Source organism: Olea europaea, chromosome 13, assembly GCF_002742605.1.
Source record: "Olea europaea var. sylvestris chromosome 13, O_europaea_v1, whole genome shotgun sequence".
Classification (NCBI taxonomy): domain Eukaryota; kingdom Viridiplantae; phylum Streptophyta; class Magnoliopsida; order Lamiales; family Oleaceae; genus Olea; species Olea europaea.
The window spans coordinates 20,117,679-20,219,429 of record NC_036249.1 but is presented as its reverse complement, the minus strand read 5'-3'; the positions used below and the strand labels follow the sequence as shown (position 1 = coordinate 20,219,429).

General features: G+C 35.6%; 2 protein-coding genes across 6 annotated transcripts; both read right to left on the bottom strand.

Moving 5' to 3' along the window:
- Positions 1-1,234: 1,234 nt before the first annotated feature.
- LOC111407819 (glutathione hydrolase 3-like) lies at positions 1,235-4,904 on the bottom strand. Of its 3 annotated transcripts, none has more exons than XM_023037505.1 (7): positions 4,673-4,904; positions 3,979-4,310; positions 2,969-3,487; positions 2,476-2,711; positions 1,956-2,220; positions 1,707-1,847; positions 1,235-1,623 (listed from the first exon to the last, which is right to left on the bottom strand). In XM_023037505.1, exons 1-7 carry the CDS (start codon positions 4,779-4,781, stop codon positions 1,360-1,362), a joined length of 1,866 nt encoding a protein of 621 aa, XP_022893273.1. In that variant the 5' UTR covers positions 4,782-4,904; the 3' UTR covers positions 1,235-1,359. The 3 variants fall into 3 exon arrangements, with proteins under 3 accessions (XP_022893273.1, XP_022893271.1, XP_022893272.1); XM_023037503.1 differs by having other exon boundaries at positions 3,979-4,316; positions 4,673-4,903; XM_023037504.1 differs by having other exon boundaries at positions 1,707-1,844; positions 3,979-4,316; positions 4,673-4,902.
- Positions 4,905-6,892: 1,988 nt separating this feature from the next.
- On the bottom strand, positions 6,893-47,364 carry LOC111407817. Of its 3 annotated transcripts, none has more exons than XM_023037500.1 (22): positions 46,282-47,364; positions 43,906-44,021; positions 42,959-43,167; positions 37,915-38,034; positions 33,339-33,467; positions 33,131-33,256; positions 32,560-32,615; positions 32,388-32,487; positions 32,126-32,243; positions 31,668-31,877; positions 30,572-30,899; positions 18,018-18,111; positions 17,467-17,575; positions 16,836-17,107; positions 16,608-16,735; positions 11,582-11,816; positions 8,846-9,034; positions 8,456-8,745; positions 8,144-8,327; positions 7,792-8,034; positions 7,456-7,577; positions 6,893-7,335 (listed from the first exon to the last, which is right to left on the bottom strand). In XM_023037500.1, exons 1-22 carry the CDS (start codon positions 47,103-47,105, stop codon positions 7,188-7,190), a joined length of 4,350 nt encoding a protein of 1,449 aa, XP_022893268.1. In that variant the 5' UTR covers positions 47,106-47,364; the 3' UTR covers positions 6,893-7,187. The 3 variants fall into 3 exon arrangements, with proteins under 3 accessions (XP_022893268.1, XP_022893269.1, XP_022893270.1); XM_023037501.1 differs by having other exon boundaries at positions 7,456-7,547; XM_023037502.1 differs by having other exon boundaries at positions 16,836-17,035.
- Between the last annotated feature and the right edge of the window lie 54,387 nt (positions 47,365-101,751).

Genomic DNA, 101,751 nt, shown 5'->3' with positions numbered 1-101,751 from the left:
GGGGATGCCCCATCCCGAACCCGCCCCACTGCCATCCCTATACAATGATGATGTGATTCATTTTAATGTATTGAACAATAAATAAGGACCTCATTATACCTCGGTCACAATCTCTACTAATTATCATAATATTCATTTTTATATCATCATTTTCCTTTTAGGGAGTGTTTGATAGCATGGAAATGGAAAAAAAGATGGAATTGGAATTGGAAATTCCAACTTTTGGTGTTTGATAGCTTATATTTTCCATGGAATTGCATTTCTTGGATTTCTTGGAACTTGGAATTTTCCTTGTTTTAGTGGAATTTGAATTCAAATTCCACCCTACTGTAGCGATTATTATTTTTTTTTCTCTTTTTTTTTGTTGGTAATGGAAACCAATTCTAAGAATTATTGTAAAAAAATATTTCCCTTTAATTGATAATTTTCATGTAAAACAAAGCCAAACGACCATTAAAAAATACTTTTATTTCAACATTTTCCACGTGGAAAATTATACCAATCAAACACAATAATTTACAATTCCCAGAAAAACAATTTTAGGCAATTCAATTCCCTGAAATTCATTTTCTAGGCAATTCAATTCCATCTTTGCAATCAAACGGACTCTTAATGCCCTAACATTCAACACCATAAAGTTGGTGCACTAATCTTCAATAAATATTTCAAATTCGATATATTTGTTCCAAGTGAGGTGGAATCTCAATATCATCATCTAATTCGCTCGTCCTTTGCATTTCATACTCTTCAAATCGTGTACTCTGTAGCAACTATTGAATCCAAGTGCCTATTAACTTCAAACTCTGAATTTCAAAGTACTCGTCTAAAGTTTTACACTACAATTTATTCATCGCCTATACGTATAACAAGACTAAAATGAGTCAGTTAAGTTTAAGAATAAAGCACGTGTTAAAATTATCGTTAAATAGGGATATGTCCATTGTTAATAATAGAAAATAAACTAAAATTTCTCAAACTAGGATCTTGTTTCCTTTGAACCAAAACTTGTAAATCGAGTCGAGTAGCTAGATCAATTCGTCTAGTGTTTTAAGAGGAGTATACTAGTAGAGAGAAAAGTAGATAAAAAAAAACGTGACACACTCTAACCGTCAAGGATCTAAGTATTTTGAACATTCCATCAAGGTAGACCTCGTATACATCCAACCAATTTACAACAATACTAGGACTCTACAATCCCAGACTAGAACACTGTCCTATGAATCTTGACATGTTCTTATTTTAATTACATAAACCAACTGATTTGGAGTTCTTGGGAGCAAATATTTATCAGTTTGAAGCCATTGCAACTTGTTGCCTAGGAGAAGACTTAATATTCGATATATTCCTGGGATGAGATTATCAGATTGCTGCCGGCCTGCCATCTTTCCTAGGATCACTAACAGCGGTTAGTACTCCATGAAATATCTCGTTTTTAATTACTTTTCTTCCTAAATCCATCGAATTTGTAAGGTTTTGAACAATAAGCTGGCAGATTGCTCCACCGGCTTTACCCTGCAGGTGATGACCTCTCTCTGTCAAGAATTGCTTATTTTCCTCAGAAAGTTCTATGTGTTCTCCATCAATGACTGTCCAGTTTTCATATGAGACAACATTTGGAATAAGCTGCACAAAGCTAGAATAATGTCAGGACTTTATGATTTGTAAATGATTTTGAACTTAATTCATTGTATAAAAATTCGAGGGACCTTGTGGTAGACTCGCGCGTTCCTTACAGCTGCTAGAGGATCCATTCCCAAGACAAAATGGTTAATGAAAACTTGAACCACAGCCGGAATAATGTTCAAGCCACCACTGCCACCAATCACCCCGGCCAACTGGTTATCCTGCTAAATTTTGCACAAGATAGTATGCAGTTCAGAGAAGTGAATGCACGAATAGATGAACCTACTTATCATAAGATCTATAAGCACTAGTAATTAAGTATAAAACCATACCTTGAGGACGATGATGGGGGTCATGGACGATAATGGTCGCTTGTTTGGTCTAATAAAGTTGGTTGGAGCAGGAGGGAGTCTGTCAGGAGATGTTTCAGTTGGCGTCGAGAAATCATCCATTTCATTGTTGAGCACAATACCAGTCGAAGGGGAGAGAACGCCACCTCCAAAAGGATAGTTCACTGTGGTTGTCATTGATACAGCATTTCTGTCTGAATCCACAACGCCAAAGTGACTCGTCCCATGATCCCTAAGCTGATTCCACCTGGACAGATCAAATTCTTTAGTGTCATTGTTAATTGTTGAAGACTAAATTTAAATAAATAATCACGTTCTCTCTCTAAAGTCTTGCCACCATCCATTTATAAAACTTATCCACATATCATGCCTTATGCACCTGAGGGGGCGTGCAAAGACTAAATTCAAATAAATAAAAACTTCATCTCTAATAATTTATGTTTTTAGATGAGGAGGCTCTAAAGTTGTAAAGCTAAGAAACAGTCAGTCTTAGGAGATCTACCTGTACATATAATATTCGGGAGGGAAAGTCGTGTTGTCAAATATCTTTTCCCGAATGCTCTTAGCAAAATCTGGGGAAAGCATGTCGGATACCGCTCCATCAACATTTTCAAAATGGGGGTCTCCCAGGTACATTCGGATAGCAAACATGTGTTTCAGTGCTTCAATAAGACGATGAAGACCTAAAGGACCTTTCACAGCATCAGGACTTCCGTAACTTTCTAGAATGTTCAAAATCTGCATTTTCATCGACAAGAAATGGTCAGTCGACAAGATGCTGCTTTGTTAAGGAATTATAATACCAATGCTTCACACTATGCAATAAGATACTATCAACTCAACTTCTAACTGTCCAATCTCTAAATAATTTCCCATAGAATTTTATTTTTTTTTACAAGAAAAAAGAACTTGACTAAGGAGAGAGCGAGGGGAGGATCAATTACTATCTCGGAATTTAGCAGTAGTTCAAGTCATTTAAAGTCTAAAACACGCACCAGAGAAAGCCCAACCGTTCCACTTGAAGGAGGCGGCATTCCTAATATTCGGTATCCCATAACATTGACGGCAACTGCATCTGTAACATCCACTCTGTAATTTCTTAAATCCTCCATTGTCAAAATTCCACCTGCTCTTCTCACATCTTCAACCAGTTTTTCACCAACTTTCCCCTTATAGAACGCTTCAGGGCCTTGTTCAGCGACTGCCTCTAAGCTGTTCCCAAGTTCTACATTGTAGCATGTATCGCCAGCTTTTAACAGCTTACCCTTTGGTGCATAGACTTGTCGTAAGCCCAGATCAGTCATGATCAATTCTTCATTTTTAGCAATTGCAGATCCTAAATATGGAGCAACTTCGAATCCTTGTTTGGCAAATTTGATAGCAGGTTGAACTAAAGTTTTCCAAGGCAACCGCCCATATTTCAACCAGGCCATGTAAAGTCCAGCTACCTCACCAGGAACGCCCATTGACAGTGCTCCTTTACATTTGGCCTCTGCATTATTGTCATACATGTTCTGCAGAAAGAAACAATTATTGGATGAAAAGGATAAATCAAAGACACTCGAGCAACTTTACTACCCCAATTTATAGCATGTTAGGCAAAAAAAGGTGCTTGCTTATAAGCTGGAGACCCAGGAATTGTGTAGTCCAAAATCCACACACTGTGAGTCCCACAGCATACAATCTAGTTCCCAACTTATCAGGCTTGTAAGCTAGTTGTGTGCATTTTGGACCACACAATTTGCTGGTCTCTAGCTTATAAGTTAGAACCTTTTTTTGCCGAACATGCTATTAAACTTCTATGATGAACTTGAAACAACATGATTGATCTCTTATGTGTTACCAGTTAAACCTTATTCCCCACCTCCAAGAGCAATAATAAACCAAAAAGAAATTAATCACACGAATTTATAGTGGTGTAACCAACATTATGACATTTATAATCTAATAAACAGAGTTAGAATTATAATTATAATGTGGCAAATCAAAAGCAAAGAATATGAACTTGTGAAGCAGCAGCCGGAGCAGTCTCCCTCATGTCAAATGCTTGGGCATCTGATGTCGATGAAGATAGAACCACCATAAAACCTCCACCTCCTATTCCACTCGCCATCGGGTTAACCACACCTAGGCAAAGTGCGGTAGCAACCGTGGCATCAACAGCATGCCCCCCCATTTTTAATATGGATATGCCGATTTCAGAGCATCGACCATCATCAGCAGCAACAACAGCTTTCTGTGATTCAACAATGTCACTATTGCTAATCCGAATTCTTCCGTTATATTTGCCATCATTTCTCACTCCCAAAAATTTCAAATCCCCTTTGATCGCAAGGCCTACAGCTAAATTACAGACAAAAAGCACAACTCTAAGAAATTACTTCTGGTACAGCATATTGTTCACATTAACACTTCATAAAAGTCAAGAAAACATAAATTGTTTTCACCATCAGACAAATATATGAGAACAAAATCAAAATTCTTTGCTTGATCAAATATTACATCTACACGATTCTTTGCTTGATAAAAAATTAAGTCTTATTGATCACAACTATTATATTTCCCATAAAGAAATTACAGAAAAAATTCCTATAATCTGAAGAACCCAACAACCCATCTTTGACAAAATTCCTTAAACTCCTCAAAATATCAAGACAATTCACTGTAAATGGGAAATATGAAGCTAAGAAAATTCTTACATGCTATCGCTATAATTCCAAGAAGAAACCAAAGGGCTCTGCTCCATCTTTTCCTCCTTGCAAAATCATCACTGCTCATAAATGGGAATTCTAAGTCTTGCTTCTCCATTGCAACTTTCAGGCTGTGTGTGTTTGTGTGTGAAAGATATGTAGAGAGCGATATTTGAGAATTTCAACGTTGATTTTATGGGGGTATGACTAAGGCATTATCAGTCCAGATACGTAAGTGGGGTTGGAGTATCTTCTCCTCCATAAAAAGAGATGGAATCATTTTTCCAACTATATTATTGGCCAGTTTGTTGGAAAATATTAATATAATAAAAATCACTTTCCAACTATAGTACACACCCAAAAAATATTATTTAAAGAACAAATAGTTGGTCACTTTTTCTTTTCTTTTCTTTTCTTTTTTTAATTTTTAATTTTTTTTTCTGTTTTTTATATTGATGAATATTTTTTGCAACAATTTTGAGTGCCATATAAATTTTCCGGAATGCTTATGACATCTCAACTCTCGAGTCAAATTGTGTCAATATTATGACTCTAGTAAAACACTCGTTTTTCCGTCTAAGAATACGCTTTTCTAATTTCTTATTTCAAAGTTGCTCATGATCTTAGACGGAAGATAAATTCCATCGTCTATGTCCTTGTTAGGAAAACCATCGTATTCTCTGTTACCTTCAAATGAATTTTAGAGTGCCCCAATTTCATAGACGAGGTTGTTTTGTTTAATTTGTACAAAATTAGTTTATGTTGCCATTTAAATATAAAATTAGGTATTTAAAGATAACGTTAGTTTGAAAATGGTATTATTAATTCTTAAATATATGTGCAATATAGGAAAAGTGTGTACACACACACACACTTGCCAAAAGTCAAACAAAATTATTGTCAATTGAAAATTCAATTCTATATTCTATCGTCCCCGGCCCAATTCTGTTCTCCAATATTTAGTTGTCCTTACGTAACGTATAGGTAGAATGATAAATTTTTAAAAGCATCAATTATACATAAATTTCTGTTTTTTAATATTTTGTTCTGCCCAATCAAGTATTATATCAATTTCCTTGGTGGTGGTGTCATTTAAAAGGTTTTAAATAAAATAGTGCAATAAAATATGACATCGAAAAATAAGTAATGTTTTGGTATAATTACATAAGTGGGGAATTTGCTTAAATTTCGAAAATTTATTTTTAAAATAAACTAAAGAACTCATTAAATAATATCGTCTTAAAGTTGAACCTTGGACAAAATAAAGTAGAAAATATTTCTAATACGAAGAGTAAAGTGACAAATTAACTATTCAAAAGTATCTGTAAAGACCGAGTTAATTGTTCCAATGACCACAGAACTTAGGTACGTATCTTTGATTGGTCACTGAAATTTCAATTGTCGAGTTTTAGTTATTGAACTTAGGTCTATATCTTCGATTGCTCACCGAAATTTAAAATGTCGAATTTTGACCACTTAACTTTGAAAAATAACGTACATTACTCACTAGCGTAAATATTGAATATTGAAAAATGTCGAGTTTTCAGTGAGTAACTTACAATATTTTTCAAAGTTCAGTAGCTAAAACTCGAAATTCTAAACTCCTGTGAGCAATCAAAGTCATGGACCTAAATTCAGTAACCAAAACTTGATATTCTAAACTTCAATGACTAATCAAAGACATGAACCTAAGTTCAGTAACCATTGGAACAATTAACTTGAAAAGACCACATATATATAATTCAAGAATCTTAAAACGTTAAAACCTTCACATAGTACATTGTAATAAAGAAAACATAACTTCATCTTCCATCGAATTTCGACAGACCAAACCGTGTAATAGCAAAACAAAGCAAAGCAGAGAAATCGTCTCTTCCTTAAACTAACTGCGTAGAACTGAAAGAAAGCCTTATGAACTCAAGTTCCATTAATGTAAATGAATTTCATTTAAGCTCCATTTTGTTCACAAACATATATAACAGACCAATATTAAAGAACCCTTTTTAATGTCTGTTATATTTTAACTGCATTAAAAATTCATTAATATTTCACACCTAATCTTTCTTAATCATGTCTAGTCCAACTCCTCAAATATACTACAAATTATGCAACATTCTAAGGGAATATAACATTCAAATGAGCAAACGGGCTTGTAGGGTAAAATCCATGGCCCTTGGAAAAAAAACTCATCACAGAACTTTTCAGAAAATTATGCATCACCACCGACAGTTCGAGAACAGCAGTCAGGGAGTATAGGATTTATACGAGTTCAAATGCAAAAATATTTTTAGATTCAGTGCTTTACAGAAAAAAAAATGGTGTCTCATAAAAAGAGATTGCTGCACAAAATGGCGTCACAAAAAGTATGTCTGTTTCACAAGGCATATCTAGTTGGAGAAATAACCACTCTTTGTAGCCTTAAATGAATTCCCTGGACATGATATTTCTATAGGGTAGATGAAGAGACGACGAAAAAGAAAAGGAAAAATTAAGTTATATCTTTTACTTGGCTCAGAAGTTTCCTTCACGACTGCCAGAACACATTTGGGTCATTGCTGTACAATGTGGGGTCTTGAATCTCTAGGTTAGCCACGTGACAATTGATTAGTTGAGCTTGGAAACTTTTACAAAAGACCAGTCCAAAAGGTAGCATCCACCAACCACTTTCATCCCTGAACCAATGCTCCAACACCATGTAAATACATAAGATTCCAAAAGCTATACCAAATTCAATCATTTAGAAGGAAAAATAACTCAACTATATAAACATGCACCCAGAAAATGTAACTTACATGATAAAATTCCAGGACTGAAAGTTGGGATGTTTTTTGTTTGACGAGGATTGAGTCTTGAAATGAACTATTCCACATACGAAGGCAACCACCTGCACCATAGACCTGTTCCTCAGTACTTGCTTCAAGACCAGAGTACATAAAAGAGAGGTGTCAATTTGATATTAGAACTTGTGCTATTAGAATGTCATAGAGAATATATGGGTTTGTTAATACAGCATTGTTGACTCTAGAAGTTATCAAGTTCACCATTGAAGAAGTTCACGAATACTTTTAGAAGAATTACTAAATGCAAAAGATAAGGTCAAAAATGAGGCAAATGCAATAACCACTTACGACATTTATCACAGAATTTATATTCCATAAAGCATATATACGTGCAAGGCCAGCTGACCGCCTGGGTCCATGACTAAATAATGCATTGATCCCAGCAGGAAACGGCAGAAGTATCCCAAGAGGAAGAACAGACAAAACCAAAAAGACGTCCAGCAGTGATATGGAGTAAAGCTGAAGTAAAGTAAGCAAGACCAAGCTAAAATCTGCTAAAAGGAGTATTGAGATGACCAAACCAACAAGATCCTGCAATTGGAGTCCAATGGAAGAAAAGAGGAAGCGAGTATCAAATGTTAATGATTTCTGAGGATAAAAGATCAATATATTTAAAGTAGTCCAATACATTAAGACTTGCCTGATGGCAAACAGGTCTAGTGTTGCAAATTATGTAATAGAAAGGATAATCTATGTGTATCTTCTCTTCAAGTTTTTGAAGGTTCTTGGCATGTAAAATTTCTCCAGATATCTTTTTTTGCATGGTAATTTGTTCACTGACTCTTACAAGATTTAGTGCTTTCTTCCAGCGGTTACCAGGCAATCTGCACAAAAAAGATGCATAGAGAGAGAGAGAGAGAGAGAGAGAGGAAAGCCAAATGAACCCAAATCATCAATTCAACAGTCAACAGAAACATCTAAAGAGCAAAAGAATCACATGCAAATGCCTTACTGTGAGTGCTGCTCTAGTAACAAAGATTTATCCAATCCTTGAATTGATGAATGTGTGCTTTCATCTTCTATGGCACACACAAGTAGTCCAAATTGACGATATCCACTTGCTGATGGCTGAAAACAAATTAGCTCTACATGTACACCGTGAGTACTTAATGTTCTATTTGCATGTGTCTCAAGCCAGCAGATAACCGGATGAAACGTTGCCTTTAGATGCCCACGTCGGACTAAACGAAGTTGTGCATTTAGACCAGCTACAAATCGGTACCAAATTGTTGGGGGGACTGACTGGAACATGGTAAAAAGAAGATGATCTCAGGACCTCCATGAGACACACCATATGTTAGACAATGCTTGCATTAATCTTAGTAAGCAGTAGAAATTAAACCTGACTCATGAGGTTAGTTAGAATGTTATCACTGTGAAGAGAGAAAGGTGTCATGTAAGATCCATCTCCTCCAAAAACTATATACATCGGGAACCTTTGAGGAAGGGGAGGTGGAAGGTCATCCCTTTTTTCATCTCCACCAAGGAAAAAATCCACATAGGCAAGCATTAAATCAGAAGTTGAAGTCACCTACAGCACAAAGAGAAATTATTAGTGTTGGTTAAGAAAAAAATAAATTCATTGAAATAAGACATAAACAGCAATAAAACAGGTACGTAGAGATAGAGAAGGGTACAGTAGCACATAAAAAAATCCAGAGAGAAACTATTTTACCATGAGTCAAATCCCTGATTTAGTTCATCAAGGTCAAAATTCTTACCACCTAGAATCCAAGATGTGATATTGCACTAATATTGCATAAGATGCTAATTAAGCAACAGACTTATGAGGATGCTAAATGAGGAACAGACATTTGAGATTGGAAATGCAGAGTACTCAATAACACGAATCACATACAAATTCAGGTTTGGTAACACAAATGCTGTATTGGGACAAGCGAATTGTTACTCGTTCAGAAGTTTTCACTCCAGATACAGGTATGGTCACAACCCATTTAGAATGATAGTAAGTTAAAATTAAGATGCTAGATATATTACACAAACTTGACTGAACGCTTAACAGAATAATGCATTTTAAAGAATTGTACAAAATTATCTGGAAAAAGAATTAGAGATGACACTTGTAGTTAATTTTATGCTAAATTGTCATTTAGCGTCAAGGACTTATATCAGGCATTGAATGGCATGTCTATTTCAGAGAAGTCGATATGGCAGGGTTACCAAAGTGTTGGAGTAACATATAAGAGGTCTAACGCGTAAACGGAAAGTAACTTCATGACAGCTTTATCATTATGAGAGATCACCATGCATCACTTAGAATCACATCTCTGCATTAGGGGCCAGCCCAGTATGCGCATAAATGCTAATAAATTTTCAGTGGAATATTCACATATCTATTCTACTATACTTCTTGTTCTTTAAATTAACATAGAGAAACATCATGAGAATTAAAAAAAGGAAAGAAGATGAAAAGAATTTCTCTTAATATTTCCTCCAGTCTCTTCTCTTTCTCCTGTGCTGTTGGGGCTTTTATATATGCCAAGGTAATCACGATGACTGCGGATGCTACAATCCATCAGGGACTCAAGGATCATTATTATATCTTGTAACACTCTAAATAATAAACACAAAAGCAATCCATGTTCAAGTCTTTTCTATCACCCAGTTGTGAATCCATCTGTCTCATCTTGAATGATTAAAAATTGGCAGTGTCATGAGTGTGGAAAATAATATATATTATTTAGTTTCCGATTTAGTTGTAAAATAATATAAATCATAGGACTCTAAATCCCTAATTTTGTGGGATGGGAATTAGGTAAATTATTACCCCTGATTCAGTGGGGATATTTATTTGTTTCCATTTTAGCTTGTTGACCTATCCTATAAAGGCTCCTGTTTGTAACTGAATGATATAGAAAATTTATTTTCATTTACTCACAATGAGGAAGCATGTTGAAAACAAAATTTAAATTTATAAATTCTTCCCTCTCTAATAATTTAATCTTTTAGACTAGGTGGTTAGTAACACAACGACAACCTAAAAGAAAATTAGAAATTAAGATAAAATAGGATTCAAAAGCCAAAAATTGTCATAAGTGATGTCCATTTGCAACTTGAGGTTTGCAGCTCTGTTTTTGAACAGTAAATCTTCACGTTTCAACAGTAAAAAAAGTGCATTGAATGCACTATGCTGCGACTAGCTCTTCAGCACGCTCTAAACAATTAGAATCAAAAGCGACATCAGTGTTTGTCAGCTCTCCTCACTTGGTGTAAGCAGAAAGGTACTAGTCCCTTGATGTTTCATTTGACCAATTAAGGATTACTTTTCAATGGTTCAAACTGATAAGGTTTTCAACCTCCTGCATCCAATTTTGGCCTCGGTTAATAATTGCTTCTGCTACCGTCTTAGTCATTTTTCGTTCTATTGTTTCACAAGACAATACAGATGTACTTGAACATCATAATTCTTCACTGAGTATTGTCTATAAATTGTCAGCCGCAGCTGCTAATTCTCAGTAAGTTCTCATTAACTAATTTTACATATAGATACTTCTATTCATTCAGCGTTTCATTTTTCCAGAAAACAGGTAGTTTTATCTTGGCATATTACTTCTGGATATTACAATAAACATATGGCTCCTATCCACCTTGTTTCAGACATGATGCCTTCACTGAAACCCAATGTTAAGTCCACCAATGGTATCCATTACATCTTAAATCTATCTATTCCTGAATCCTAACGAATCTCACTCCCATATTTCACTGTATAATCAATTATTTGCTCGCCAATCATGTAGTCTCAGTCAAAGTATACTTTGAGAAGGTTTTCCTAACATAATATACATCCATGGTAAAGAATATGCCTTCACCATAGCTGGTAACATGATTATACTTTTACTAAAATTGTTATCCAAATATGTTCTTCAAACAATTTCGGTTATTTCTCCAGACACTTGCATTATCAGCCTAGCAAGTCAGGCTATAGTGATTGCACAGATAGGTAGAAACTCAAGTTAGATTGGGTTTATAATACCAAAAGGGGTTTCCAAGTTGAATAATAATATTGCTAGCTCATTTGCGTTTTAAATGCCAAACTCATCAGGGATCCAGAGCATACCTTCAGGCCTTCATAGAGAGCACGTGAACGGCAAGAACGCAAGCAAGCATGATCATATTCTGATCGAACATATTCACGCAGGTGCTGCATTTTCTTCTTCCGGCACCACTGCCGCCATGACCATGCAAGTGGATATGTAATAACACAAAGGATGCTGTAAACTGATCCTTCCCACCACTGATAAGAAGCTAAAGCATTTATCTCATCAACAAATCTGTTGAAAGCATCTTCATATCTACCAACAAAAGACAAGGTAGTGAAATGAATAAAATCCAAATGTTGTCGATTGTAATGATGCCAATTCCACAATATTAGCGTAATTATAAAACCTGACCGTTGGAATTTATCAAAAACCACATCATATCACTTATCTGCTTTTCAATAGGAGTTCTTGAAGACTACAGAAGGAACGTCTGATATTTCTGCAAACTATGCTGACATAAGGGCACACATAAAGGCACTGAAAGGGGAATTGGATGAACTAATAAGGTTATTGGATAGCAGAAAGACAATGGGTTATAGGTAGACGTATTGTCATGCGTGTGGAATGGGCTCAGATGATTATACAGCAAACGAAAATGTAGTAGCTAATGAGGTGTCTAAGGAGTCGAAATCGAAGAGGGCTCACACTACAGAGGTGATGGTTAAGCCAAGTGGCGAGGCCCAAGTACAAAGTAGAGGGGTGGAGGTGGAAGTAAGGGACAAGGAAGGGGAACCGAGTTTGATGAATTTAGAGTCGAAGAGACCAGATGTGGCAATTGAGAAACAACAAAGGGCAATAAGTTTGGCAACGATGGTCACGAATATCTACTGTAGGAGATATTCTAAGTCTATAAATGAGGGGGAATCAAGGACTGATAAAGCGCTAGTTGTGTGGGTGGAGGGCGCCAATAAGGAGGATATAAATAGGGATGTAGGTTGGGTGGAAGAAGAGGGCTTACAATATGATCAGTTTTCCTTTGGGGAGATAGTGGAAATGAGTGAGCTTGACATTAGACCACCACCATCGAGCTGGGCTCTTCAAAAAATTTTGGACTTCAGCAAAATGGTGGGGCTGTCCTGCGATGGGTATGAACATAAGCTCTTGCAACTATTTGAGGAGTTGGAGGCGAGCAGGGGACAAAAGATGGATACACTAGGAGGTAAGACAAGAAGAAAGGGTGACCGTGAGCTTAAAAGGCTTGAATGCTTGGTTAATTATGACATAAGGAGTGGTGACTCAAGAAGAGAATTGATGGGGAGAGATGACAATGCGTCAAGATAATCCCAAAAATAGTTAGCTGGAATGTGAGGGGGCTTAATGAAGCTGGTAAAAGGTTAGGTGTTCATAATCTCTTAAGGGGTTGGAAGGCTGACATTGTTTGCTTACAGGAGACAGTTGGAGACCGTTTCGAGGGCTGTTGTAAGTAGCTTATGGGGGGGGGGGACATCATATTGGGTATCAATTTGTGGGGTCAGTGGGGGCTTCGGGAGGGGTGCTAATTATGTGGGATACTAGATTCTTTCAGTTGGAGGAGGTTAGTGAAGGGCTATTTTCCCTATCCCTTTCATTTACAAATATTGGAGATAGATTTCGTAAGATATTCATAGGAGTTTATGGGCCTAATGTCGATGAAAGTAGAGGCGGATCGTGGGATGAATTGGCAAGTATGATGGCTAGGTAGAACCTCCCAACGTGCATAGGGGGTGACTTTAATGTGGTCTGCTTTCCTACTGAAAGGTCTAGCGGCGGGAGACTAACAGGAGCTATGGAGGACTTCTCAGATTTTATCAGGGAGAATATGTTGGTAGGATATGCCTTTGATGGGGGGAGATTTTACTTGGTCATCTAATCGAGAGCTACCTGTTCATTCTAGAATAGATCGTTCTTGATTAGTGTGGAGTGGGAGGCTAAGTACCTGGACGTCGCTCAGAGGAGACTAGGGAGGGTGTATTCAGATCATTTCCCAATTTCATTATCTAGGGATGTGGGATATAGCGAGAGAAGGCCTTTTAGGTTTGAAAAGATGTGGCTTAAAGTGGACGGTTTTGGGGAGCGAATACGGACTTGGTGGGCCTCTTACAAGTTCAAGGGGTCCTCCAGTTATGTGTTGGACCAGAAATTAAAGGCTTTAAAAGGAGACCTCAAAAGGTGGAATGAGGAGAAGGTAGGAGATGTTAACCGGCGTAAAAATCAATGCATCTCAGAAATAGAGGAATTGGATAGGAATGAGGAAAATCGAGGATTGGGAGGGGACGAGAGGGAGCGACGTCAAGAATTAAGGGGCGAGCTGGAGAGGTTGTGGAGATGGAGGAGATTTCTTGGCGCCAGAAATCTAGGGTCAAGTGGTTGAGAGAGGGAGATAAGTGTACACAGTTTTTCCATAGGGTGGCCAATTTCAACAGGAGCAACAATCGTATCTCTATGTTGGAGGTGGATGGGGTAACTTATGAGGAACCACAGGATATTCGTAACCAAATGGTGAGTTTCTACCAAAACCTTTATAAGTAGCAGTTTGATTGGAGGCCAGCGCTTGAGGGGCTAGAGTTTTCCACTATTTCTAAGGAGGATGTTAGTTGGTTAGAAAGACCATTTGGGGAGGACGAGATTGGGGAGGTGGTGTTCAGTATGAATGATGACAAGGCCACAAGACCAGACGGATTCTCCTTCGCATTTTACAAGGCTTGTTGAGATGTGATACGATCGGACATTGTGGATGTTTTTGCTTACTTTTTCCAATATAGCGGATTCTTGAAAAGCTCTAATACCATATTTATTGTTCTGATCCCAAAAAAACCAGGAGCGACGGACATTAAGGACTTTCGACCTATCAGTCTAGTAAATGGGGTGTATAAGATTATTGCAAAGGTTTTGACAAATAGATTAAAGGAGGTGCTGGGAAAAGTGGTGTCAAAATATCAGAATGCTTTTGTCAAAGGGCGACAGATCTTGGACTCCGTTCTCATAGCAAATGAATGCATTGATTCAAGACTACGTCAAGGGCTCCAGGGATGCTATGTAAACTTGATATTCAAAAGGCCTATGATCACGTGAATTGGGGTTTCCTATTGTATATGCTCAAGCGATGTGGTTTCGGGGCCAAGTGGTGCCAGTGGATTCAATTTTATATTTCTACTGTCTCTTTTTCAGTTCTGGTAAACGGCACTCCTGAAGGTCGTTTCGAGAGTTGCAGGGGATTGCGACAAGGGGATCATTTGTCTCCATTACTGTTTGTTATTGTAATGGAGGCATTCAGTAAAATGGTTGAAAAGGCTATGGGGAAAAGTTTGTTAAAGGGCTTTAAGATTGGTCAACTGCAGATATCTCATTTGCTATTTGCAGATGATACTGTGATCTTTTGTGACGCAGACGTTGAACACTTTACGAACTTGCTTCGAAGCTGTATCTGGAATGAAGATAAATTTGGGGAAATCTGAGGTCATCACTGTTGGAGAGGTCGATAATGTGGAAAGGATGGCTGCTACATTGGGCTGTAGGGTTGCACAGTCGCCTATGACATATCTTGGGCTACCATTAGGAGCAAGGTTCAAAAGTAAACACATTTGGGACAGTATAGTGGAAAGGGTGAAGAGGAGATTAGCGGGTTGGAAGCGTACGTAACTTTCAAAGGGAGGTCACCTTACTCTAATCAAGTCTACTCTCTCGAATCTTCCCACTTATTTCTTGTCTTTATTTCCCATTCCTGTGGCTAAGAGACTAGAGAGGATCCAAAGGGAGTTCCTTTGGGAAGGGTTAGGAGAGGAGAGGAAATTTCATTTGGTAAATTGGGGTGCAGTTTGTTCTCTCACAAGGGTTGGAGGATTCGAACTAAGGAGCCTTGTATTGTTTAATAAGGCCTTGTTGGGTAAGTGGTTATGGCGGTTTGGGGTGGAGAGGGAGAGTTTCTGAAGAGAAATTATAGAAGAGAAATATGGCATTTTGGAGGGTGGATGGTGTTTAGTTCAGAGCCGGGGTACCTACGGGGTGAGTTTATGGCAGTATATTCGACGAGGGTGGAGTGACTTTCGGAATAGAGTGACCTTTGGTGTGGGTAATGGCAATACTATCGGCTTTTGGGATGATTGTTGGTGTACTGATCAACCGTCAAGGGAGCAATTCCTTTCTTTGTATAGTATTACCGTGATGCCATCTGCTATGGTGAATGATGTATTAGATATACATAACGGGAGCATCAATTGGAACATTGTTTTTGGGAGGAGACTACAAGATTGGGTAGTGGATGATTACGCAGTGCTATTGACCTCTCTGTATAAAGTGCATATCAGGGTACGAGAGAGTGACCGCATCAGGTGGATGCCGACAAGGGATGGCATTTTTTTAGTTAGCACTTATTTTAAATCCTTATTGGGATCTGCGGAGAATTTATTCTCTTGGAAGATGGAATGGAAGTGTAAACTGCCTCCAAGGGTGGCATTTTTACTATGGACGATAGTGAGAGGATAAATTTTAACCGCGGACAATCTTCGATTAAGGGGGTTTTATATTACAAATTGGTGTCATATGTGCAGAAAGGATGGGGAAACGGTTGACCATTTGTTCCTTCATTGTGATGGCGCCCGTTTGTCTCTGGCTTCTCAACATATGGATTGGGTGATGCCACGGCGTATGGAAGATTTGTTGAAGGCATGGAAGAGAAAGTTTCCCGACAAGGACAGTAAACTCGTTTGGGACCTTATTCCAGGCTGCATCATTTGGTACGTGTGGAGAGAAAGAAATGGACGCTGTTTTGATGATCAGATAAAGACTTTAGAGTAGTTTAGAGAATTATTTTATTTGACATTGTATAATTGATTTAATGCTGTAGCTTCTAGTCACATAGATGGGTTGCTTAATTTCATGCTGTTTATTTCTTGTTTAAGTGTATAATACACTTCATGTGTATTACCTTTTAATTAATAAAACATTTGATTACTTATTAAAAAAAAAAAAAAAGTATTCAACAAAAATTTGATTCTTATAAATTTGCCTATAAAAAAAAAAAAAAAGTATTCAACAAAATAACCACAAGAAAGATAGAAATCATACACAATTTCTTTTATTTCTTTAGGAGGAGAATGAGGGAGATGCCAAGGTTCACTGAAAGTGTTTGCCCCCATAAAGTACATGCGATGGACATGGGTTTGGGATTCCTCAACTCTACTTGTTTCCAACACCTGAAATACAACAGAATGATCACCTTCAGACTAATCAGCAACAAATCTGTTAAAATGCTTGCAAGTTAGATGCTACAGAAATGGACAGAAATTGGAGAACCTCATTAAGTGACTCCAGAAAAGGAAATGAGCGATCAATTGGAGAGCAACAGCGGGCCCGCACTAGACCTGGTAATTCATCTGAGCCAACAAATTTCATCCTAGCAACACTTAGAACAAGTGCTAAGATGATGAGGAGACTTGCAAGTGTCAAACCAAATAACCATGGCCCTCCAAAGGTGTACATTAATTCTTCAATGGCTGTATAACAGTGAGGCATATGATATCGCTCAGATACACAGTTGTATGGGCAAGGGGAATCTGTAACACCTCCTGAGGAAAGATGGTCTTAAAAGTAAGAAAATTCCACTTAAAAAGGAACAAATACCTTCATAAATTATTAAGTTTCGAAATATCTTCACAGATCAAACTACTGCTATAGAAATCTCTCTAGCTTGGGATACATAATTTTGACAACAATGCCTCTATCCTGTTGAAGAAGTGATGGAAAATTGGACATCTTTTAGGAGGAAAAACAAACATTTACTAGACTAGACTTGTTTTGATTTATTCCATTTCTTTAATAGTTAGGTTATGTTAAATTTAAAATATACAGCTTTTGACATAATAAGAACATCGGGTATATTGTAATGCATTATAAAGGCAGCAAACAGAAAAGAAATATGATGTACCCCGAACAGCAATATATATCGCACGATGGGGAAGCTGATGAGATGGGCAATCACGACAAAGGGCTCTGTCAGATCCGGTCAAATTTTTATAAGTCCCAAGGGGGCATTCCTGCAATATAACATGTGCATTAAAACTTGAAGAATTTGAGAATAAAGCAGACATAGACTTTATAGAGGAATACATAAACGAGGCTATGGTAATAAAGGGGCAACACATTCTATAGCAAACAAATTACTTCAGGTATAAGGAAGAAGAGAATAAAAATGCAGTTATTACATTGACTACTTTGTGGAATTTGACAGAGGTATAGACTTCTTCCTAACAGTACCTATGCCAGGGGACTTAAAAATAAAAAAATAAAAAATAAAAATCTCGACACGGGGACAAGGATACATGAGCTTATTTTAAAGAATGAGAGACCAACTTAGTTTACAATCAAGATACATGAGCTGAATTCAACTGTGAACAAGTCATGTCAGACATTAGAGAAGCGCTTAACTCTTGAACTTCACCAAAAATCTCAACAGTGACGCATGGGGTAGCAATTTACCCGACAAAATATCCCATAAAGCCCTTTCGGACAGGCTTTTCCACTAACAGTTCCATTTTCTCCATCTTGCCCCAGTCCTCGACCAACACCTCCTCTGCGGTTCCATCATAAGTAGAAAAATGATTAACAATCATCATTAAATAAAAGTGTGTTAAGTACTAAACAATATAAATTCATTTTTTCTTTAGAATAATACTAACCGTCTAACATTATATGACATAAATTCACAAAAGAATGAGTTGAAGTTCATCTACTCATTTTCTATGACCATTGATCGGACAAGTAACACCATATATCTTTTCAAAAGCACAGTTAAAATATGAAAGAGTGAAAGAGTGCTTTTTGTTGTTCTGCAAGAAGCCTCATACTTTATTATTATTTTTTTTTACAAGTAATCAAATGTTTTATTAATTAAAAAGTACACAGGAAGTGTATTATACATTTAAACAAGAAATAAACGTCATGAAATTAGGCAGTCCATCTATGTGACTAGAAGCTACAGCATTAAACTAATTATACAATATCAAATAAAATAATTTTCTAAACTGCTCTAAAGTCTTATAAGAAGCCTCATACTAATTTAGTACATGTATTTAATTGAGTAGTTGTTGAGCCTTAAAATTGACTTTTATATTTGAAATTTAATTAATAAGAAAATGAACAAAAGAAATAATCTTGCATAGACAGAATTATACATTCCCTACTTTCATATTGAAATGCTGCCTTTCCTTTCTGGACTGCTGCTAAATAATGCCTAAATAAGAAGAGGAATATGCACGTTATAACCAATGGCATTCAGTAATAAATTACTTCAAAATTCTTGACCTTTTTCTACTGTTTCAATTATATTTAGTCCCTGTTGGTCATAATTTTGTAAAATTGATGTTTTGAATAGTGATTTTTTTAGAAAGTCAAACAGAAAGAGAGAGAAAGAAGGGGGGCGGGGGGCTTAAACTTGTAAATGATTAATAATGGAAAAATAACCTATCCTGAGATAAAGCTAAAACTGGTGGTAGAGGTGGGACCACCTTAATGACAACGAACTGGGAGATTGAACGATTGCAATACTCATTTCAGAATATGAAATGTTACCGGCCAGGTTCGATCCTGATGGGTACCACAACATGACAAACCTTTGGTTGAGTGATTTCTCGTCAAGGATTCCTTCCATTATATAGGAATAAGTACCAATGTAAATATGATAACCAATCATACATTTATATACATAATTATGTTAAATGGGCAATGTATGTTAAGTCATAATTTTCATCAATCTCCATGATTCTCATCGATTTCATCTCATTGACATCCCCTAAAATTGATGCTGGATGATGAAGAAGCATCAATTTGTTTCCCATGTACTGGGATCTTTAGCATTTTCAGGCGTTTGAAAGGATCCATCAATATGACCTCAAAACTCATTTCCTTATAAAAACATCTTGAATTGAAATTCAAATATGGAATAATTCGTGTCAATGAACTTAACACAAAAAGCGTCAACCGACATAGCGTCAAAGAAATCACCCATTGTCGAAACAAAAAAAGGTGCATTGGACTACCCACAAAACAACCCACACATCCACAACCCAAAAAATAAAAATTAAAAAAGAAATGCTAGACCACACACTAGCCCCAAAAAAAATCCAAGAGCCCAACCTCAAAAAATTGCCCAAATTGATTATGGGTCCATGGTTCCCACAACTAAAAAAATAAGGCGGTGTTGCACCTATACCCAACAAAAATCGTCGCAACACTAGAATTCTTAGGAGTCACCAAACCCACGTAGCAAAAGAATCAACAATAATTCCTCAACCCCAATTGCCAGTCTTGGTAACTGAAAGTACCCTTCAACATGCAAGGAAAAATCATCAATAATAGAAATATCCAACACCTTTATAGCTAAAATTGAGGCACTAGAAACAACTATAAAGGATGACAGCCATAACAATCACCGATATAAGTAAAACCTACAGCAATTAACAACTATCACAGTGATGTGGTTCGCCAAGGTGAGTCCCGAAATCCCGAATCACCTTTTCCTTAGAGGCCTAAATAGAAAGACGCTACCCATAATAGTTCTGTTTGAGTTCATGTGAGAGTTGATATAAGCAATAGAGAGAAAGACAAAATTATCTTCCCCTTCTTCTTCTTCCACTATATAGTAAAACGAGATTACACACATATGGAAACTTGGTAAATATGGAAATACAATAATATCTAGTTATACTCTTGCCTAATTTACTTGATTTATTTCCTTAACACTCCCCCTCAAACTGAAGCGTATATATCATATAAGCCCAACTTCGAACGGAGAAATTTTAACCGATTACCATTCAACGCCTTTGTAAACACATCAACATGCTGATCTCCTGTCTTCACAAATGGTGTACATATATCACCACTCATTATTTTGTCCCGAATAAAGTGACAATCAATTTCAATATGTTTAGTCCTTTCATGAAATACTGGATTGGACGTAATATGTAAAGCAGTTTGATTATCACAAAACATTGGAATAGGAGTGGAAGGAGAGATTGATTTCTTGAAAAAAGTGCTGCAACCATGTCAACTCACTAGCAGTATGAGCCATCACCCTATATTCTGCTTCTGCGCTTGACCTTGCTACTACAGTTTGTTTCTTACTTTTCCAAGAGACAAGATTACCACCGAGAAAAGTACATTTGACTCCTACAATAATCCAACACATGGGGCATTTTTCAGGTACCGAATAATACGCATCACAGCTTCCTAATGAGGAGCTCGGGGAGCATCCAAGAACTGACTAATGACACTCACTGCATAGGAAATATCTGGTCGTGTGATAGTAAGTTAATTTAATTTTCCAACTAAACGACAATACTTCTTCATACAATTTACCTTTATCCTTCAAAAACTTCACATTAGGATCCATAAGAGTATCAACGGGATGAGTTCCAAGACAACCTGTTTCATCTAAGAGATCAAGCACGTATTTTCTTTGAGACAAATTGATCCTGCTCATGACCTAGCGACTTCAATACCTAAGAAGTATCGGAGCTTACCCAAATCTTTGGTCTGAAAATGTTTTTGTAAAAACTGCTTCAACCGAGCAATCCCATCTGCATCATCACCAGTGATTACAATATCATCTACATAAACTATAAAGATAACAAAACCTGCATTAGTCTGTAGATGAAATACTAAATGATCTGTCTGACACCTCTGAAGACCAAATTCTAAAACAACCTCATAAAACTTCCCAAACCACGCCCTTGGTGATTGTTTTAACCCTTATAAAGCCTTTTTCAACTTACATAGTTCCGGCATTCCCCCTGAGCAACAAACCCAGGTGGTTGCTCCATATAAACCTCTTCGTGCAAATCACCATAAAGAAATGCATTTTTAATATCCAGTTGAAATAAAGGCCAACCAAGGTTAGCAGCAATAGAAATAAAAACCCGAATAGATGACATCTTAGCAACTAGAGAGAATGTTTCATCATAATCAATTCCATAGGTCTGTGTGTAACCTTTAACAACCAATCGGGCTTTCAATCGATCAACAGTTCCATCGGGATTGAATTTTGGGACAAAGACCCATTTGTTACCAACAGAACGTATCCCCGCCGACAGTGGAACGAGGTCCCAAGTCTGACTCTTGTGCAAGGCTGCCACTTCGAATTCCATAGCCCTTCGCCACTCAGGATCAGATAAAGCCTCTATCACTGTCTTAGGTACAAAAACACTAGAAAGCTGGGATGTGAAACAAGAAAAAGAAGGCGACAAGGAATCAAAAGTAACATAGTGGCTTATAGGATGTTTAGTTACACATGTACGTTTACCTTTACAGAGAACGGGGCAATGACTCAGGATCAAAAGGAAAGGCAAACGTAGGATTTGTAGACGGTAAGGCGACGGATGGGGCCACAAATGTTGGTGGCTTAAGTCGTCGAGTATAAACTCGGAAAGGTGGTGGTGGTTCCTTATGAGAGGAGGACATATCTAGCGCAGTAGATGAAGTTGAGTCTAGTTCTGGAGAAGTACCGATAGGTAGATATGGTACGGGTAAATTAACGGGGACTTGAGTGAATTCAGAAGAAGTACCATGATTCGAGAAATAGGGTGTGAACTCATCAAAAGTGACATTTGCACTTACCAAATAACGTTGTAGAGAAGGACTGTAGCATCGATACCCCTTTTGGGTTTGGGAGTAACCAAGAGAAATACATTTCATAGAGCAAAAGTCGAGTTTGTCAAGGCCAGGTCCAAGGAGATGAACATAACAAACACATCCAAAAACTTTGAGAGGTAGTGAATACTGTAGAGAAGAGGGAGACACAAGAGAATGGAGATGCACCGGCCAAAATAAAGGAAGGCATGCGATTAATGAGATAGCATGCAGTAAGGACAACATCACTTCAAAAACGTTTAGGGACATGCATATGACAAAGAAGAGAATGAGTAACCTCTAACAAATGTCAATTTTTTCGTTCCGCAACTCCATTTTGCTGGGGAGTATACAAGCAAGATGTTTGGTGAATAATGCCTTTAGAAGATAGATATGATGTAAAAGATGCATACGAATATTCTTTAGCATTATCAGATCGCAAAATACAAATCCTCTGGTTAAATTGAGTTTTAATCATAGTGCAATAAACTTGAAAGATAGACAGTAATTCAGAACAATTTTTCATTAGGAATAATCATACGAGAATAATCATCCACAAATGTAACAAAATAATGAAACTTACTAGAAGAAACATTAATTGGTCCCCATATATCAGAATGGACGATCACAAATAAACTAGAAACGCAACTTACTGTTCGTAAAGGAAAAGACACACGGTGGTGTTTACTAAGCTGACAAGCTTCACAGTGAAGAGAAGACACGTTACGAAGACTCACAACTTGACGTTTAAAGTAGAAAGAGAAGGGTGACCAAAACGGCAATGCCACTGCATGGGTGAAACAGAAGACTGGAGAGCTTGAGACGGAGAGGCTGGAGAAAGATTCAGGTAATATAATCCACCAACTTCATGCCCCATACCAATCATCATCTTCATCTTGAGATCTTGAAAAATACATAAAGAAGGATAAAATATTACAGAACAGGGACATGAAGGACAGACGACAAATCAATATTAGGACTAAAAGGGGCATTGCCCGAGCCTGCAACACTAGTTCGGGAACCGTTAGCAAGGGTAACATACTTGGACGAAATAGTGGGATGATAACCAAGAAGATAAGTAGACGAACCAGTCATGTGTTTAGTAGCCCCGGAATTAAGAATCCACGGATTAAGAGAGGATGACATTAGGCAGTGAGAAGACGTAGTACCTGACTGAACGAGAGTGGCCATAGAAATGGAAGTGGCATGTTTATGAGCTAAGAACTCAGCATACTCATCCGCGGTACAGATAAGAAATCAGATTATGGTATTAAACTAGAGTTAGCCACTATTTCAGATACCGAATGATGATCCTCATTAGAGGAGGCCTGATTAGCAGAACCAGATGGCTTACCATGTAAATCCCAACAGTAATCAACAGAGTGACCTACACATCCACAATGAGTACATTTTTGAGGTTCATGGGGTAATGAACAATCAATGCCTCTAGTGTCTCATCCTCCCCGAGAGTTAACACCACGTCCACCTTGACCATTACGTCCACTTCTAGATAAGCCACCCCTAACAACAAAAGTAGAACGATATCCACTAGGTGTATGATCTGATAAAGTAGAATGCTGAATACGAGAAAATGTCTCTACAAGACTGGGGAGCTCTTTTCCACCTAGTATCTGTGCTTGGACTGCTTCAAACTCTGGCGGAAGTCCAATAAGAAATTTAACATCGATATCTTCACGTTGTTTTTCCATGACATTCAAATCAGTAGTGAGAGGTTGATGCATATTTCTTTCCTGACACACAGCCAAAAGTTTATTATAATATTCAACAAGGCTGGAGGAGCCCTTCTCAAGCTCAAAGTATTGTTTACACGTTTCATAGATTCGAGTAACATTTCCCGTTCCAAAATGTATATGTTTGAGATGCTCCCAAATTTGCTTAGCCATAAACATATAGAGACATGAGGAACTAATATGAGACTCAATACTAGTAATCATAAGTCCGATGATGGCATTATCCTCTTGATCCCAATGGTCATTGAGAGTAGAATTAACTTTTGCAGAATCAGCTTCTGAAGATTTGGCAAATGGCTTTTCCAAAAACAAGTGATGAAATAGACCTTTACCCCGCAAAAAGACCTTGACACACCTAGCCCAATAAGTGTAATTTCGTTCATTCAACTTTTCAGGTGTCATGGGTCCAATCAAGTTGAACATTTCCATTTTAAAAGACATTATACTAATTAGTCCAATAATAAAATTCAACACCCAACTAGACAACCAAGGCCCAAACAAAAGAAAATAAGCTCCAACCCGAATAAATAGGTCCAACCCACTGACTGAAAATTAGTCCAACAGTACCCACAGTAACCCGATTGCAGATCAACTTCAACTCGTGACTGACTATCTCGACATACCACTGCCGGCGTCTCCTGTCAACCTACGACTAACGGAAACCACTAACCAACCATCGGCAACACAACAACCAAGCGACACCACCAACAACCGGTAATGGACCACACTGGGTACCGATTACACATGACCTGGCCTTAATCAACTATTTCATGGGTGAAGGCAAAACAAGAAGGGTTCGAAGGCAGAACAAGAAGAGTTTGAAGGAAGGAAGAAAGAAAATGAAAAAAAAAGAAAAAAAAGAAGAAGGTTCGGAAGAGGTAGCGGCAGGAAGTTTCAATCCCTAGGTATGAGGCTCTGATACCATGTTTAAGTTCATGTGAGAGTTGATATAAGCAATAGAGAGAGACAAAATTATCTTTCCCTTCTTCCATTATATAGTAAAACGAGATTACACACATATGGAAACTTGATAAATATGGAAATACAATAATATCTAGTTATACTCTTGCCTAATTTACTTGATTTATTTCCTTAACAAGTTCCAACAATGGAACCAAAGCTCCAACTAGAAATCTTACACCACGGAGAAAATTGTCGATGCTCGCAGCACATTTGATGTACCGAAGAGTCACACATTGACAAAGACTGTGTCAACCATTGACCACTACAAGAAACCCACACCTGAAAGGCTGAGCTATGCCCGAAGAAAATCAAAGATTCAATATAAAATCCACGAGGTAAGCTCTAAATACCATGACAAGCTTTTATCTAAATGATTTTTTGTCAAGGATTCCTTCCATTATATAGGAACAAACATCAATCTAAATATGGTAATTAATTACATAATTATATACAAAATTATGTTAAACGAGCAATGTATATTAAGTTGTAATCTTCTTCAACTTCTGTGAACTCGTCAATCTCTCCTCATTGACACAACGGGCTAATTCTTGCAAGCCTCCAAGTCATGCTGGTTCAGGTAGGAGAGGAAAGCTGGTCTAACTTCACTATGATGATTCCATCCACACCATGTCATGAACGAGAACCTTCATCAAAATGCAATAGTTCACCTATAAGCAACAATCTTAGGTAGAGTGGTCTGCTCCAGTACAAAGAAAACTTCATCCAGGATCACGATAATGACCATCGTCTACAAAAGTGGAACATTTTGTACTACCCTACTTTGTATTGACTCTTTGGCCAGATGGAAAATCAAACTCTTAGCAACGTGATTCGGTGTGTGGAGATAAACTAAAGCAGTAGGTTGATGCATAACCACAAATATTCTTCTAATAATATGCCTACTCTATCTACTCTACTAGAAGTTGTTTCAAGATCCATATACCATAACCTCCAAGGTATACATTGTACTTGATCGTGTTGCGTAACAGTCATCCAACAATAGAAAAGTTGGCAAAACTTTCACCTATGCATCAAGGTGTATGACAATGCCTGGACAATCCTACTTTTCGACACTAAGATCCAATTCTTGCCAAAGAATCTTCATCTCCATGTAATAATCGGTAACATTTCTTTCTTCTTGCTTCATTTGCCATAATTTTGTCTTAATCTCGAAAATTTGGGATGAATCCTTGGCATCGGAGTACATCTCTTTGACTGCTTCCCATATATATTTTACAGTTGGCATAAACAAGTACGTTTTACATATAGAGGGCATCATCGAATTCACCAGCCATGCAACCACCATGGAGTTTTCAGATTTTCGTCTAGCTTGAAGCTTTGCATCTGTAGACTGCTTGGTGTATCTAGTGAGGTATCCAATTTTACTTTTTCCATCAACTACCAGCCTAATTGACTTAGTTCATTCTCTGTAATTTCTTCCATTTAGTTTTTCCACCATGAGTTGAAAGGAGGAATTGTCGATTCCGATCAAACTCATACTGATTCAAAGGGGTCTTCCTCCATTAACTTTCGAGTTAATGATTTTCTTACAATACTGTGGCTCAATTTATAATACAAAAGATGGTAAGTTAAGGAATGTAGTTTCCCAATTAAAGAAAGAAAAAACATTCCCTAACTAATCACAAATTATACCGTACAAGATATTACAATAATCTATAATAATTTCCTTCCATAATAATCCCCTTATTTTCAAATTTCTACAAGTGGATTGTCACTCTATACACGAGGCCTATGATGATCGAATTATTACTCTTCCGCATATCACGACTGTGTTTACCAAGGTGATGACTGATAAGTATGTTTTTACATACTTATTAGGCACTTTAACGAGCTAATTATTGATGAAATTAAGTGGATTCCCATTTATAATTGTGTAATTATGGTGTTTGTAGGCCAAAAGTCCAAATTGGATGAGAAAAGAGCCGAATCCAGGAAAAAAGGACCAAAAGTGTACAAAAAAATAACTTGGTGACCAAAGTGTACAAGTGCTGAAAGTTTAGGGACCTATTGTTGCAATTTTGGAGGGCTAAAGTAATATGAAAATCAAATTTTGAGGACCAAGTTGTTCATGATCAAAGTTGAGGGCCTTGTGTGCAATTGAATGGAGGACTAAATTGAAAAAAGAAAGAAAGAAGAAAGCCCATGCTCGCTCGCAGGCTTACTATGGCGCTCACGTAGGAGGCTCTTTATGATATCCCGAGGCTAAAAGCATCTTACCGTGCGCGCGCGCCGCTTCCCGGCCAAGCAAATTTTACCTAAATTTTGGGACCTCTTCCACAATTTCACTTAAGACGATTTTTGGCCATTTAAATACCCATTTGTTGGTCACTTCTAGAGCAAGACTTATAGGAGAACACTTAGAAAATCTTTCAAAGAGAGAAGAGGCAAGAATAAGGGAGAATTTGCAGCAAAAATTGGGAGTTTACAAGGAATATTAAAGATTTCAATCTCTCATTTCTTCAAGAATATATTCAAGGGACGGTTTTCTTCCACTATCTTGTATTTTTCCGTTATCTCCTTCATTTTGTAATGGGTTATCTCTTTATTTCATTTTTGTGCTTCTATTTTGCAATGAACTAAGTGTTTAATGTTGGGATTTATGATATAGCTTGACCTAAGTTTCTTTAATGTCAATATTCATCATTTAATGTTTTAATTACTATGTTATTGTGCATTTATTATTGTGCTTAAATTTTCTTCATGTATATGGCCAATATATGATTGAATTGAGTAGTTTGTGCAACTATTGAGAGATTGTTGTGCATTCTTGATCAAAATAATTAATGCCCTAGGTTGTTTTAGAAGATAGAGATATACTCCAAACGCTAGGTGACCTATTGAGTTATTTTCATCACGATTTAATGCGGTCCGTTGAGTTTTTATCAACATAGAGATAGTAGGTAAGATCAATCGAGATAGGAAATTAACTAAATTTGAAAAATCGGGTCTAACAATGTAATGAGGTAATTTGCATTTTCGATTTGTTGGATATTAAAGAAACGACAGTTAAGTGACATTTTAAATCCCAACTCATTTATAAGTCAAATTTCCTTCTCTTTCATAATTGTTATTTCAATTGATTTTCAAATTTATTTTCCTTTCCTTTTCACATATAAAATCTAATTGTGTGCTTCAATTGTTAAAATTGAGTCAACAATTGTATAATTTAAAAAAAAAAAAAAAAACACTCTTCAAGGAATCGATACTCAGACCCATAAGTCCACTTTATTACTTGAATGCACCCATGCACTTGCGGTATATAATTTTAGCGAACAATAACTTGATAATATCACAAATTGTTAAATAATTCATTCATTTATGCTTGTATTTGCATGATTTATTGATGCCTAAATGCATTAAATACCCTTATATTTTAATTTAGGTAGCAAATGAATGAATATGGCGAAAATTAGGAGAAAAGAGCTAAAAATGACCAAAATGGAGGAAAGTGAAAGTTCAGGGACTAAATTGCAATTTCCCAAAAGTTGAACTGGAAGGCAAAATGAAGATGCAAAAGATTTGAAGGCCAATTGATTGAAGAATTAAAGTTTTGGACCAAGGGAAACAAGAAAAGAAGTCAAGAATCGAAGAAATGAAGTTCGGGGACTAAAGTGCAAATACTCTACACTTGTGCTTAACCTTATGATGAAGATTCAAAAATGTTAGAGGTCAAGCGGATGAGGAAAGAGGTCAAAGGGATGAAATATCATCAAAGTATGATCCCACATCAATTCCAATCAAAGAAGTTACGTATCGATTTTTAGCCTTATATTGGAACCCCTTTTGACATGTCATACGGTCGAATTGGAAGATTACATCTTAAGAAAAGTTGTAGCCCTTTAATTTAGCTTTCCAACGCAACTTGAATCACCTCAATCGGATATCGGGAGAGGAAGATATGCTCAAAATACTGAAAGTTGTCCAACGGAGAAAAATTAACTGGGTGTTTGACACCCATTTTTGTGGAAAAAAGAATTTTAAAATAGTAGATTGACGAAGAATATGTGGATAAAAAATAAGGAAATTTTTTTTATTTACGTGTAATATTATTTTAATGAAGAATGTGTGGTTAAAAAAAAAAGAGAAAAATGTATTTTAATAAGAATGAGAATCAAACGGTCTTTTATACTATGCGTACGTATATGCCTATAGGTCTTGCATATGCGAGATTCCAAAAATCCACTACTCAGGCCTAAACAAGTCTACTGTGCGTACGCACCATTTGTACGCATGGTTCATTCAAGGGCCGAATCTTAGTTTCCTATTTTCGATCAAACTCTTAAGGTAACTGAATTTTTCACGACTTTTAAACCCTGAATCAACCCAGAACGCAGGGAGACGCCTCCAAACCCATTCTTTTCACTTTGGTGCTCAAGAAACTCCATGGAAAACTAAGGAATTTGGTGAAGTTACATAGGAACTCAATCGGTTTTGATGATTTCGACATCCTTCAATTCATGCAATTGAGTTTTTCATTGTTAAACAGTTTTAGAATAAGATTTCCTTGTTTTGAATGAGTTTTGACATTAGTATAACATTTATTATAATTTCCATAGACTCAGTCACGCTTTTTCTATCGAATATTCGAAATATTGGTTAAATTGCAATTTCAATTACTTAAAATTATTGGTGTGATTCTCTACTGCCTTATGCCTACGTATATAGTGGTTTTTTAATCTGATTTCAATAATTAATTGTGGGAATTTGTTTTTAGGAAACTTGATTTCTAGAATTACCATAGAATTAAATTTGTGCTTAACGTCATATCTTCCGATTAAGGAGTTACATTTAATGTCTTTAATCGAGTGAAAACATATGAATTGATGATGTTGAATGACACAAACCGGTTGGGGGAATTCCGACGCTTCACTTTCATATACATTGATCTTATTTCACTACGTGAACTTTAATTTCATTCAAACCGTAAAATCATTACAAATTTTGAGAGAACCATTACCTTTTGGACCTTTGGAATATTTTTCATCTCCCTGTGGATACGACACCCAAAACTGTACTATAATCATCGCATTATACTTTGGGCGTAATCATGACTCGACAATGGCATCAATTTGTTGACATCAGTTTCTTGTCAGCAAATTGATGCTTCTAGATCGTCCAGCATCAATTTGGAGATGTTATTAAGATCATGAAGATTATGATGAAGATTATGGACAACCCACCTACCTTAATCACGTACATAGTTATATTTTACCACAATTACTTTTACCATATTTAGATGTATATGTAAACTTCATTCTATATAATGCTAAGGATGCCTAAAGGGAAATCATTCAGCCAATTATTGTTACATTTGAGGTGTGCATTCTGCATGCTCTTGAGCAATTTAAACAGGTGACTTCCAAATAATTGCATACATACATATTATACGAGAACAGAGAAGATTGACTACATACATAATATATGAAAGCAAAGGAGAAGACTGAAGACACCTATGCCCACCCAAAAAAGGAAACTAAAACTATTTTTAAATTAGAGATGACCCACAGCAGAAAGACTATTTCTGCCTCAACCCCGCTGAAACCCTCACACACCACAAATTGAAATTACAAGCTCGCTGAACCATAGTTACTGAAGGATGTAAGGTCAAAATCAACGGAACTCTGTGCAGAAATACTTAAAATTGTGAAGTCACATAATAGGTTAGATACAAACCTGAGATTGATGGTTCCTTTGACAAGAGCCACAGGCAGGTATTCTTCCCCAATAAAAATATCTGACCAATGGAAATGAACTCTTCCACCACCTCCACCACCACTATTATGGCTGCCGTGTCCTCCAGAAGTTGAGATGGTACCGGTATCACCAAGTACCAAATTATGGACGAACAGAAGAACGGTTCCGCCAGATCCACCCCCAGAACCAATTTCTGAAGCTACTCCATCATCCTGCCCTTGAACATATTTTCCAGGATTCTCTCCATCAGCTCTAAGTGTACCATACAATATCAATTTTGACAATGAGTGATCCAGTGAGCCCATCACTGTTTCAGGAATGAATTTATGAAAGAAAGTGACCAATCAGCAGAAGCTATGTGGAAAGTAACCTATGAAGAGGGTTATTAAGAAGCAAACATGTTGGTGATTAGTATCAAAATCTTATACACAAATCAATCTTGTAAGCAACCACAGAAAGTTATATGAAACAATATGGCAGCTTTTCCAATCTTCAATATAAGTTTTTCAAAACTTTTAGCAAAAGCCATCCAATTGCTCATATTCATGCACAAAATAACCTTCAGCTTCATTTATTATTTTCCCTTAAGAACTTTTAGTGTCTATTGCAGGACAAAACCAATATTAAATGATTTCATTAGTATTTGAAACTCCTGGTCAACTCCTTCAAAGGACATAATTAAGCAACAGTAAAATTGCAGTGAAGCCAACTCCACGATAAGAACTGCAATAAACGTCCCAAATACAACCACCTATCTAAACATGCTAATAAAGAAATTCTACGTTTGTGATTTAGTAACAAAAAGACACCAAATATCTGAATGAGATGAAGATCACAAATTTAAAAGCAACCGAAGGTGAAAAAGTGTATTTGTCTGACTAAATAAAACACAAACTTTGGGTTGTTGAACTCAGATATTATAGAGACAAGCATGTGGAGCTAATTTGTTAATGTTGGGACGCTGATGTGTATTTACCTGAAAATCTAACCAGTATTAGAGTTAATTTCTCCAGCCTTGACTTAGAATTATAAACACAAACATATCTACATTCTGAAATCATCAATTTTAGCTTACCAATAATACCTCCACCAGCAGCAGCACTTGGCAGACTCTCATTTCCACTTCCACTACCAAGTTCACAAGGCAACTCAGCATTACCATACGTAACACCACCCTTGATATAACTTCCATCATTGTATGCATCCCCACCTTTACCACCATGTCCAGCACCACTGCCAACACCATGAGGCAGATATTCTCCACGTCCTAACCCACCAGTGCAGCCTGTATATCAGCCAAGTCAAGATTCCTAATTCTGGTTTCTAAACCATTATCATAACTTGTAGAACTGGAGGAATCATGCTGGGGAAGGCTTTTTGGAATAAAGAAATCAATAAAACTATCTATCTTTTGATATGTAAGAATATTAATGACTAAAAGTAACTGAAGTTACATCATCCATAACTCATAAGACCTACGCTGTTGTTCCATAGTAAGACAAAATATCTTCTAGTAGGTGGAAAAAATCATACCCAGTCCAGATGCACTTATTGCTCCAGAAGATTTCACCACCACAGTTCTCACCCAGTGAAAATGTATAATGGATCCTTCTAAGAAGCCTTCAACTATAATATCTTCAACTCGACAAATCTGCATGAGAAGAGAAGTTGAATCCTTGCACCAAAAAGGGCAAGAGGCATCAAAGGTATCCAAAACACATCCTACTCTGACTGATATAAAATAACTTGTAACAGAAGAAACTTCTCAAAGTGTTAACTCTGAGTATTAGAACACCTGAAGAGTGAAGGACAATGAAGCATTCACATTGCAATCCTCGGGGGGATGAAGCAATTCAATAGGACAATCCTTCTGTTCACAGTAGAGCTTTGAAGACCTACATTGTCAAATAGGACGATTCAGAAATGAGTGCAGCATGAGCATAAAGTGCTACCAAATCAGTACTTACATGTAATTGTCACTCGAATTTTCCAAGGGACCTCTTAGAACGGATTCAGGCCCAACCTTTATATAGAGAAGTTTTTAACATTATCAGCAGAAAATGGCAGGATTTTGCCAGATATAATAAATATCTTAAAGGATTACAAGTGGCTTCAAAAACAACCAAAATTATTTTTGATTGGAAGGAAATAGAATATTAAAGCAAAAGAGAAGCCATTTAGAGAACCAGTGTTGGTGGTTACAAGCAAAGAATAATCAAGTAAAAAATTGATCCCAATTCCACCACAAATCTATCAAAATTTATACATTGAAGCAACCAGCAGCCTCAGCATTTTTGTGATACTATAGCAAAGAAATGCTTACATTTCTGTGATAACTCAATTTCAAAATAAAAGTACTTCTGTTTTAGTACAGAATGAAATACAAAGAGAAAAGAGCTTGTAAGTTTAAAAAATTTGACTTCTAAGTGAAGTAACACTTGAACAGCGTAACTTTGTTAAGCCAAGTCACAGAAGTGGAAATGCTGTATGGCATAAATAAGAAGCTGAATTAACAAGAAGAACATTTAGAAGCCTTACTCTGATAGCATAAAATAAAGATAAAACCAAACGCTGAGCTTCAATAAGATCTCCTGGTCCTGACAAGTTCAAGGATCCTTGTCCATGAAGTCCCAAATTTGCCGTTGAGTGTATCATGGACGACCCCTGCCATAGTTTTTCACAATCGTAAATATTATTAAAAATACCTTATTTATGAGCTAAATATAAATAATGTAGAATGACTTACTTTAAGAACTACTAAATTGCTGGCTTCAATCAAAGATGTAGCGACAATTTCATCGCTATCACCACATATAAGCATTTTGGAATTCAACATCAAATGGATTTTCACAGACATTCTCAAAGCACCATAGACCTGAAAGGAACAACAATATTGTAGATGTATCATCCCACCAAACAAAAAAAGAAACCGCCTATATATACAACACTGTTTTTTAATGCATCAACAACATGCAACACAAAAATTAATTAGATGATAATTTGAGAAAGCTTCCATATGAAGCTTGGACTCAGGTACAGGCAAAAGCTTAAATCTTGGTATGTAATCATCAACTTTGAGCACCTATGGCCAGCTAAATAATGTCCTAACTTAAGATACAGTGTAAGATATGCCTTCAGAGAATTCGTAATTTTATAATAGAGTAATTTGAGATGCTTTTATGAATTTCAAAATAGGGAAAAAAATTGTAGCACATCTTTGTGGAAAGATAAATATATATTGTTGAACCGCCTAATGTAGAAGCTTAAGTTGTGGGAGGGACAAATTTATTCACTATTGTCACTCACATATAGGCCAAATGACAAATGCACAATCTCACAAATGTATGGCGACAATACTTAAACCCCTATCAATTGTCTGTTTTGCTAACACTTAAGCACAAGTCCCACAGTTGGAATTTGAAACAATATGGCAGAGAAAGAACAATTTGAATCTGCATGGTTCACCACCATATCCACATACAGAGACGAGAGAAGAATAAATATTAGTAGAAAGTTGTTGGAAATTGTCTAACTATTAGAAAGTAAAAAATCCTATTTATACGGTTACAAATAATTCTAAAAGGAAAGATTGTTGTAATAATTACATAATCAATTAGTAAGGAAAATAATTGGAAAAGTATCTATGTATCACGAAGAATAATCTTATAATCTTTCCACATCTCCTCAAACTCAAACTAGTGTTCACAAAAACCAAATTGAGTTTAAAAACTGAAATAATCCCAAGTATATTGTATCTAACAAGGCCAAAAGGATGTTGCATAATTGCATTGACAATGTTTGCTAACTAAGCCAACCAAGAACTAGAAGCTAGCGTAAAAGAAAATTATCATCCGCCAATCTTGAACAACCAGCACCGAGACTTCAGAGGCATATCACATAAGGATAAAGAACAATGTCAAAATAGGATCTTCAAGCAGTTTTTCACTAAATTTGCCGAGGATAGACTAAGTTAAAAGTACTCCTCGGTAGTTTGATTCTCACTTGCTCTTTTTCTATAGGATTTAGTACTTCCCCTCTTAGTTCTTTCATTCATATGCTGCATCTTTTTGCTCTAGGAAGGTCAGGTTTGTGCCTCCCTTCCTCTTATTCTCATGAGTTTGATTATATATATATGTATGTATGTATGTGGAAAACCCAAACCCCATCAACCTTCCCTCGTGGAACCTAAAAATCCATTGAAGTTGGTATTTTGCTTAAAATTAATAAAAAAATCCATGAGTTCACCAGCAATTCGCCCAAAGATGAAGTCACTGACTTGCCTAACAAAAAGTGAGGCACAGATGGACGAGATTAAGAAAATGAAATGGAAACAAATGTGGTGGAAAAGAAAAATAAATTTTCTTTCGATGGTTCGGTAATAATACCACAACGAAGTAAAATCTTTAAACAAACCTCTAACATGGTAAGGATAGACACTAACGAAACCAATTACGTGAACTTGTGATATTATAAAAATGATCTAAAATGTCCCAAATAGCAGCCAACAAAATTGGGTCAAAGAAAGGAGGATGACAATTAAGATTCAAATTAGAAAATTCAACAGGTCCATGTAATTGGATTGTAACAAATTGTTTCTGGGTTTGGAGAGGGAAAACAAAAAGTTCACATTCTATATTTTTGAATTCTTTTCTTAAGAATAGATTTCTTCCAATTTGTGCACCAAGTGCTTGCAAACCATAGTGAAATTGCATGTGGAGGACAAAGAAAGTTGAGAGAGGACTCAACATTGTGCAGTCACCAGGAAGAAAGTTATGGAAAAAAACAGCAACAATGGTGATAACTTACAAATATAGAGCTGAATTTAGCCATACGAGGGGTACAAGGCCACTCGCCAGATAACAGAGGTGATTTCATGTTTAACCAAAGTTGGATCAAATCCACTCCATACCATGTCAGAAAATTTAAGTTGTATTTAACAAACTTGTCCAACTATTAAAAAGTAAAAGACTCTATTCATAATGTTACTGATAACCTAAAATGAAAGATTGTGTGGCAATTAAACAATCAATTATTAAGAAAAATAATCTCATATAATCGGAAAAAGAATCATGAAGAATAATCTTGTAATCTTATCACAACTTCAATAAAAGTACACAAACCCAAACCCTTACAGAGATAAATAAGTGAGATTACATTGATCTCATAGTCTTACCAAAAAAAGATCATATGGATCAATCCAAAGTTAAGAAAAGGCGGGCGGGCCCGGGGGGGGAGGGGGGGGACTCCCAAAGAAAGGAAAACAAAGGGGTGGCCAACCATTTTTATGCTATGTGCGGCAAATTCAAAGCCTCAAGCAACAAATCTCGACCTACATTTGAGTTGTCCAAGGCCTTCAAATATGAATCTTCAAATGTCTCAAAAAAACATCCCCCAAACATTTTTGCGCCATAAGAGGGAAAAGAAATAAGAGAACCAAAATCCTGATAAAGAAGATAATAAACTATTCACATATTTCATGAGATTGTGTTACAAAAATCACTAATTTTATGGGAGTGGGATCACTAAATCCCTAGATTTACAAGATTCGAATCAATCCTCTCGTCATCACTAGTTTTCATAGATGGTTGCTGTGATTAGAGTCTCTTCTTCGTGGGCACTAGCATTGTCACCATCGCCAATTCATAATTGCAAATTGATGCTTTTACCAGCATCAAGAAGGAGTTGTCAATAAGATCAAAAGGAATCGCCAACGGAGATCACGAAGATTGACAAAGATCACAAAGATTGATGAAGATTATGACTTGACATAATCATGTACGTAGTTGTATTTACCATATTTAGACTGATTACATTTCTATTCAATGTAAGAAATCCAATGGGAATATCATATAGTCAAAAGTTTGTCAAAACTCATTTCTAAGTTGAGGAACAAGAACTGCACAATTAGATGGACTCAATTTAGCCACATGATTAAGATGCACCATTGAAGATCATAAACTTAAAAAATTGCTTATCATAATCTTAAAATTTTGCTGAGCTAAACCAGATGAAGATTGGAAGGCATAACAAAATTTATAGGAACACCTTATCCAAATCAAGGCAAGAGCTGCTGGAAACCATACCCAGCAGCCTGGGGCTGTCTAAGACCAACTTGAACAAAAAAGAGTTGCTATGCAACCACAGGTTGCCCTGGGCGAGATCCAGACACGTCTGATGAAAGTGGCATGTCTGGCATCCTATATCCCTAATGTTTGTCGAAAAGTATTTTTAAGGTTCATGGAGTTTTCAATTGGTCTGTTCTCACCATACCATGAGTATTATTTGTGAGATTAACCAATATTTTCCTCTGTGTAATGCAAGCTGATGGCTCCCCGGCTCCACATGCAGATGTAATATGCTGAAGCAGGCTCACACAATTAGCAATGTTTATTTGTAGCTATTTCCAGTGCTTATTGCCTATTTCTTTTTGCTGTTGTGGAGATCTTTGCACTGAAATTTTCTGTGAATTTAGGGTAAGAAAATTACTTCAATACCTGCAAAAGTTTCTTGGCTGGATGAGCATCACAAGAAAGGTCTCATGCCATGTCAAACCACCTCATTTAAAAGCTTAAAACCATTAGAGAATGGACATTCACTTATTTAAGTTTTTTCCTTCAACACACACACAAAAAAGAAAAATAATAGGATGAACACAGAATTTTATGCTACGTTAGATGTGGACAAAAAGAAATGTTGCGTATCTTTGTCTTTACTGTTGAAGATATACAAGGTGTTCCCTACAATGCAGGAGGCCTTGGTTTCATGTGTAAAATATAAAATACAGTTAACTAACGCTTACCGATTTAAGGGAAAATGATTTTCAGTCATACTTTAATGTTCGGGAGTTGCATAGGATCTCAAACAAGTCATGCCCATTTCCAAAAGGTGGGACACGAGAACATACCATGTTGTTGCAGACAGCTCTAAAAAGCAATTTGTCATATATGAGAATGAAAAATGCCAAGTAAAGAATAACAAAACAGCACATTTTGCAATTATAAATAGCCAAGTCATATCCATTTCCAAAAGGATGCCACGTTGATGCAGACAATTCTAAAAAGCAATTAGTCATGTAAGAGAATACAAATAGCCAATTGAAAAATGACGAAACAGTATATTTTGCAATTACCCACGCCACCCCCTTTTTCTCCAACACACGTCCGACACACAATCCAAATATTGATGAAGGAAAAAGGCATTTTAATAGGAAACCAACGAATAGAAAAATAAATAAATACGTGTTGCAGAAAGTGGATAAACTAAAAACAGAAATTTTGGGAAAATTTTCAAATAGAGAATGGGAAACGATTGGCTCAACTTGCCTTGATTACTGAATCACTCATCAGAAGTTCTTCAGCCATCAACTCAAACTCTGACAAAGCATAATGTATGAGCCCAAAGCTCAGAAATGCACCCCATGATAGACTAAGTTGTCCTCGAACCTAGTCAATAAATTCACAAAAAAATAGTTAGAAACAGAAAATTATGTGTAAAATCTCCATATAGGAGGCAGACATGACATGGTGAGGAAAAAAAAAATGAAAACAGAAAAGATAATAAACCCTCACAGATCACATTTAAGGAAATATTGAAATCAAACGTAATGTTCTGTATTTCACATATTTTTGTACAATATAGAGATCCTAAAGGAAAAATACTAATCTCCAAAATAAGCCCTAATTCAACTTTCTTTCACCCCCCACAATGTCCGGAATCACCATCAAACCTTCTGAAAACCGTGGCTTCAATTATGATTCCCATTCTGTTTAGATAACTATCATACGCCTTAATGGAGACAACTATCTGTGTTGGTCTCAATCAGTACGTAAGTATATTCGAGGCAGAGGAAAAATTGGGTATTTGAGTGGTGACACAAATGTGACCAGAGAGAAAAATGCCAATTATGCCACTTGGGATGCTGAAAACTCCATGATTATGGCTTGGTTGGTTAACTCTATGGAGGAAGACATGGCCTCGAACTACATGTGCTATTCAACTGCTAAGGATCTCTGGGATAATATTAACCAGATGTACTCTGACCTTGGCAATCAATCCGGATATATGAATTGCGACTCCAACTCAGTGGAATTCGACAAGGAGGGAACCTATGTAGCACGGACACTCCAACTAGGGTAGCGTGTCCATGTCCGTGCCGACACTCTTCGCACACTCTACAATAATCATTCTTTTTTCTTGCTATAACTATTATATATCTTTAACTCAAAATTATTAGTAAATAACAAATAAATACTCATATTTATAAAATTTCAAAAATAAAAATAAAAAAAATCCATAACAAGTATAAAACTAAATTTAAACTATATAAATGAAGAATTTTAAAGAATTTAATGAACGTGTCAAAGACGTGTCGTGTCGGTACTTTTTTTAAAATCACGAGTCGACGTATCCGACACGTATCGTGTCGACACACACGTTTCCATGTCGTTGCATCATAGGAGGGAACAATGTCACTAAATACTTCAACATATTGAAGAGACTGTGGCAAGATATGGATCTCTTTAATGACTACGAATGGAAATATCCAGATGACTACAATCACCACACAAAGATGATTGAAAATGATCGTATCTACGAGTTAGGCATATTTGTAGTAAACATCAAGACACAAGCAACTTCCAGAAGGTGTCGATTTTTGCGTTCAGCAATCCCATTTTGTTGGGGAGTGTCGACGCAGAAACTTTGATGGATTATCCCATGTGTTTTAAAAAAATTCCCCATGATGTTATTTAAGTATTTTGTATCATTGTCAGCGTGTAGAATTTAAATTTGTGTATACAATTAAGTTTGAATCATGGTATAAAAATTGATAAACACAGAACGAACATTTAATTTGTCTTTCAGTAGGTAAACTCAACTAATTTGAGTGTGGTCATCAATAAATGTAACAAACCATTTTGAGTGAGTATGATTCAAGGTTTGCAATGGGCCCCATAAGTCACTCGGGGTTATGGTAAATGGTTTTGATGGTCTGTATGTGGATTTTGGAAATGGCGTGCGTTTATGTTTTACAAGTTCACAAATTTTGCATTGAAGATCAATATGCTATTTATTCAAGAAAAAAGAAGGGAATACACATTTCAAGTACTGAAAAATGCTGCGACCCATTCTAAAATGCCATAACAGAATTTCACTATTTCTAGGAACAGACGCAAAATCACAAAATGAAATTTGACATGGTTCACATCGGCTTCCTAAAGCAATAGTCCCCTACATTCCTTGGCACTGTCAATTGTCTTTCCGATGATAGGTCCTAAAAAACAAAGTGAGATAGAAGAAATTTAGTAGAGCAATTGGAATTTTTTGTTAGTTGGCTTATAGATTTTAAATTGCAGGATAAATTTAGGATGTGAAGGATAGATTCAAGAATCAGAGATTTGAATACTCCCTTCTCCTACGCCCGTCGAAAGTGACCAATCTGCAATTTTAATTTTAAGGTTACCAGCACAAGTAGAACGTGAAGAAAATAAGTGGTGAGAGTCCGTTATGTGATCTGATACTCCAGAGTCAATGATCCAGAGGGTTTTGGATTATGTTGTTAATTTTAAGGCTCTCGGAAAATTAACTCCGTGGGCAAGTGAACTTGAAGGACTATTCGCAAAGGTTTGACTTGGTAGTTAGAGATTCAAAAACTTCTTAAATTAGGTCTATCTGTTCGGAATTAAAGGCACTAGTGGACTCCTTGTGTTCCTCTATTTGATAGTCAACAAATGCTTGGTATCTACAACTTCTATTATTTTGCCTCGATTTCCAATCTATCAACTTTCCATGTATGTCCTAACATGTGTCTTCTTTATGTTCTGGCTTACAACAATGCTCACACTAGAGTTGTCCCTATTTCAATTTTGGTCTTAACCCAATAGCCGTTCCTCTCATAGGCCCACTTCTTGAATTTTCAACAGGCCCACTTCCTCTAGATATTAAAGCAATCCCATGCCCAATTCCATTAGATAAAAGGGCAGAAATTTCATTAGGCCCAAATCCCTTGGTTGATAAGAGACTTCACTCCCAGTTGGCTTCCTTAAGCATCGTCTTTTGCCGGTTCTCTTCTCCTCTCACCTCCGAGAAGACCTCGTGCATTGAATGCAGAGGTCATCGGCCAAGTATGCATCCCCTAACGTCATCCAAGTCTCGATTGAGCCCAACTAAGAATTCATAAACCCGTTTATTCTCCAACCTCTTCTTGTATCGTACACTTGCTGAAGCACTCCCATTCTTCTCAACACTTAAGTCCAGTCCTTGCCACAACGTTGTCATCTCCATATAATACTCTGTCACTTCCTGTTCACCACCTAGCTTGGTTTGCCATAGACGGGTCTTGATTTCAAAAATTTGTGAACAATCCTCCGCATCGTAATACATCTCTCACCACATCCCATATATCCTTTGCCGTCGATAGGAAGAGAGGTTTTTCCTATCGTGAGCTTCATGGAATTCACGAGCTAAGCAGTAACCATTGAATCTTCTAAGTTCCATTTTTTCAGCATGCAGCATCGATCGGTTTCTTGGACTCGCTGGTGAGGTAACTAATCTTCCCTTTCCTGTCGATCACAAGCTTTATTGACTGTGCCCCTTCTCGAAAGTTCTTTCCATTTAATTTCTCGACTGTGAGTTGGAAGGAGAAGGTTTCTGGGCCATTCAAACACATTATAGAGGTGATCTCTGTTTCTAAATTTGGAGTTTCAGGGGTCATAGACCCCTTACTATTGATTAGTATTTCAGTCATTGGTTGCTTGGTTTTGAAGAACCCGGCTCTAATACCATGAAATCAAATGTAATGTTTTTCACATATTTTTGTACAATATAGAGATCTTATTTATAATACAATGAAATGAGTAAAAAAGGAAAAAAAATACTAATCTCCTAAATAAGATAATAATTCAATCAATATAATTACAACACTATTTTTGGTAAGATAATCCCTGTCAATCATCTTCAATCAATTAAGCCTCTAATGCAATCATTCGAGATTTCAACAAATATCATAAGCTCACATCAAAGTGATATGGTTAAGTATCATATTGGCTATCATAAAGCATAAAGAAGTAATTATCCAGTGAACATAAATCATTCAAAGTAAGAACCTATAAAGAAACCATAAGAAAGGATTTTCATTTTTCACAAAATAACAGCATACATATGAAAGAACTTAGTTTGAGAAAATAAAAATAACTGAATATTCACACACATATATATAGAAGAAAAGTATGACATTAAGAAAAAGAAATTGGAGAACAAAAGGAGTTACTATTTGCTTTGTGCCAAAGATGTATTAAACTTTCCTATTTTATGACGTAATTTTGCACTAGTCAAATGCTGGACAACAAATAATCAAGGAACTTGGAAGTATTATGAACATATGTCCTCCCACCTCGAACTCCAACCCCCCCCCCCCCAAAAAAAAAAAAAAAGGAAAATATAATAAGAGTCACATTTTGCAGAAGGAAGAAGGTTTAACTATAGAAAAGCATTTCATGAAAAATGATACTGGATCAAACAAATTGAATTCCCAAAACAAGAAATAGGCATCACCTAGTATCTTTGATTAAATTTCCAGCAGTTAGAAGCTCATAAGTAGCATCCTTTAGGGCGAGTACAAGAAAATTATTAATTACTGATCCTTCATTGTATCAAGAAAATGAGAAAACACATTCTAGAAGCCTTCCAATTTGGATTTAGAACATGGAGACACCCACCATTAATCAACACTTAATATATTCAAGATTGTAACAGAAATATAGCTTAAAAAATGTATTAGAAATTAAGAGTTAATGCTCTATAAGGCATGACTGGGGTCCACCTGAGGCAAAATGGTCCAAAAACATTCCATGCCTCCGGGATAGGCCTATGACCTAAGTCTCAAAGGTCAAGATGATACCTAGGACACCAAAGACTAGTCTTGAGTGCCTCCTAATTGGGGTTCACCAAATTGACAAAACATAAATTTAATTGTCAGAATTATAAACTAAGACATGTTATAAAATGCGCATGAGCTCCAAAGTGGAAAGGAACCTATACTTGCTCTGATATGAAAGAACATAACTATTTATGACGTTTATTTATGTTGAATATGTATTTATTGCTTCTGCTTATTCTATATTCTTTACTTTAATCTGCTATTCAGATATTTTCACTGTTTTAAAATCATTCCACCATTTTCTTTATCTTTAAAATACAGAAAGAATGCAGTACTCCTCTCCACCTCGGGGCCTATGCCTTGCCCTACACTTCACTCTGCGAAACAGCAGTAGCAGATTAAATCCATCAATTAGAAAATAAAAAGGAGGAAATATTACAAAAGATATTTCATGAAAGCATTGTCAGGCACTAGGATTAAATTTCAGCAACCTGAACTCGACTCCAGAGCAAAGGAAAATTTGCTCGAGCACCATTGCGAATATAAACATTTGTCCAAAGTGGTTGGTTTGGAAATTGCAGCAGAAGTGTATCAGTATCTGTTGACATGTTATAATTGTCGATGATAAGTCTTCGAGGGACAGCATCAAAGAATGTCCCAGCAGCACCTGAATTAGCAGGGCAGCCAAAACTTCTTCCTCCTGTTAAAATTTGGCCATGCAGTGTCAATCCTCAAAACAGTATATTGGCACATTCAAAGGTGATGTTCTAAAGTGCAAATAGGATGATCACTGTTATGGCACAAGATTCTAGAGATTTCTTAGACAAAAAGGGACTGAACAATCTGAACTATGGCATATAGAAAGTGACTAAAAATCCTACAAGCTCATATGAAATCAAATCAGTGCACCACATAGTAGACATAAGAATACTAATCAGCCCTTCTTTGGAAAGACAGACATGAACTACTGGCAACTTTCATTCAAAATCACACAATGCAAGCCTAACATTGATTGCATACAGAAAAATCACAAGCACACAAGCAAGAGTCCGCTACACGCATGTAATTATCCTAGAGCTATAACATCAAAAAGAAAAGTCAGACACAATAGGCATAAGAAAGAACCAATAACTAGATTACTACTCGGCCATTCTTTGGAAAGACAGCCATGAACTTCTGGCTACTTTCATTCAAAATCACATACAGGGAACCTCGTATTGATTGCATACCAGTCAAGTAGTAACCAGCTTTAATAATCATATAACATTGTTGAGATTCAATCTCTCTATTCTATAGTTTATTCAAGGTTTCCTCTTTGCTCATAATAAAACTCACAAAACAATTATTTAACCATTGAGATAGATATCTCTCATAAATATTAATTGCAAGGTTTAATGATGATAACTCATGGAAAAGTTTGTTTGCTAACAGGCCTCACCATGGACCAAAAATACAGGATCATCATGCCTGCTAAAAGCATTTACAGAAACTCTTCCACCACCACCTCCAGCAAATCCATTACCTCCAATAGCACTTATCCTGCCACTTCCAGTCCTGTTTTTGAAAAACGAACAATCAGCCACAACATGATTCTGGCCATTACAGTATTTGGGAAATAAAAATGATTTACATGTAACAAAGTTCAAGGTTAAACAGATACACATTAATTTAGCAGTACAGATTAAACACCTATCAAACACAAATTACAAGCAAATAGCTCTTGAAATCCAAGTCACATAAAGCGGAAGCATAAGTGGAATTGTCAAGGGCTATTGTTAGTGCTAAAGCATCAAAGTAAAAGTTTTCTAGAGGGCAAGAGTACCTTGGTGTGCCAATAATAACATAGTGAAAAATGAATAACAATTCACGTTTTCTTATTTCTTAATTCATAATGTACACCAATTTTACATCCTTTTATAGTAAAATTATACAAATAAGAAAAGGAAAGCAATCACTTAATTTAGGAAAACAATAAAAACCTATCAATTTATCTGTTTAAGGAAAGAATTAGGTATCTTTCCAAATTCCCTGTATTCCTGCCATAATCTCGGTTTCCTACACACAGAAAATCATTTTTGCCGGTAAGAGTGGAGTAGTGTCAGTCAAACAGCTTAGAAGACAGACGATTAAACCCAAACAAATGTGGCCAGTTGTGGTTGCTAAGGACCTATTTGTTAGATATAGCAAGGAAACCAACAAAATGCCAAAAAAATTCACGTAATTGACCACAAATTTTTCAGAGACAAGGCGTAGCTTGTTTTTCTTTTATTGTTGTTTTGACGAGCTTGTGACAAGTTGTACAACAATAGACATTTAGGCATTCCGTAATGCTTTACAACCCATAACTTTCAGGTCCAAATTCCAAAGTGAGGAAATGAGAGACCTGCTTGAACATCAACTCCGCCCTCCCATTGCATAATATTAAATGCACCTCACCTTTGGCCCAGATAGGGGATTGAAAGTTATCTGGTTAGATCGGTGCACCTTGCACCTAGAAAGTGGTGTGGTATCAAAAATTATCTTAAGTTCACAAGAGTCTCGGAAAAGTACTCTATATTTATTTATTTGTTTATCAATGGATCCTCATCTTATAAGCCTACATAGCATAGAATACTAGAGATATTGTATTCGCAAACTTGGCACATGTACATTCACTTTTACATTAACTTTGACATCCTTACACGTGGCTCCTATCATAGCCCTTGATTTTTTTTTTCAGCACCATTTCACATCACTTGCCAGATTTTGACACAGAGAGAGAATGTCATCCATAATGTAAACTAGAATGTACATCTAGAATAATTCTTGTATTAGTTGATGGTTTCATAGATTACCTGTAAGTTGAATGTTCACCCAAGTTAATATTGAGCTCTTTATGTGTATCACGGATGCATTTGTAACTTACACCAGGATACAGACCTAAACTTGAAAATATCTCACATGAAACAATTTAACTTAAATCCACATCACAGTGTTTTGTTGCCTTTTTTTTTTTTTTTTTTTTTTTTGGGGGGGTTTTCAATTTTTTAACGGGGGAGTTACCAATCTTTGAACCCCTGACCTCAATTGTGGAAACGACCGTCCTAAACCAACTAGGACAAGGTGAATTGGTAAATCCATAGAACAGTTCTGAACATAGACCTTAAGTAATTCCTCTCTCGGTTTAACTTTAATAATTAATATGCACCAGTGTTTCTAAGGTCATGATAATTCAAAAGGCCAAAAGTGAAAATCATTTAAACGAAGAGCTAGAGAAGCTAAAAGACTGTAGTGCTCACATTAAAGAAGTTCAGCATGAGGGGTACTGTCAGGGAATAAACTATGTGAGGAGTTAGATGAATCTTGCCACAGGTGGATTCAAGCAAAGACTAAGGCTTGAAACAGATTTGTGCCAGGAAAACTAGAAGAGGAATTTCTAAGATAACTACCAAAAAAAGTACTGGGAGGAAAAGAATATCAGTCTAACTAAAAGAAATATTATGACAGGTTCCCAGAGAAATATGCTGGCATAAATCAAGTAAAGTTTTGTGCATATAATAAGAGAGAGCGAAGAAAATGGAACACAGTGCAGTTCCTACAGTAGGAAATATGCTTCCACACAGTTTACACCGAAAGCATTTTAAGTAATCTAAGTACACACAAAAAGCGAGTGTACATGTAACTCAAAGAGTGTATATATGCTGCAAAATGGAAGCAGATGGCTGGTATTCACATGGTAAATCATAGTTGTGGTCCTAAGACAATGCAACATTGACCTCTAAGGTAAAGATTCATAACGAAAGGAACAAAGCACAGTTGAATTACAATACATTACATTTTTGGTGACTTGATGTAAATACTGCCACCAGAACCTCCTCCGCCTTTGATCCCACCAGACCCTCCATTGGCCAACAGCAATCCACATACATTTGCAATATCTTTTACCTCCAACCAAATTCTCCCACCCCCTTTGCCACCATAATTCTCCTCCCTATTTGTGGTTCCACCTTTACTCCCATAACTCCTTGGTGCCCCCAGGGATTCCCAAGAATACGTATCCCCACCCCACACGTCCTCAGGCAACATCTTACTATCCATTACGCAGCTTGCACCCCGGCCCCCATGTCCCCCGCCTCCACCCTGCACCTCCCTAGGTGTTCCAGTGGAGTCCTCCGGAGGCTCCCCCGCTAATGCCGTCACGTTAATGAGTGAATCCCCGAATAAACTCGCATTCCCAGCTACTATATAGACCGACCCAGCTACAATTTTCGCAAATGGGTTCAACCTAAATTCACCGGTGATGTTGATCTCAATTGAACAGCCCAATTCCGGGCAGATCAAAGATATCCCCTGAAGAATGAACAAATTCCCATTACCTTCAATATAAACGTCTTGTGTAATATTCAAGCTGTAGCTGAGCTCACAGGTGGTATTAAGGGAGCCGATGCCTTTAAGATCCTCGCAGGATAAGGAAGGAGAGCGCATCGGCGGAGAAGGAGAAGGGGGAGACGGCAGCGAGTAATCCCCCCGAAATGGTTTTGATTCATCATCATAGTCTATAATAGAAAAATCTGAGGGTGAACAAAATGCTTTAAGAATTGGGCTTTTGAGGAAAAGGAAAGTGGAAGAGTAAACAAAAAGCGAAAAGAGAGTAGCCATGAAAGTTCATAAATTGAGTTGGATAATTGTACGAAATGTGAAATCAACAGGTTTGCATAATGTACGTGTATTTGTATGAATAGGACAGTGTATGCATGAATAGGTGGAAAGAGAAGAGGTAGAACAGGTGGAGAAAAGACGAGGAGAGTTCGGAAGCTGGTTTCATTTTCCTCCAAGAGTGTGCCTTTGTCAGCAGGGGGAGCGAGGGAGGGAGAGAGAGAGTAGGGGATGTGGCTGAATCTTGGACGCAGTTATTAGTTGGCCCAATTTTTTGAGTTGAAATCTGCTATTTAAAAATGATTGTTCTATTTGTAGTAAATCAACACATCATTTTATATCAGTACAAGGTATCGTGACAAAAGTTGAACATGATGATTTAAAATGATGTGTCAATAAATTATTGAACGGACAACCGATTTTAAACAGCAGATCTCAACTTCAATTTTTGTTGGGCTAGGAGTAACCATGGAGAATTTGGCATTTGAATTTAAAATAGGAAACTTTTTAGAGATTAATTCGTAACTATTACACTATAGGAACCAATTTTCACAACTAAGAAACTCCCTAAACAATTTCATAAATCAAGTAGTATATAAAATTATAATATAACATACACTAAATCTAGATTAAATATAAGAAATCAATTATCTGCTATATTTAAAAGATATATCTCTCTCTAGTTTCTCGAAATCATATCAGTTTCTCTCTCTAGAAGTTGAGCTCTAGAAAAATTGTCTAAAATCGGTGAAATTTCACCATTCAAAGTTGATTTCAAGCCAAAATCACTGAACGAAATCACAATCCCATAGTCACAAGTCTAATATTCGTTGTTCTGGAGAGAGGAAGCTCGTTTGTAGAGTGATTGGTTTATTCTCAAAGCAAAAAATATAAAATCCGTGATCTGATTTCGAAGGTAAGATAAGTTTCCCAGAAGCTTATAATTTTACACGCATTAATGTTTTCAAATTTTCCTCCACGTATATAGAGATTTCCTTCTTCATTTTTTTCATATACAATTTACAATTCCTTGACATGCTGATTTTTACCATCTTTCAACCTATTGAGACATCATTTTTCAATTTACAATTCCTAAACTATCGATGTGACTATCTCTGACCATAGGTATACATCATTCACATTGATACATGTTTCTGGTAAATGTGACTAGTTGTGACTACTTTATTGAATAAATTGTGAACTATCTTTTAAATGTTGTGACAGTGTGTACGTGGAACTAGTTTAATCAGTGACTAATGTCAATGTATTGAAATTGACTCTCCATGACTCTAACTATGTAGATTGTATGTGAATGTCTACAGTAAATGTGAATTTTTGTGACATGTATTGATCTGTATGTGACTTCTTTATCCTAATATGTGATCAATGCCACTGTATGTCAATCAGTTCACATTACGTGTGAATATGTGGTCTGAACTGATCTATATGAGACTTATTTTTCCTGTATGTTATACTATTATATTTGAATGAAATGTTATGCATCTATGTTAGTTATTTGTGACTAAATATGACCTGGTATCTACACATTGTCTGTCTCAATAGTTATGAATGTTCATGATTCTTATTAATTAACTTTGACATGTTGTTATATGTGTGTGATCATGGATGATAGTTTTACACATTTGCCTATTGTACCGAGGTCACATGTCACCTATCCTAGTGATGATACGTGCAAGTACAATGAATTGATTGAGCTTGTTAGTTCATGGCTTAATCATGCAGAAGTAGTTGTGACAATGACATAATCTTTGGATTCTATGTTACCTCCAATCTGAACTCTAAGCAATAATAATGTCCTAAAGTACTTGAGGCTAAAATCTATGGATGGGATTGTATCGAGTTATCCTATTAAGAATGATATTATGACTTCAGATTAATTCTAGTCAAGATGTGCATTACAATGCCTAAAATCGTTGACTACTTTCGTTAAGTCACTAGCTAATGTGTTTTCTTTACAACAAATAGTGTAGGAGGTCTGTGACTCAATTGTGGCCGTTGAAGAAGGAAATGTTGAAAATGTGACATTTGTATCCCAAGCAAATGCAAGAGAAGCAGTGGACGGAAATATTTTTCCCAACAAGAAAAATACTGAAAATGAGCTTAGCATTCTATACCATACAAAACAAGTTTGAATATAAAGTATGAAGATCGAATATAAAGAGTACGTAATAAAGTGTTCGCACAATGATTGCAAGTGGATATATAAATCTTCACATTTTGGAGAAACGAAAAATGTTTAAGATCATGGAAATGTATAATGGTCACACGTGCTCGATGAACATTGTTATAGGAGCTCATCGGCATATTTTTAGCTCAATTGCATCAAATCGAATGAGGTACAAATACACTTTTTCACATACAGTATATACTCCTTATGATATCTCAAATGACATGTTACATAGATATAGAGCATCGGTGAATTATATGAAGGCATGGAAGTCGTGTAAACAGGCATTGAAATTGATTAGAGATGATCCAACAACAACATTTCAGTTGCTGCCTTCTTATTTCTATATGTTACAACAGATAAACATAGGAACAATTACAAGAACGAAAACAGATCATTTAAATAGATTTAACTATTTCTCTATGGCTTTAGGAGCATCGATCACTAGTTGAAAATATTGTAGGCCAATCATTGTTGTTGATGGCACATATTTAAAATGCCAATACGAGGGCATACTCTTCATGACTTGTACACAAGACAATGAAAATGACAGGTCATGAACATGGTTTCCTAACATGTTAAAGAGGTATATGGACCGAGAGATGGATTATTCATAGTATTGGATAGACATGATAGTATAAGGAATGTAATTGAATTCGTATTTCCAAGGGTAAAGTTTTTCTACAGAGTCACACTACTAAAAAACTACTTTTCACCTACGAAAAATTACTAACGGATTACTCTATTTTTCACCTACGAAAAATTACCAACGGATGTAATCTGTTGGTAATTAGAAATGAATTATCCGTTGGTAAAAGTTATTTACTTTCAACTACGATAATCAACAACGAATTTTGCGTTGATAACGATAATATTTCTTTACCAACGGATATTTCGTGCTCATGTAACCATTTAACATTTGAGTCTTCACTTACAGATATTCCGTAGGTGATATACTGAATATTCCCAATGGAGGTAATTAGAAACTGATTATCTATTGGTAAAAGTAATTCACTTTCAATTACGATAATTAGTAACGGATTTTTCATTGGTAATGATGATATCTCTTTACCAACGGATAATTCGTGCCTCTGATAATCGTTTAACACTTGGATCATTCACCTATGGGTATTTCGTTGGTAATTAGAAACGGACTATCCATCGGTAAAAGTAATTTACTTATCCCACATCGAAAGTTCACAACAAAGTTTTCGGAGTTGCCTTCTATAAATTAATTCGTGGTCCAATAAGTGATTAAACAATATTTTGGCCTGTCAATTCGGTTGGCTAAAAGTTAAAAAAAATAGAATTATCAAATAATTAATAATAACAATAATAAATAAATAAATAAATTTTTTACCATGTCTCACACATATGCGGCTATTTATAATATTGATTTTTACCAATTGTAATGGTAAACATTTACCAACGAAAAGTCGGTTGGTATTGATTAAGATTTTTACCAACACAAATTTTGTTGGTAAAAGATTTACATTTTACCAACGAATATAATGTTTGCTCATTACCTACTGTAGGATTTGTTGGTAATTATCAGTGACCCTCAAATTAGCAACGGATTTGCAGTTGCAAATATTCTATTGATAAAGAGTAATTGCAATGGATATCGAGGTTTCAGATACGAAAAATCTGTGCATGAAGCTATAGTTTTTAGTAGTGTTAGTAGCAATATGTCCCAGATTGTTGGGATTAGGGAAGCTGTTCATAGGTTCAAAGACAACCTGATTGAGAACTAGGGATGGAGGGGGGGAACACATCCAGCAATGCATGGGATCTGTTCGTGTTATTTGCTTAAAAATTTGAAGACTAATTACCCAAAATCAAGTCACAACATTACATATGCATTAAATTCTATTGTAGAGCATATACAGTGGATGAATTTGAATATTAAATACAACAATTAGACTCAACGAACGAAGAAATCAGGGAATAACTAGTATGTGACTGCAAAGTTTGAGCTTGCAACTCCCTTCTATCCTCTTGGAGGTGGAACCACAAGATCATCATTTGCGACTTCTATATCCACATTTGGCTGTAGCACACCAACATATGGAATTAATGCTAATAAAATGACTTTGGTGTGAATTGAGGGGTAGACTCCCTTTTGCCCAACTAATTTTCATGGCTCTCAACAGTTTGATGTGGCTGTTTTAGCTTTAAGTAGGCATATCTATCATGTAACACAAACAAAATCAATTTAGACAATAATACGAATCAGGTCACATTATATCGAACATAAGTTATATAAGATATATTGGAGATTCATGCTCACATTGCAATTCACATTGTAGTATTTCGGATCACATTAATATAGTAGGTAACATTATTATAGCAGGTCGCATACAGAGTGTCACATGCTTCAATTAATTAAAAAATATATGTCATTTCACATTATAGTATTGCCTTCACATAACAGAAATTCATAAGGTTCAAGTCACATGAAAACTGCATGTCACATTATAGTATTACATGTCATAAACATATTGTATTTCATATCACAATATATCTAAATTTCATATTTGAACTTGTCATATAAAACGCCATAAGCTCAAGTTTATCTCATCTAGGTGGATTCACGATTTAAAAAAGTTAGACATATGTCTTATCTTAAATATGATTAGTAAGACAATTCATAATGTATGTAAAACTTACATTGTAACTGGAAAACATCTTCTCATCCAACAATGCCATAGAAAAAGGTGTTGTGCACTTTAATTTATTATTCAAGGGTGTTTTTTACCCACAACTCTGGCCACATTCCATTCAATACCAGGTACACATTAATACAACCACTCTTAAAAAGCAATTAAAAATCAGACAACCTATAGTAGCTGTTTCTTTCTGTAAAACTTTTTTCAATGATGATAATATCAATTCAAAGAGATGTTTCTCCTAAGGGAACATATCCAGAGTCTCAAAATATCAGCAAATCCAAATATATAATGGTCAACCACCTTCACGTATGGTGTGGCAAACAGATGATTTGTGAACAGATAAATGATCAATAATCTAGCCACACTATATTTAGAAGCATCATCATCTAGTGACAAAAATACCCTTTCCACGTCATGACTTGTTATCATCTTTGACTCATAGAAATATTTTTCCTAATTGGAGAAGGTTTTGCCCCTAACTTGGTTCGATCATCAACACCACATACCACAGTCTAGTCACAAGGCAAAATTCAGCAATTGAGACATCAATAAATCTTCTATTTATGTTAAACCACATCTCTTATTTGTTCGGTTGATTTACTGCCTATAACAAGACTTTATGAATCAACTGTGACTAAACATCTATCTCTTTGTAGTGCATGTAATATGAAAAACATGTATATTCAAGTATCTACTTGAGTGTATCGTTGAATTTCATCACGAAGTTAGTGATGACATGCCGAATAGAGCTGATTGTTATCTTTCGCAGAAACCATTTGCTTCGTTTTATAAGATACTTCCATTCTTATACAAATCACAATATACAAACAAATTGCTATGACTTCAGCATATACATAAACACCCTAACATCAAAATATACATACATGAAATTTTATAAAACGTCCATCACATCATAAAAACCTTGACTCCGAACACCACATCATTTTATACAGGTCACAAATTATCCAAAATAAGGTCACAACACTTCATACAGGTGACAACAATTGATTAGATCACAAACATGTCACAAAGTTTAAAAATCATGTCACAGCACGTGATTGGTGCCATAATTAGTCTGCCCATACACTACAACACTAAATGGAAAACAAATGCACCACAAAATGGAAAGCATAGACATCGATTTCACCTTTTTTGAAGATTTTCCACCCGAACCCAACATCTCCAGCCTCTTTCAAGGAGAAGATTCTTTAATCTCCTTCTTCCTCTTACCTTTCTCTATGTCACTCCTTCTATCCCCCAAGCTCCGAGTTAAAACCATTTCAATACTTGTAATTTTTTAAAACAAGCAAAAATAGGACAATTTTATGGTAAATCTTTGTGTGATAATGGTGGGTTTATAGATTAGTAGGAGGTTTGAACGAGGTTGAGATTCTTAAATACTGAAGATAATGAACAACAAAATCGCTGGTGAATGGTAATGCAAGTTCGAGAAGACAATCGTGTCTTCGCGAATGGTATTGAGAGAACATGTATGGAAGAAAGAGAGAGTGTCGTGTATAAAATGAAAATTCAATTATATTTTAATTGGAACAATTACCATCTTTTTCTAATTTCTATTTTAATTAAATATTTATTAGTTATAATTAGTAAATCCTAATTACCACCCAATATTTGAAATTTAAACTAATTCATCTTATTTATGATAATTAATCTATTGTAGATTTCTAGGTAGTTCTCTCATTTTTAAAATGTGAAAATCACACCACACAAGTATTTAAAATAAAATATTTAATATTTACAAAATTATTAATATTAATTTCTATAAACAGTGAATAATTATAGTATAACTGATTATTAATGATTAATTTCTCTTTATTTTATAGGAACATGACAACTGAAAACGTACAAACTAACAATGGACAAGAAAAATGAGGCATCCAAGTGAGTTATCTAGCCATGGAAATTTCATTTATCATTAGCCTCCACCATTTGACATGCATCCGAAGGGTGTATAATTTCCTTCTTTGCCCTTCTATTTTGCTTACTTGATGATATTTTGAGACATTGAGGGCAATCTCGAATTTAAGTTTGGCAGTAAAAAAATATTGAGTTTTTTTTTGTGAATTATGTAAAATTTTATTGTTTTATTATACGAAAAAAATTAGAAAATTACAAAAAAAAAATCAAAAATTTCGAAAAAGAATTCTTTTTAATTTGCTTGCTCTTGTGGATTAGAGAGTCTCACCAAATATGATGTATATACTTGGAACTATGTATTGAGAAAATTATGTAAGAATCCAAAGTTAGAAATTGATTTTTAATAATAAATGTTTGATGAGGGGCAATATACTAATCAATGTACAAAATAGGGAAAAAAAAAAAACTACCATGATTTATGAGCGAAAGCTATCCTATAAAAGATCCGGTTGAGGACACTTATTGAAAATTCAAAATAATAATAATTATTATTATAATAATAATAATAGTAGTAGTAGTAGTAGCAGCAGCAGCAGTAGCAGTAGCAGTAGCAGTAGTAGTAGTAGTATTAGTAAGGGATCAAGCTAATGTATAAAATAGAATACACATAGCAAATATGAAAAAGTAGGTACATAAAACACAAGACGCACTCCCCAAGTCGGATTCAAACGTACAACTAATCGATTAACATTCAACTGATACCACTTGAAATAGGATCCACACAAGGACAAGCACTTCTTATTCGTTGGTTATTAGAGACGTTCACAAAGATTACACATTCTTATTGGGATATTGATTTGCAATTAGTAAGATCTATCTAAAATAGAGTGTGATATTTAATATGTAAATTCAGCAATAGATTACACATTGAAGCTGCTTATAGATTTAATAAAATGATTCCAATCCTGAGACAAACAACATGTTATCTAACCAAAATTTATTGTATGCTTGCTTGTTGAGATATGTTATAGTTTTGTTTAAGAACAATCAAATGTTCAAGTTTAGAGTGTTTGATAAATGTAAATTATACACTTATGTAGACCTTCAAATAGGAATATTTGGAAGTACTTTTCATGAATTATAACTTAATCTAAGGTATTTATTGTCTGTTAGGTAAAACTTAATGATTGAAAATGAAGTTGGAAAAAATGAATGAAAAAATCGATGGAAATGATGATTTTCAAATTTCGAGGACCAAATTTTAAATATCCAATAATTGATTTAAACAACATATTGATGACTGAAGAATGTGGAAAGTCAATTGAGGAGAATAGAAGACAAATGAATGAAAATGCACAAAAAATGATCGACTCATACCCTGGAGGACCAACTTAGCTTGCCTATACTAACGTCGTTGTGTGTGCGAGACATAAAATTTGGGATCCCAATGTTGATTTTTTATTACAATGAGTGAGCATAGTTTTAATCTAGGCAGACGAGGACAACTTTCTTTCTATGATGCAAATTCTTATGGAACTCAAATTGGAAGAGATTTTGACCTAATTTCAAGCCATTATATATACAGAACAATGGCGAAATAGATCTCTCTCTAACCTTTCAAATCACATCAAATTACAAAATCTACCAAAAAAAAGCGGCAAATTCACCATCTTTTAGGAGAGAAGATCAAACCTAACAAGAATTTGAAGGCAAATTACATCAAAAAGTGAAGAATCAAAGCTTGAGATTGAAGATCAAGAAAAAAAAATTGCAACCACATATATCTTATATTCATATAAATTTCGGGCAATGTCTTTTTATTATTCTTCATGAATAACATTAGAAACATGCTAAACTAGTGCTTGTTTTTTGTTTTTTATTTCAAAGAACAAGTAGTTGAATCAATTTGTGTTCTTGATTGATCTTGTATGCTTTGTTGGATTATTTAATTGTTTGGTCATCAATTAGGAAATTAGTTTATTGTTTTAGCATTCGAAGGTTTACAATAAATTTAAATCTTTTTAATTCCAACACGCAGGCAATAAATGTTAGGAATAACATGTATGTAGTATATAATCATATTTGTTTTGCGTATGAATTCTAAATAGGAATATAGTTGTGTCTTGCTTTGAATATGTTTCACTTAGCTTGGGAGAAATAGTTAAATAAAATTGAATTATCGATTGTCAGATATACACAAATCATAATAAATTACATAGGTCAAGAATCGAAAATAGAATGTTAATAGATGAATGTGAAATTCCAACACATGCATCACATATTTAATTTGAATTCATCTTAGTCAATTAGTAGATAATTTAGAAATAATTAAAACACCATCTTTTGTTACTTTACATTTACAATTTGATAACAAACTAATAGAATTCAATTTAAAATGTATTCCACGTGAAACGATACTTTTAACTCATTATATTTATTACTTCTCAGCAATTACATATGCTTGTGGGCAAGGATTATTTTAAATTGATTATGAAATCTACATGGCTGAAATGAATCACCAATGAGAATATTCAAGTGGAACAGAAATTTCCATCCTTCTAAGGAACCTCTGATTCTTCAGTCTCTTTACAAGGTCTTCCATACATATTCTTATAGATAAATGTGGAAGATGTTCTCTATAGTTAATCCAATTTGGAAACATTTGTGTATTGAGTTCCTTATTTGACTTGATGAGGCTAGACTTGTGTTTAAGTTGATGTGTCCAAACATGCATGATAGAGTTTGGATTGGTATAGATGAGTTGGGGTTTGGTGGAAAATGTATTATGAAAAACCACCTAGCTATTGCGATCATTGTCATCATCTCGGACACTAAAAAATTCAATCATTAGACCCTGGTAAGCCTAGCAGGAAGTTTAGCAAAACGAAACCTAATAGTGCGTCTGTTTATTGTTTTCAAATTATTTTCAATTTTTAATTTTGTAAAACATTGAAAATGTGTTTAGTCTAGAGTTTCTGAAAGTGCATTTTCAAAAACAATGTTAAACTTATAACATAAAACTCAAATTGCATTTTGATATTTTGTGTATTTTCAGTGAAAATTCTAATAATACTCAAAATATGAAAAAAAAAAACAAGTATTTAAATAAGATTTGAAATTTTGAAATTTTAAAAAAATTAAAATATAAAATTCGAACAAATAAAATTAAAAAAAATTAAAAGGAAAACAATGTCAAAAAAATAAAATCTAATTCTCTACAAAAGTTCTCATAAACAACAAATAAATAAAAAGAAAAAATTCTGAAAAAAATAAAGTTATAAAAATTTCTAGAAAAATAAAAATTTTGAAAAATTAAAAATAGTTCGATCTCTTAATAATTATTTACATAAAAATTGTAAAAACGTATTGAAATAAATACGGATAAAGTTATTCTCAGTGCCTAAAATCAATTTTTATTTTTATTTCCTATATTTGAATTCAAATTATTATTTATTATTTAGTTTATGCTGGTAGCGAGAAAAAAATATTGATAGATTAACCAAATTTAAATTGTATATATTACTTGGTAATATCATAAAATAGTCTCATATCTACTAAATAATCAAATTTAATGGTATAAAATGCCATAAAATAATTTTTTAAAATATTAAACCAAACATATTTTCTAGTTTCTTGTTATGAGAGATAATTTTGAAAACATGACAAATCAAACGCATTTTTAGCATTCTTAAAAAAGACTCTTAAAATAGAAAACAGAAAATTGAAAAACAATCCAAACTGACCATCAACTTTTACCGCAAAATGGTTTGAAATGGAATATAGAAAATAATCGTAGAAAAATGCAAAATTGTAAGTGATTCCCATTGGAAAAGTTAATCGAAAATAAATAATATATCGGATAACTATCATTTTACATGCACAAATTGGACAAAACTTCATATTATCGAATCTAAATAGGTAAAAGTAGAAATATAGAAATGAAAAATGCATTAACATGAATTGGTAGAGACAAGAGTTTTCTCTTTCTATTTAAGACGCTAATGCTCACATCGGTGTAATGACTTTTAGGCATTAGTCAGTACTCTGAATTACATAGACCATCGAAACTACCGATGTTTTGAACCCATACTCAACTCAAACTAAATGCAAGATTATTTGATGCATAAAAGTATTTTCAAAAGATTCTTTAAAAGTGATGTGCTATTTATTTTGAAAAATTAAATCTTCAAAGTAGGCTATAATAGACTATTTGTTCTAATTTTCTAAAATAGAGTGAGATTGGCTCTCCCTACTCTCTATTTGTATTTTATCAAAATTGCATTTACATGGTATTAAGAAAACACCTTTTTCTCTCCCATTAATCTTCTCCTTTGTTTTTCTCAACCATTACTAAAAACGAGACAAATAATTCAATTAATATACCCTTTTTAATTGCTCCAATCCATTCCACAACACCAATCAATTTCATCTCATCACCATCAATATTTCTCCACAAGCTCCCTCTAAACTCACCTCAAACAATTATGTTTCATGAAAATTATAGTTTGAAACATTCTTTATTGGGTATGATCTTCTTGGATATATTGATGGCGCCAACCCTTGTCCACCAAAGACTCTGACTGCAAATAATGCCACAAATCGAATCCATCTCACAACATGTGGGTTCGCCAAGATCAACTGATTCTCAGGGTTCTCATTGGATCTCTATCTCCTACTACCATTTGTTGTTAGAGCCAAAACTTCTTAAGCGGCATGGGTTATTCTTGCCAACACATATGCAAAAGCATCTCACGGATGCATCAGACAAGTCAAAATTTTTATAAAAGATTCCACTGAAAATACTGTAAACATTACTTTTGTTTTCGATCTGTTAAAGCCCCATACAAATGAACTAGCTATACTTAGAACACCAATGTATAAAGATGATCTTACATAGAAGATTTTGGATGGACTAGACGACGACTATAAAGAACTTATTCATGCTATTCAACCTATTAACAACCCATACATTTGATGAACTTCATAAGAAACTTTTAACATTTGAAACATCTCTTCAAGCAAAAACCAAAATTGAAGTGAATTTTCCTATCACAGCCAATCCAATGAACATGACAGCTAGCGCCCGTCACCTAATAACAATGCATGAACCCCCAACAATGCTACTCCATCTCATGGCGACCGGCCTCCACGACGTCCCTATCTAGGTTACTGTCAGATCTATGGAGTTCAGGAACATGTTGCAAAAAAAAATTATTAGCTTAGTTGGTTCCAATTCAGCATACTAACACAAGATCTATACCATCAATCATTTTAGTCGGTTCCAGTTCGACATACTAACACAATTTCAACAACTACTTTGTAGCCCCAAGCTCACTGTGCTATTAATGTTGCCTTCAACAACCCATCTCGGTTACTTGACAATAGAGCTTCTCATCATGTCATAGCTGACTTGAGCAACTTATCACTTCATGCAACTTATATTGTGATGCTGTTATTATTGACGATGGCTCGGGTCTTTCCATCACTCACACTGATTCTACCTTTATTTTAAACCCTACTACCGAATTTACATTGAATGACGTCCTTTGTGTACCAAGCATGAAAAAAAACTATATATCTAATTTTCAATTTTATACCACAAGTAAAGCATATGTTAAATTCTTACCCTCTTCTTTTCATGTGAAGGATCTTCGCACGGGGATAATTATCTTGATGGTAGCACTAAGGAAGGAGAGTATAAATGGCCAACCACCAAACCTATGTCTTCCCTAATTCTTGCCTTCTCAACTATCAAAACCACATCATCATACTGGCATCAAAGTCTAGGCTATCAAGCTATTCTCATTTTAAAACATGTTATTTCCATTTTTAATATAGGTTTATCATCTTCTATGTATAAAGATTGATCGTGTAATACATGTTTATGTAATAAAATTTAGAAGCTGTCTTTTCAACTTCATCTCTTGTTTCCAAACAACCACTTGAAATAATATTTTCTGATGTATGGACATCTCCTATTTCATCTCATGATGAATTATGATGAATTCAAATAATATGTCATTTTAGTTGATCACTTCGCCAAATACATATGGTTTTATGCTCTAGAAACAAAATCTACAATTAGAGAAATTTGTATCCGTATCAAAACCATTGTGGAAAATTATTTCATGCACAAAATTCAAACTCTCTATTCAAACAATGGGTGAGAACATATGTGCCTTAAAGATTACCCAACTCTCAATGGCATCTCTCATCTAATAAACCCACTTCACACACCTAAACATACTGGATGCTCAAGAAAGACGACATTATCACATTTTTCAATTTGGCCTCGCATTGCTTTTTCATGCATTCCTTCCATTAACCTTCTGGTGATATGCCTTTGCAACTACTAAGTATTTAATTAATAGGATGCCCATTTTTACTCTTAACATTTCTTCTCCTCATTAATTAATTTTCAACAGCATACCTAACTACTCAAAGTTGAAGGTTTTTGAGTGTTTTTGCTAACTTTGGCTATGACCATTTCGTCACTTAAACTTGATCCACATTCCAATGTATTTACTTAAATATTAATTATCTCAATGTGCTTACTTGTGCTTTGAACCATCCACCTTAAAAAAAATTATTTCTCGTCATGTTCATTTTGTAGAGTCTATGTTCCCTTATACATCTTTGCACAATCATGTACCTCATCCTACTTCCACCACTATAGACATTAGTGTCCCTCCTTATCACACTATATTAGTACCTAACTCATATTACTCGGTTTCTACAATTCCAACCGAGGTGCGCACACAAAGGCAGCCTCCATCTGAAGCCCATTAACCACCAATTGCATTTGAACAGCCACCATTATCTCCTATAACTATTCAAACATCACTACAATCCACGGCCTCAATCAAGACTAACCACAATGCACCATACTCTAATCAGTATTTTAATACCACGATGGCTCAAAATAACATTAGCAAACCAATACAAAAACTTAACCAACATACTCACACTCTTCATCAGACCTTGAACCCACATCCATGACTCATGCCCTCAAAAACATAATTGGCATCAAGCTATGTCCAAAGCGTCTGATGCTCTTGTTCGTAATGGAATATGGTAGCTAGTTTCCTTTGTTGATGTTTCTAATTTGGTTGTTTCTAAATAAATTTTTCTCATAAAAAGACACTCTAATGGCTCTATTGACACGTTTAAAGCTCGATTAGTAGCGAAAGGATTTTATCAACGACCAAAAGTTGATTATCATGAGACATTCAGTTCTGTTGTTAAACCTAATATTGTGAGCCATGTTCTTAGTGTTGTTAGAATGTGGAAGCGAAATTATTCAGAAATTAAACAATTTCTTTAATTCAATAAACACGATCATTTAGATATTCACGCGTATGTTATATCAAGAATAAAAGATTCAAATTTTTGCCTAAATTCAATGATCGATTATTTTATTAATTTTGAATCACGAACTTTCAGCTTTTTGGATCACGAACTTTCAACATTTTAATTTCAATAACTTGATACTTCAAACCTCTAAATCTTCTATGATATTTTCCAAAGTCAAGCTACACCAATGGGTGAACACCTTCTTTTAATTAAATCAAGAAACTAATTTTTGAACTACACAATCGATAAAAGAAAGAAAAATCATTTTCTCATTTTCTCTCTACAAATTTGAACATTATGAAACTACATATTATGATTGTTGTAGGATTGTTGTGTCCATGTAATCTCTATTTATAGAGATAAGGATGTTACAACCCATGTACAATAATAATTCCAAACTCAAATAGAAGTCCTAATTAAAATCCAAATAAGAGTTTTAATTAAAGTCTATATCCAATTAGTTCTCATTTAATTATATGTGCAGTTTTAGAATTTCAATTACAATTATAATTAAGTTTATAACTTTCATAGTAATTACAACCAAATACAAAAACTTTATTATAATTATAATTAAGCCCAAAACTATTATAATTATTGTAATCAAGTTTCAATACGTTATGGAACTACTACAGGGACTTGATTGGACATATAATATCCAAGCTCCAATAATTGGATCATATCTAGCCGACCGTAGACACCTAAGCTAATTATTATTCTTTGCTTTTTTCATAAAGGCAGAAGACTGAACTTTTGAAATGTATAAGATCACAGAAGCTAATAAATCTATAATACTTTCCTCTGACCTATCGTATATGCATTTTCCCCGTCCGAGATCCGATAATAAGGTACAAGCATAAATGATCGTTTTGCCCTTCTAATTACTCTCACTAACTTAAGTTTCTTTTTTTTAGCGGTCCTGTAAACTAATCAAAGATGTAAAAGTTTAGTCATAGCTAAACACTGAGCTCAAATTTTAACTGTTCAATAGAAAATACTTAAGTAGTCACTCTATCCATTTTCAAGGTGACAGTTTCCAACACGAATTAATGTTCTCTACTTCACTCATTCTCAAGTTCCCAACTCATCAAGACATTTGACTAATCAAATTGGTCTCACCCATTGATGAATCAAAGAACCATTAAAATCACGGAAGATATACATAACTCTGTCAAGGGATTTAGATGAAATACACAGCGTTCAAGTGGAATTTAATTATCCAGACAGTCATGCTATAGAATTAAATTCGACATGGGGTACATTTGATACACTGCAAGTGTACTAGTTGTACCTTTAGCTATTCTGTGACATGAATAAATTACAAACCTGAATAATGAAACGGTCAACACTACAACCTTTCAGTACAAGGTGCCAACCCTTATACGTTGTTTGTAAAAAATATATTTATGATCAAAATAAATTTGTATCACATCGTACTTCTCAATGTAAGTATTCAACTTATATTATCACAAGTTATCATATGCACTCTAATTCGCATGCTCAATAATAAATAAATGAAACCACAATTTATTTATTATAAATTATTATTTTATTATAACAAAATATACTATATGGACACACAATCCAACAAGTATTACTGTAAGCAATGGTTGGTCACTTCGTTAATTGGGTATCAACAATGCCTTTCTTCAAGGCCGACTTTTAGAAGATGTTAATGTTGCACATCCCCTGGCTTTATTGATTCTGATTATCACACGTATGTATGTAAACTTTGCAAAGCCATCTATGGCCTCAAACAGGTGCCCCGGGCTTGGTACCATGAACTGCGCATTATTTCTAATTGCATTCGTCAAAAGCTTTCTTTGATACTTCTCTGTTTGCTATCAACATTGTTCATCATATATGTATCTATTGGTGTATGTATACGATGTTATTTTTACTGGAAACAAAAATGATCTTGTCTCTCAATTTGTTGATTCTTTTGCTCAGTGATGTTCTTCTATGGATCTTGGTTATCTTTCTCACTTTCTTGGGATTGAAGTTGTTCCAGATAACCAAGGAATATTACTATCTCAGCGTTGATATATTATTGACTTATTGCATAGAACTCAAATGGCAGATGCAAAACAAATCCTTACACCATTACCATCTAGTTCTTCTCCTACTTCAGTTTGGGTTAACTACTACTGATCCAATCGAATATCATACAGTTATAGGGATTCTTCAGTACTTGTTACTCACTCATTCGAATATATATTTTTCTGTCAACAAGTTATCACAATTTAGGTATCAACCATCATTTAGTATTAAATCTTTGTTAAGCGGTTATTGCGATATTTACGGGACACTTTGGATAAGGGTCTCCTTTTCATTCGCAAGTTCAGATGCAGACTAGAATGGTAATAAAGATGATTGAAAGTTGGGTACAGCATGAACGAAGAAAGGGCCGTCAAACTCACCGGGGAATGTTAGTGCTGAGGTGCTATGGTCAATGGCAGTGGTAGTTTGATTGCGGGCAAATAACACTCAGGGAAACAACAAATTAGTATAACATACAAATGACCTAATATACAACAAATTGTTATAAATAATGTTGTGACGGGTAAAGAAAACGAAACTATATGGCAATTGGTTGTGACCTAAAGGATCCTGTAATGGAAAAATGGGAAAATTTTATAGCATAGTCGATGTACAGAAAAGAAATTCCAATCAATCGATCAAAATGGCCAGGGAAAAAAGACAGAAAATGATGCTGGAAGATACTGTTGGTGTTGGAAAATGGGGGTTGTGGGTGGCCCATGGGTGGGGATAGAATTCAAACTCAAAACTTCCCTCAACTTCCACCAACTTTGATGATTTTATGTGAGAAAAGTTGTCAAGAAAAATATGGTGAAATTCCTATGTGAAAATACACCAAAATTGGAAATGCCTTGAAATCACTAGTTTGGCATGAAAACTCACAAAATAAGGTGCTTAGATTATGGATAATAAGTGTCTTCCATTGTGATTGGGATCGAGACCATTGGAGAAAAAGAAAATGCGAATTTCGAAATTTAGAAAGCAAGTTGATTCAGCTATTTAAAAGATCTTGGAATTCAACATTTTAAGTTAGGATTCTTGACACAAAATTTATGTTCAAGCATGCTACGATTTATTAAATTGTTATCAGAGTCTTGAGATTGAATTACTTGCAATATTTCATGCTTAAATATGCCATTATATGATTCAATTTAGTTATAAATTTTGTATATAAAGTTTTCAAATCTTATGTGGTTTTATGGCATCTTTTGATAATTTACTACTATCTTTATATTGATAATGATACAATAAGATTGGTATGAATAAAATGGTACTTTAGTGAGCTTTCAAACCATCTAAAGAACTTAATTTTGGATTTTGAAACAAAGAAGCTATGAGCTTTTGAAGTTTGGATGAAAATTTGAGTTTTTGCATGAAAATAGGTAAAATCTAAAATTCCATCACATGATAACTTCTTCTACGCTTTATTTCATGCTTCTCATTTGATATGGTTGGAGAGATCTTCTCATTACCTTTCTAGCATTATAAAGACATTCATTTCGGCCTTGAAATGAAGAAGTTATGACCTCCCGAAATTTGAATGAAAATCTAATTTTTTATATGAAAATTAATAAATTCAAATTTTCATCATGTGATAATTTTTTCTACAGTGTTTTTCATACTTCAAATTTGGTTTGGTTGGATAGATCTTCTCAAAACTTTTCCAATGATATAAAGATAATTAATTTTGGCCTTCAAATGAAAAAGTTATGGTCTCTCGAAATTTGAATGAAAATCTTATTTTTTGCATGAAAATTGATAAATTCGAAACTTCGTCATATGATAACATCTTCTATACTATGTTTCATGCTTCCCATTTGGTATGATTGGATAGATCTTTTCAAGACATTTTCAACGATATAAAGATAGGGATGTCAATTAGGCTCGCCAGCTCTGGGCGCCCATGGCTCGGCCCTAAAAAAGCCATCGAGGCTCGGGCCGAGCTTAATTTTGAGGTACCAGGCTGAGCCCAAGACGGCCTATATGGCTCGTCGGCTCGGGCTCTGGCCTTAATTAAAAAAAAAAAAAAGACGAAACAAAGGTAGTTGGCAGCTACCTTTGCCATGAGAGAAAAAGAAAATCGAGATGGCGTGGCTTGGGTCAAGCCTTATTTTTTTGGCCAAGCTTTGCTCAGTTCGGGCTTGAAAAAAGCCAGTTTGATTTTACTCAAGCCAAGCCTGAGCATTGAGTTTCAGATCGTTGACATCTTTATTTAAAGATCATTAATTTTGATTTTGAAATGAAGAAATTATGACCTCTCGAAGTTTAGTAAAAAAAATTGAAATTCTACATGATTTTTTTGCCATTTTCACTCTCGAATAGATCTGTTGATGTTCCAAACATAGCTTTTAGAATTGATCTTGTAAAATCTGACCTCACGAATGAACTCGGAATGTCGAAATTAGTTAAGATAACCAATCAGAATTGATCTTTAAGGACATGTGATGGAGCTGAAGCACCGCCTGATTTTTTTATTAATAAAAAATAATTGTAGATTGGTCCCGTATGTGAGGACCCGCTCGGGCCCAATTTCAATTCTAAAAATTGTAAATTGGTCCTTGAATTATTTTTTTATTTTTGTAAGTATAATTAAATTAATTTTTGGATGGTTAGAAATATTTTTTTTTTGTATTTAATGCTTAAAAAAATTTTTAAAAAGCATTCATTAACTTGATTAAGTTCAAATTTGTTATAAAATCAAGAATATTTATTAAGTGGTATTTGACTAGTGTGAGTTTTTTTCTTGATGTGCTCTCATTTTTTTATTTTTTTTGAAAATGAAAAATACTCTGAAAGTATTTAAAATACCAAGTTTTATGTAGTTCATGAATTGTGTTGGTATTTGATTAGATTATGTTATCTATTATATCTTGTTTCTAATTTTTTTGTTTAATCAGTTATTACTGGATCTACACGCACTTATAGCGTCCTTAGAACAAATGCTAGAAAACCAAAAGGTTATGGAACTTTTTGAAAAGCTACATGCTTATTGAAATTAATAAATGGATATGAAACATGATCTAATGGGACAAGTAAATATTTTTGGACAATTTTTTTGGTTATAAATAGAATATGAGAATTCTAATGTCACTTCCTATTTCTTGGGATTTTGTTACAACCAATATCAAAGTGAGATTAAGAATCTATATAATAAACTTAAAATGATGTGAGTTTTATTTTTTGATTATAATTGAAATTGGTTTTTAGAAGAATCAATTTGTGATATCATGATATACGTCATAATTGGATAAATGTGCATGTTTATATTTATATAGCACATTATCAAAATTACCTTATTCAATTGCATGATATCTATTAATTCATGAATTGTTATGAATGCTAAGGTCAGTAGAATAAGTAAAATTCTTACTTAGACCTATTGATTGTCAGTTAAGTAATAATTCGGTGATTGGAAGATTTATCTCACCTAAAACTATTTGATTCACCAACCGAGTGGGAGTTTTGAAGCTTGAAGAATTAATGTAATTCTTGCTTAGAACTCATGGAATTTTGCATTTGAAATTAACTCTATGATAGTGAAACAATAGGATTACGAAAGATGATTAGGAACATAGTAAACTTACGACTTTGTGCCTAATGTTGAATTATTATATATTTTAATTTGCAGTAATGCAAAATGATATATGTGCATAAGTGAGCATTGATTGAGAATAAAATATCTCTAAAATCTGATAGATCATGGCATCAAAGTCTATAATACTTGACCTTAATAAAAGTGATAAGCTAAATGTGATAACATTTTGAATCATAAGATTTTGAATGTACTAGAAGAACATGACACTTTAGAGAGTGTCAACCATGCAATAGTCGACCTGATACAGGTCATACTACTTTAGAGAATAAAGATCAAAATTTTGTCAAGTACAAAAAAAGATGGATTCTAGTGTTTGAACATTTGAATTATTAAGTTCTGTTATAAATGATCTTTCTCCCGAATGTGACTTAGTTGAGATTGTAAACAAAGTGTTGACATTTTTGTTGGTCACTTTTTTAGATAAGTAGTAAGTTCAATTTTTTCTCTTCTCAATAGATGAAACTTTGAATTGAAGCGTCAATTTTCTCTATTGACACTACCCACTGTGTAAGTTGAAAGACTTGCGACTTGATATTGCTAAGTCTTGAAGACATGCTTATATAGAAATATTTTAGTTTGCATAAGACTTCAGATCTTAAGCATTCAATGAGTTAGAACAAATGCAGGATAGATGAGGAGACTAGAAAAGAACCAAGAAAACATATAAGATAGTAATTACATGTAGGTAGTTTTGGTAGAATATTATAAAGGTTCAAGTGCTTCCACCTTATGGTTTTGGCAGATCATATTGTACTTGAATATGTTCTTTTTAGTGTTGTTTACATTTAACAATATACCTATGAGACCTTCTCTTGTGTGGATAATGAATTCAAGAGTTAGAAACCTAGTTTATATAAGATAAATAAGAGTCTTTAGTCCATTGTCGAATCTTTGACTTGATACAAAATAGATATATACAAATAATGAAGATAAGTGGAGGTTTTTATGACTGATACTGCAAGTTAGTGTTGCAAAGTAGAGAAACTAACATCCTATTTGATACTAAGATAGTATCAAAGACTTCACTAAACTTGATCTCATTTATTGTTTTTTTAAGAGTGATCCCTTACTTGAACTTATACATGGTAGTTCTATTCGTACTCATAATGGTGATGTTTATTATGGTTTTGAATATTCATGCAATGGTTTAAGGTTTTGAGTTGAGAAAATCATTGTAAAACTGTAAGAGTTAAAATTCCATAGAGTAAATTCATCAGAGTTTTATTGCAGGCTATGATTAAGAGAGATTTAGGTGGAACTTCATTTTTTTGTTATATCTATAGATGGATTCACGCATTTTAGTTGTGCCTTTGATTTTCTTAAGTTGAAGACATTGTATTGATTTAGACTTTTCTGAAATAAGTAGAAAATCAGATTATGGAAGTGAAGACTTTGATAACTATTTAGGAGCATGAATCTCTATCACAAGAGTTCAGTGATCTAGGTATTGAAAGAGAATTTCTTATTGGATTAACTATTCCTTAATCACCAATAATTCTATGGACTACTAGGTAGAAAGAATGAGCTATCGCTGAATGTGATGAGGCTTGAGATAATATAGTCCAATTTACGTATTTGGTTAAGTGCAATCTGTCACTTAATGGAGTTTCTCTATGTGGTACCTTCATAATATATAAGCTTTGACACAGATGACCAAATATGGTTTATCTTAGACTCATAATCGACTATATAAGTTTTTGATCATGAGTTCGGGAACAAGAGTTTATTAAGAGCGAAATGTATCTCTGAGATACACAAAACAGTCCGAAAAGAAATTTAAGTGAAATTTTGAATAGATATTGGGTCACAAGATGTGACATTTGATATTTCACCTAGTAAGGGAGAACATTTTGGAGAATATTATTAAAATTAATATTTTATATAATTGAGAATCAGTTTTGAATGCATAAGAGTTGGTTTAAACTTTTGATTCATGTAGGAGTAATCTATTTTTGAGTTAGAACTATCTCTCTCAAGTGGGAACTAGCTAAGAACAATCTAATTTCAATGATTCTTGGTCTAGAGAACCAGTGAAGAAATCTGAGGAAAGTGATAGAAGTATATATGGAGTACAAAATTTCAATATAATTTGAGATATGGTGAAGTTCTAATTGGACATTATGCTTATTGAGAACATTCATGTTCTTAAAAACAAAGTGCAATACTAATAAATTTATTATAGATAAAACTTATGTCTTAGAGAAAGGTTATACTCAGTACACTTTTTTAGCAATAATTTCAATACTATACGCTGATGCTAGTCATGATAATGTGTTTAAGTTTAGATTACACCAAATATACTTAGATACTGTATTTAATTATCAATTGAGAATTGATTAAAGAGATCTACATGAATCGATTTGTAGGTTTCGCGTTGAAGGCTTTTATAGTATTTTGGTAATTTTATATTTACCCTTGTAGCCTAATACAGTTATCTTAATAGTGGTACTTGAATATTTACAAGGTTTAAATCTCATATAAATTTTTTATTTGTAGATGAAAATCACTGGATTAATGTAAAGGTCTAATGGTAGGTCGCAATTCTAATTTTGATAACAATGACATTATGGCTAAGCATGAGAATGATTGTATTGAGACCATTCTGAAATAGTTATCCTCAATCTTTGAGATGAAAGACATAAATTTAGAAAATTGTACATTTTGTGTTATAAATATTATTCTCGTCTTCTTACTCTGTTACAAGAGTTGTATACTATAAAAACTTTGTAATATTTGTAATTGTGAAGTTGCTACAATGTTGATGCTTCTATACCAGAAGGCGACCGTATGATCTTCATCTATGTCAAAATACTATATAAGCTCACAAAGAAATATCCAAAGAACCATATCTAGTACGATTAGGAGTTAGAAGTATGCTATGATATATACTTATCCTAACATTTGTCATGTAATGGATCTAGTTAGTAGGTATCAATATTATCCTTAGAAAGGGTATTGTGATATTTGAAGGGTGCTGCTATCAATTATTTTAGTTGTTGTCGAGGGAATAACTTTTGATTAGAATAAATATACAAATGTTGACTAAGGATGAGAGTTTGTCAAGCACAAATAGTTACCTGACTTGTGCACTCTTGTTATATAAAGTAGCAAAAAACATATCTTATAAAGTATATCTTAGCTGTTAAAAAAATTGTTTGATATAGATGTATTGAGCATCTAATGATTCTGGTTGAGTATAAGATATCCATGATACTTATGCAACTATATCATATGTTGAGGATCTCAAGTACCGTGATGGAACCAAACACTTGATAGCATTTCTATGAGAGACATTTGCAAAAAAAAGTGTCTTTGCAATATATCTATATACATGATGATATGTAATCATTATACTCTAAAGATGTTTGAGATATACTTGTTGGTAATACCGAATCTCTAGAATTTCATAGAATATAATATTTAGTATTAGAAAACTCTTAATTGAGTTTTATATGCCTGTAGATAAACAATTTTGAATTCATGTGCAATCTAATGTTGGGATTATGATATAATGATTTGCATGCGCATATGAAGTATGTTGAACAGGTTGAGATTGGTTCACTTACACGAATAATAGATTGGTTCGCTTGTACGAACAATCGCTTTAGGCACTTTGGGGTGTGCTGAGATGAGATAAGGTGATCATATTGTGTATATGATACAGTCGCCTTGATAAGAGATCCAGATGGGATTACAACAAGTAATCGAAATGAATTTTGCTATCCATGAAACTTATTTCGTAGCTAGATCGAGTTCTCGATTTGAGATTACCTAAAAGAATGAACATAAGGAAAACTCAAGTTGGGTATCGAGAAATAATTGAATTAGGATCTGTACGGTGTTATTTATTTATAAAAAAATATGAGATATGCCCTAAGAAAAGGGAGAAAAAACTATAGCACGTTTTTCATACATCGTGCGCTTTACGACCAATATCAAAGTAAATGAGTGAATGAATTACTGCTTCCTCATTGTGTGAGACCTTGAGGTTTATATAATCTTATATATATTCTTATGACTTTTGATTATTTATTGATATTTTATTTCCGTGTTGCCACTTTAGTATTTTACTAATGATTATAATTGATTCGTTAGATGGAATATGTCTAGAAAAGTAGTTGATTTAAAGTTGAGGGATTCAAGTAGAAAATGAAAACTATTTTAACCAAAATTAATATTTGTATTCACCGATCGGACAATTGTATTTAACTATTTAGGGTATAGAACACAATTGTGAATGCAGTGATACAATGTGGGATTCAAGTATGCTCCATAAATACTTGATGGATCAAAAATACATGAATTAATGTTGGAAAAGAAGTTTGGAGGATAGCAAGATGTAATATTCCTTTAGTAAAGCTATTAGATATCCTTAACAGGTTTATAATAACATGAACTCTAATATTGCTCGTAGGTCGTATGATCTATTTGTCCCATGAATTTTTTGTGTAATAGATCTTAAGAAAGATCTAAGGTGTGACATTCGTTGTCACGCCTATCATTTGCGAGTGAGAGATGTTGGAAAATAAGGGTTGTAGGTTACCCATGTGGGGTGACCTGATCCACAAGTTATTAAAGTGGATTGGGGAAGGTGGTTTGAATAGAATTCAAACTCAAAACTTTCCTCAACTTCCTTGACTTTACATAACTCCCATAATTTTGTCTTGCACTTGAGAGAGATAAAAGATGACAAGAAAAATATGGTGAAATTCATATGTGAAAATACACTAAACTTGGAAATGCCCTAAAATTACTATTTCGGCGTGAAATTCACAAAAATAAGGTACTTAGATTGTGGATAATAATCTCATATCATTGTGATCGAGATTGAGACAATTGGAGAATAATGAAATGTAAATTTCAAAGTTTAGATAGCAAGGTAATTCAATTATTTAAAAGATTTTGAAATTTATCATTTCAAGTAAAGATTCTTGATCCGAAATTTATGTTCAAACATGTTACAATTAATTGCAGTTGGACATATGCTCAAGTATATATTTCAACTTGATTTTTTTTTTAACAAACAAAATGTCAATTTATATTATTTAAATAATTATTAATGCATTCAATAGTTGACTAAACAATAAAATTTACCTTGATCACAGCTTTTATTACAAATTTAGCATTTGAATAGTTAATTGCAGAATTATTTAATTCATAAAGTAATAAAAATTAATTTTCTATTACTAGTAAAGAAAGTCAGACACTTTATTTTGATACAATCGCATTATCTTTTTAAAACTTTATCTTGACATCAGTGATAATGATATAAATAATGATATTTACAGTCGTTCACTGCCTTAGTCGTCCTATGTGACATACATGTGGTGGTTAGTGATTTGATACATTAATGTGGTAGTTTTTGATTATTTTATACAACAAATCACTAACCGCCACATGTATGCCACGTAAGGTGACTGCGATAGTAAACGACTGCAAATAATATTATTCTAATGATATGTGTTACATGTATGGACATGACCACGTAACATTTAATTTATTGTAATAGCTATATAGAATTAATTGTTATTGAAAGTCAAACATACGTCTGGATCTTGAACGAATTATGAATATTGATTATTATTTTGAGTTCTTTAAGGTGACACAGTGACATTATGCCTCGCCACTTTGTTAATCAAAATGAACTAATTGACGATAATACTGTTGCAATATGAAATGTATCACCTAATTTATAAGAACCATCATTACCACAAGTGTTTTTCCGACATACAATTTGATATGAGTTCGTTAGTTTAACAATGAGATTGTTGAACTCTTATTTGGGATACGATCACAATAAATTGCAAAATGATATAAAAATAGTTAAAGCAATTGATTGGTCAACAAAGTTACTCATAATTATTTTGTGATCGATAGGGAGCGAATTGTTAGAACGACATGTCAAGAGAAATTAATTATTGAATAAAATAAGTTTCGAAAATTTCAATTGATTTGAGAGTGCAATCCCAACTTGATGCAATATAAAAAGAAGAAGATTTCATGGAGAATTGAGACCGACACAGAAATATGTAATTTTTGGGAGTGTCCACTTTAGAAGAATTTTGGGTCCATGAATGACACAGTAAGCAAAACTCAATGCTTTATCTTGATGCTTGACCTTTTTTGGCCAAATTTCACCGTTTAGGGCTTCAAAAACACATGTTTCTATTGTGAATATTATTTTATTTAATAATTCAGAATTTAGTTTCACATATTGCAAATTAATTTCAATATAAGAAATTTTAATTTTTGTAATTATCTAGAGTTTAGTTATTATTAAAATTTTATTTACTACTTTAAATATGAGTTGTGAGTTTTACAACAATTAGTTGAATTTGATTATAACTAGTCAATATTGAATAAATGTGTGTGTTGCACATTATTATGAAATACTTTATAAGTACTATAAAAGTAATATTTGAATATGCGTAAATGTTAATTAATTTAGAATTAATACTATGGAATATATACATGAGAATGAATATTAAATTATTTATTTAATTTACAATTAAGTAAAAGTAGACGTTAATTAGTATACATGGACGTAAATAATGAAATGCATTCTTGAATGTAAAATTATAATTAGAATTAAAAGTACTGAAATACATAAATGAAGATAAATATTAATTAAATGAATGTAAATGTTAATTAATTGAGAATTAATAATAGAGAATTTGTACATTAATAAAAGCACATGGGTGAAATGAATCTATCAATTTTACATATACATTGATGGTAATTAGATGGTTAAATAAATTAAAATATATATTGAAAAACGAAAAGTAAGGTATTATTGAAATAATTGAATTATAGTAGGTTAGGATCGTTTAGAAAATGATTCTCACTTGATGTGATATTTTATAGATTATAGATAGACAAAGAGTTGTGAAAGTTTCTCAAAATTGTTCACTCTTTCTTAAGATTCGTGAATGAACCAATAAGTTAGGAGTTTTAACATGATATGTTGTTCTTTTCTATAAGCTTTTGCGACGTTACGGTCAGTAGTGGAAAAACCCCCCATACTAATTAAGCGTTCGTTTGAGCCCCATTTCGTTCCACTAATTTCCATTTTCATAGTCAATAGTTGTAGGCGTGTTGGTCCTAGAAGACAATTCTCATGCAGGCCATCTGACACCTTTGAAATTGACCATTAACTTGCTAATGTTTTACTACAATGCAATGTTACCATAATGACATTAATGCCTCTAGCTGCTAACACTGGTGGATGACGTGAAACATTTGGTTTTTCACGACCCGGGTATTATTGCTCAACGTCGCAACCAGTGTGACGTCCATTTCATTACATAAGGAATATGTTACAGCCCTTAAAATATATTAAAAGATACGCGGACTATCAGAATAATTTTTATTCATAACAAGTTCCTTTCTGCATACTACCACCCAACCCGTTGCACTACTCAATGAATGGTTTGAGCTATGTAATCCCGTAATTGGTGCCACGTAACGTTGTCATCCGAAACTGCATCTTCCTCTGCCACAGCTTCGTCGTCTGTATCGAGCAAGTCAATCTCCACGTCATCGTCGTCAACTTTCTTGGCTCTACTGAAGGCCTCGTCGAGCTCCCCATTTCAACGTAAAAAATTATGGACTCCCATTGCTGCCATAACCACAACCGTTTACTTTCGGAACGATTAGCTCGGCATTCTATCAAGTATTTTCCATCTTTGCTTCCAAACTCCGAAAGTCCGCTCAATTACATTACGACATGACCAGTGATGGAAGTTGAATCTTTCGCGTGCATTTCGAAATCAACGTCTCCCACCATTGTTACAGGAAACTCTTGAAAGTGATATCGTATGTCCCAACCTTTGTATGGTGCCATGTACCTCAGCCTATGTGCAAATCCAGGTAATATTTCCCTACTGTCGGTTGGGGAAAGTGTATGTTCAGACTACGCATAGCTTGCGCCAGTATATGGCTATCATATGTGGTACCCTTGCTTCTAGACAACACAAACGTGAAGCACAAGTTAAAATCGCATGTAACCAACACGTTCTGTGTGGGTACTCCTTTTCTTCCTATGAAGTCAATCTGTTTAAGTAGTGGGAGCACTGCCCACATATGAATCCTTTCAATAGCTCCAATGCAATCCTGTGCTATTGAATTCCACACTTTTCGGTGACTCATTAAATGTGGAAGAACAAAGTTGTCGAAATACATGACGTAATACAACATATAAGTACCTAGAAAAATGGTTATTGCTGCATGATAAGTGTGATTTTGCACACTTATTTAGGTCACAAACATAAATTAATTATGAATAAAATGATCGAATTATGACTTAATTTCATTATATTTGTGAATTGTAGGTAACACCGATGGACATGGTGAAATACACGAGAAAAGACGTGAAAAGGGACTAAAATGACACAAAGTGAAATTTCAAGGACCAAGATGCAATTACTCAAGTTGACCCAATGAACAAATCAAGAAATTGAATGTGCCAAATACGAATTGATGATATTTTGGGATGATGGAATGTGAAGAATGAAGAAAAGATGTAAAAAAAGTGGCAGATTAAAGTGAAGGGACCAAATTGCAGGAATTAAAAGATGGTTTCTACCATGCGGTCGCATGGTAGAAAAACCGTGCTGCTGCGCGAAGTGATGCAGGGTTTAAGGGTAAAAAAAGATGATAACCATGCGGCTGCACGGATTAAAACCATGCGGTCGCATGGTACAAACTCGGCGCAAAAATTTTCTTTCCTTGTACGATTGAAACACCTATGGTAACCTAATTTTCCATGGCATATAGATACCAAAAACATTTCAGAGATGCCCAGAACGTAATTGGAGGTTGAAAAATAACTCTTGAAGAGGATTGGAGCGCAAGAACAAAGATTGACACGAAGAACTTCAAGATTTATCGAACCCGGTGATGTCTTATATACAAACTTTGATGTATTTTATTATTTTGAGCATGCTAGGCTAGATTTATTTATGCTAGGAGATCGATGAACCATGTGAATTGAGGTTTAATATTCTAGTTTTGCAATTTGATATAAAACACAATTTCTATTATGTTGAATGATTTATATACAATTAAATATTTTCGCAATTAGGAGCTCATAATTGTGTGAATTTAAGTGATTTATTCTTGCATTCGAGAGAATTGGAATAAATTTGACATAGTATAAATTATCGTAAGGTCCGATAGTGGATAGAAATATACTGCTATGTTCTATGTGAATCTTTAATTGTTCATAAAATTTCATGCATTTTTACATATGCTCTTGTCATAGAAATATAGACCGGCAGTGTGTAGAAATAGGTTTAATACATCTCGAGAGAGAGTATTGAATAGACTTAGGAACATTGATTCGTCAAAATCGAAATGTGTTATCATATTGTGAAACTGGGGTTTAAATTGATAATTGCATCGGAATTCGTGATCCTAGCGTATTTCATTCCCAATAATTATAACAAGTGCGTTCTCAACTTTTAGATTTCATTCTCGAGTTTAATTTATTGTTTTGCATATTAATTTCAATTTAATCATAAGTCAAAAATTGCATAATTGAGGTTCAATTAGGTCTACATCCATCTGGGTAATTTAGTTTCGGTTAAGACTAAGTTAGATAAAATTTGAACTAATCAATCTCTGTGGGACGATATTCGGACTCATTGAATCCACTTTATTACTTGTTAACGAACCGTACACTTGCGATGGTTTAAAATCGAAAGAAATAATTTCGCGAACAAGTTTTTGGCGCCGTTGCCGGGGATTGAGTTTAGTTTAATTTTATTTCTTGAGGCACTAATTCGAACTCAATTTTTATTTTACTAGCATAATTTTATTTTTATTTTTATTTTAGATTATTATCCTCTATTTGTGTTTTAGTTAATTAAATTGTTTGAATATCAGTGCTCGTACTGGTTTTAATTCTCAGATTTGCATGTCACGATTGCCTGGAGGAGAATTGATTCTAGCTGATCCTGAAATTGAGCGCACCTTTCATTGACGACAAAGAGATCACCGCGAAGCACAAGTACAAATGGCCAACGAATTAAACAATCCTATTATTCAAGCTAACGAATGAGAGGCAGTGGATGAAGAAAATGAAATTCTGGGGGACTTCTTGACTCCTCAAGTTATTCAAAGTCAATCCAGCATTGTATATCCACCGTTCGGGCAGCCCAACTTTCAATTGAAGACCAATGTAATACAGCTATTTCAAAATGGGCACCAATTCTATGGTAAAGCCGAGGAGAATCCACACACATACGTATCTCGATTTCTGGATATGTCTCAACATTTCAGATACCAAGGGATTTCGGATGACGCTATTAGGTTGAGGCTTTTTCCATATACGTTACAAGACAGAGCACTTGAATGGTTGGATTCACTCCCGGTTGCAAGTATCACTACATGGAATGAGCTGGCACACAAGTTCTGCACAAAGTTCTTCTCCCCAACCAAGATAGCAAAGTTGAGACATGATATATCAGTATTCAATCAAGAAGAGACTAAATCATTTGATGAAGCCTGGAACAGATTTAAAAACATGCTCCGGAAATGCCCTTAGCATGGGTTCGATAAAAAGACCCAGATTCGATTCTTCTACATAGGATTACTTCCATACCACAAGAGCATGGTAGATTCAGCATCAGATGGCTCAATATCCACAAGAACAGTTGACGGGGCATTGGAATTATTTGAGCGAATGGCTACCACATCAGCCATGTGGTCTTCTGAGAGGGCGATTCCAAAGAAAACTCCAGGTGTCTACGAGGTGGACGCTTATTCAGCAATATCTGCAAAAATTGACTCTCTGTATCACAAGGTGGAAAGCATATCACAAGCATCACAAGCTAAGAAGAGCAATTGTGAGGAATGTGGAGCCGAGCACAAAACATCGGATTGCCCAATACTCATGCAAGGAATTGAGCAAGCAGATTACACACAGTGGGGACAACGCCAGCAGCATAATCAATATGGCGAGACTTTCAATCCCAGTTGGAAGAAACATCCCAACTTCTCTTAGAGCAACCAGAATCAGAATAAACCACAAGGGCAATTTCAACAACAGGAGAAGAGGCCTCAATTGGAAGATATGATAGGAAAATTCATGGAGAAGGCCGAAGCTACACTTCAAAATCAAAATGCAGCCATCAGAAATTTGAAAACTCAAATGGGGCAGCTAGCCATCACATTGACTGGCAGAATACCAGGTAACTTACCAAGTAATACAGAAATCAATCCTAAAGAGCAAGCCAAGGCCATTACAACTCGAAGTGGAGTGCAATTACCTGAAATCCATGTCAAGAGACCGGGGGTGATTGGAGAAACATCTTCCTCCGCTGAAGAAGAGACTGTTGTAAAGGAATCAAGTTCAAAGGAAAATTTAGAAGAATCACAAGATAAGGCCAAAGTCACAGTCAACCCCTACGAACCTCTGATTCCCTTTCCACAGCGCTTGAAGAAGCAAAAAGTGGAGCAACAATACAAAAAATTTCTAGAAATCTTCAAAAAGCTCCATATCAACATCCCACTAGCTGATGCACTGTTCCAGATGCCTAGCTACACGAAATTTTCTAAAGGATATCATATCAAATAAATTCAAGCTGGAAGATCATGAGACAGTTATACTTACTGAGGAATGTAGTGCCAGAATCCAGAATAAACTTCTATCAAAACTAAAAGATCCAGGGAGTTTTACTGTTCCTTGCACAATCGGTGAAGTATATTTTGATAAAGCATTATGTGACCTCGGTGCAAGTATTAATTTAATGCCTTTGTCTGTTTTCAGGAAACTAGGTTTGGGAGAAGCTAAAGCAACCACTGTGACACTTCAACTGGCTGACAGGTCACTGACACATCACAGAGGAATAATTGAAGATGTGCTTATCAAGGTTGAGAAGTTCATATTCCCAGCGGACTTTCTTATCCTGGACATGGAAGAGGACAAGGACGTCCCATTGATACTTGACAGACCATTTCTGGCAACAGGGAGAGCGTTAATTGATGTTCAAAAAGGTCAGTTGATTTTAAGATTGGGAGAGGAGCAGATATCATTCAATGTATTCAAGACAATGAAACTACCAGCAGAATCTGACAGCTGTTATCAAGTTGACATTATTGACAAGACAATACAAGAAACATTCTTACTACACGGTCCATCTGATGCTATGAGGCATGTATTGCACAATCCCAATCAATCCAGTCAAAGTCTTTTGAAGTTGAAACATGTGCAAGATTTTTGGAGACCAACCCGCCATACACACGAAAGAGGCACTTCGAGGAACTGGGGATGGGAAACACAAAGCCACTACCTTCAGTTCAGCAGCCACCAGTTCTGGAACTCAAGAAATTACCACCACATCTCAGATATGCATATTTGGGAGAGTCCGATACACTTCCAGTAATCATTTCGAATACAATCAGTGAGGTGGAGGAAGAAAAACTGCTCAGGGTACTCAGAGATAACAAGACGGCGATAGGGTGGACAATAGCTGACATTAAAGGAATCAGCCCTTCTCTGTGCATGCATAAGATTCTAATGGAGGAAAATTGTAAGCCAAGTTTAGAGGGTCAGAGAAGATTAAATTCGAACATGAAGGAAGTGGTCAGGCAGAGATATTGAAATTACTGGATGCAGGAATTATTTACCCAATTTCAAATAGTGCATGGATTAGCCCAGTTCAAGTGGTACCGAAAAAAGGAGGAATCACAGTGGTGAAAAACGAGAAGAATGAATTAATTCCCACCAGAACAGTTACGGGATGGAGAGTTTGCATCGACTATCACAAGCTCAATGCAGCCACACGAAAGGATCATTTTCCCCTCCCATTCATCGATCAGATGTTAGAAAGATTGGCTGGACATTCACATTACTGTTTCCTAGATGGATACTCGGACTATAATCAGATACCTGTCGCACTAGAAGATCAGGAGAAGACCACTTTCACCTGTCCCTATGGTACTTTTGCTTATCGTAGGATGCCTTTTGGTCTTTGTAATGCCCCAGCCACATTTCAGAGGTGTATGATGGCAATATTCTCCGATATGATTGAAAGGATTATTGAAGTTTTCATGGATGACTTCTCAGTGTTTGGGTCCTCATTCGATGAATGTTTAGAGCACCTAAATTTGGTCTTACAGAGATGCAAGGAGACTAACCTGGTTTTAAATTGGGAGAAATGCCACTTTATGGTGCAAGAAGGCATTGTACTCGAGCATCGAATATCATCAAAAGGAATTGAGGTGGACAAGGCAAAAATTCAAGTTATTGAGAAGTTACCACCACCTACATCAGTTAAAAGGGTTCGTAGTTTCTTGGGACATGCGGGGTTCTACAGGAGATTTATAAAAGATTTCTCGAAGGTCACTAAACTATTATGTAATCTGCTAATGAAAGACGTCACCTTTGAGTTTAATGAAGAATGCCTCACAGCATTCAACACCTTAAAGGAGAAGCTTACGACAACACCAGTAATTGTAGCACCAGACTGGGAACTCCCTTTTGAATTGATGTGTGATGCAAGTGATCATGCCGTGGGTGCAGTATTGGGACAACGGAGAAACAAAATCTTTCACGTAATTTACTATGCAAGTAGGACTCTTAATGAAGCGCAAATCAATTATGCCACCACTGAAAAGGAGCTATTGGCTGTAGTGTATGCATTTGACAAATTCAGGTCATATCTTGTCGGGTCTAAAGTTATAGTCTACACAGATCATGCTGCATTAAAGTATCTACTCACAAAGAAAGATGCAAAGCCGAGGTTGATTCCTTGGGTGCTATTGCTGCAAGAATTCGATATCGAGATACGAGACAAGAAGGGCAGTGAGAATGTAGTCGCGGACCACCTATCCCGATTGGAGCCTGGGGGGCAGATGAATTAGTGGACATCAATCAGATCTTCCCAGATGAGCAAATGTTGAGAGTAAATGAAGCACCTTGGTATGCAGATATTGTCAATTACTTGGCCAGTTCCATCCCACCACCAGACTACTCGAGTCACCAAAGAAAAAAATTCTTCGCCGAATTGAAGTATTATTTTTGGGAGGACCCAATTTTCTATAGGCGGGGGCTGATCAGATAATAAGGAGATGCATACCTGAGGAAGAAGTACATGAGATTCTCGAGCACTGCCATTCATCTGCTTATGCAGGGCACTTTGGGGCTTCAAAGACAGCTGCAAAGATTCTACAATCAGGTTTCTACTGGCCTACACTATTTAGAGGCACATTTAAGTTTGTTAAGAGGTGTGACAGATGTCAACACACTGAGAATATCTCGAGGAGAAATGAAATGCTACTGAACAATATTTTGGAAGAGGAGATAATTGATGTTTGGGGAATTGACTTCATGGGACCTTTCCCCCCTTCGTTCTCAAATCAGTATATCTTGGTGGCAGTGGATTACGTATCAAAATGGGTGGAAGCAATTGCATTACCAACAAATGACTCAAAGACAGTAATTGGATTCTTGAAGAAATACATTTTCACCCGATATGGTACACCGCGGGCTATAATCAGCGATGGGGGCAAGCATTTCTGTAATCGCCAGTTTGAGCAGTTGCTGAATAAATATGGTGTTAAACACCGCGTTACTACTCCATATCATCCACAAACCAGCGGGCAAGTTGAGGTATCTAATAGGCAGCTGAAGAGAATACTAGAAGTCACTGTGAATTCATCTAGAAAGGATTGGTCTAAAAAGCTGGACGATGCATTATGGGCTTACAGAATAGCATTCAAGACCCCGATCGACATGTCTCCATACCGCCTAGTCTTTGGGAAAGCATGCCATCTACCATTAGAAATGGAGCACCGAGCATACTGGGCGATGAAACAGTTGAATATGGACTTGAGCGCCGCCGGTGAAAAGCGCATGCTGCAATTTAATGAGTTAGATGAGTTTAGAATGGAAGCTTATGAAAATTCAAAACTTTACAAGGAACGAACAAAGAAATGGTACGACATGCATATCCAGAGGTGAGAGTTTGAAGTGGGGCAGAGAGTGCTATTGTATAACTCGAGACTCAAGCTTTTCCCAGGAAAACTAAGATCAAGGTGGTCGGATCCTTATACTGTCACGAAAGTTCTTACATATGGGGCTATACAAGTGAACCACGAGACTAAGGGTACCTTCACTGTTAATGGGCAGAGACTGAAACACTACTGGGGCGGTGACTTCTCCAACCAAAAGTCCACCGTTCAACTCGAGATGCCAGAATGAAGCAGCTACAGAAAAGTCGAGTTAACGATTATAACCTAGCGCTGGGTGGGAGGCAACCCACTGTATCCTTTTTCATTTAATTTATTATGCTCTCTGCACTTAAATTAGGGATTATTTTTGTTTCAATTTCATTTTATATTTTCTCTTAAGTGGTCGTCGATCATCCATACATGTTAAAAGAGTACAAGCACTGTACACACGAGTCGGGTTGAGTGGAATAGTTTGGGAAATTGGGTGTGAAATTCACGCATTTCAAGAAAAATTTAAAAAAAAATTTGGGGGCGTTAAAAGCCAGGTCAATTTCTCAAGTGAATAGCATAATTTTAGTCAAAAGTCGGACTTTTTGGGGATATCAATTTTTTTTTTACTATAACAAAAAAAAAAAATATATATATATATTCTTCGTGCGACCGCACTATCACCTACCGAAACTCAAGTGGCAAGAGCCACTTGAACCATGCGACTGCACGGCATAAAGCCCTGCGGCCGCATGGCATAAAAAAGGCGTGGGTTTTTTGGGTTAAAAACCCACACCCGGTTCCTTTGTTTCATTTCCCCCTCACTTTCTTCCGAAATTCCTCTCCCAACCACATTCATCTAGGGCACGTTTTGGGACTAACATCACACAAGAATTTAATCATTGCATTGTGATAACATTGAAAGGAAATCCACTTTCCCCCTCGACTCAACCCTACAAACACAAGGTACGTGTTCTTTCCCTCCCTCTCAATTCCGTTTTCAGGTTTTAATGATTGTAATTGTAATTTTGGCGATTTGAGGGAGATTAGGCTAGTTCATGTGTATATGAATTGGTTGTGATTGTGTTGTGGAAATTTTGGAATGATTCCTACATTCAAGTCTCTACATTAGTACCAATTTCACCCTAGGCATGCAATGTGTTTGATGAAATGCCACAATGATTACCTTATGTTTAATTATGCTTCTTGCATTGCCTGTGATGTGTGGAGAAATTAAATTACAATTTTTTTGGTTGCATTTCTATGGACATTAATTTGAAAAGAACATATCCCATAGTCCTAAATGCTATATTGTTGAATGTGTGTCGTTTTGGGCATGACTTAATCTCCAATTGTTGAAATTCTAGAGATTCCATACAATGACATACAATATGCTTGATCTTTTGTCAAAATTAAATGAGCCACGCATATTAGTGAATTTGGGCTTAGCATACACACGAATTGGACATTTCAAACACCAAAATTGCCTATGAATACACACATGATTAAGATACTGCCCACAGACCCTCCGTCCCCTATTTCGCATTCTCATTTGACACACCAAACAACATCCAATTGAGTTGAAATTCGAATACGTGCTACATCTCAATGAATACTTTGATATGCCCGGAGATTGTCCGGGAAAATTTTGCTAATTCTCAATGATGTCGATGGCCGAAGGTGGGCACTCGGTCATGGTTTCATATTACTACACATGCATCTAGGAAAGTTTGGGGAATTTGTGCAATGCTTATTAGCTTAGTAAATTTTACTCATTTCTTGCCTATGCTTTCCACATTGACTTAATGGGTATATTCCTACAAACTTTGCAGGATGCCTCCAAAAAGAACTGTGCGCGGGAAGGAAAAGGCAAGCTCATCCATAGGAACAGCCCGTACTCGAGAACTCGCGGGCGAAATTTAGCGATTCCTAACTGAAATTACTGCGGCACGATATGAAAACATCGTCCGCCATTGGACTATGCTTGCTGAAAGGTCGGTTAAGCTTGATGACTTCCCGGGATTTGAGTTGGTCAATTTCAGCTCTGTGGATGGCAAAAGTTAGTAGAGAGACCGCATCCACCCTATGAGATCTTATGCCGAGAGTTCTTTGCCAACTTCAACAGTGAAATTGACACGCCAGGCTCCAACCATTTCCATCAAACTTGGGTGTGGGGAAAATGGATTATGTTCTCTCCCGAGGTCATTCATGACTACTACCAGCTTACCATGGAGAATGTGGTCCCCGTCCCAATTGACTTTAACTGGAATGAGGTGGCTGAAGTTTTAATGGGGCGAGAGAATGCATGGCCCCTCGACACTACCGAGTGGCATCAGATTGAGCTTACTCCTTCCCTGGCCATTCTATGGCTCTTCACGTGCCACAATGTTGAGCCAATATCACACAGGACTACATTCCCAGATCAGACAGCAGGTTTCATCTACCACTTGGCTCGAGGTAACAAAATTGATCTCGCTACTCATATATACAATCAACTACACTCATTGGGGACTTGGAGGGATCGACGCTCCACTTTGATATTTTCGAGCCTCATTAGTGGCATATGTTGGGCTGCAGGTGTTGCTCTCCTACTGAGGAATTACCTGAGAAACCCAGCCCAATAATCAAACGAACTACATTTGACGCTCAGACAAGGGCTCGAGTTAAGCATAGGGAAGAGCAAGAGAACGAGCGACGGAGGCAGCAGGCAACACAAGGTCAAATCCCTGAAGATGAGGACCACCCACAGGCTCCAGTACCACTAGTTGAAATGGATAATCAGTTGTTGAGACAGATTTTCTCCACCACCACGGGCATTAGCCGGGACCTTCACGGTTTCTTTCAAGATTTTGGAATCCTGCGGACTGACTTAAGAAGCTTACAAAGAGACAATCACCTTGCATTGAACTACATCAGAGATGCTAGGGATAATGCTACAGTCATGCGACGGGAGGTTGACACCATGAATGGCCGGTTGAACATGTATGTTGGTCGGGTGGACGGTATCCAGATGAGGGTAAGTGAAACTTGGGAGACCATGAGAGCAATCCAAGCTGAGCAGATGTAGCATCTACTTTGATGCGGGAAATAAATGAGATGATGCGGCAGCTCCTTAGACGACACCCCCTCCGTCGGATGATGGTACAGCAGGACCCAGTTTCCCACCACCTCCTCCGTTTTGATTAAAGGGAAGTTCTATTTGCCACATTTTGATTTGTCATTTTCATGTATTCCGTAAAATTTTGTCTTTCATCTTTTGTTAATTTTACATTGAGGACAATGTAGTCACAAAGTTTGGGGAGGTGATATAATTTTAACTAAGTATCTGTATTATCTGCATTCATCGGTATGTGTGCGTTAAAAATTTTTTGCATTTTATTTCATTTTCGTTTTAATTCATCTTATGCATGCTTGTGTGGGCTTGATAACCTTACTAGCTATGATGTTGAAAATTGGACTAGGTCAAACTGAAAAATCTTTGGATCTAATGCAATAAGGCTATTTGACACTTGTTTATGCAAAAACTTGACATTATTTGTGCACACTATTCATGCTTAACATATTGGATAAATGACTGGATTTTGAGCATAAAATAGAAAAAGAATGATAACCCTCTATTGAACTAAACCGTAAACTGCCTTAAGATAGTTTGGTGATGGGTGAACTATTATAAGGGAGCATTGAGATGAGTGGAGGCTCCGTGCATGAATTCTATTGTGTGGATTATCTAGACTAGTGAGATGAAGATTAGATGAAAATCTTAAATTAGAGGTTGGTTTTGGAAACCAAATGTCTAGAACAATAAAGGCATAAAATAAACTTGTGAAAACAATGCACTTCTTTTCATGCCTTTATGACTCGAGCAAATAAGCCTGTAAGGATATTTCAAAATCTGGTACCCTAAAGTCAACTGGCTTGGGAGTCACCGACCTAAAGCTTGTTAAATAGGTCATATAGAAAGCAAGAGGGAAAGAGGTTAATTGAAAGTCATCTGATCGAGCCTTTATAACTCGAGTGAATAAGCCTGCAAGGGTTTAAAATCTGGTGCCCTAAAGCCAACTGGTTTGGGAGTCACCGGCCTAAAGCTTGTTATATGGGTTATATAGAAAGCAAATGAGAAGATGGTAAATGAAAAAAAAATCATAAAAATTAGAGAAAGGTGAGAAAAATCAAAGAGAGACAATAGTATGAAGAAAAGCCCTTGGACATTTGGTTGAAGAAACTATACCTTTGAGGCGAGACAAGTAACCTAGTTTAATCTTGAGTGTCGAAGCAATCAAATTTAGGAGAGCCTTCACTTGTTGAATTGTAAACTTGTGATAGTGAGATTAATCCAAACTACGAGAGGGTGAGGATTACAGCTATGTAAATCCCTAATTTTAAAAACACAACCCCGGATAATTGAGTGAAAAAAATAAGTTTGGGGGGTTGTGTATCTCTCAAGCGAGTAAGGATACATTTGACCACTTGAGGTCGGGACTCAAACCCATCATGAATCTAATATGTTGGCATGAACTCACACACACACGTCAAGTGCGCATTTAACAAGCCAAGGTTGATGCCATTAATCTTTTTGCACTAATACATCTTCATCAAATCGAACGCTTAGTCCAATCCTGAGCCGTAGCAGGGTATTAAGTCATGTTTGTTCAGAATTTAGTCACTATCTTGTTTGAGGACAAACAATAGTTCAAGTTTGGGGAGTTTGATAAGTGTGATTTTGCACACTTATTTAGGTCACAAACATAACTTAATTATGAATAAAATGATTGAATTGTGACTTAATTTCATTATATTTGTGAATTGTAGGTAACATCGATGGACATGATGAAATACATGAGAAAAGACGCGAAAAAGGACTAAAATGACACAAAGTGAAAGTTCAAGGACCAAGATGCAATTACTCAAAAGTTGACCCAATGAACAAATCAAGAAATTGAATGTGCCAAATATGAATTGATGATATTTTGGGATGATGGAATGTGAAGAATGAAGAAAAGATGTAAAAAAGTGGAAGATTAAAGTGAAGGGACCAAATTGCAGGAATTGAAAGATGGTTTCTACCATGCGGTCGCATGGTAGAAAAATCGTGCGGCCGCACGAAGTGATGCAGGGTTTAAGGATAAAAAAAGATGATAACCATGCGGCCGCACGGATTAAAACCATGCGGTCGCATGGTACAAACTCGACGCAAAAATTTTCTTTCCTTGTACGATTGAAACACCTATGGTAACGTAATTTTCCATGGCATATAAATACCAAAAACATTCGAGAGACGCCCAGAACGTATTTGGAGGCTAAAAAACAACTCTTGAAGAGGATTGGAGCGCAAGAACAAAGATTGACACGAAGAACTTCAAGATTTATCCAACCTGGTGATGTCTTATATACAAACTTTGATGTATTTTATTATTTTGAGCATGCTAGGCTAGATTTATTTATGCTAGGAGATCGATGAACCATGTGAATTGAAGTTTAATATTCTAGTTTTGCAATCTGATATAAAACACAATTTCTATTATGTTGAATGATTTATATGCAATTAAATATTTCCGCAATTAAGAGCTCATAATTGTGTGAATTTAAGTGATTTATTCTTGCATTCGAGAGAATTGGAATAAATTTGACATAGTATAAATCATCGTAGGGTCCAATAGTGGATAGAAATATACCGCTTTGCTCTATGTGAATCTTTAATTGTTCATAAAATTTCATGCATTTTTACATATGCTCTTGTCATAGAAATATAGACCGGTGGTGTGTAGAAATGGGTTTAATACATCTCGAGAGAGAGTATTGAATAGACTTAGGAACATTGATTCGTCAAAATCGAAATGTGTTATCATATTGTGAAACTAGGGTTTAAATTGATAATTGCATGGGAATTTGTAATCCTAGTGTATTTCATTCCCAATAATTATAACAAGTGCGTTCTCAACTTTTAGATTTCATTCTTGAGTTTAATTTATTGTTTTGCATATTAATTTCAATTTAATCATAAGTCAAAAATTGCATAATTGAGGTTCAATTAGGTCTACATCCATTTTGGTAATTTAGTTTCGGTTAAAGCTAAGGTAGATAAAATTTGAACTAATCAATCTCTGTGGGACGATATTCGGACTCATTGAATCCACTTTATTACTTGTTAACGAACCGTACACTTGCGGTGGTTTAAAATCGAAAGAAATAATTTCACGAACACTGCAGATCGGGGTTATGATGCGGTGGGTCGTGGTTGTAGTTGTGATGAGGCCGGATTATGTCAGCAGCTAGAGCATCGACGACGTGAAGCACACGCTTGAAATAATGGCCAATGGTCTGTAGCGAATGTCCGAACAGCGTTTCGACCTGTCGATAACCCCTCCCGTACGCCATTATGCACAAAATATACTAACAATTTCATATACATCAATGTTCGTATTGTTTTCCAAGCCATATTGGTCTCTAAGAACATGTGTAAACTGCCTGAACATGGGTGGGTACATCCTAAACTCCTAAAAGCAAGTTTACGGAGACACATACATGTTCTGTAACATGAAGATATGATCGCTTCGAGACGTAAGGAACAAGTAACGGTTGCCCCTATCCGACTGGAGGTATTGCTGCACCATCTGCTCAGCGATCTAGCAGTATCGTAGCCACGTCCACATATCCGCCTTAAACAGCTGAAGTACATCATCGTCCGAACCATCATCCAAATCGATATTGGGCATGAGGTCACAATCGATATCGAACAACGATTGCGTACTTGACATGTCCATCATCCCGTCGTATTGCCAGCACAGGAACGAAAAAAACTATTCGCAGAAATCTTTGTGGATACACAATCGTGACTTTTCACTAGGATGGGTACCTTCCCTGATGGCAATTACCACTTCTGATTTTATACACACATCTCTAGAACTATACGCAATCAACTTGTACTATAGCATATAGCACCAATAATGCACTCCACTATCCACGCATGCAAGAGGGATGATAGAGGAAAATATTCCCTGAAAGGTGCAGGATATCTTAAAATTCCCAAAAGCAGTGCCAAGTTCTCACATAATACAATTTGCATGACAGGTATGTGCTAATAATGGAGTTATTCCAATTCATTATAGGTCTAATTTTTCCTACAACGTATCACATCCACTACAAAAGGTAACCTTACAATAAAATTCTCCATCTCAGTGCAACCTACTTTGGGCTTGTGTCATATCTAACTATAGCACTTAGAATGTGCCTGAGCTAAAATGGACATTTACATGTGACAAATTGTCGTAATGTGATGGATGACGGTAATCTATTTTTGCGTTCAATCACGTTGTTTCGTTGTCTTCCTTAAACATTTTTTACAATTTTGGTAACTGTCCATATGTACGTTTGGGTAACTAAAAATATGGAGAAAAGGATCCGTAACTAGCAATCGCCTGCAAGTAGTAGTAAATCTTTATTACTGATGAAAAGTATTTTTATTTTAAATAAGGAATTTTTAAGGGCAAGTGCAAAACTGTAATAATTAAATTGTAATGCAGATGCAAGATGTTATACGCAAATCTTTCGCTTTGTACGCGATGATTTGATTAGATTGTGAAGTGCCTCCAATTATGTATCACACTAGCCATGCATACAAAAGGGGGCTAGTAACGGAAAAGATGCCCTGTAATAGTTGAAATCCTTCGTACAAAGCCATTGACATATTTCAAATTAATGGAAATTAATGAACGTCTATTACTGGCATTAGCGTATTTGGAACTGGTGGATTTGAAAGCACAACAATTAGAAACATGTATGTTACATTAACGTCACACGAAAACATGTATAAGCCATAGAAAAATGTGATAATATCACGAACATGTACGTGAAAAGTTTCAGATTACTATAGGCCGTAAGTACACTGACTAGACGATCTAACGGTAAAATGGGCACATCCGTAAGACACATCTCCCATGCGATTATCGGCTCTCGGAACCCGGCATCTTGTCCCGTTCGAAGCAATATAAGATCGACCAAAACCTCAATTCAGGAGTCTTAGCGGCACTGTATGCTACACGGTTGCTGGAATTCCTTAAGAACCACAGCGCGAACATGTGCAACTCATCCCCGACAGTGACAAGGCCTATCAAAAGCAAATCATCGATGCACTCGTAGAGAGTCATTCGACCCTCTCCTTTCGAACGGATCATCGAGGCCATCTCTCTCGATGCGCTAGTGAGGTTATCCACCGACTCAGAAACCTCCCTAGCTCCAAACTTTTTCCGCTTCCCCTTTGTAGTTTGCCCTTACGTTTCTCACCACTCCGACGATGAGAAATATTCATCGAAGAGTTCGTTCTTTCCTGTGTAGGCCCATTGCTAGAATCAGTAGTCTTAGCGCTGATAGGTAACTTGTCGTTCGGATCATCTGTGTCAGTGTCAGAGGCCAACTCGAACCCACGTTGAGATAGCTTAGTGGGTGTCAGTGCGTACTTCATGGAGTCAAAATGACCTTCGAATAGACGGTTGTACGTGTGGTAAATTTTGTTGTTGTCGTTGTCCTTGAACTTTCCATACCGAGGGTTCTCTTGTAATATGACAAGGAAGCAGTATATCGATTGTGCGTAGTATGCAATCCAAAGGGGTTTTAGGATAAAGAACTGTATTGTATGTCATCGTCGATTTTGTACCTTCATTTTCTGCTTCCACCACCAGTCTGATGCTTCTATTCTGCCCCATTTGCTGAGACCACGTGCGATTCCCATGCTCTACAACAGCTTGAACAGTAGTTTGTGGTTGGTACACATAGAGCCCCAATGGTTCTTGAGCTAGGTAATTGTCCAGTCCTTTTCGGCATTTTGGTTGAACAAGTCGCGTATGCGCTCCCAACCTCTTGACGAGAAGCACTTTCCCTGACGATGGCCCTCAGCAGTGGCATGTTCGATGGAAGCTATGAACATCTTTTGCTCGCGAGGTTCCCATCTAGTACACTTGTGGGCCGGACTTCTTTTCGAGGTTGATACTCAAAGGCGCACCCTGAAATGTGTTTGGATTCTGTGATGTATAGGTCTGCAATGTAGCAAAATGGAGAGCTCAAGACTTGTGATAAGATGAGGCAAGAAAGGATTCGTGTTAGAAAGTAACACAAATGGAATGCAGTCATGGTCAACGCATATGGTGACAACTGACATATGTTGCAAAATGCATGTGACGTCCATTAGCATTAACTTAATTATTATAAGCAAACGTTACACATATATGAATGGATTAATTCAACAAATAGCATATGGTGACAACCGACATATGTTGCAGAATGCATATGAAGTCTATTAGCATCAACTTAACTATTATAAGCAAAAGTTACACATATATGAATGGATTAATTCAACAAATAGCAAAGAAGTCAGAAAGGCACAGTATGGTGATCGATATCTAAATGAGGCAAGCTGCTTTCAATGTCAAAATTGTAAGATATTTCTATCATAGTTATGTTGCTTACGAAAATGTTTACTCATGTCACTTTGTTCACTGACCGAGTCTCTACAGCAAGGGAAGATGGTCGTCAATGGTTTGCAACTACTACGTCAAGTCTATCCACAATTACATGTTGGAGTTTAGAGATATGTGCAAACCTAACCCGTGAAGAGTAGAGGGTAAATGGAATTGCGACATATGGTCAACGATGAAATGAAAAATACAATCATGTTGGGAAACGCTGGTGAACAAATTGCACTTTGTTGTCGGAGTATTATGCTTTCCATTTTCAATTCCAATCACATAATGATAAGAAAATTAATAATAGACAATTATCATGGTCGAGTAAATTAGGATGACTCACACAGTCCGAACAACTATTGGTAGATTACAGTGGGATATCACAGTGTGCGTGTGAAAGTGGTGGCAGCCGACGGTCACTTATGTAAGGGGGATGCGGGGACAGAAGCTGGGAAAATATTAGATATCCATGCTTACCAGGTTGGCGAGATAATAACCCCAATCGCCGGCTTCGTTTGCCATTCTATTGTGCAGCGAAGGAGGCCCGGAAGGAAGACCAATTTTCCTTGTTGCCGACGGACTTCAATTGGAGGTGTCGGAGGTAGCGCTTGAAGAGGAGAAGGACTACCTGTAGGGAGGCTGACACCGAATACGACTTGACACAGGTTTGGATCATGGAGACGGCCACCAGGGAAGAGGATGACGAGGACATATTTAAATCTATGGGCGCAGCCGTTTGTACGAATTAAAGATGTGAGAGGGAAGATGGGGAAATTATTTGCAGGGGTAGGTAGCCAATGGAAATTATGGAAGGGCAGTTATGACAAAAGCAGGCTACTGCACTGGGGTATTGTGGGGAACAAAATGTGAAAGTGTGGAGTTGCATAATTTCACTCTACCAGCAGGTGTCAGAAAGTGGCAGGTTTGAAGAGCCTCCTTTATTGACTGTGCCGTTGGAAAATGTTGAAAAATATATCAAAACGAAATGAAACGGGGATCAAATGGGGGCTAATTATATTAGATGATCAAGAGTTGATTGATTCAAGAATTAATTAATTGTAGCTTATATCAATTGTATACCACTAGGTCCTCTGGTGGCTTCAAATGAGAATTGGGTTAACAAGATCTACACTAAATATCTGAAGTTAAAATGGACAATTACGTGATCATTGCAATTATTATTATTATTACTGCAACGAACTTGGACATGTGTATGGACTAGGGGCGGACCCAAATATTTTGAGTTGGGGGGCATAATCAAACTTGTAAAAAAGTTGTAATGAAATTCAAAAATTTACATCCAAAAAAAAAATAATAATAATAAATAAATTCATCCTTATAATTTTACATCCAACAATTCACATGGATCTGACTTTTGCGAATGTAAAATTTCTAAAAGTTTTGATGTCATTTTCGAAATTTTTTGATGTCATATCTCATGTAAAATTTCCTAATAAAATGATATAAATTATTTTAAAAATTTTGTATCGTAAAAATAATAATCATTGGAAATTTTAAAGAAAATACGAGCTATACACCTCTTTTTAAGATGCACATTTCACGTATCTTTAACTATTTTCGATGTCTGTTTGGACCATTCGATACGCCTATAACGTTGTTCTGAAAATGAGTTTCGAGATGACATAGGCGATTTGCGAATTCGGCTAATGTACGGTCATTGGAGAATTTTTAAAGTTAACATGTTATTGAAACTCTAGAAATCTTAGTTTGGAATGATCTAATTTGACAAGCCCTAATATTAGCTACTGTTGGCCATTTTATGTGCCATTAACAATGTAGAAAACTAAGCTCTGAGCACTTCGAAATGATATCTCATAATAACTTTGAAAATTGACACAAAACACATAGGGAGAAAAAATTGGCGCCAAAGTTGGGGGTCACGTGAACCCCCATGCCCACCCCCAACCCTGTGTCCACCCATGGTATGGACTCGCTACATTTTTGTGCCCATATAAAAGTGAAGGAGAAAAAATTGTAGTGTCCTTTAGAGTTCTTGAAAGAACATAGAAGAAGGTTTGGAGGTTCGAGGCATTCGATTGTTGTGTAGCTCGAGTATTTCAATAGTTGCATTAATCATATATATATATATATATATATATACACGTATGATACAGAATTTTTTGTATGTGACCTTTAGTTGTATATGAAAACATACTTTTTATTAGTGCCAAGAACTATATAAATGTGACCATAGCAGATACCTTAAACTGATATGTGACTGAATTTCTCATATAAATCCTGCGGTTTTCCTTTTGAATTTTGCAGAAATGGGATATGTGCACATTTGCTTGTTATACACGTCATAGTCAGCACTGGTGATAATTGATCATAATTGTTCTTATATAAATCTTGTGGAAACAGCAGTGATAGAGTTCAGTCTAGATCCTACTATGGTAGCTGTCACAATGACTTACACACTGAATGTTGATCTACCTCCAGTAAGAATAAGTAGTGATAGTAATGTTCGAACATACGTGACTCTAAAAACTGTAGAGTGTGACCAGTCAAAGTACCCCATAAATATTGAGGTGACATCTATAGAAATAGGGCATGAATCGCTCAGTTCTATGTTGGACAATCCAAATGCACTTTATGTGCAATCTAGTGCAGGGATGTATCCGTTATAGAATATAACAACTGACATATGTGATGCAGTTGTAGAAACATCCCATCGTATGGATGAAAATTTGGTTACAATTGTTTCCATTCCTAATGCAATGAGTATAGAAGAAGGCAGAGTGTTTCGCAATAAGAATGTTTTGAAATTGAGCATGTCTTTCTTTGCCATACAAAATATGTTTGAATATATGGTAGTTCGATAAGATAAGAAGGAGTATCTACCAAAACTTATTTTCAACCACACATTCTCTCATAAAATAATTTTACACATAAATTCAAAACTTTTCCCTACTTTTTTAACCACACATTCTTAAAAAAATCACCATTTCAAAACAAATTTCCCCTCAAAAAAAGGGCACAAACAAGGGCTAAATTTTCGCTTATTAGTAATACCATCATATTATTATAAACTCATCAACGATATTGTATTGCATAAAATACACTCTTTATTTGGAAAAAAAAAATCTGAATTCAATGGATATCATCAACAGGAACATTCAGAATCGGCACTTTCAAAAATGAGCTTCCAAAATCACTTTTCCTTCAAGTGCAAATACTGCTAACCTTGCTGTTAACACTATAAGAAGTATTACTTGTTGGGTTGTGTGCCCATATAGTATAGTTTTGCTGATGTAAAATAATAATAATAATAATAATAATATTTTTATTGAATAAAATTATGTTTAATTTATTTTTTGCATTTATTTATTATTGAGCATACGAAATTAAAGTGCCTATGATCACTTGTGATAATATGAGTTGAGTACTTGCGTTGAGAAGTACAGTGTGACACAATTTATATTTTGATCATAAATAATTTGTTCACAATCTACGTATAAGGGTTGGCACCTTATACTGGAAGGTTGTAGTGTTGACCAATTCACTATTCGGGTTTGTGATTTGTCCTTATCACAGAAATAGTAAAAGGTGACACTAGTACACTTGGAGTGTATTGAACGGACCACGTGTTGAATTTAATTCTATAGCATGACCGTGCGGAGAATTAAATTTCACTAGACCGCTGTGTATTTCATCTAAATCCCTTGACAGGATTATGTATATCTTTTCGTAATTTTAATTGTTTTTTGATTCATCAATGGGTGAGATCAATTTGATTGGTCAAATATCTCGAAGAGTTGGGAACTTGAGAATGAGCGGAGTAGAGAACATGAATTCGTGTCGGGAACCGTCGCCTAGATGGGTAGAGTGACTACTTAAGTATTTACTGTTGAACGGTTAAAATCTGAGCTCAGTGTTTAGCAACGGCTAAACTTCGACATCTGTGATTAGTTCACAGGACCGTTGAAGAAAATGAAATTTAAGTTAGTGAGAATAATTAGAGGGGCAAAACGGTCATTTATGCTCGTACCTAATTATCGGATCTCGAACGGGGATAAAATACATATACAGCAGGTTAGAGGAAAGTATTACAGATTTAATGGCTTCTGTGATCTTATATATTCCAAGAATTCAGTCTTTTGCCTTTAGTGGAAAAAGCAAAGATTAATAATTAGATTGGTTGGTCTAGGGTCGACTAGACATGATCTAATTATTGGAGCTTGGATAATATATGTCCGATCAGGTCCCTGTGGTAGCTCCATAAAGTATTGGAACTTAATTACGGTAATTATAAGAGTTTTGAGCTTAATTATAATTACAATAAAGTTTTGTACTTAATTGTAATTACTATGAAAGTTATAAACTTAATTGTAATTGTAATTGAAGTTCTAGGACTACACATATAATTAATGTAAACTAATTGGAATTGGACTTAAATTAGAACTCCTCTTGAGTTTTAATTAGGAATCCTATTTGAATGTGGAATTGTAATTGTACCAGGATTGTATCATCTTTTTCTCTATAAATAGAGACTAGATGAATAAAAAAAGACTACAACAATTATAATTCCATAGAATTCAAATTTAGAGAGAGAAATATTTTATTTCTTGATTTCCAATTTCAAGAATTAGTTTCTTGATTAATTAAAAGAAGGTGCCCACACGCCGTTGTAGTTTTTTTCGTTGGAGAATATCATAGAAGGCTTGAAGGTTTGAAGCACCAAGATTCTTGCAATTGAAAGAGACGGAAGTTCGTGGTTCAGAATCAATTCAAAGGTGGATCATCGAATTTGGGTAAAATATTCAAATCCTTTAATTCTTGTTATAACATACACGTGAACATCTAAACGATCTTGTTTTTGAATTAAAGAAATTTTAATTTCTGATTAATTTTGCTTCCGCATTCCAACAATTGGTATCAGAGCCTATTTAGATTGTTCACGTGTTTGTTATTGATTGCATATTCTAGTCGAGCGATGTCTAGGAATTTTATATGTTGATTGAATGATTGGATTATTTTAAACTGTGAACCAATTATTTGTGGCCAGTCTTTGATGTAATTTGATATTTCGAGTCTGTAACAAGATAGGTGGATTACGACTCCATCATCTTGATTTAATTTTCTGTACAATTAGATTCAAAAATTGTGAGCCTGTGGGACATAGGAATTTGTGTAATTTTTAAATTCTTACAATTTTGGATGTTCTCGTATATTGATTAAAGACGGACCGACGAAAAATCAAGACAATCCACGAAAACAAATTCCAAGTAACATGCAGAGACAATTCATCAGAATACAGAAAAATAGAAGGGTATATATTTTTCCGGCATATATGCGTGACGACGTGGCGGACGGCCTAGGTTCTGGAAACGTGGGCCACCAACTGAACGGCAAAATTAGATTATTAATTCTTCAAAGTGGCATTACTTATCGCAACCAAATTTTGAATTAAATAATGGACTAATTGTTGTTGGTGGGGCACTATAATAATTGATATAGTGAATTGCGGCGTAAGGTTAGAAGCAGCACCGATTTATGCAATTCATTTTGCATAGATGGGTCGACTGGAATTTCCGAGGGAACATAATTGCTGTTTGGATTGCTACAATGGATCCTTGAAGTTTTTTTTTGGAGTTCAAGATTTAGATTAAATATTGGATTTAGATCCAATTAGATTTTAATTTAATTCTTGAGTCGTGGGCCACAAATAATTGTTATTTTTATCGCTCCATGAATGCTTTAAATTATTGTTTAAAACATTGTCATTCTTGATATCATGACATATAGATTTATTTATAACATCGCTCGTGACACTATGAATATGATGCATTTCATTAAACACAGATTTTTCTTTGATTAATTTAATTTAAATTAAATTTTTCTGAATTGAAAAAATCATAATAATTAGGCTGTATATTAATTTGAGTTAAAAATTTTCTTGATTAATTTAATTTAGATTAAATTTTTCTGGAGAAAAATTTTATATATTAATTAATATGGACAGTTGGTAATTATTTTTAATAAAAATCCATTATTTTAAAAGATTGAGTGGGAGAGGGTGTTTATATAAATAAAAACCCACGGTCTCCTTTGGTCAATCCATAAGCAAAGTAACGCGCTTGCCTCGTACCGGTAATGCAACGGACTCCCTATAGGAGGGCCGCGTGGTTCGAGTTGCTTGATTGGATTTCTTTATGATAAGATCGTCTAAATAGAATATAATTTGTGATCATCCTATAGATGGTGAAATTATTTTCAAGTATTTAGAGATTGAGACAAAGGTTATACACTCAAATCGAAATTATCTACGAACCTCCCATAGAGGCTCTCGTCTATAATTTTGGTGACCAAATAAAACGATGCTAGGCCTAATATAGACATTTGTTGTTAGATATATTTTGTTTAGTGGGAGAATCTCAACTTGATTAGCGGACACATTGACTTTTCCTATAGAGAGGCATGTTGGATCACAGGAATCAAGTCATCGTTGCATTATTGTAGTTAGATGGATCTGCATATGCATTCATGCATCATATGCTAAATTGTCATTCGCTGCTCAATTTTAATATGCAATAATTGTTATTTTTTCAGCAAAATGTCTCTCAGCGCTTTTTCCGTTATTTTAAAACAAAACCAACTTGTCGGGGATAATTATGTGGATTGGAAACGTAATTTGATGTTTGTGCTTGTTGCCGAAAAACTTGATTTTGTGCTCGAACAAGAATGTCCCGAGGAACCTACTGAGACTATAGGCAAGTCCAAGAGGGCTGTGTATGATAAGTGGATCGCTGCTGACAAGATGGCTCGCTGTTACATTTTGGCATCCATGTCAAACGTGTTACAGCAAAAGCTTGAAAGTCAGGAGACCTCTTATGACATACTAGAAAGCCTGAAGGGCATGTTTGGACATCAAAGTAGGAGGGCTCTCTTTGACGCCATTCGTACCTTACAGAACATCCGCATGAAACCCGGAACGCCTGTGAAGGATCATATGTTGACTATGATTGCACACTTCAACGTGGCAGAGAATATGGGTGCAACTATTGATCAGGAAACTCAAGTTGATATGGTGTTGAATTCTTTATCTGATATGTTTTCACAGTTTACTGTGGACTATCACTTGCACAAGATGAATATGCCATTAACTGAGTTGATGAATGAGTTGCAAAATGTGGAAAGTGGTCTTAAGGGTAAGGGTGGCCATGCTCATGCGGCAATTGCTAGCTCCTCTAGCTCCAAGCCAAAAGGCGGAATTGGAAAGAAGAGGAAGAGATCTAACAAGAAGCCAGGAAGCAACAAAAAGCCCAAATCAGATGGAACGCCGAAAGGCAAGTGTTTCCATTGTGGTCACAAAGGACACTGGAAGAAAGACTGCCCTGATGCACTAGCTAAAAAGCTGGGTGTTGGTGAGTTTTCTATTGCTGAGTCATGTTTGGTGGTTGATTCTACAAATTCCTGGGTTGTAGACTCTGGAGCCACTAATCATATATGCATGTCTATGCAGGTGCTTCAGGAGAGCAGAAAACTCAGTGAGGGCCAATTTAAAATTACTGTCGGCATAGGAGCTATAGTTTCAGCAAGAGCAGTAGGAGTAGTTTACTTTTATTTCAATAGTGGTAGGCATTTAATTCTTAAAGACTGTTATTATGTCCCGCGAATGAAGTGGAATTTGATTTATGTTTCTTGCTTAATAGGACAAGGTTATTCTGTAAACTCTGCGCATGATGCGCTTTATATTTTAAAGAATAAAGCTCCTATTTGTGCTGGATATTTGGTGAATGGTCTTTATGTTTTAAATTGTGCCACAAATGAAATAAATGTTACTTCTGCAAAACATGAACGAACGTCTAACCATACTAGTGATACTTATTTATGGCATCTTAGACTTGGACATATTAACCTTAACAGGATACAAAGATTGGCTAGAGATGGTCCACTTAACACACTTAAGGTCGAACCATTGCCAGTTTGTGATTCTTGTTTAGAGGGTAAAATGACTAAGAGATCCTTTCTAACGAAAGGACATAGAGCCAAAGAAGTATTAGAACTAGTTCATTCTGATGTATGTGGACCCATGAATACACCTGCGAGAGGGGGTTAAGAGTATTTTATCACTTTTACCGATGATTACTCTAGATTCGGATACATCTACCTAATGACTCGAAGGTCAGATGCCTTTGAAAAATTCAAAGAGTATCGAATTGAGGTCGAGAAACATTTGGGTAAGAGTATTAAGACACTTCGATCAGATCGAGGTGGCGAATATCTCTCGGGAGAATTCAGGGACTACTTGACAGAAAATGGTATTGTTTCTCAACTGAGTGCGCCAGGTACACCCCAACAGAATGGCGTTTCAGAAAGGAGAAATAGGACATTATTAGACATGGTTAGGTCAATGATGAGTTTCGCAACTCTACCTGCCTCATTTTGGGGATATTCATTGGAAACAGCAGCATATGTTCTTAACTTAGTTCCTTCTAAGTCGGTTCCCAAGACTCCTCTGGAATTATGGAATGGGCGCAAGCCTAGCTTACGTCATATTCGAATTTGGGGATGTCCAGCTCATGTGCTGAAAGGGAAGACAGAGAAGTTGGAGTCTAGATCAGAGATATGCCTGCTTGTGGGATACCCTAAAGGTACCAGGGGATATTATTTTTATAGTCCTCTAGATAGGAAAGTATTTGTTAGTACAAATGCCACTTTCTTAGAGGATAAGTATATTAATGAACGTCAGTCCAAAAGTAAGGTCGTGTTGGAAGAAATGAGTGGGAGCAATTCCACTACATCAATTCCTGAAACACAATCTCATGACAGACAACCCTTGGTGTCAGATATGCCAAAACAATGTGTTTTGAGTGGGAGAGATGAGTCATCTAATCCCATGGATCAAGTTAACGTTGAAGGTATTGAGGAGGTAACGGAACCGCCTTATGGTGATGCCAACATTGATACAAACGTTACAATTCCAAACGATGCCACAATCCAAGATCCACCACCCCTTAGACAAAGTCAGAGAGTTATCAGACCACCTTCTAGGTACTTGTTAGTTGGAGAGTCAAATCAGGCGATCTCCATAACACAAGTTGATGACCCGACTTCATATAAGGAGGCCATGAATGATGTGGATGCAGATTTATGGCAACAAGCTATGAATGTTGAAATGGAATCTATGCATTCCAATCAGGTCTGGGAACTTATAGATGCACCAGAAGGGATAAAACCCATCGGGTGCAAGTGGATCTATAAGAGAAAAAGAGGAGCAGACGGGAAAGTGGAAACTTTCAAAGCAAGGCTAGTGGCTAAGGGTTTCACCCAACGAGAAGGCATCGATTACGAGGAGACCTTTTCGCCTGTGGCTATGCTTAAGTCTATCCGGATTCTTTTATCCATTGCAGCTCATTTTGATTATGAGGTGTGGCAAATGGATGTCAAGACAGCCTTTTTGAATGGCCATCTTGAGGAATGTATCTATATGATGCAACCAGATGGATTCATAGAACCTGGTCATGAAGATAAAGTCTGCAAGCTTCAGCGGTCCATTTATGGGTTGAAGCAAGCATCAAGATCTTGGAACAAGAGATTCGACGAAGTGATTAAGACATATGGTTTTGATCAGAACTTTGACGAACCTTGTGTCTATAAGAAGATACAGAAGAAAATTGTAATTTTCCTCGTGCTATATGTAGATGATATTCTACTCATTGGAAATGATATTGGAGCATTATCGTCTACGAAAGCGTGGTTGGCCCAACAGTTTCATATGAAGGACTTAGGAGAAGCTAGCTATGTTCTAGGTATTCAGATCCTAAGAGATCGAAAGAACAAGCAGATAGCACTATCCCAAGCTTCATACATTGATAAGATACTTGTCAGATTTGCCATGCAAGATTCCAAGAAAGGTAATTTACCTTTCAGACATGGAATCCAGCTATCTAAGGATCAGTCCCCTAAGACTCCTGAAGAGGTAGAACGCATGAGTAGGATACCTTATGCATCGGCAGTTGGTAGTCTCATGTATGCTATGCTGTGTACTAGACCTGACATTTGTTATGCTGTTGGTATGGTGAGTCGATATCAATCTAACCCTGGACCAGAACATTGGGTGGCTGTAAAGCATATCCTGAAATACCTTCGAAGGACAAGGAATTACATGCTAGTTTACTCATCACCAGATCTTGTTCCAGTGGGTTATACAGATTCAGACTTCCAAGCTGATAAGGACTCTCGCAAGTCTACATCAGGATCATTGTTTACACTTGGTGGTGGGGCCATTATTTGGAGAAGTATCAAACAATCATGTATTGCTGATTCCACCATGGAGGCTGAGTATGTGGCAGCTTGTGAAGCCGCTAAGGAAGCGGTGTGGCTCAAAAAATTCCTAACGGCTATCGAGGTGGTACCTGCATCTGCACAGCCCCTGACACTGTTCTGTGATAACAGTGGGGCAGTGGCAAATGCTAAAGAACCAAGGAGTCATCAAAGGGGTAAACATATTGAACGGAAATATCATCTCTTGAGAGAGATAGTAAATAGAGGAGATGTGATTGTC

Bases quoted from the DNA above. Each gene is read 5' to 3' on its own strand.
- LOC111407819 (XM_023037503.1), bottom strand. From the start codon at position 4,781: ATGGAGAAGCAAGACTTAGAATTCCCATTTATGAGCAGTGATGATTTT. The intron at 2,221-2,475 runs GTAGATCTCCTA...TGATCTGTCCAG, and splicing joins CCCGAATATTATATGTACAG to GTGGAATCAGCTTAGGGATC. The intron at 1,848-1,955 runs GTATGGTTTTAT...TGCAAAATTTAG, and splicing joins CCCCCATCATCGTCCTCAAG to CAGGATAACCAGTTGGCCGG.
- LOC111407817 (XM_023037500.1), bottom strand. From the start codon at position 47,105: ATGGCTACTCTCTTTTCGCTTTTTGTTTACTCTTCCACTTTCCTTTTC. The intron at 11,817-16,607 runs GTATGATTTCTA...TTTTGTTGGTAG, and splicing joins AAAGAAATAAAAGAAATTGT to ATATGAAGATGCTTTCAACA. The intron at 8,328-8,455 runs GTAAGGCATTTG...TTTTTTGTGCAG, and splicing joins TTACTAGAGCAGCACTCACA to ATTGCCTGGTAACCGCTGGA.